At 36.7% G+C, this 144,179-nt stretch overlaps 8 protein-coding genes and 1 pseudogene across 8 annotated transcripts in view; 5 read left to right on the forward strand and 4 right to left on the reverse strand.

The window, feature by feature from the left end:
* Positions 1-492, forward strand: part of LOC131646725 (probable serine/threonine-protein kinase PIX13) — a 1,825-nt pseudogene extending 1,333 nt beyond the window's left edge.
* Positions 493-8,251: 7,759 nt separating this feature from the next.
* LOC131651967 (probable serine/threonine-protein kinase CST) lies at positions 8,252-10,146 on the forward strand. The gene is made up of 5 exons (XM_058921712.1): positions 8,252-8,691; positions 8,788-8,923; positions 9,024-9,166; positions 9,262-9,385; positions 9,491-10,146. The coding sequence occupies exons 1-5, from the start codon at positions 8,359-8,361 to the stop codon at positions 9,859-9,861; spliced, it is 1,107 nt and encodes a 368-aa protein (XP_058777695.1). The 5' UTR covers positions 8,252-8,358; the 3' UTR covers positions 9,862-10,146.
* A 639-nt stretch (positions 10,147-10,785) lies between these two features.
* LOC131651966 (phosphoinositide phosphatase SAC7-like) lies at positions 10,786-22,221 on the reverse strand. Its single transcript, XM_058921711.1, has 21 exons — positions 21,990-22,221; positions 21,512-21,677; positions 21,289-21,372; positions 20,410-20,537; positions 20,229-20,320; positions 19,576-19,633; positions 18,968-19,024; positions 18,839-18,872; positions 18,624-18,704; positions 18,046-18,152; positions 16,597-16,683; positions 16,435-16,512; positions 16,206-16,276; positions 16,005-16,103; positions 15,524-15,623; positions 14,619-14,727; positions 14,409-14,481; positions 14,071-14,164; positions 12,715-12,807; positions 12,111-12,177; positions 10,786-11,305 (listed from the first exon to the last, which is right to left on the reverse strand). Exons 2-21 carry the CDS (start codon positions 21,657-21,659, stop codon positions 11,175-11,177), a joined length of 1,791 nt encoding a protein of 596 aa, XP_058777694.1. The 5' UTR covers positions 21,660-21,677; positions 21,990-22,221; the 3' UTR covers positions 10,786-11,174.
* Positions 22,222-33,879: 11,658 nt separating this feature from the next.
* On the forward strand, positions 33,880-36,222 carry LOC131649921 (uncharacterized). The gene is made up of 3 exons (XM_058919658.1): positions 33,880-34,128; positions 34,390-34,755; positions 34,843-36,222. Exons 1-3 carry the CDS (start codon positions 33,880-33,882, stop codon positions 36,220-36,222), a joined length of 1,995 nt encoding a protein of 664 aa, XP_058775641.1.
* Positions 36,223-37,145: 923 nt separating this feature from the next.
* LOC131649922 (uncharacterized) lies at positions 37,146-40,756 on the forward strand. Its single transcript, XM_058919659.1, has 4 exons — positions 37,146-37,257; positions 37,390-37,532; positions 37,707-39,164; positions 39,851-40,756. The coding sequence occupies exons 1-4, from the start codon at positions 37,146-37,148 to the stop codon at positions 40,754-40,756; spliced, it is 2,619 nt and encodes an 872-aa protein (XP_058775642.1).
* A 14,277-nt stretch (positions 40,757-55,033) lies between these two features.
* Positions 55,034-55,532, reverse strand: LOC131649923 (uncharacterized). The gene is made up of 2 exons (XM_058919660.1): positions 55,091-55,532; positions 55,034-55,044 (listed from the first exon to the last, which is right to left on the reverse strand). Exons 1-2 carry the CDS (start codon positions 55,530-55,532, stop codon positions 55,034-55,036), a joined length of 453 nt encoding a protein of 150 aa, XP_058775643.1.
* Positions 55,533-63,477: 7,945 nt separating this feature from the next.
* On the reverse strand, positions 63,478-64,724 carry LOC131646726 (uncharacterized). The gene is made up of 2 exons (XM_058916695.1): positions 64,106-64,724; positions 63,478-63,934 (listed from the first exon to the last, which is right to left on the reverse strand). Exons 1-2 carry the CDS (start codon positions 64,635-64,637, stop codon positions 63,609-63,611), a joined length of 858 nt encoding a protein of 285 aa, XP_058772678.1. The 5' UTR covers positions 64,638-64,724; the 3' UTR covers positions 63,478-63,608.
* A 15,720-nt stretch (positions 64,725-80,444) lies between these two features.
* LOC131649924 (uncharacterized) lies at positions 80,445-81,110 on the reverse strand. Its single transcript, XM_058919662.1, has 2 exons — positions 80,765-81,110; positions 80,445-80,587 (listed from the first exon to the last, which is right to left on the reverse strand). Exons 1-2 carry the CDS (start codon positions 81,108-81,110, stop codon positions 80,445-80,447), a joined length of 489 nt encoding a protein of 162 aa, XP_058775645.1.
* Positions 81,111-142,675: 61,565 nt separating this feature from the next.
* Positions 142,676-144,179, forward strand: part of LOC131649925 (uncharacterized) — a 4,269-nt gene continuing 2,765 nt past the window's right edge. The window contains exons 1-3 of the mRNA XM_058919663.1: positions 142,676-143,007; positions 143,176-143,765; positions 144,015-144,179. The exon at positions 144,015-144,179 is cut by the window's right edge and continues 110 nt beyond it. Coding sequence (XP_058775646.1) covers positions 142,676-143,007; positions 143,176-143,765; positions 144,015-144,179 — 1,087 coding nt within the window. The remainder of the gene's footprint in view (positions 143,008-143,175; positions 143,766-144,014) is intronic.

Below are 144,179 nucleotides of genomic sequence, written 5' to 3' on the forward strand. Positions count from 1 at the left end.
GTAGCATAATGGATAGTAGGTTAGAGGGCCAATATTCATCAAAGGCGGCATTTGAAACGGCTAAGCTTATTCTTAAATGTCTTGAATCTGACCCTAAGAAACGTCCTTCTATGAATGATGTTTTGGAGAAATTGGAAGGGATAAAATATATTAAGGATAGAAGGAAGATATCCAAGAAGCATTGCACTAAGTCTGAATTAAGAAAAGATAATTTGTCTATTTAAAGATGGAGGGTGAATATTTGATTCAGTGAATAGGTTTTTACGAGTCACTTTGTAATCATTTATAAATTCTTTTATTTTTCTTTGTTTGAGTTTAGTCCCAATGTTTTAAAGTGGGAAAGTGTTATAAGTAATTTTCATTCCTTTGTAAAAAACAAAACGCAATAAATTCATTGTACTTCAAACTTTTCTATCCACGTTCGTTATCAACATGTCATGAGGACCAAATCTTCCAATTCTTCAGTTTTTTCATCGTGGACACAATCCACCTTGATATGTTCTTCAACTTCAGCTTTTATAAAGAGAAGTATGAGATGATTGTTCATTTTTTGTGTTGGTATATGCTAAACTCCTTGGGCGTCAAGTACCAAAACATATGCATATTCAAAAGGTAATATTATCATCATATCACATATGTCTTGGATATCATCATTAAGTTCATATTCAAACTTGTTAGTGATTATTTCGTCCTCGTCATATTCGTAAGCTATCAAATTTACATCAGTATGCATTGTTATTGTTCATACCGTCTTCACCCATCAGTATGCATTATTTCGTCCTCGTCATATTCGTAAGCTATCAAATTGTTAGTGTTATTTTGTTGCATTATATTCCTATCACCTTACTGCTTGATTGTCATATTTATTGGCTTTACGTGCTTAGGAGTGAAAATAGGCTGAGTCGAGTTAGGTTTTGTCAATATTGAATTTAGTCTGTTAAAAATTTCAAAGCTTAAGTCTGGTATGTGACCTATCATAAACTTATTTTTATACCTGAATCTAGCATTTTTGAAGGTTTGACAGGCTTATTAGCATTGAATCCTAAGAGGGATCCTTGCGCTAGATCTCACAAGAGAGATCCTTGACGCACATGGAAACGATCAAAACACTTCATCCACGAGAAGAGATCCTTGTCCCCTTTAGACGTGATCAAAATGATGGATCCTAAAGAGGAATCCTTGTCGCCCCTAGATGCGATCAAGAACTGAATCCCTATATGGAATCTTTATTGTTTAAGAAAAGCAGTAAATATATGCTTTGCCTCGAGAGAGGATGGTGTTAACTAATAGTCTCAAATAAGGGACAACACGATCATACAGAAATGGCTATGTAAAACATAAAACTAACGATGATGGCGATTAACATAAAAGACTTTCAAGGTGTGCCGCAGTCTTAGTGTTTACAAAAAGCCCCTGCAGGGGCAAAGAAATACAACAAAGGCCATTATGGGCCAATAAAACCACAAATAACACAAACCATTAACCGTCCTCCTGAGTTTCCCCCTTTGTGATGTCATCCTCCAGTTGGGAAGCTTCCGATCCACCTCCTTTTAGTGCCACACAACCATCCCGGGCGTCCTTGGATGGAGAAGAACCTTTGAGCTCCAAGGGTGACACCAGCCCATCATCCACAAGATGACCATCACATAAAAATTTAAGGAGGTCAAAGTTGCTCAGGTCCAGCTCTGTATATAAGAAGGAAATTTGATATTTTGCTCGCTCAAAGTAGACACCAGAGATTAACACCAGTTCATCATTGAGATTTGAAACCTCCTCCTCCAATTCCTTTTTGAAACGAAAGGCGTCTTCTAGAGATTTTCTCAAAGATTTATCCTTAGAGGATATCACTATAGCCTTGACCTCCGTAGTCGCCTAACTTCTTATCCCAAGTGTCCTTGTCCTTCTGCAAAGCCTCCGGCAACCTCTGGCTTTCGGTACAACCATCCTCATATATCTTGAGCTTTGCCTTAATCTCTCTTTCGGCCTGGTTTCGCCTCTCCTGCTCGACATCTTCCAACATCAATGCCCTTATGAGAAGGTTATCCTTCATGCCAATAAGTGCGGGAGGCGTCTTAGATTGAAAAGCCTTGTAATAGGAAGGGAACCTCTCAAAAAGGGGAGATGTGAACCTAGACACTAAATAGCAACAAATCCAATGTCACACCACAAAATAGGGGTGGTGGAGCCTCGCTTTAGGAAGGCCTATGAGTGCTCACCTCTACTGCAGCTTGTGAGACGTTACCGTCTCCGGCAGTTTATGAATAACCCTCTCCTGGCTTATGGGCCTTCACATTGGGCGATTCAAGAGATTGTCCCTCCCCTTTCCTCTTACTTCCTTTAGAAACAAAACCACATGGATGACTCTAGGGACTATTAGTCTGCCCAAGAGCGGCTTGGATATTTTCCCACCTGTTTCTTCGTTCCTCTAGAGTAATTGTCGCCATCTGATCTACAAAATAATAAAGGAAGGTCGTGTGCACTATTTGGATATACCCATGAAAGGCTTAGATTAATCAAAACTTACCAAGGTAATCAGCGATCTAGTCATCGCATTTTAGCCACAGATCAATTATTAAGTGTGAATCCATGACCATAAATTTCCCCATGAGGCGAACTATCCTCGCCTCTCTAGGGGTAAGATATTTCTTGTCCTATCCTGCAATCTCCACAGGCTAACCCGTCCAGGATAAGGTAGAGAGGAGGCGACATCATCCCATAGCTCTATGAGAGAGTCCTCTCACCCTCTCACTCAGGCAAATATGTCTTTCCAATTCTTATAGTGGTTGGAGTGAGGCCTAAACGGGCCCTTCCCACTATACTGCCTAAGGACACCCGTCCTCCTATTAAAGGTTCGATAGCATAAAATGAGAAAAATATACCTACAGTAGAAGAAATCTCAAAGACTTCACATATCATCTCAAAGGCCCTAATAAAACTGCAACTATTAGGAAGCAGCTGGGGAGGTGCAATATTGAGGACCTTCGGGACCTCCACAACAAAAGGGGAAAAGGGGAGAAAAATCCACATATCCTTGATAAAGGAGGAGAGAGAAGTAGGAATAAGGGATGAAGGATTACAAGAGACGCACATGATAACCCTCTCTGATGGTGAACAAGCCTCTAGGATAACCATCATCTCATCTTCTGAGGAAGAAATCTCCACTTCTATTTGGAAGGAGAGCATTTGTTCATCATAAATATAGTAAGGCTCAATATCCTCGGCGTCTTTAGGCACGAAGAAAGGGGAATCCATTATATTTTTGTTCTTGGGAAAATAGAAGAACAAAAACAAATCATCATCACAGTCACATTCGTCAAAGGGATGGCTATAATTCTCAAATCCCACTGTTTTATAGCTAACCTAAACCCTATTTCAAACCCTTCCTTATAATTCCTACACAGAATACTACAAAAGAACGGAAAAGAAAAATACATACTTGAGAGGGTTGAAAACGAGGAATCATGAGCTTGTAAGAAAGTTGGGCAGATTGTGGAAGAACTTGCAGAAGTCATGAGAACAAAATAGAGCAAGAAAATACAAGAACAAGCTTTTATAAGGGAGTAAAAACCACAAGGAGCCTTTTAGGCTCCCTATGAATTTCGAAACACTCAGTATGCTTCTAGCGTGTGGCACTAATGTCTAGTGTCTCGAAAGATAGGCCATCACTGCTTACAAAAAAATAGAAGCAAGCATGATCTTCTGAATTATTGATGTTTGAAATCCCCAACTGACATCCTAGTTAATCATGATACATCTCTTAGGTGGTGGTGACTCACCTCTAAATAAGAGGCTTACCCTAATATAAAAAGGACTCGTCTCCCATTCAATAGGTCGCCTTCAGTTGAGAGACTCGTTATAAGCTAAGGGATTAGCCTTTCATTCAAAAGGTTGCCTTCAACAGAGGGACCGCCTCTCCTTCAAAAGGGTCATGCCCCAAAATAAGAGACATGTCACCCATCAAAAGACTTGTCCCAGACCACGGGACAAAATCTAATAGAAGCCTTAAAACACATTGCACGTTTACAAACCCTCGTTCCTGAGGACTGTGTAGTGTTATATTTATGAGAGTCTCAAATAATGGCGGCGTCAGATTCCTTGCCTAGTAAGGCGTCAATTTGGCGCTATCTTTATGGAGTATGTGATCTTGCCTTTAGGACAAATGGCTTGTATAATATTGTTATCTCTCCACTAGTCATATAATAATGACTCATACCACGACTTCTTGAAAAATAGATAGCCAACAGGATTTCCTAAACCTTAGGCACAAAGGTCTCTATAAATATATGATCCTTTAATGGTAGAGGACGGATCTTAACTTAACAACTATAACGCATAATACAGATAGGGATGGCAAGAAGACCCAAATCCGCGGGGCCCACCCGCACCCGAACCCGAGTCAACAGGTGAAAACCCGAGTTGACTGGGTTCGGGTTCGGGTGCCACCCGATATTTTGGGTGCGGGTTTGGGTAGTGTGAAACCCGCACCCGGAACCCGAAATCATACCCGCTTATATATATATATTATATATATTATATATATTAAATATTATATATATATATATATATATATATATATTATATTATATTATATATATAAATATTTTGTGGAAAGTTGTAGAAAAAATGTATTTTATGTATTTTATTGCGGGTTCGAGTTTGGGTGAAAAAACCCGAATCCAACGGTTGTGGGCGTGGGTATTATTTTTCCACTCGAACACCCTTTGGGTTTGGGTTCGGGTTTGGGTGTCGATTTCGGGTGCGTATTTGGGTAGTGCGAAACCCGCACTCGACCCGACCCGTTGCCATCCCTAAATACAGATCCTCTCACCTCACGTGGTTGGCCTGTCTTACCATCGTAAACATCATAAACATCACCAAACAAGGCCTCTCTCCGCCACGGGGAAGCCCTAACCACTATCACACTTGTTTATGGAGTATGTGATCTTGCCTTTAGGACAAATGGCTTGTATAATATTGTTATCTCTCCACTAGTCATATAAGAATGAGTCATACCATGACTTCTTAAAAAATAGATAGCCAACAAGGTTTCCTAAACCTTAGGCACAAAGGCCTCTATAAATAGTTGATCCTTTAAGGGTAGAGGACGGATCTTAACTTAACAACTATAACGCATAATACAGATCCTCTCACCTCACGTGAGTTAGCCTCTCTTACCACCGTAAATATCATAAACATCACCAAACAAGGCCTCTTTCCTCCGCGGGGAAGCCCTAACCACTATCATTTACTAAGGCCTCTGAGTATCTCCTATCCGTGTAGGGATACCACGCACACCTGTATTTTTTGACAAGCACATTTTGTTAGGAGGATAACCTAGAAATGACACATCTAAGAGCATGAGACTCAAACTTATCTTAATTTTGATTATAGACATGGATAAAAGTTATACAACCAAATCCTTAAGATTTGAGACTGTGCAACATAGAAGCAGAAGAAAAAAATGAGATGATAAATTAAATATAACTAACATTACCTATAATACGTGACTACTAGAGATGGAAGGAAAAGTGAAATGAATATGATCAAATGGTTAATCATTTTTAGAAATACTCAAAGGAAAACTAGTTTGGTTATGTTTAGAAAACTGATAAATATCACATTTAAAAGACTCGCAACTTGTTTTGAAAATAGGGATGAATACATACACTTCATTAATGAAAAAGAATGATGACTAAGATGTTTGTGCTAAAGACATATGTCCGAGGAAAAACATGACTCTGATTAAGATTGAAGATACCTTATGGTCAAAGAGGTATTATAATCTTCCATGTTCCTTAGCAAAATCGTCTTCCCCGTTGTATGATGTTGAAAAGTACAATTAGAGTAAAAATATATAATAATTATGATCCTCTGAATGCTTACGATTAGAGATGAGGTTGTTCAATAGACTGGAAACGTGAAACACACATTTCTATTTTAGAGATTGAAGATCAATGTTTCCATAATCATTAACCTGAGTATGAGAATCATCTACAACAATAATATACGAAATGTTGGAAGAAAAAATATTCTTCAAAAAATATTGAGAGACAGATGTCATGTAATGAATGACACCAACATTAAAAGTCTAAGCACTCTTAGAGTCAGTATCAACAATATTAAAAGTTGAAATCACAATAGATCTATTTTTAACCATATTGATTTATCTTTCTAAAAATATCTTCTCAATAGAAGAAGAAGAAGAAGAAAAATTCCACCAAATAGCAGCAAAGAGACACCCAAGCTTCCTTTTTTTTCTTTTTTTAATGGGAAAAATTATTTAGAAATTCGCCAAAATAAATTGTACTTTCGGGATGAACATTACCTCTTAATGAATAGTATTTTTGGGATGACAGTGTTTGAGAATGAACCGTACATGTGGAATGAACAATATCGTTGGAATGAATAGTACGTTTGGAATGAACATTGAACTCATAATGACATAGTTTCTCGATAAACGATGATTTTGAATTTCAAAAGAGGTTGCGATTAAAAGAAAAAAACGCAATAATGTCGGCTAGGGTTTAAGCAAAAGCAAGACCCCAAAAATAGATAGTTCGTAATATCATATAGAAAAAAGTATTTTAATACATTTCGTGATTTACTATATTAGAATAAATTTGTTTAAATAGAGATAAATTTAAACTTTATAGACTTACTTAATGAGTCACCTACTAGTAAAATAAAATAACTATAAATGTTATTTGTTTCGTACTAAAACTAGAATTGGTGTTGGTCGATGATGGAGGACTCTGAATCAGTGGTACTAATCTCTTATGCGGTGGCACAGGGTGAATCTGCAAGATAAGCACTCCAACATCCAAATAAGTTCAGAGTTCAAATTGAGTAAAATAAAAAATGGAGATCAAAAAGTGTATCGTAAATCTCACGTGTGTTTTTATACGTTAGATTATGTTAATTGAACTTATATCTAGTTGGGCTCTTTTTGGACTTCCAAAATTTACAACAAAATACAACAAAAGTTAAAACATAAAAATGAATTTACAACAAAATACAACAAAAATTGAAACATAAAAATGAATTTACAACAAAATACGACAAAAATTGAAACATAAAAATGAATTTACAACAAAATACAATAAATGTTGGTTTGAATTTAAAAACATAAAAATGTATTACATTATATAATTAATTTACATGATTTTTTTAATGGTCCATTATTAATTATTAATTGTTAGTAGAAGTCTAGACCTTCACCTCTTTTTAACTCTTTTAATCCTATCCTTATTCAAAAAAAAAAAAAAAAAAACTCTTTTAATCCTACATAATTCATCTACATTGCCTTGAATCTACTTAATTGTAATAAGACGGATATGGGCATGTCATATATCTCAAGAAAAAATGAAATATCTTGTAATAGGAACAAACTTCCATACATGCGTGACACATTACTTTACTTATATCCAAAAACAATTAGGGTGTGTTTGGATTGGCGGTGGACAGAATTGATTCTGAGAGAATTGAGTTTGATAGAATTGATTTTAATAGAATTGAGTTTAGAAGAATTGATTTATGTTTGGATACAATGATATAGAAGTGATTGTTATCGATTAATGTTATTTGGATAGTTTTAGCAAAATTGATTTTGAATTGTATAATTACCAAAATGGTAATAGATTCTAATACAAATCAAAAAGAAAAGAAGTAATTGATGAAAATTAAAGAGGGTAAAGAAGGAAATTTTAAAAGAGTTGTAATAAATAATATATAATAAATGTAGAATTGATTCTACTAAACCCAAAAGCTAGGAATTGTAGCTTCTAGTAGAATTGCTTTTGGAGGAGGAGAATTGATTTTGGAAAAGTATCCAAACAAGAAAAATAATCAATTTTCAAGTTAAAATGGGCTAGAAGTGCTTTTGGGACTTGTAGAAACCAATCCAAACATACACTTAATTCAACAGTTGAAGTGATTAAAGGTGGTTCGAATCTTTGTCCCAAATAGCCAGAAGCATGCATGTAACTAAAGTCATGAAGTAAGTATTGAAACTTGACTCAGTCCATATGAATGGCGAAACTTCTTCTCATATGTTTTTATATACAAAGGGATGCGCGTGAATGCTACTTATTATAAAACTTCAAATAGATCAATGAGCGCTATAAAATAATAATAATAATAATTATGCTTTTTTATAAAGTAAAAAAAAGCACGTGTGGACAAGAGTGTGGACAAGAGATTGTTTGATGATTGTTGTCATTGTGTTTTGCACTTTGACAAACACGAAACCAACACGGCAAAACCTTAAACATAAATACCAATCAATTTCAAACAACAGATGACACTCACACTTGTTCCCTATGTTCCATTTTTCTCAATCCAACATTGGTTAACACTAACATGGGTGTCTGTTTCGGATCACTCTCTCGCCTACCGCCACCCTCTTCCCTCAACATCCTTCACACTTCAGGAGGTAAAGTTTGGGAGATGGGAAGTAGTGAAAGTGGAAAGCTTCTAGAGATGTCAAACTTGAAGGTGTTTAGCTATGGAGATTTGAAAATTGCAACAAAGAGTTTCAAGTCAGATGCTTTGCTTGGAGAAGGTGGTTTTGGTAAAGTGTATAAAGGTTGGTTAAATGCTGAAACACTTGCTCCTGCTAAAGCTGGTTCTGGAATGATGGTGGCTATCAAGAAATTGAAACCTGATAGTTTGCAAGGTGTTCAAGAATGGCAGGTAATTTTGTTTTCATTGAGGATTCATTGAGGACTCTTTGCTCTATTCAGCTACCTGACTTTGTAGTTTCTTGTGTTTTTTTATATGACAATGCAGACAGAAATCAACTTTTTAGGAAGGATTTCTCATCCCAACTTGGTCAAGCTACTTGGTTATTGTAGGGATGACGATGAATTTCTACTTGTGTATGAGTTTATGCCAAGGGGAAGCTTGGAGAACCATCTATTTAGAAGTATGAACTTTGAGAGAAGTCATGTTTAATAAGCAAATAAATTATTGCCTATGGATTTGAGTTTAAACTCAATTTTGTTTTTGTTTTTGTTTTTGGTTAGGAAATACTAACAGAGAGCCACTTTCTTGGAATACTCGACTCGAAATAGCTATTGATGCAGCTAGAGGTTTGGCTTTCTTGCATTCTTCAGAAAAACAAGTCATATATAGAGATTTTAAGGCTTCTAATATACTTCTTGATGGGGTTAGTTACTTTTGGCTAATTTCTCTCTTTTACTTTTGGTCTCATTATCTTATATATCTTATGTATACTGATAATCAATTATTTGTGATTTACAGAATTACAATGCAAAGATTTCAGATTTTGGGTTGGCTAAATTTGGACCATCAGAGGGAGATACACACGTGAGTACTAGGATCATGGGTACACATGGTTATGCTGCCCCAGAATATATTGCAACAGGTGATTGTATATATATCTACATTTATACTTTACACACTAAATGGATGCTTTTTGAATTGAAGATGGGAAATGGTCTAATATGAATTGTGTGATGTTATTGAACAGGTCATTTGTATGTGAAGAGTGATGTTTATGGATTTGGTGTAGTGCTACTTGAAATGTTGACAGGATTGCAAGCACATGATTCAAAAAGGCCTTCAGAGCAGCAGAATCTGGTTGAATGGATTAAACCTTCTCTAAGAGATAAAAGAAAGTTGATAAGTAGCATATTGGATAGTAGGCTAGAAAGCCAATGTTCACCAAAGGCAGCGTTAGAAACAGCTAAGCTTATTCTTAAATGCCTTGAACATGACCCTAAAAAACGTCCTTCTATGAAAGATGTTTTGGAGACATTGGAAGGCATAAAAGCTATTAAGGATAGAAGGAAGATATCCAAGAATCACGGCACTAAATCTGCAGCTAATAGCTATGTATAATTTACAAAAACTAATTTGTCCATTTAAAATTTGAGGGTGAACATTTGATTCAGTGAATAGGTTTTTTCAGACACTTTCTAGTCATTTATATGTTTTATTTTGTTAGTTGGAGGAGAAATTCTTTTATTTTTCCCTCGCTGTTTACGTTGGTCCCAATTTTTTAAAGTGGGAAAATGTGTTCTCTTGTAAGTATGGTTATTCCTTTGTCAAAACAAAAAGGCTACTTCCTGAAAAACCGATGTACTTTCTTGTGTTGTGTTTGTATGACTCTCTTCCAATAGTTCACGTTTCATACTTCCAAAGGGTAATAATAGGAGTATATTATTAGTATGGTTATTGGGCTTTTAGTAGTGTTTGGGCTTTTATGTTATTATTATTATCCATTAAGAATGTTATATAATGTAGTCTCATGGAGACATTTAGAATCAATCAATGAAATCAAGTTTAATTTTATCTTTTATTTTAAGTCCCTTTTATTGTTCTTCCCCTTTCCTAGTTTAAACCCTAGTTTAGAACCTTGGTAGGAATTGCTTCATATCACGTTCTTTTTCCCTCTTTCATTTTTCAGGCAATTTGCCTAATATCACCGACTTTTCTCTCTTGTTTTTGACTTGTTAAGGGGCCATTTCACATGCATCACTTATAAAGGATGCATGAATGGGATTGAATATTGTTGTTTCACATGGAACTCAGAAACATAGGTACGATTTCTGTCCTAGTTATGACATCAAAATTCATCTGAAAAATTTACCATGAAAGCATAGCAAATTTTCGAAACATACTAACTAGTTACAGCCATGGATTCAATTTCAGAAGCATAGCAAATTTTGTTATTTACAACTAAATTTAAAACAGCGATGTAGAGTGTCATATAAAAATCCACTGGCAACATTGACTAAGGCAAATATTATGTAACAACCTTCGTTTCTAAAATAAATATGTAAAATTATTGCATATGGATTTGCTTATAAGCATACAGTATAATCAGAGGAACCTTAAAATGTTTCCATCTTAAACAGGGTACAGATAAAAAAAAAAAAAAAATCAAATATACATGGAGGGGGGAAACATCAATCAAGCAGCAATCACTTGGGTAGGATGTCATTGGACTATGACATAAATAATTTATGGAAGTTACAATGACTGCAAATTAGTAATAAATAACAAAAATATGATAAGCAGCAAAAGAGGGGCTTAAAGATTGAATTCGTTGTGTGATTTAAATGTAGAACTAAATCCCCTGATGGTGACTCCTATTGCAGAAGCTGATTACTTCACAAAATTCTAATTCCCCAAATTGATTTGTGTAGAAGTTAACGAGGGGGATTGTTCAGGCGGGGTCTGTTGCAGAAAACCCGTCCGTTGGCCCTCACAAAAGCTGCTAAACCAATACTAATGCCGGCCCACATTAGCGAAAAGAAGGCGTGCCTAAAATCATATTGAACTGCAGCAACAATAACCAAATTAACAATTTTCAGGCCATATATTTCACATATGTAATGCATAGTTGATTAACCTATCAATTGTACAGAGTTATTGTTCTAACCTTAGGTTAGCAAATTCACTCATATACAATATTTTTTATACTGTGAGCTTAAATGCTTGCAAAGAGTACGCGCAGAAAATCTCGCAAACTTTTACATCACACACACTTGCTTTAAAAACTAACTATCTCGAAACCTTGGGCATGTTGGCAGCAGTAGGCTACAAGATATCCGACCACTTTAAACCACTTGGGAATAAGTCAGCTGGTAATTAAAACAGGGCAACGGGAATGAAGGGGGGCTTTCCATTCTTGTAAAACTAACTAAACAAGACTAAATTAAATTATCATATTTTAGGTGTCTTGTGTGTCTCAGTTCTCAGCCAGGGGGTTGCCTCTAATATACCTCTCTCCTCTCTCCCCTTATTCTCTATCCCTCTCAGGATCTGTTTGGTTTGAAAAAGCTTTTTCAGTTTAAATAACTATTTGGTTTTGCAGTTTATTTTTTTATTTCAAAAGTATGGATGGGAATCAGTGGAGGCAATTTGTTTTCACTTCTTGTAAAAACAAGTCTAATGTTATTTCCTGAATCTCAAAAGGTCAGACTGGATTTGAAATAATACGCCTTTAAAGTAGTAGGTTGGTTCCTTTTATTTCCTTTTTTTTTATTGAACCAACACCAAGAGACATCCATGCCCGAATGTGTGCAAATATGAGTGACTGATTAATTCTTACTTTAAGCCTTAACTAAATAAAGTAAACTCACCTTGTCTCAATGACATGGTTGCAAACATAAATCCAGTTAAAACCAGAGCGAAAGCCAGAGGAAACGACTGCAAACAAAAACTATATCAATATTCATTTCCATTAAATGCATATGACCTTTGAAGCATTCTAATAATGAACTGCATGTCAACAAAATGCAGAATGCAAAATAAAAATTATATTAGGTCTTCAAACAAAAAGGGGAATGCTGCAATGCATTATCCCGCATTATAGTGACTTCAATATTTCCCTGACTGAATAATCTAGTTGCTCCGGTAAATATTAAAGGCAGTTTTTATTTCTTATTTAACAAAGCATAAACCTCTCAGCTTCATGTGGTAATTCATCTTTGTGGATCATTGCATTCCATCACTTTTCAGTAGGGTTAGGACCAACTCTGTAAACCTCGACACGAAAAACATAGGCAGCGTCCCCGAAAAACAGACTTCAATTCATTCATTTTGTATGCATGTATGCAACTATGAATTTAGACACACGTCATAGAATATAAAATATGTTCATCAATTGTGAGCTTTCTAAGAACAGAACTTAAACACAAAAGTGATGCCACAAACATCAACAAAAATATCCTATATTATACTCACAGCTATAGCTTCAATTCCTCCTTTCTGAGAAGAGGCAGCTGTATCTCGGCCAACGGATACTATATAATGTCCTTGCAGGAGATCAATTGCATCCTTCACATATTAAATGGAAAATATGAACAACACAAACTAATTACATATAAACTAATAAGTTTTTAAAATTAACATATTTATAAAAGGTAATAGATCCAGAGAATCTCAAAAGTAATTTAACTCAAGATCTATTCAGAAATGGTATCTTAAGAAAAAAGAGTAATCAGAATTAAAATATGCACATTAAATTTCAGCATCTTATACAGCATAATTACTATGTAGGGCAGCACAGACTAAAACTTTTAATTGGGATGCAGAAGGTAGAGGTTAAATATACATAGGACAAAACCTAGATGAAGATAATTATTAGATTTAGAGTCTAGCTTAACTAATCCCTACAAAACCAAACCAGTTGGTAAGGTGACGGACGTCACTCTATAATATATAAACTCTTTTCAAGCTCTATCTATAACCAATGTGGGACTTGGGATCTTCCCAATACACCCCCTGATGCTCTTTACACTTGATGCGTGGATATAAACGGTGGGCAGCCCGTGGTCCAATCGATGGGCTCTAGTGTTATCATAGAATTATGGTTGGACCTAACTAAACCTTACAAAACCGGCGTGGTGGACCCATAACCCACAGGTCTCTAGATCGGAACCAGACTCTGGTACCATATTAAATGTGCTTGGATCTCATCCCCATTGCACTTGGTGCGTGGATATAAACGGTGGGCAACCCATGGTCCAATCGATAGGCTCTAGTGTTATCATAGAATTGTGGTTGGACCTCCTTACAAAACCGTCGTGGTGGACCCATAACCCACAGGTCTCTAGATCAGAACCAGACTCTGATACCATGTTAAATGCAAAAGATAGCTCAAAGGGTGAGGTTGCACACTCACACATTTATACATTCAATAACTCGGAAACCTAAGCAATGTGAGACTCCAAACAAACTCCACAACTCAAATACAACTTCAACACCCACCCTTACACCTAGCGTGGACCTGGGTCCAATTACCACATTGCAGTCCTAAACAAGTCTCTGATACCATGTTGAATTTGTGATTATGTGTAAAACATGAGAGAAAAATATCATTGATAATAACTATTGACTTGATACAAAAGACTTAATACTAATCTTTATTTATAGGGATACATGACTCAATTATGATGATAAGAACTAGTATGACCAATGTAGGACTTCAGATTTTCCCAATAATAATAAGTTGAGTTATGACCAACTAGTGGTCTCCTAAGGAATTCTAGACCATAACTAAAGTACCCCCATACATTATGTTAAATAAGTTATACAAACCTGCTTTGTTCCATCACAAAAGTTATTCAAGTAATATCTTTGGAGAGCATTCCAACCATCGTTTACTATCCCTTGAACGGTGCGATGCCCAAATCTGAATCCCACCAAAAAAATCATAATTAATATCATCAAAGCATGCAATAGAGAAAAGCAACGGACTAAAATAGAAAAAATTTACAAAAAATCTATAATTCCCATATTGGAAAACATATACTATCAAAGTAAGCATATGATACAAGAGATGGAACATAGAAAAACCTTTATGGACACATAATTTAACAATCTTCTTAATATGCACGGAATATTAAAAAAAATTGGTAAGACTATCGGAAAAATACCTGACAAAGTCTCCTTTCAGAGCAGGAGTTCCTGAATATTGGATACTTACATCATCCCCATGATTAGCCCACACTGATCAGAGTCAGTCACAAATTGAATCAAAGATTTCAAAAGCAACAAAAACAGTGAAAAGTTGAAAATTACTACATAATACAACACATATATCTACATTTCAAATCACATAGTCCGAAAAGTAATAATACACTTACAGATCTTAAACCTTTCATCAAGATTTGGATGTGAGCTAATGGTTTCTTCAGCCCCAAAGACTCCAAGCCTTCTAAGCTGGTATTCTAACATATTTCGGCCTATCATGCTCTACACATATACTTTAACATCAGTAAGCTGGAAAATAAATTATGCCATAAACAAATAGTGGGACACACAAGTAGGACCGAATCTTAGAAAGGGACTGAGGATGGGCGTGGCCACCCCAAAAAATCCTTCATGATAGGCGTGTTTGTGTGTGTTAGCATTAAAATTATCGGGATAAATTACAGTATAATACCTCTGTATCTAAATATAGGATCCCGTTAACTAAATCACAGGAATTAAGAAAATTGGTAGTAGTATTAAAATTGTTAACAATTGATATTCTTTTTGTAAGTCTAATCCTTCAAGAGAGAGAGATATTATTAATTAAAGTGGAAGGAATTTGAAATTCATCCCTTGAAGTTACAAAATCAGACTTTTGCCACACTGAGCTGACACTTCATCCTTCACTCGAGAGATTTAGTTAATGCTTCCATCAAAATATTTATTGTTGTTACAGAAAAAGATGTAAAACAATTAAGGGTATGTTGGTAAAGAAATAATTAATGCACTTGTAAATTAAAAGGAACCTTATGAAAAGGGACAAGGAAATTTCTCAAGGGGGTCTTATATTTAAATACAGAGGTAGTATAACTCTTTGGCCCACTCCAAAAAACTATCTAAGCTCTGCCATGGCTACGTGAAAATGATTTTGGTGTTTATAGCTGTGGATATGTACTTGTAGACTTACACACATACAGATAAAAACCAAAGAATTAAGTGTTTCCAATAAAGGGACAGATAAATTTTTCCATTAATTCAGGAAGGTACTGAACACTTTCTATAACAGAAACCAACCAACCTGAGTTACATTTGTTCGGTCGAGACAATCAATACAGTTGGTCCTAACAACTCCAAGTTGCTCCTTCATTTTCTCTCCCTTTTCGTTCAACAAAAGATATCTACACTTGCAGAAGCGAATAGCAATTCAGGTCATATATATTTATCTCTTTAAAGAAGAACTTGAGAAAGAATTGAGTGCAAAATTTTATTATCAAACAGGATAATAAGGTGAATGTTTCCAGTAAATATCTTATACTGTTAGACAGTGCATAACATCGTGCAGGAAAATTGTTCAGGATACTATAGCAGATAGGTCCAAATAAAGCAACATAAACAAACATCATGTTAATATAATTTATTAGAACTGGTTAGCATATCAGTAGTTCATAAATAACTCCCTGCTTCGATGAGTCCAAACAATATCAATAAGAATCAAATTACTAATCAATTCTCAAAAAAGTAGGTGTCAAGTAGCTTAACCAATAAAAAAAACTCCATACCCGTTTCTCTCAAGAAAATCTGATATTTGATCATAAAGCAATGATAGACGTTCAAAATGAACGTGTCCACAGACATGATGGAAATCAAAGTGAACATATCTACATAGAATAATCAAAAGCACATGAGTAAACCCCAAAAAAACTGAAGAGTCTATGCATATCAATCTAATCAATCTAAAAGTTAATTGAAGGGACATCTACCTTACATCATCACTAGCCACATGCTGCATTGTACTGCCAAATTTTTCACATAGCCGTCCTTCTCCTCCATGCTGATACATAACAATTCCATGCACATTTTAGGTTGCATGCATTCTTAACAGTTGTCTATGAAATTTACAATGCAATTACACAGACTAGTATCATTTGGTAAAATTGTTAACCAATATACGAGCATTCTCAGCTTGTTACACAATGAAAGCATATTCACCTTGTTAACAAGATCAACAGCCAACACAGCTCCATATTTTTTTCTTAAATCTAATATATGCCTCTCGAGGACTCGTGGCTGCATCTCAAGCAATGAAATGGAAGTGAAATACATATAAAACATGTAAGAACCACGAAATTACTACAATAATCAAACACTTACAGCGTCCTCAAGTTTCAATAGTTCAAACTTCGGTTTATATGTTAAGTCAACAATTTGCTGCCAGAGGAGAGGAATCGAACCACGAATCTGCAAAAGTTCAACCATGATGACTCCTAAGTGATATGAAATGGAAAAAAACACAGTTATCATAATAACATTCTTCCCAAAAAAACAGAATTTGAGCCACAGCCCCCCTTGTTTGGCTTTACTTTTGAACCCATATAAGTTATAATAGCAAGAATAGCCCATTTTCACTCCATGAAAATTCAAGAGTAAGTTTGGCTTCATTCAACTATCACTATTAGTATAGCTACATAAGTTTTCAGCTCAGTATTTTCAAATAAAGATGTCCTAAATCCTAATAGGTACAAAATATTATCAGAGGGTCTATATTTCAAAATTAAAAAAATACCCAAAATAGTTGGAAGGTAATGCTATTTTTGTATTAACCTTAAAGCTACCAACACTACATGTCAGAATACTTTAGCCTAGAAGTTTAAGAGTAGCCTTTTCAGTTCAACATCAATCCATCTAGAAACTGGCAAATCATATTTACAATAAATAAATAAAAACAACTCATGATTGAAAAACTAGAATGAACAAAATATGGTGTGTCGGGGAAAATATATAGATTTTTTACGAATTGCAAAAGATTTAGTGAGGAATTCAGTTTTGGTAATTTTCCTAACTAGAAAGCCAGTATACATTTGACAGTTAATGATGCCAGTATTATGTCAAAATCTAGCAAGGATGGAACAACAGCCATACCAGGTAGAATTTGTGTCAAAGCAAACGTGGAATAGCAGATAAAAGAGATAGGATAGTTTTCAGGAAGTTATATAGTAAGTTACACATAAGAGATTTAGAGAAGGTAGAATCAAAACAATTATTCCCAATTGAAAACTCAAATTACAGAAAAACAGAGTTGAAAAGAAAAACAAATAAAAGAGATATGGAAAGCTGCCCCGCATTATTAAACATGCACTTTATTTCTGGATAGTTTGTTAATAGTAAGATGAAAATGGTAACTAATTTTCACATTACTTCGATACCTAAATACATTACAGAATTGAAATGTTACTGAAGCATCACTTACAAAAAAATTTAACGCCATTAAGTGGATGGTCGAAAAATACCAAATGCAAATTTGGAAAGACAATTAAGAATTTTTAAAATATATATTGGACATAAAAAAACTGAAATCATTTTTCCATCTTCTTAGAAAAAATCAAGTTAGATAGATATCAATTGTTCATTAATTATGCAGTTGCTTTTAGTTATATGTGCCCTAGATAATGTTCATCTTATTTCAAAACAATGACAACTGTTTAGGATGATTAGGACCACTGCTCTGAATTAATTCGACAGAACATTCATATCTTGCATGGCTAGCCCGTCCTTTTATTTCAGTTCTTATAATAAAAGATTTGTGGTTGTAGAAAGTAATACCTGAACAAAAGAAGCAGTATATCCATTGAACTGCATAAGTTGTTCTGTTTCCACAAAATTGGCAACATATCCATCTGGATCAGCTCCTCTTCTCCACATTCGAGTTCCTTTCCAGAAATAAAATTGCATTTGTACTATTAGCCAACCAATCAATAAAAGATTAAAATTGTTTTATTTGGGAAGTCACAAATTACAACTGTATTCTCTCATACAAAAACACTTAAAATTAAAGATTCTAATAATAATTTTAAACCTCCAATATGACAAATTAAAATCCTAACATGCAAACAAGGAACTATACACCTTTTGATATCTTTTTCTTAAAGTTTAACTTAGAAATTAGATCTGCATATGTTCCAAGCAGACAGCTACAAGATATTGTAAAAAAATCTCGCAACCTTCAATGATTACTTTCAATATCACCACCACATTAATTTCATGGCCAACATCATGTTGATTCTTTGAATGGTAAGGAACACATGATATCTATAAGTGCACAGTCAAACTAGAAACAAAAGATTTTTTTGAGTGGACAGAAATAAATATAAGTTCATCCAAAGGCTTTAAAGTTTAAACACCATTTCTTCTTGTGCATCTCCTTGCAATCAAAGTGACGTCAATAATATCTTTTCCAATGGCTGCTTGAAAGTAATGAAAACCTGATAACTTGCTAAGGATAACATTGAAAAATAAATGGAAATGCGTTCACACAACAGCAATACAAATATATGCATCTGTTATTAAAAAAGTCAAAAGATGATGATATAACATTGAGCTGATCAAATAAGGATACTGCCTTGGACTATAGGGAGTAAGTATGGGTCAAGCTGGCAAGCACAGAATCACAAACATATTAGTTAGTACTTTAAAAATGTGCAAGTCATGGAAAAATGAACTGTAAAAAACGCTACAATAAACCTACCTTGTTATCTATGAGCACTTCTAACATATAATTATTCCATAGAAATCGAGGCTCTGCCTGTGATCAAGAAATTGGTAGCATGAGCAGAATAAGAGGGGGGAAACACAAAAACTGCATAAGGAATCAATTAAGAGTGGACATTGATTTCCTAGACATGAGAAGTGTGGCTCAGGAATAGTATCTAGAAGAAACTACGAAATTTTCTCAACCAAGTAATCAACACCTTCTGTGGTATATCAACGTAACGGCAACATTTTATAAATATCACTATAAGAATTTGTTTATGTTATTGCAGTAAGCGGTTAGTAATTTTAGTAACAAAATATGCTGAATCAACATACTATGTTGTGTTAGTTACGATTTAGTCACCTTGAACTTCTAAAGGCTCTTGACTTCCATATATATAAAACTGTAACTGAAAGTTTAAGTGAATCATTTCATCAATTTCACACAACAGAGACTCTTGGATTTCTCTCTTTGGTTTATCACTTACTCTCTCTTTCCTATATGCTTCCCTTTCCTTTCTCTCAATCTAAAATGGTTAAATACAACAAAAAAAAACTTTGTAAACAATGAGGACAGTAGTAAAACAAAAAGGCAATAGATACCTGTCTCCAAAGAGGAAGCAATCTAGACTCATCACCCAGGTCATTCAACCGCTGGGCACTGCAAAACATAACTTATATTCCATTAAGAAAAACAATGAAATGGTAAGGCAACATAAGACATGTTTTATAGGATTTCTTTTATATGTGAGCTATTTTTGCTAGAGGAAACATTTACATAGTTATGGTTTATTTTCCTAATAGAGCATGCATTCAATATTTATTCATGACAAAAACAAAACCTAACTTTTCTAACATATCATTAATGTCATTATTACCACTAAACGAATGCCTTTTAATCAAGATTACAATGACACGCAGCTCCAAAAAAACTCAGATTGCAAAAGTACTTCCATTCCATCAGCTTTTTAAAAAAAAAATATCATTATAGCCATATATTAAAATAAATTTCTGTCTCATATATCAACGGTCTAGAGGTTTGCAACCAATGGCTAAATGTACTTAAAGCATCTCATATTCACCCTTCCCCTGCATGATTGCACCTACCAATCAAACTGAGAGAATGCATGGGTAGTTTCTTCTCATAATATGCATATGTCAATAAGGCAGTGAATTTTAGAATCCAAATAGAAGCATAACATATTCTAGTGATACATAAAAATGAAAGACTGCTAGGAACATCGAAAAAAGTTTACCTCAGAGTTAAATTAGTTTCATATGAGAAGAACAGACCAGAAGTTTTCTCAGCAACATTTAGTAAGCCAAAAAATTCCATCTCCACCTTTTTCTGCCAAATTTGGTACAGCAATTATGAGTTCCAAATTGGAAGTGGTTATGGAATAAAATAGGAAACAAGTGGAGCCTAGGCAAATATACCTGTTCGGCAGGGGTACTTTTAAGTGAATGATCACATGGAAAAACCTTCATGGATGTAATCTTGAAAATTGGATGCCCCAAGTAAGATCCAGCACATTCACGCTCAGTTATGACCATCAAATATGATCCTAAGGGGATGGTAAAATTTAGCTACATCAAAATGATTGCTCAAATTGAACTATGTTTTCAAAATAATGCATTATCTGATGTTTCAAAAGGAAATCAATTATGCAAACAAGATCAACAAAATCATATACGAAAATCACAATTACAAGTAATTAAAAAACAGGGTAATTAGGACAGGCTGCTTAAGTCATTAAGATACAAAGATACTTGAGCTAAAAGGAACTCTATATAAATGTAAAAAGCTTGCATGATCATTAAATCATATGCCGTCTCTTAGAAAAATAAAGAAAAGAAAAGACAATGTCTCATTTTCCTTAGCCTATAGGGCACCAAACATTGTTACTATTCCATTTTTTCGCTTTCAATCATGTGCCAAAATCCAATATCTTCTATCATCGGACAAATATCCCAATTCCCAACTCCAATCACCCTGCCCATCCAACCAAAAAACAATGTTGTTAAATAGCCACTATATCAGTGCTAAAGTAGCGGAATTTGGACAAACCGCCATTGTCCTGCGCTCCGTTATTTAGTACCATATGTTTTCAAATAGCCGCTATAGTACTAATGCATACCATAATTTTAATAATCCGCCATCTACAATTGACAACACTACACACATAGATAAAAATGAACATCAACCTTGCCAATGCACGTTATTTTAAAAACTTAAGAATTCAAAAATACAGTAGTCACTTTATGTAAAATTTCATCAAAGCAAAACAAGGAAATGTGTCTCTTAAGATTGCTCACCAGCCAAAAGCCTCACTATCCCAACAACTCCATAAATCGTAAAAATCTTAGGAACTCGGAGAGTGGAACATTCTGGAACCTCATCTGTCAAAGCAAAACAACACAGGAACGAAATATATAAAAACAAAAACAAAAAAACCAAAACCATAAAGATCAATAAATCCTACGTATATTAATCGTATATTAATCGAAGAAAAACCACGGCACGAAACATTCAACTAACCAATTAGTTTCATCGAGCCATCAACTCGACTAACAGCCAAAGACGAACCAGAAGAGCCATCAGTAGGCTCAATCACAAACTGATCGGTAAATTCCCATAGTCGCATACGCGTGTACAGCTTCTGCACAGAATCTGCTCTCTCCATCATTATTGAATCTCCAACTTACTGCAACAACAACAAAAAATACAAACACTATTCATTCCAATTAACAATTCAAACTACATTCATAATCAATCATCTAACATTCAAATCTCAATCTACCGTTCTAGCTATATACAATTTCACAAATCAACCAAAACAATAACTCTAACTTCAAATCATTCAAATCATTCAAATCATTCAAATCATTCAAATCCAGCTAATTTGATCTAATCGGAATAGAAAAACCAGTTTCCCGCTAAAACAGTTACGTGAAGTTTGTTACAGAAACTTTCTCGCATTGAAGAAAACGAAGAAGAGAATGAGAGAAAGATGTACCTGAATTACAAGATCGAAGAATAGGTAGAAATTTAAGATCCAAATTCGAATTAGTGCGTGAAACGTGAAGTATGGGACTGCAACTACAAGGGAATAATAAAAAAGCTGTAGAAAGATATATTCATTTTTTTTTTTACTTTTTTATGGTAAGGGCGTGTTTGGGTGTTGCGTTGCGTAATAGAGACCAGCGATGAGTAATTAGGACAAAATCTCTTGTTCGAATTCGTGGTGTGCCAAATGCGGCTTTAGTGGAAAGTGATGGACCGGTTCCGCTTAAACGGTGCCGGGGCGAGTGTTTGTTGGTACACGTGGGGGTGGATTAGAGGTCTGTGAGACCGTAGCCTACTACTATGGAGAGCCTTATGACGTGGTCAATAGATGAGCAGCTATGGGATTGTATAATGACCGTTGGATCTAAATACTGAAGTTCAATTGACGGTCACAAATATGGTGGGGGTATTTTAAGTTTGGATGGATTAATCATTTTTAATGGTCAAGTTTAGATAGAATGGTATTTTTTTCATGTTTTAAAATTAGTGTCGTTTTATATTATATTTTTGCAGTAAATTAAAAAATATAATAAAATTATAGTTTTACTAAATTAACACATTATTAACATTTTAAGAATATTGTTTATTAATTAAAGATAAGATTTCATCAGTTTCTTAAAAGTGAATCTTTCAAATGACTCACATCATCACTATTTTTTTTGTAATGGATATGCACTAAAAATTTAAATTAGGTTAATATTATCATCTAATAAAAAATGAGAAAAAGGTTCATACACGGACAGTGTAAAATTATTTTACACTGTCAACCAATCACAACCTCGTATCAGAATAAATTCCACTTTAAATTAAAAATTCTTTTAATGACAAGGCACTTTGCTAGTTTTCTATTGGATGACAGTGTAAAATCATTTTACACTGTCAGTGCATATAAATTAAACTCATAAAAAATTATTAAATTATTGAGTCTAAAAGTAGTGCACTGACAGTGTAAACAAACTTTACACATACATCCAATCAAAATCCTTACACTTGCCATGTCATATTAATTTTTTTAAATTAAAATTGTGTTTTAATTGGATGCATGGTTGTGATTGGTTGACAGTGTAAAAATATTTTACACTGTCAGTGCATATCCCTTTTTCTCTAAATTATTTTTAAATTTTATGTGTGATTTGACGAAATATTTGTTGCGGATTGGTTGTCATACATTAATAGTGCCTATCCCTTTTTCTTTTTCTTTATTTTTTATACAAAATACATTGGGTAGTTTTATCTTGCATGAATAGTGATATAATTGTCTTCATTAACTTCACCTTCATTAAAAATAGGCAAAATATTTTTTTAGTCCCTTATGTTAACCTCGGAGTTCATTTTGATCCCTTAACTTTAGAAAGTGTCATATTGGTCCCTTAACTCTTCAAAAGGTGTCATTTTAGTCCTTTTTGTCACATTAGAGACAGAAAAAATAAAAAAAAGATCGCTAAATCAGTCGCTAATATGATAAAAATGACTCAAATGACACCTTTTGAAGAGTTAAGGGACCAATATGACACTTTTTAAAGTTAAGGGACCAAAATGAACCCCGAGGTTAACATAAGGGGCTAAAAAGGATATTTTGCCCTTAAAAATATTATAGAAACTAACATCTATAGCATATAGTTTTTGTCTTGCATGTATCACATTTCTATCATCGTTACTCTGTTTTTCCTCTTTGTAAGTATTGTCAATATGTTGGAAGCTCATTGTTGATGATGAAAACAGAAAAACAGAAGGAAAGAGCTGAGTCATAATGAGAAGTTTAATTGTTTCATTGTATGAAGAATAGTAAGGGACTGCTATATATGCATACACTTGTTGTTAGAGTTAGTTGAACAAATAAGCATACCTAACTATACAACTAACTATACTAGAAATATTTGGCTATACAAGACAAATACATAACTAATTGTACTACTATAACAAGTTTAAGCTAATACCCTCTACAGATGCTACAAAGTTGGACTTGGTTAAGAAGACAAAGCTAGAAAATGCAGTGGTTTAGTGAATACATCGGCTAGTTGAGCTAGTTGAGGAGTAGTAGAAATAGATAGCAAATGAATGAGTTTTGATGGAAGTTTTTCTCGAATCACATAGCATTCTGGCTCTATGTGTTTGTTCATTTCATGAAAAGTAAGATTGTAAGTCAAGTAAATAGAAGATTTATTGTCTCAAAAACAAAACTTGGATGAGAGAAACTAATTAAGAAATCTTTAAACAGATATTGAAGCCATTGTAACTCACATGTTAAGGATGCCAATGTCAGATACACAACTTCAGTTAAGGATTTTGAAGATGTTTTTTTTTTGGATTTCCAACATAGAAGAGAAGGTCCAAGAATGACACAAAAACCAAGAGTTGACTTTCGTATCATGGCACCTGGCCCAATCTGAATCAACAAAACCATAAAGTTTCAAGGCACTAGAAGCTGAAAAATAGGATTCCTTTAAAGGGTAAAGATTTAAGATACCTTAGAATTCTAGTTGCAGCCTAGTAAATATGGTAAGAGAGGATGGAAAACATATTGGCTTAAATGTTGAACAACATAAGAAATGCCAGACCTTGTGTTTGCCAAGTTGATCAACCTGCCAATCAACCTTCTATAAGAAGAATGATCCTCTAATGGTTGGCCATCTGTGGTAGACAACTTGAGAGTTTGATCAAAAGGTATAAAAGATGGTTTGGCTACAAGAAACTTTGTGTCCTCAAGAAGTTCAAGGGTGTATTTCCTCTTATTCAAAAAACGTATGTATTTGACTTATCAATCTCAAAGCCCAAAAAAAATCTCAGTTGACCAAGATCCTTAATTTTAAACTCCTTATCCAAAATATGTTTGACAAAGTTGATTTTCTGAACTGAGTTCATAGCAAGAACTATATCATCAACATAAACTACCAAAGCAATGAAATTATCCCTGCTTGATTTGATATATAAGGAATGGTATGCCTATGATTGAGAATATACCAAAGAGATCAAAATAGAATAAATCTTATAATACCACTAGGCATGGCAATCGGGTGGGGATGGTTTGACCATTACCACCCTCGTCCCTCTCCAAGACCCAGTCGGAGGTAACAATTTATCCCCCGCGCCCACCCCAACAAGAATTGGGTTGCTCGCCCCGCCCACACCTGCATAATTTTTCAAAAAAAATATTTATTTATTTTCATAGCAATAAAAATCAATAATTAAATTAAATATTTGATCATTTTAAGAATAAAATGTACTTAAAGCATATGATATATGTACAAGATACAATGGATATCTAAATAGAGTTGAAAACCAAGTAAAACTACCCGGCCTAGCAGTTGAATATGCTGCGCGGTTGAGCATAACTCGGAGCACAAAAAGCATTTAATATTAGCTATTGCAGCAAATAAAAAAACGCTTGGGGTTTACATCATTATGAGCTCACACCCGGTTTCATAAACGGGTAGTTATATAAAACATCATAACAAAACAACAAAAGGAATGAAAAGTTCTTTATTGATTATTAACGATAATTGTGCAAAATACAAAATCTTTGGCCTTAAAAGACTGCGACTTAGTCTCCATGGCTTGACCATTCCCAAAATGGGAAGCATCTTTAGAAGAACGTTTAGACTCATTGGCAGTCCGGATAATGCTTTCTTTCTTTCTCCTCAAACTACATCGTTAAAAGGAGAGAAAGATCTTAGGGGCAGAAGTCCCCTAGCCTCCCCTTATATAAAAAGTTTGGGGAAAAGGCACAAGCATATTGTCATACCCCAAAATTTTCCCACCTCATTTCATTCACAATGATTCAAAGCTCAAGAGTTTCATCAAGGCATTCTCCTAAACAAGGATCTCCTAAAACTAGGGTTTGGTACATTCATGAGGAAATTAACAAAATAAAGGTCTCCAATGAGGTTTCCCATGGTTAATTATGTTTCAAGGCACCTCTATGTCAAAAGCCAAAGCCCAATTCCAAAGTTTACTCATTCAATGGCTCAGATGATCCACAGTCAACTGGTTTGACCTAAAAAGGTCAACCATAGTCAAAGCACAGTCAAAACCTCTGACTTTTGGTCAACATCAAGTATGGAAGAACATATTCATCATTTGATCAAAGGTTGATCATGATTCATCAATAGAAACTCAGAAATGAACAAATGCAAAAAGGTTCAAATTAGGGTTTCTTTAGGAGAAAGTCAACTCAACTTTGACTGGCCATAACTTTCACATGGAACATCAGAAATTCCTCACTCAAAGCCTATTTGGAAGGAAATTGGATTCTCTACAACTTTGGCTCTCACAAGCCAATGCCAGAAATGCTTCATTTGGAAGATATAGCATAAAAGATTATAGGTCCTTTTCAAAAGTCAACCGAAGACAGTGTTTTGTCAAAGGACATATCATCAAAATAAAATCTCCAAATGAAAAATATGTCCCAAAGTGGCTTATAGAGGATATCCTGATGTTTACAAAAAGTCCTAGAACTCCTTCATAGCTTAAAAATTGAGGGAGATATGCTTTGTCAAAGTTGGGTAATCTTGGAGGTAAAATGTGAAATAAAAGAGGTTCAAATTGGAATTTTTTGCAAAAGGGCCTATCTTTTATGACTCAATCTTGGTCCACAAGCTATCCAAACCATGTGCCATGAATTATATCATTTTATTAATTTTTATACAATTTTTATTTCATTTAAAAATGATTTAAAGTGATATAATTGAAGGAAAAATAAAAAAAAATCGAATTAAAAGGTTCATATTGGCCAATTCCAATCACATTTATGGCAAATTGGCAGTGTAATTTCGTGGTATATTGATTGGAAAAAGATTGATACAAAATTGGACAAATATAGAAAGATCCCATTCAAATTTTAAATGAAAATTTCTCAAAGTTGCAAGATTGGATTCAAAGGGGTTGTGGACTATTTTGTTAACCTAAATTGTTCCCCTTTAAATATACAACACAAGCCAATGCATTAGGGGTTGGAATTTCTATTCAGAAGCACACGTATAAGAACAAGAAGTTTACCAAGAAACTCAAAATCGGTTTGTGCGAATTGGAAGGTTTCAACAAGATTTAATGCGTGCAAAAGCTTCCTCGAGGCATTCTGAAGGTGACTGGGTACTTGCATAGCATCAACACCCCCAGATTAACCTCCAATTAGCCAAGGTAGGGTGCTCAGAACTTTGAATCGATTAACATGATGTGTGCATCCTCATAATGTTTTGATTGTATATTTTGATTTGTCTTAGTGTTATGAACGTTTCTGGGCGATTCTATTTGAGTTTGTGTGGTTTAAACAAGAATCACCATTAATAGACGAATTAGGGTTCTTGATTTCAAATTGGGGGTTTTCGTTAGAGGTAAAATTAAGATAAATCAAGAACATAATCAGGTTCGCATGATTGAAACGAGGAGAATAGGATATGTGCGAAAAATTTATGTGTGTCTGTGTGCAATTCGCTATTTTCCAGGTGTGTTTGCTACGAAGAGAATCGTAGCAGATTCGTAGCTAATCCTACAGGTTTTTTACAGGTATGTTGGGGACGATGATGAGTTGTCATCTTATGATTCGTTAGTTTGAATTGCGCGCGCGTTTCATTCACTTCTGATTATTGTTTTTTATATATAATACTGGGTGCGTATATATAACGAATGGTTCGTTTGGTTAGATTGGCAAGGGAAAGGTTGAGTGAGCGAAGGGACGAGGGTTCGATCCCTCGCTCCCCTATTATTTTTTGTGACAAAGTTTGTTTAGTGATCCCATGTCATGCCTGCGTTGTTAGTTGTTGTGTACCCTCAAGATCCAGCCATAGGATTTCCATTAACCTCAATCCAGCGCACCCAGATCTAGTCCTTATACCATGAGCCTTCAGGTCTGCCACACCAAATAAAAACCTTAAACTAACTTATTTATTTTAATTAATTTAAATATTTTAGTTAATTCCTTTTAATATTTATTCATATAATAATGAATTATTTTCTTAAATAAATTAATATATAATATGAATATTAAATTTTTAATTTATTGATTCGTTCCGATTAAATCCATTAATCGTGATGGGCAATAATCGATTTTCTTAAATACTTATTTAATTAAAATAAAAAGTTTTATTTGGCTAAAGGATTTCAACCAATTTTATTGGTTGCGATGATTAGCCTATTTTTCCATTGAAACTCATTGTTATATATAATCGAATCAATCGATTACGAGGGATAATGATACAAATTAAATAATAAAATTTCTAAAAAATACTCTCATTTATTATTAGTGATAATTGAATCCATCAATTAAAATTGGTAATAATACACTACTAATCTTTTAACTATGGTGATCAAATCTATTGATCATCGCGGTTAATAGTACATATTAAAACCAGGGTTGTACGCCCAAATCTAAAACATTCAAACACTTCAAATCAAACTACGGATTTTCATCCTTTTCAATCAGGCAACTCAAAATGCCTTTCAAGGCACAATTTCTAAAACTACGATAGGCCATTCAAAAAGCCTTCAAACCATATCAAATCAAATTCTAATTCTAAGGGCGTACAACCCTTTCCCGAACTACGTTGACTCTGATTCTCCCTAAGGAGATACGTAGGCACTTGGCAACAAGGCGAGTCCCCCTCCTCCAAATTCTAATCATGTTCAGATAATTAGCTTTTAACCCTATTTAACTTGTCCGTTACCTTTCTTTATGTTAGCCATAAACCTAACCTTATAGTGCAAACCTTAGGAAAGGGTTGAGGGTGCCTAACACCTTCCCTCGGCCTGAATATAGTATCTTATCCTGAATCTTTGTAATTGTGTAAAGGTTTCCTATTCGCCTTGGCAGAATAGGTGGCGACTCTAAAAGTCTTAATTTTTAGGGCAGGTTGCTACACGTATGTAAAAAGTGAAAACATTAAAAGCCTAAAGTGCACGAAAATCCAGTTTCAAACCGATTTAAGACTCGGATAATACGTGAATAAAAAGTCACAAAAGGCAAAGTTGATCATTACAGAACCAGGAGGTTGAAAAACTATCACAATTGACCAAGGCCTATTTGACTACTAGAAACTCCAATCACATGAAATAACTATTCCAGTCACTAGGGGATATGAACCTGATCTCAATGGTTTGGGACTTATCATAATCACATACGAGTTGTGCTAACACAATGTCAACGGTTTGGGGCTTATTAAAGCCACATCCGAGTTGTGCAAACCCGACCACCACGACTTGGGGCTCATTAAAAATCATATAAACTACTTGTTGTCTTGTTGAAATTGATAAAGAACAGGAACTATCAAGAAATGTAAAGCATAATTTTCCCCGGGTACGTTCCAACTCGGACAAACAAGACTATGTCTTGCGCATCCAAACAGCAAATCTTGTGTTGAAATATTAACAAAGATAACAACTGATCAAATGTATAAGGCGCAAAGCCGGCTTGAATAAATTTAAAGGCAATAAAAATAACGCCAGGCTAGTTCATGATCGGGCACCAAAAGCCCTACAAACTCCGCGCCCAAGGGGCTTGGATACATGCACCTCAGATTATGTTTAAGTCGTGATATAGTACAAAACTAAAATCAAAGCAAGTAGTAAAAGCAAAATGAAAAAAGTACCCTAAACCAGACAAAATCCGTTAGGTAACTTAAAAAAATCCGCTTAAGGTTCATTAGCCTAGAGCTATGGACAAGAGGGCTCATTAGCCGGTTAAAGTTAAAACCACGGACCTTTCATCTGCTCCTGACACATGTAATGGTCATAAATATCCGAGACCTTTATGGCCGTGCATATCTTCTCGTCAACGAGGATCCATACTCGGGGGGCTTGTTCCATACTCGGGAAATTTATGAAGACGCGGCTTATAGCGTGGAATACGTATATAGTCGAGCAATATGCCCTTCCCGACAAACATGTACAGCAGAGAATTGCACATAGTTAGAAGATGGGTACTTAACCGAAATCCGGTTATACATCCCATAAATCTTCGGGCCGAGTAATGTTAACCGACCGGGCATAGTTGTGGAACTCATTATGCAATCGTTACAAGCCAATATGGGTTATTACAAGCATTACAAACCATTAATGAGGCGGTTACAGGTTATTAATGGACGGTTACATGGCCATTAATCACGACTATTCAATATGAGCTAAGCCCTACATTATAAATAGGCCCCAAGATCTCAGAGATAGGATAATCTAGTCCATCCCTAAATAATGACTTACAAAGGGGCTCCCGTAAGAGGGATAAGCCAGACGCCATCTTGGAACGAAGTGCCTATCCAACTGCTTCCAAATCCCCAAAGTCATTCACAAAGCCATCCAGTTCCTAAGCTTCCCTCACCTCTGAGGGCAAGCTCCACTATACTAAGTTTTTACACAAGAACAATTATAATACTTGGCCATTTTCATTTAATTTGTATTTGAGAAAAATGAACAATAATTATAATAAACTCGATATTTTAAGATTAAGTAAGGTTAATGGGTAACAAAGATATAAAAATAAGAATAATAAACTAATGCTAATAGGTGGGTGTGGGGAGGGTACTAAAATCCCCTGCTCCGTAATTAAAAATCGGATTTTCTTTGCACCTGCCCCCACCCCCAATTAAAACGGATTTTTTCGTTAGATTTAAGGGACAATCGGGTCTGATTTTTTTGTCATGCCTAAATACCACAACCTAATTGTCTATTTTAAACCATACAGTTATTTTTGAAGCTTACATACATGAAGGGATTTGGAGACTGAAAGGTCAATACGGAGGTTCATATATACTTCTTCATTCAAATCACCGTGGAGGGAAGCATTGTTAACATCTAAATGTTCCAAATTCCATCCTCTAATTGTAGCAGTAGATAATAACACTCTAACTATAGTAATCTTAGCTACAAGAGAAAATGTATCAAAATGATCAATACCTTCCATTTAAGTGTAACCCTTAGCTACTAGCTTAGCCTTATACTTCTCAATAGAACCATTGACCTTATATTTGATTTTGTAGACCCTTCAACAACCAATCTGAACCTTTCTAGGCGGTAGGTCAACTACAGTCCATGTTTGGTTTGCTGCAGAGCTTGCAATTCAACATGCATAACATGTTTCCACAGTCAAGCTTATTGGCTTATTGAAATATGTTGGGTTCAATATTTGAGGATATGGTGCAGAAAAAATGTTTATAGGCATCTACTGTAGTAAGCTTACGTTAAATACTCATAATGACGAAGAGGGCATATGTTGGAACAAAATTGGTCAGTACTACATCCTTAAGATTTTGATGATAACAAGAACAATTGGGTATACTAGTTTATGTTCAAGTGTGCAGGACATGTGCGGGACCATATACTAAAACTTATGATACAAGTTAAATTCTGACACTAAATTTGAACATTTAAAGAAAAGCTTGAAGATCCTGAATCTTAAGAATCAGAACTTGAGCATCAGACTCTGAAGGAGGTCAACTTTTGAAGACTATGACTTTGAAGTAGGTCAACTTCTGAAGACTCATACTTTGAAGACCAGACTTTGAAGAAGGTCAGCCTCTAAAGATCCAGACTTTGAAGATTCAGGCTTTAAAGCTAGTCAAATGCAAGGATCAAAAAGGCTCTGAAAGGTCACTATCAAACTCCTAGGTCATTTTGTCTTCTTATGTTCAGGTGTAGAACCAATAAAAAATTTGCATGAATAGTGTAATACAGTGGGAGAACTGACTTTTATTTTCGCAAGCAAAATGTTATGGTGAGCAAGAGTCACCATCGACTTTTATTTTATCCAAGTAGGAAAGGTATAAAAGAACAGGAAAGACTTTCTTTGAAAAGAGATTGAGTTCGGGGGGTAGGTTATGAAAAGGGAAGGTGTAAGCACCCTTTTCATCTGTAGTTATCTACGGGCTCTTAGTTGCTTAGCTCACTTGTTTGTTTGAAATGTTGAAAAGGTGTCGTGTGTGTTTAGAAAAACAATTTGATTTTGAGAATGTCTAAAAAGACAACGTTAGACAACGGGGTGTGAAAAGCCTTTGATTTGAATTGTTGTGAGCAAGCACTTAAGAGTTCCTACCCTAAGTTCGTAAGGTCTTTCTGATTAGTCACAGTTTTGCTATAATTCATCAGTCATCTCGGTTAATTTTTGTGATGTTTGGTTACTAAATTAAGCCAATTGCAATAAAAATGTCATTGTTTTATAATTGTTTGGCCAATTGGTTTGATTCCGAGACTACTGATCTTTGTGGGAAGATTTTGTGTGTTTTTGCAGGTAAAATGGCGAAGAAGTGAGTCGAGCATTATTCAGACGCAACTCCGGACATGTGTGAAAGTTAAAGAAAAAGACATTCTGCCCAAACGCATGTCCAAACGCGTCTCCAAGCCTCCAGGAAGCCAGAAAACCATGCTGCTGCCCATACGCGTCCCCAAACGCGTCCCACTCCAGAAGGGAGCAAAAAACATGAAAGTCCTGCTCACATGTGTCCCTGGACGCGTTTCTGCTTCCCACACGCGTGCCCAAACGCGTCCTTAAAGGCCAAAAATGCAATCTCTGGCCACATGCGTCCCTGGACGCGTTCCAACTGAAGAAAAAGCAAAGAAAAAGTCCCCTCTGGCCACACGCGTCCCTGGACGCGTCTCCCTGCTCCACACGCGTTTCCACACGCGTTTCTGCGTGATACCTTGGGCTTTAGTTGCAAAAAAGCCCAGAAAGAGAAATATAAAAAGAAGAAAACGCGTTTGGGAGAGGATTCGACGAATTTTTCAGAAAAAAATAGAGTTTAGAAGACTGGAGAACTCAGGATTGGCGGAAGTTTCATGATTGAAGACTACGACACGTCCAAAGATTGATTCATCCAAAGATTGCTGTAATGAACACTGTTTTTATTTTAGTTTTATTTTCTGTTATGAGTAGCTAAACCCCCATTGCTAGGGGGGTGACTCTGATTTCAATTGTGATGAACATGTTGAATTGATGCAACAATAATATTAGTTTCTATTCAGTTGATTTGTTCTTTGTCTGATCGTAATGCTTTTCCCGTCAGAAAAACGGATTTTGATTTTGATAAGTGATTTTAACTGGACAGTAATTCGCTTGTTGACATGATTTAGAACATATGATAACTCATATCTCCTAGGACTAGGGATATCTTATTATGACCGGAATTCTTGTTATTTGAATACTTGATCTTACCGTAATTACCTATGGACATAGTAATTAGGTAGAGATGTCAAGAAAATCTTATTACTAAGGACTTAGAATGAGATACTCTAGAGAACCGGTAATTAACTGATGAACCTATGTTGTTGTATTAAGAAGATAAGTTTGTTACAAGAGAAATCATTCACCGAACCCCTAGCAATATGCTCATATCTGATAATTTGTGATTTATTCTTACCGTTTGTTTTAATATAATTTTAGTCATTATTATACAACATCAAACCAAATCCACAAGTTCTTTTGTTTGATTGAATCATTATAGAACTTATATTGCCACAGCAATCCTTGAGATCGATACTTGGATATTTTCCACTTTATGAACTACATCGGTAGAAAGTAGTACACTTGCTAATTTCCGATCAAGTTTTTGTCGCCGTTGACGGGGATTGCCAAAATATAAGTTAAATAATAATTCAATTGAATTTTTGTTGCTCTGCAACTAAAATTATATTTTGTTTTTCTATTTGCTCATCACTAATAAATGTCTAATCTTTTTATGCGAGGTAAGGCCTCAGCAGAATTTCTTTTTGACGCAGAGTCAGAACGATCGTTGCAAGCTAGACTTCGGAAAGCGAAACGAGAAAGACTGGAAGCTATAAAAGAGAATCAGACACCTTCGGAATCTGATAGAGACGAGACTTTTTCTATTCATTAAGAGCATTCGGATTCGGAAGCTGAAACAATGGCAGCTCCCGTAGAAAGTCTGTTAGGTGATTATGGTGGAGCAAATGCACCAACCAGCCGGATGACGATTGTGAATCAACCGTTCGATGTTGCTCACTTTCAGTTGCACCCAGCAACGATACAACAACTTGAAAAGAAACCTTTCTCTGGAAGAATCAATGAAGATGCAAACAAACACTTGCAGAGGTTTCTTACTATGACAACGTCGTTGAAAATAGAGGGGCATTCTGAAGAGGCGGAGAAATTGGTAATGTTTTTGTTCACTTTGTCAGATGATGCTGAAGAGTGGTTTTACTCTTTGCCTGCTGGAAGTATCACAACTTGGCAACAAATGGAGACAACGTTTCTGAATGAGTATTTTCCTGCTTCTGTGTATATCCGCAAGAGATACGACATAGTTAATTTTAAACAGAAGGAAGGAGAATCACTTGGAGATGCATATAAAAGGTTCAAGCGGTTGTTAGTTGCATGTCCGACTCATAACATGGATGTAACCGAACAAATGCAGAACTTTGTGAATGGTCTGAAGTTGAAAACTAAGCAACTAATTAACACAGCTGCCGGTGGTTCAACAAATTTTAAAACAGCCACGGAGATAAAGAAGATCATAGATGCTATTGCAGCAAACGAACATTTAGAGTTGTATGACCGCAGTGTTAATCAACCGGAGGGGTTAGTTGATTTGAAGCTGTCAAATCAAGTTGTGAAAATGGAAGATCAGATTCCAGCTGAAGTTGAGCACAGATTGAAACAAATGGCACTTGAAAAGCAAACTGTTGCACAGGTTCAACCAGCTCAGCCGATTCAAACGGTAAATTGTGAAATATGTGGAGGACCTCACTTTGCCATGCATTGTGTGGTAACAGCACAACAGGTTGAGGAAATTAATTTTTTGAAGCAGAACAATCCCTACTCCAACACTTATAATCCAGGATGGAAAAATCATCTGAATTTTTCCTAGAAAGATCAACAAGGAAATGTTCCTAAACAAGTGCCTACTCCATATCAAGGTTTACAACAACAACAACAATATCGACCACCACCACAACAACCATATCAGCAACCATATCAACAACCTCAGCAACAATTTCAGCAACAAGGACAAAGAAAAGCAGATTGGGAGATTGCCATTGAAAAAATGGCCGCTCAAAGCTCTCAATTCCAAGAAGAAACAAGGAGTAATTTTCGGAACACAGGTGCATCGATTAAGAATCTTGAAATTCAGATGAGTCAAATAGCACAACAACTAGCAAGTCCTCAACAACCTGGACCTCTACCTAGTGCAACAATTCCAAATCCCAAAGATCACAATAATGTGAGTGCCATAATCACTAGAAGTGGTAAAGCAAAAGAAGCTGTGAAGGAAAGTGCCGAAGGAGAAGAGCTATTATTGGAAGTTGATCTAGAAATAAAGGAAAATGAGGTAGAAGCTGAAGATTTGGTTGTGTCGGAACCTGTGACGAAAGAGAAGGAGGTTGAGCCAAAACCCACCATTAAACTTCCTTTCTCTACAAGAAATAAGAAGAAGGGGCAGCATGAGAAAAATTTTGAAAAATTCTTGGAGATGTTCAAAAAGCTCGAGTTAAACATTCCATTCCTGGAGGCATTGGAGCAAATGACTACATATGCCAAATTCATGAAGGACATCATCTCAAAGAAAAGAACCATCGATCGTGACCCTATTATTCTAACTGAAACGTGTAGTGCTATTTTGCAGGGTATGAAGATCCCGGTGAAAAAGAAGGACCGAGGTTCCGTGACTATCCCTTGCACAATTGGGGATCGGTCCTTCAAGAAAGCTCTTATTGATTTAGGAGCAAGTGTGAGTCTTATGCCGCTGTCTATTTACAAAAGGCTAGGAATTGGTAAAGTGCAAGATACAAGGATGACACTCCAATTTTCCGATCACTCAGTAAAGAGACCATACGGGATAGTAGAAGATGCGCTTGTAAAGATTGATAAGTTTGTGTTCCCGGTGGATTTTGTCATCTTAGAGATGCCGGAGGATGAAGAGATTCCGATAATTTTGGGAAGACCATTCTTAGAGACGGGAAGATGTTTGATAGATATAGAAGAAGGCACAATGACTCTGAAGGTATATGATGAGGAGTTAAAAATTGATGTTCGCAACACCATGAAGTATAAGGATGATGTTACAACCAGTCAACATATTGAGGTAATTGATCAAATTGTTACTGATGCACATGCTTTGAATTCACAACAATTACCTTTAGAGAGGGTGTTGAGTCTATCAATTTTTGATGAAACGGAAGTGGTTGACGAAAAAGAGATGGAAGTAATAGCAATGATGGGAGCGATACCAACTTTGAAAGGCTCTTGAGAAAACCGATGGGAGGATCTAAGGCAACCTTTAATGGAGGAGAAGAAAGATGAACCAAAAAAGGGGGCTGAATTGAAACAACTTCTGGAAAACCTCAAATATGTCTTCCTAGACACTGAAAGTAAATGCCCGACTATAATAAGTTCCCACCTTGAAGTTCTCCAAGAAAACAAGCTTGTCGAAGTTCTGAAGAAACATAAAAGTGCCATGGGATGGTCGATTGAAGATTTGAAAGGAATTAGTCCTACGGTTTGCATGCACAAAATTCTCATGGAAGATGATCAAAAACCGGTAGTCCAACCTCAAAGGCGGCTAAATCCTGCGATGAAAGAAGTGGTCAGAAAAGAAGTTGTGAAACTATTAGATGCGGGGATGATTTATCCTATATCTGATAGTGCTTGGGTGAGCCCGGTTCATGTGGTACCAAAAAAAAGGAGGAACTACAGTGATAAAAAAATGAAAAAAATGAATTAATCCCTACAAGGACGGTCACTGGATGGAGAGTCTGTATAGATTATAGAAGGTTGAATCTGGCTACAAGGAAGGATCACTTCCCGTTACCTTTCATTGATCACATGCTGGAAAGGTTGGCAGGTCACGACTATTATTGTTTCCTCGATGGCTATTCGGGGTATAATCAGATAGCAGTGGCACCAGAAGATCAAGAGAAAACAGCATTTACGTGCCCGTTTGGTGTCTTTGCTTACAGAAGGATGCCATTCGGGTTATGTAATGCCCCCGCTACTTTTCAAAGATGCATGCAAGCCATCTTTGATGATATGCTTGAAAAGCACATGGAGGTGTTTATGGACGACTTCTCAGTTTTTGGTAAGTCTTTTGATAATTGTTTAACTAACCTTGCTCATGTGTTAGAAAGATGCCAACAGACAAATTTAATCCTCAACTGGGAGAAGTGTCACTTTATGGTGCGAGAAGGTATAGTGTTGGGTCACAAAATTTCCCACAGAGGAATAGAAGTTGACCAAGCAAAGATCGAGGTAATAGCAAAGTTACCCCCGCCAATGAATGAAAAAGGTATTCGAAGTTTCTTAGGGCATGCGGGGTTCTACCGCAGGTTCATAAGAGATTTCTCTAAGATTGTCAAACCCTTAACTACTCTTTTGGTTAAGGATAAAGTTTTTACTTTTGATGATGAGTTTGTTGTAGCATTCGAAACAATAAAGAAAAAATTAGTGTCAGCACCAATTGTTGTGGCCCCGGATTGGTCTCTACCTTTTGAGATCATGTGTGATGCTAGTGATATTGCAGTAGGGGCAGTCCTAGGACAACGTAGAGACAAATTGCTACATGTTATTTACTATGCTAGTCATGCTTTGAACCCTGCACAGATGAACTACGCAACAACTGAAAAGGAGTTGCTAGCGATTGTCTTTGCCTTTGATAAATTCAGGAAATATCTGTTGGGTTCTAGAGTCATTGTTTACACTGACCATGCTGCTTTGAAATATCTTTTTGCTAAACAGGACTCTAAGCCAAGACTGTTGAGATGGATTTTACTCCTTCAGGAATTTGATGTGGAAATTCGTGACAAGAAAGGGTGTGAAAACACTGTGGCGGATCACCTTTCTCGGATGTCACCCATTGAGGAGACCGAAGATAAACGACCAATAAAGGATGAATTCGCAGATGAACACATCCTCGCTGTTATTGGTGTACCTTGGTTTGCCGATTATGCTAACTATCTGGTAGGTGGGGTAATCCCAGATGATTTTGATTTTAACCGCAGGAAAAAGTTTTTGCATGATTGCAGGTTTTACTTAAGGGATGACCCCTTCTTGTACAAGAAAGGAATAGATGGGCTGATTAGAAGATGTGTTCCAGAGGAGGAACAAAGAGACGTACTCAAAGCATGCAATGACTCGGAGTATGGGGGGCATTTTAGTGGGGATAAAACTGCTGCAAAAGTCCTACAATCTGGTTTATATTGGCCTACCCTATTCAAGGATGCTCATCATGTCGTCCGAGAATGTGATAGATGTCAAAGAACAGGTAACATCTCCAAGAGAAATCAAATGCCTCAGAATGCGATGCTGGAGGTAGAGTTGTTTGATCTGTGGGGAATTGACTTTATGGGCCCTTTTCCACCATCTTATGGAAAAAATTACATCCTTGTGGCAGTAGACTATGTATCAAAATGGGTAGAAGTTGTAGCATTACCCACCAAAGATGCTAAAGTTGTGGTGAACTTCCTTAAGCATAACATTTTTTCTAGGTTTGGGGTACCCCGAGCACTAATTAGTGATGAAGGTTCTCACTTCTTAAATAAACTGATGGAAAACTTGTTGAGGAAGTATAATGTTAAACACAAGGTTGCTACCCCGTATCATCCTCAAACAAGTGGGCAAGTCGAAGTCTCTAACAGACAAATAAAACAAATCCTTGAAAAGACTGTTAGTGCTTCTCGAAAAGACTGGTCCATGAAGTTAGATGATGCGCTATGGGCTTACAGAACAGCGTACAAGACGCCAATAGGTATGTCTCCTTATCAACTGGTTTATGGTAAATCCTGTCACTTACCGCTCGAACTCGAGCACAAAGCTTTTTGGGCCACCAAGTTCTTAAATTGCGAATTGTTAAAAGCTGGTGAATCTCGAATTCTTCAACTCCAGGAGTTGGAAGAGTTTAGGAATCACGCTTATGAGAATGCCAAGATTTATAAAGAACAAACCAAGAAATGGCATGATCAAAAGATTCAGAAAAAAGAGTCTTGGGAAGAACAACTGGTGTTACTCTTTAATTCCAGGTTAAAGCTATCTCCTGGAAAGTTAAAATCACGATGGTCAGGACCATTCTTGGTTCACAAAGTGTTTCCCCATGGAGCGGTGGAACTGAAAAATCAAACTAACGGAGATACATTTAAGGTGAATGGACAGAGATTAAAACCGTACTATCAGGGACAAGGGAGTGGTCTAATTGACAATGTTCGTCTCACAGGGTAAGATGAACGACCGTCGAGCCAGACGACGTTAAACGAAGCGCTTCTTGGGAGGCAACCCAAGGGAAGTATTTTTATTACGTAACTTCAAATTTTATTCTTTACTATTTATGTGTTATGTTCTTGTCGTTTTTTTTGGTGTGTTTCGATTCTTGTAAGTCAGGGAAAATAAGAGCACAAAATATGTTTAACATGCACTCTCGTATGCATACTACTCAAGTTGCAAAGTTCCTGCCCAGACGCGTCCAGAAACACGCACCTGACTCCAAAAGTCCACATTTTTGCCCACACGCGTACTGAGACGCGTCCCAACGACCACAAACTCACACTGCTGCCCAAACGCGTGTGGGGACGTGTGCCAAGGCAGAAATTAAGGTCAGCTGCTCAAACGCGTCCACAGACACGTCCCTTCGTCCACACGCGTCTGCAGACGCGTCCACCTTCTCCAAACGCGTTCCAAAACGCGTCTCCAACGGTAAGAATTCTTCACACGCGTTTCCAGACGCGTTTTCAGGTTTGACAAAATTATAAATACCCCCCCTTCATATTTCCAAACGCGTCTCATCCTGCCTCTGTCTGTATTTTGGTTCTCTTACCTCTCCAAACGCGTTTCCCCCCTTTTGAGTGTATTTTTCACTTTCTTTGCAAGTTTTGTGTGTTGCTTGTGTGCAGATCTTAGTTTCACTACCTATCTCCCACTCTCATCTTATGGCTAAGCGACCCAACAAGGGCAAGGAGGTCATGCCATCTACCTCCTCATTTGAATTTGACAAGGAAAGGTTCTCATCTTCTGCTCATGAACAAAGGTATGAGAGTTTGGCTGAGCGGAATTTTATCGCTGAAAGAAAATTTGATTTGAAGAAAGGAGAGTATTCTGATATTATGGCCACCATCAACAAATACAAGCTAAAGCATGTCAACAGCATCATTCAACCTGTTTTTGCAGAGTTGGTAAAGGAGTTTTATGCTAATGCGTACAAGGTCTCTCCTGAGGAACCTCAATTCACTAGTTTTGTTAGAGGGAAGCAAGTTCCTTTCGGGTGGAAATCTATTGACAAAGTGCTGAAACTCAAATTCAAAGATCCCGTCTGCAAATATGCTGAAAACAAAAGGGCGATGCGTAGGAGTTGGCCATATGATGAAATGTTAAATACATTGCCAATTCAAGGACAGGGATGGTATGGTTTTGTTCCCAGTAATGACCCAGAGAATGTTCCCAAGAAAATTTTCTCTCGTTGTTTAGCACCTGTCCCTAAGGCGTGGGTTTCCTTCTATCACCATAACTTTGACACCAACATTAGTGGCTCAGAGTTAACTACAGGGAGAGCTTTAGCCGTCTACTACATGCTGAACAACGAACCAGTGAATCTGGGGAGGATTATTGCAGACGACATGGAAGCTATTGCTCAATCTAAGACAAAGAAAGCATTGGGCCACGCTTCTGTGATTCTACAGTTATGTTTGAAGGCAGGTGTTGACGTTTCTATAGGTGGAATTCAGGTGATGCCTTCTAAAGCGATTGATACCACATGGATCGCTCAGATGACAATGATTGCCAATGAGGAAATCAACCGATAGGGAACCCGAAGCCAACCTGAAGATCTTGGCCAAGAGGACCACCCCATGCCTGATACATCTTCTGGAGTGACCCCCACATTCCGTCATCACACATTTGTGGATGAGGATTCATATGCTCATCGGGTAGAGATGCGCCAATTCTGTTTCATGCAGGATATGTGCGCTACATTTAATATGTCTGGGAAGTATCTCACCCACGAGACTGATAAATGGGCTGCTGCACAGCGTTACCGAAACCGTGCAGTTGCGGATCCTCCGGCTCCTTTTTATGGTCGTTATCAGATACCCGGTTTTTCACATGATATGCAGATAGGCACACCCATAGCTCCTCAAGCAGCTCCTCGACCTCCACCATCAACTGATCCCATGGACCACTTCCATCCTACTGTTGACGACATGGAGATACTTCGTCAAGCAGATATCGATAGCATTCACCAGGACCTTGGCCTTGCTGATTAGTAGTTGTTTGGGTTTTATTCTGGTTATTTATATTATTTTTTTGCTGTTGTATTTGTGTGTGCGTTTTCTTCTGTTTTGTTGTCTTTGTTTCGTTCTGTGTAAGTTTTATCTGAATTAATGAAAACAAGTTTGTCTTTTATTTTCTGAAATATCCGTGGTATGTATTGATAAAAATGGCAACAACTGGTTGACTGGACACACCTTAATTTTTTTAAAAAAAACAAAAATACTAATCCACACGTGTACTTCCAATCTTTGATAACTTTTGTTGTTTTGTTGTGGTAGATTACACGCTGTGGAAAAAAGCTGCAAACTCACCATGTCTGATTGAGACATCGCATCTAGCTAAATGCAGTGTAGACGTCGCTCATCTCTACCTGACCTGTGAGAATCAAAAAAAGCCAAACACCATATATCTTTTGAGGGATGTCTGGTATGCTACTTTATCCAGAACTTGCACTTATTCTTCGTGATTCACACTAGACTTGACATACACACTGAGGCAATTTTTTTCTTCTTTCTTTCCCATCCCCGTTTCTCATCTATCCTACCGTGTTCAGAGTAATGTGGGTCGTTCTTGAATCTGTGTTTCATTCTAAGTTTGGGCCGCGTTTGGAATATCAATCTTTAAGTTTGGGGTACTGCGCACAAACAAGTGAGTACAAGAAAAATATTTTTACACCAAAAAAAAAAGGAAGAAAAGAGGAACACTCACTAAAGGAAATACTCGGCGATTTCAAAAAAAATGAAGATATAAAATAAAACTCCAAGATAAAAGGAGGAGTTAGAGCTGACCGGTAAGAAATCTGGTTGTACCTCGGTTCTGTTTGAAAAAGAATATAGAATGTTATGTGAGAAGATATACAGTGAAAGATCGGGTAACACTTACTCTGAACCCGGAAACCTCTAACCTTCACTTTTCTTATCCCACCTTAACCATAGCCCCGTTACAACCCTGAAGACCTCAAAAAGTGTGTGTGTGTCAGTGTAGCAAAATATGGTGAGAACATTTTCAAGCTTATGGTATAATGTGCATGTCTAGATTGTTGAGCGATCAACCATTTTCAACCAATCGAGAGATGTTGTGAGAGTGTGTTATGAGATAGCGACTGATGCATTGCGTTTATGTGAAACTGTGGTGAACAGTTGGATATGGTGAAAATGCATAGCTAACACTCCAGCAGGTAACTATCATGGTAGAGCACAAGAGGAGGAAAGTATGAGGTGAATGTGTGATTCTTTTGAACAAGTTGCTTGAGGACAAGCAACGAGCTAAGTTTGGGGTTGTGATCAGTCACAGTTTTGCTATAATTCATCAGTCATCTCGGTTAATTTTTGTGATGTTTGGTTACTAAATTAAGCCAGTTGCAATAAAAATGTCATTGTTTTATAATTGTCTGGCCAATTGGTTTAATTCCGAGACTACTGATCTTTGTGGGAAGATTTTGTGTGTTTTTGCAGGTAAAATGGCGAAGAAGTGAATCGAGCATTGTTCAGACGCAACTCCGGACATGTGTGAAAGTTAAGGAAAAAGACATTCTGCCCAAACGCATGTCCAAACGCGTCTCCAAGCCTCCAGGAAGCCAGAAAACCATGCTGCTGCCCATACGCGTCCCCAAACGCGTCCCACTCCAGAAGGGAGCAAAAAAATGAAAGTCCTGCTCACATGCGTCCCTGGACGCGTTTCTGCTTCCCACACGCGTGCCCAAACGCGTTCTTAAAGGCCAAAAATGCAATCTCTGGCCACATGCGTCCCTGGACGCGTTCCAACTGAAGAAAAAGCAAAGAAAAAGTCCCCTCTGGCCACACGCGTCCCTGGACGCGTCTCCCTGCTCAACACGCGTTTCCACACGCGTTTATGCGTGATACCTTGGGCTTTAGTTGCCAAAAAAGCCCAGAAAGGGAAATATGAAAAGAAGAAAATGCGTTTGGGAGAGGGTTCGACGAATTTTGCAGAAAAAAATAGAGTTTAGAAGACTGGAGAACTCAGGATTTGCGGAAGTTTCATGATTGAAGACTACGACACGTCCAAAGATTGATTCATCCAAAGATTGCTGTAATGAACACTGTTTTTATTTTAGTTTTATTTTCTGTTATGAGTAGCTAAACCCCCCATTGCTAGGGGGGTGACTCTGATTTCAATTGTGATGAACATGTTGAATTGATGCAACAATAATATTAGTTTCTATTCAGTTGATTTGTTCTTTGTCTGATCGTAATGCTTTTCCCGTCAGAAAAATGGATTTTGATTTTGATAAGTGATTTTAACTGGACAGTAATTCGCTTGTTGACATGATTTAGAACATATGATAACTCATATCTCCTAGGACTAGGGATATCTTATTATGACCGGAATTCTTGTTATTTGAATACTTGATCTTACCGTAATTACCTATGGACATAGTAATTAGGTAGAGATGTCAAGAAAATTTTATTACTAAGGACTTAGAATGAGATACTCTAGAGAACCGGTAATTAACTGATGAACCTATGTTGTTGTATTAAGAAGATAAGTTTGTTACAAGAGAAATCATTCACCGACCCCCTAGCAATCTGCTCATATCTGATAATTTGTGATTTATTCTTACCGTTTATTTTAATATAATTTTAGTCATTATTATACAACATCAAACCAAATCCCTAGGTTCTTTTGTTTGATTGAATCATTATAGAACTTATATTGCCACAAAAATCCTTGAGATCGATACTTGGATATTTTCCACTTTATGAACTACATCGGTAGAAAGTAGTACACTTGCTAATTTCCGATCACTTTCCTATTCTCAAGACTTTCCTTGAGTGATAGTACTATCCATACCATATGAGGGCAGGTAGTCCTATACATTAGATATACGGGTCGTCGAAGGGTCATCAAATCGTCATAGGGGCTATCCATACCATAAAGAGGGTAGGAAGTCCTATGAGATATGAATAGTCATAAAGGCAACCAGTAGAGATACCTTAGCAATCCGAAGGGACTATCATCATTTATCGAAGGTAACTCGAGGGACGAGATCATTTCATTGTAGGCAACTCGAATGGACTATGATCTTTATTCCGAAGGGTCAATGATGATTTTGAAATGTAGGCAGCATGTGCTAAGGTATCCCTACACTTCGAGGGACATGGCTATTATTTTCCGAAAGGCAACCAAGAGGGGAAACCCTAAAGGTGAGTGTGTGCAGCAATCACGTGTGTTGTGTTCAGATATTTATTTATCTTGAATTAAAGTTAGCTAGCGATTGATTTTATATTGTCATACAATCCTATTAACCATACATCTAAACAGGTATATTGCAGTTTATATAGTGCGGAAAATAAAATGCGGAAAATAAATCTACGCTATTACAAAAAAAAACCTTTGCAACCTAGACATCGATTTCTAGAATTGAACTAAAACATAAATTAAATAATCAAATAAAAAGGCGGAAGTTAAACAACCATGCGACATTCATAGAGTTTTGAGACGAGAAGAGAATTCGGGAGAAATTAGGTTTAAGTGAAAAAAGCTTGATTTAAAGAAATTAAGGTAGAACCTAAATTAATCTAATTATAAAACTAATCCTAATCATTTAATTAAATTAATTATGTACAAAATCAAAATTAAGATTAATTAACCTAATATCTAAATTAAACCCTAAAATTAAAAGTTAATCCTAATTTTATTTAATTAAGGAATATCAAGAAGTTAATTAAGTAAAATCCTAAAACTAATTATTTTTAATTGAATGATTAAAAGTATTTAAATAATTAAAACATAATTCATTGAATGGAATGGGAATCCTAATTATGCTAAATTAAAATTAAATGAAAAAGTTAATTAATCAAAACCTAAGTCTAAATGATGGGTTAATTTATTAATAAAAAAACATAGAGAAAAAAAGGAATTAAAAAAAGAATTGAAAACCATAAAAATAACAAAGGGGAGAACATTGGGATCCTGTGCTGCAGGTTCCTGAAGCTTCACGGTGGAACCTCATATTCTGGGCCCTCAGATATGGATCCATGTGCATCTCACGGTCAGTTCATGGTGGTGTGTCATGGTCGCGCGCGAAGCTGGTTGCATCAGATCTAGCAGTAGGTTAATTCAAACAAAATGGTAAAAATGATCTAAGATACTAGGGTCGAACCCCTGCTCCCTGGGTTTAGAGTCCCTTCGCTTTGCCAACAGCACCATCATTGCTCACTGTTATTGGGTTAATCAACAACAAATAAATATTTAAATAACAGTTAAATGGAAAAATTCAAAATAAGTCAAAGTGGGACCCTTGCTTTTCTGCGTAACCAATCAGAGGAAGAGAGAGAGGTTGGACTTGTTTGACCAGCCAATCACACGGTGAGAGGAAGAGAAGAGACTTTGACCAGCCATCTGCATGCGTACGCGTGTGACGAGATAAGACAAGGAGACTGTTCATCGCCTCCTTTCTTTTTCCTGCGGAATTTGTCGCGGGTTTTCCTTCCGATTTACCTGCGATTTTTACTAGCTATTTCATAACCAACCTGCAATCATGGAACACGCACAAAGACAATCTAAACATGAATAAGTGGCACCCAGATCACCTAAATACAACCCCCTGAATCCAAATCAAGCATTGGTTTTGGCTAAAACATCCTATACGATGAGATTCGAAGGAAAAAGTGTTGGAGCCCTAACAATGGTAATTCTTGATTCATGGCTTGAAGCTCTCATATTGTACGTTAAACCTGCTCTAAACAACTCCAATAACACATTAGCACAGGTGTTTATCATTAAAACAAAGCACATATGAAAAAAATCGAAAACCATATATGTATGAATGTGAAGATCATGAAGCATGCGTTTTTGGTTGTTTTGATCTTATCTCATGACAAATACCTACTCTTTGTTACCTTAGAAGGAGAATGGAACGACTCCTTTAGATTGATATGGGCTGCACTGGGAAAAACGAAAAATCTTACTTTTCTTGAAAAGTTTGGAGTTTGAATAGGGTTATGAGGCAAGAGATTTTCGTCCCTGAGCAAGGCTGATTACTTGTGAATATATAGGATATCAAATTAGGGTTGAAAGAATGGAAGAAAATCATGCCTTGAATGAAAGAAATATTTGATTTGATTCTTATATAAAATCTTTCTTTTTTTGGATTGACTTCTATTTTGTGCAATTTTCACGATTTATTTGGATGAACCTGGACTTAATTTAATCAATGAGTTTTTTTCCATGATTTTATTTGAATTTATTTGGATTTTATTTGATTTAATAATGAATTTATATGAATAAATCCAAAAATAAAATAAAATAAAATCATAAAATATAATCCAAATAGTCTTTGGGCTTATTTTGACCTTAAAATCACGTGGATAATCCATAATCCATGGCCCATTACTTAAAACTTTGAATTTGATCATTTAGGTTTTCACACTTTTCTTGAAAATTGACCAACTTATACCAAGCATATCTCCCTCATTTTTAATCATATGAAGGTGTTCTTATACTTTTTAGAAAGCTCAAAGAGTCCTCTAAAAGATCCTTTTGGTTTCACCTTCATTGAGTTTACCGTGTTCATTTACCATCCTTTGAGAAAAAGTGTCTTTTTTTGGCTTTCAAAAGGACCTATAATGTATTAGCTTGTATCATTCAACTGGTGCATTTGTTGACTTTGGACCCAACACCAAAGTTGTAGAGAGTCAAATTTCCTTGAGAATAGGCTTTGGTTGGGGAATTTTTGATAAAGTATGAGAGAGATATGATCAGTCAAAGTTGGATTGACTTTCTCCTATAAACCCTAATTTAATAACTTGGACTTTTGTTGATTTTTGAGCTTTCCTTGATGAATCATGAACAACCCTTGATCAATGATGAATATGACTTCAAGATATTGATGTTGACCAAAAATCAGGAGTTTTGACCGTAATTTGACCATAGTTGACTTTTGACCTAGCATAATCGACTGTTGACCCTTTGAACCATTGATTGAGCAATCTTGTGAATCAAAGCTTGAAAATTAATATGGGGATTCTTTGAAGCATATAGGAAGCCATGAAGTCCACCTGAGGTGTCAAAAATCTCTTTTCCCTGAGAAGAAACAAAACCCTAGTTGGGGATCTTTCGCTTAGGAGAAGGATGAGCATGCCCAATTCTTGTGCAGTCTTGTGCATTAGAAAGTCATGTAAGTCAAAATATGATGGGAAAATTTTGGGGTATGACCAATAGTGAGGATGGCATGGATAATTCCTTTTGAAGCTAAGGAATTTCAAATGACTTTTATCAGGCATTAACCATTTGAAGCAAAATTACAATGTCTCTGATCAAAGCTTCTCCAGGACTCACATGTGCAAGAATTCTTCTCCAACGACTCTTTTATATATAAGGAGCTGAAAACTTGAAGAACTATAATGAAGTATTGACAAACAAATAGTTATTACTTAGTCAAATAAAAAGTATAAGTTTATCTTAGAATTTCTTAACACTTATATATTCTAGAATTTCTTAAGTCTTAAGAGTCTTTTGTGTTGTACTCTTTTTGCACCTCAGATTGTATATCAAGTGTAACTCTTAAATAATTTCTCATCTCTAAGTTAGATTGTAAGAAGTCTCTTGATTGTGTGCTTGAGCATCTGAAGTTTCTTGCTTATGTGCTTGAGCATGTGAAGTCGCTTGCTTGTATGCTTAAGCATTAGAAGTCTCTTATTTATGTGTTTGAGTATTGGAAGTCTCTTGCTTGTATGCTTGAGTATTTGTAATCAATTATGATTAGGGTTAATAGTTATTTTGCCCCCTGCCATATAGGCGAGTTTTGAAAAATCTCCCTGTAAAAAAAAAGATTATGTCCCTAACATTGCAAGATTCCTCTATTTTGACCCCTGTTGAAATCCAGTCCCCAGAATCTATTACGTGACATTTTTTATTTGTTTTTTTATTTGACGTGGAAATCTCAGTTAGCTAGAATCTATTACGTGGTATTTTTTATTTGTTTTTTATTTTTTAATATGATGTGGAAATCTTAGTTAGTTTTTTTTATTTTTTATTTTCTTAAATCCACGTGGCAGACTTATTGTTATTTTACTGTTGAAATAAATGTTAAAAGCCGAAAATTTAAAAACTTCAACGATGGGACTCGAATCCTATATATTAATAAATAAAAAATTCCACGTAATAGGTTCTGGTGACTGGAATTCAACAGGGGTCAAAATATGGGAATGTTGAAATGTTAGGGACGAAATTTAAATTTTATTTTTACAGGGGGATTTTTCAAAACTCGTCTATATGGCAGGGGAAAATATCTATTAACCCTTATGATTATAGTGTAATCCCTTAGAAGTGCAAGGGGACTGGGATATATTGTCGTGTCTCTCTTTCCTTGACTTTGTAATTCTAAATTTATCTTATCCGCTAAAAACAATCATATATGTATTAGATTTTAGACCTTGTGTTTAGATCTGATAAAACACTTTCATCAAAGAAATAAAAAATTAACACAATTCGACCCTCCCTTTTGTGTTTTTCTCACCTTCAACATAAAATATGTGTCCTCAACCACACAATAAAATACACTGAATTACAACGGTAAAAATGAGAATCCATAACATAAAAAAAATTATGAGTTTCAATAGAAAAAGAATAAGAATGCAAAAGTTGTTACAATACAAATCAATAGAAAGCTATAAATATTACAAACATAAAATACTAAGTTATTCTTAACCTAATTATAATAAAATGGTCAATTGACATATTATCTAACAAAAACACTTCATGTAATAACATAATCACAAAAAAAAAAAATTAAGTCACTCAAGATAGGTAACATTATGATTAGTTGAGAGGTTTATCTTCTCTTAATATATTGGGAATTAATCTCACACTAAGTATCGCACATAAAAGAATCCCTTACAGTTCAACTAGGTCAAAGGAAAGACTAACTTCTAAATTCATCCATTAAACATATGGTAATAACCTGCAAAATCCATAAAATTTCTAATATAAATCACAAACTTAAATTTTTCCACTAAAAAACATTATCAATCTTGAAAGAGTCGACATAGAATTCCTCTAAAGCTGACAATTGTTGGATCTGTTTTGGTGATTTGAATGATATAATAGATAACAATAAGAAGCAAGGGGGATGAATAAGACTCAATCTCAGTTACAGTGTGGAAGAAGTGCATTTGAAGAATGTGGTTTGAACGATTTGGGTTTTGAAGGCTACCCTTTCACGTAGTCTAATGGGAGAGAAGCTGATTAAAATATTCAATGTAGGTTGGATAGGGCGCTGGCTACCCAATCTTTCATTGAGAAATTCACAACTTTGAAATTTTTCCATTTACCTAGATTTGGTTCAGACCACGTAACGTTGGGAATTGATTTAGATGTATTTAAAGATAGTAATGATGAGAGGCAGAAGTATCTGTTCAGATTTGAAGAGGTTTGGGCCAAAGATGACAGGTGTGAGGATTTAGTTAAACATTGCTGGAACAACGCAAGCCTTGAAGGGATGCAGAAGTTCAGATCAATTCAAGAGTTGGGGGGAATTTTTAAAGAGTATGGGTCTGGGGCTGTTAAGAAAGAGCTGGGGAGGATAGAAGAAAAACTGAAGGATAAAGTAAGCTGGTATTTTGGAGAGGAGATTATCAGATCATATAGAGCCCTTGAAAGACAAAGGGATGCCCTACAAAAAACTGAAGAATTAATTTGGTGGCAAAGAAGTCGTGATGTTTGGCTCAAGGAGGGAGATAAAAATAATAAGTTCTTCCATGGGAAAGCTTCTCAATGAAAGAAAGTTAATAGAATCCAAAATTTAAAAGATAAAGGTGGTAATTGATGGGCAGGAAGAAAGCGTTGTGAAGAGCTGCTGAACAATTATTTTGCTAGAATTTTTGCAACCTCTAATCCGATTTATATTGAGGCCACTTGTGAAGTTGTTATGGACAAGCTTTATGAGGAGCATCAAAATATTTGTGAGAACAGGTACAGTGAGGAGGAAGTGGAGATTTCTCTTCATCAAATGCACCCTTTTAAAGCCCCAGGCCCAGACGGTCTACCAATTATCTTCTATCAAAAATATTGTCATGTGGTTGGGAAGGATGTGAAAAAGATGGTGCTGGGAATTCTCAATGATGGTTAAGACCCTACTGAAATCAACAACACTTTTATAGCCCTAATTCCAAAGACGAAAAACCCCACTACCCCCAAAGAGTATAGACCCATCAGCCTTTGCAGTGTGATTATGAAGTTATATACAAAAACCATTGCGACCAGGCTGAAGTTGTTCCTCCCGGAGATTATCAATGAAGAACAAAGTGCATTCGTGCAAGGAAGGTTGATTACGAATAATGCACTCATTTCTCTAGAGTGTTTTCATTGGATGAAAAAAAGAAAAAAAGGGAAGAAGGGTGCGATGACCTTGAAGCTTGACATGTCCAAAGCGTACGATAGGGTCGAATGGGATTTTGTTATTGAAGTCCTTAAGACTATGGGATTTCCGAATTCTATGGTCCAAGTGATCTCTAGATGCATCAAATCAGACACTTACAAGGTTTTGTTGAATGGAAAACTAAGTAATGTGATCTCCCCATGAAGGGGAATCCGTCAAGGGGACCCCCTTTCTCCTTACTTGTTTGTTTTATGTGCAGATGTTCTATCAGGAATGCTAAGGAAGGAGGCAAGCTCGAGAAGCATCCATGGAATTAGAGTGGCGCGGAGTGCTCCAGCAATCACGCATCTTCTATTTACTGATGATAGTTTACTTTTCACCAGAGCCGTAGTTCCAGAAGTTGATTGTGTGATGGAGGTTTTAAGAAGATACCAGATTTCATCGGGGCAGGTGGTTAATTTAGATAAGTCTGAAGCTTCGTTTAGTCAAAATATAGTTGAAAGTGAGAAAGATTTAATCTGTAACAGGATGGGTGTAAAGACAGTTTAAGCTCATACTAAGTATCTAGGATTACCTGCTTTGTTTGGGAGATAAAAAAAGTTATATTTTCTCAAGTGATTGATAAGGTGTGGAAAAAGGTTAAGGGATGGAAGGAAAAAGTGCTCTCTAGGGCGGGGAAGGAGGTGTTAATCAAATATGTGGCTCAAGCGATACCAACGTATGTTATGGGATGTTTTAAACTTCCTGAAGCCTGCTATAAAGAGATTGAGTCGCTCATGGCTAGATTTTGGTGGGGTTCCTCCAAAGAAGAGAAGAAGATCCATTGGGTAAGTTGGTCCAAGTTGTCAAAAGCAACAAATTTGGGAGGTTTAGGTTTTTGGGCTATTAGTGACTTTAATACGAGTTTGCTTGGGAAGCACTATTGAAGGCTCATGATTGACAGTTCTTCCCTTCTTGAACGAGTGTTTAAAATTCGTTACTACCCTAGAACCTCGATCAGTGAAGCCACATTGGGATTTAATCTCATCTATGCCTCGAGGAGTATTCTTGGAGCCAAAGATGTGGTGGAGTTAGGGAGCAGATGGAGAATAGGAAATGGTATAAAAGTAGATATCTTAAAGGATTAGTGGCTGCCGGCTGAAACTGGTTTCAAGATGTTAGGACCAGTAAGAGGCATCGAACCTGGAACCACTGTCAGAGAGTTAATCGATGATGACCTTCGCTGTTAGAAGCGAGACTTCATATCTAACTGCTTTACTCCAGCGATTTGTTCTCAAATTTGCATCATACCTCTCTCTTGGAATAACATGGAAGACTCTCTCATCTGGAATTATGAGAAGGATGGAAATTTCTCTGTGCGATTTACGTACCACCTTCTACGGAAAAAGAGAGAGGCTAGCATTTCGGGACCTTCTAGTCACTCTCAGGGGAGAATTTGGAAGAGAATCTGAAAAGCTCCTGTCCATACCAGGATTCGGAACTTTCTTTGGCGGCCGGTTAATAATGTTCTTCCCACGCGTGAAAATTTGGTTAAAAAAGGTGTTAAGACTACTCCAGAGTGCCCTATTTGTCATGAGAGAGATGAAACCGTTGATCATCTCTTCTTCCATTGTGTTCTTAGCAAACAGGTTTGGTTCTTATCTCCCTCGGGCCTAAGAATTGATGCCATTTCAAGTGTGGATTGGTGGCTGGAAAAAAATTTGGTTGATGGTGATCCTTTCGGTTCTCAATTATTCTGTGTGACTTTGTGGAAAATCTGGAACCATAGGAAAATGGTTGTTTTAATAATTGCTGGTTTCTTCCCCAAGTAATTGCAGAAGAAGCTAATGCCTGGCTGTTCGAGTTCAACAAATTAAAACCCTTTTTGAGCTCTACTCAACGGTAACAGACTCTGATGAATGAGGGTGATGATAGTAAAAGTCTGGTTAGAATTTTTGTGGATGCTGGAGTTTTTTTATGATGGCACCACTGCTATGGGGTATGTCATGAAAAGCTATGAGAAAGGGATCTTCTACTCTGCAACTAAAAGACTAGTGATGGAGGCAGACCCCACTGTGGCAGAAGCGTATGCAGTCAGATGGGCGCTTAGCATAGCAAAGGATCTCAAGCTCTGAAATATGTTAATTCTCTCGGATGCCCTTAATGTAGTTGATAGTTTAAATCTAATTTCTGTTAATGTTGTGCTAGAACCTTTTGTTGTGGACTGTTTGGATTTGTTGAAACAGTTTTCTGTTGCTACTGTAGAAGAAGATATATATATATATATATATATATATATATATATATATATATATATATATATATATATATATATATAGAACAAATTTTGGTTCTACATCTTTGAAATAGTTTGGTTCTACATAATTTTAATAAGAACATCTGTGCTCCCTAATCAATTATTTGTGTTACAAAAAATCTGAAGCAATTAATAGTGAGTCTCTCATAAGTAGAAGGCTGCATTGAGGGAAGCTTATAAGAAAAAGATACTCTGAATATATCAAAATGCTTCTAAAGAGAGATTTACAAGAATAAGAAGTTTTGAAGAAGATCATGTTCTGATAGTCTATGCAACAAGATCTCCAAGATCAAGAAAGTGAGGCTGTCAATCGCTCAGATTTTGACTGTGATTTCACAGAAGCAGAAGTTCTAATAATACTCTACTATGAAAACGCTTCTTGCACCAAACGCTGATGTAATACTCTGATATATGATATTCTGATGTCTCAAGTTCTGATACTGTGTTCCGTTACAAGCTATTAAATTCAAGATTCTCCAGCAACAACTGAAACTTTATTATTACGGACAGAATCAGTATTTTTGGAAAGAACTTAAAGCGCATTCCATCATCCTTCCAAAATAAGAAAACATGTCTCAACGGATCAAAAAGTTTCACTTTATATAAAGAAGACATCTTTGAAGAAATGTATAGTGAATTCCCTCGTGCAAAAATTCAAAAGCTCCCAAAATCTTGTTTATTCTATAGTCTCTTAATTTTTATATTGTGTTATAATTTTGTGTAAACATCACAGTTGTGATATAGCTTCTTAGAAGCAAATTGTAAACACACTTAGATTTTGTTTTGAATTTGTGTTCCTTGAGAAACCGGGTTGTGGTTGATCTCAAGAAGACTTTGATGGTTGTCATTGTGAAAGTTGTTGTAATCAAGTTTTGATTAGTGGATTAAGACCTCAAAAGAGAGAGACAAAATTACCTTGGCGGGTGGACTGGAGTAGTTTAAGTTCAAACGAACCAGAATAACAAAACGCGTCTTTTAATTTTTATTTAATTAAAAACCCAATCCAACCCCCTTTATTGCATTTTTCGAACCTTCATATATATATATATATATATATGATATATATATATATATATATATATATATATATATATATATATATATATATATATATAGAGAGAGAGAGAGAGAGAGAGAGAGAGAGAGAGAGAGAGAGAGAGAGAGAGAGAGAGAGAGAGAGAGAGAGAGAGAGAGAGAGAGAGAGAGAGAGAGAGAGAGGGGAGGGGGGGGGAGAATTCTAACAAACTTTCTGGCTCAAAACAAAAAATGGTTACAAATTAGTTTCTCATTACAGGCTGAAACTTAAAGTTCAGTATTTATAACAGTTTGATACACAAAGACCGACTTGAACTTGAATCAACCTAGGAGATCGTTTGGCAAAATTGTGTTGCTAAAAATATTTTTATTCTCCTAGAATCAAATTATTAATAGAATTCCTACTTAGTAAGACCCCTAATCAATTCCAACCATATTAGAATTACTCGTTAATGGTTGATCAAATTTGATAGATTCACCCTCTGGTTATTTTGATAAATGGTTAATTAATTGTGTCGCTAAAGATATGATCAAATTTGATAGATTCACACCCTCTAATCCAAATTTGATATGTTCAATAACAATTTTTTTAGCGACACTATTTGGAGTCTGGGAAAAAAATTTACACCCTGTTTTTATTAATTTTACACACTGTTTCTACTAATTTTGCCATTGATTTTGTCCAAAAAATTTACACCCTGTTTTTACTAATTTTGTCTAAAAATATTAATTTTTCCCTTGGTGTTGTCTAAAAATCGACTATTAGGTGAAAAATATACAATGAAAGAAGGGGTTGAGTCCGAACGCGTGCCCGGGCTGACTGAGCTGAAAATCAGCTCATGACTATCGTTTTTTTTTTGATAAGCAAATTGGATTATAATAACAAGCACTAGGGGTGCTTAACCCAAACAAGGTTACAATAAAGAAAAGGAAACAAGGGGGGCATCAAACCCAAAACCGGATGCAACCGGAAAATCCAATCACACCCAAACCATTCCTACAAAAACGGTCTCAGATTGACACACCAATCCGGCTAAAGAATTGTGTCATTCACCTTAAAAAAAATCATGAACCATTCCCAAGAAAAGAATTTAATAAAACCCAATCCATCGAACTTAGACAAAACCAACCCATTAAAAATCACCTCATTCCTACATTTCCATATAGTCCAACAAAAAATTAATCCAAAGAACCAACCCACATCTAAATTAAAATGCGACTTACAATAGTCATCCAAGCCAAAAAGCCGCTCCAAAATTGTTCCGGACGGAATGATTTCATCCAAGTGGAGCCAAAGAAACAACTTATGCCACCAATCTTTAGCAATGTCGCAATGAAGAAAAAGATGATCTAAATCCTCTTGAGTCCAACCGCACAAAGAACACATCAACATACTAGGATCTAAAAGAATTCCACGTTTAGCTAATTCAACTTTCGAAGCTAGTCTATTCCAAATCAATCTCCAACCAAAAATATGAATGTGACTAGGCACCTTTGACTTCCATAAACGAGAAAAAGCTAAGCTAACCGAATTGTTCAACGGAGGTGTCAAAGAGTCAAAAGACAAAATGGAATCATAAGCATTACTCACCGTGAAACCGGAATTATTACGCCACCAAACAAAAGAATCCTCATTCATCTTACAAGGTTGAGTCCGTGGGGACGTTTTACCATAGCCATGTAAATTTCGTTCAATTCCGACAACTTTCTTTTTTGACGCTCATTTTGATTTGTACCGATTTCGTTTCCGATACACTTGTTCATGCATGGTTTGACTTGTATAGATTGTAAGCTTATTAATAGTGTACTAATGTGCTTTACTTTGTTTGATACATGTTCAATGGCTTCAGATAAAGATGCTCCACCTGCAAACTCACAAGAAAACTCACAAGAAAGAGATGCTCCGGATACAAATGCTCCACCTGATACTGAAGCAAAAGAAGTTGCACGAGGCATCACGATTATGAAGGGAATCATACGACATAGAGACCAAGGATTAGTATACCCTTTGGAATGGAATTCTGAAAACCAACCAATTGGTCCTAATTCTGCAAAGTTGACAAGTTACATTGGTACACTTGTTCGTATGCATATTCCAATCTCCGTAGCTAAATGGAATATGAAGAGTGACGACTTGGATAATAAAAAAAAGGCGATTTGGGAAGAGCTTCAGGTATATACCATATATGGTTGTTGTTATTATATTGACGATAAATTGTTTACATTACTTATACTAACACACTATGCGTATGTTTTTTTGCAGAGGACCTTTGACATACCAGATGAGCGTAGAAAGTACATACTTAGTTTGGCCGGAAAAAGATATAGAGGGTGGAAAGCTTTTTTGACAAATAACTATCTTAAGGATAAAGATGGAAACTTTCTTGAAGAGGCGCCGGGAAGACCACTAAAGTATAAGATCTTCATTGATGAAGAAGATTGGGTTAAGTTTGTAAATCAAAGAGATGAAGCTTTTCGGAAAAGGAGTGTCACAAATAGCGCGAGAGCGTCAAAACCCGCATATCCATACAAAAAAGGGCGTATGGGATATGCACGCTTGGAGGATAAAATTGTAAGTAAATAGAAATGCGTTTTAATTAATTGTCTAAATGTGTTTTATTTGACGATTTTGCGATTTGTGTCAATGCATAGTTGGAGGAGTCTAAAAGTGAGGAAACCTCACTTCCTGTACATGTGTTGTGGAGGGAAGCTCGGGTGGGCAAGAATCAAGCCGTCGATCCCGAAGTTCAGAGAGTGTATACTGAATGTGTAAGTATAATACTGTGTCTTTATTTAAATCAAATGTTTTTTAATATATAAATGATTTTTTATCTCCACTAATAATTATTGAAATATAAATGAATTACAGGAGACCTTGTCGCAATCGGTGTCCACCGGTGAGGATCATGATGATAGGAGCGTACTTAGTAGAGCCCTACATGCTCCTGAGTATCCCGGTCGGGTGAGGGGTAAGGGTCATGGTGTGACTCCAACCTCTTATTACAAGAATCCTAGGAGAAGAAATCCTTCAAATGAAGAAGTGTTGCAAAAGTTGGCGGAATTGCAAGCACAAGTCTCTGCATTGCAAAGAGATAAAGATTTGTATATGAGAGAAAAGTGCAATACTGCATCGGTGAGAGAAACTAGTGATAAAGCTAGTTTCAACGGTCAAAGAAAATTTCCCGAGGTATTTCTTACAAATTGTTCTATTTCCTTACAAATTGTTCTATTTTGTTAACGATAATGACTTTATATTTACTATTGGTTTAGGGCATTTCTTCTTGCCAACTATTCTTATCGGCACCGTGTTATCGCCTAGTTGGCAAGGGAAAAGTGCACAACACTGTGGGAGATTTACTTCACCATAGACCGCTCCCGGATGGACACCTGAAAGTATCGGTGGATGTTGTAGTAGATCATGATGCGATGCTACCGGTACCTGACTTGGTCTCAGAGACGACATTGCTGCGAGATGCAATAGGATCATTTGTTGCATGGCCCTCGGAGCTCATTGTCATTAGTGATGAGGTATATTGAAAACGATTAAGAAATCATTTAGTTTTCGAATGTCAATTCTAAACCGTTTATTAACTATTTTTTACATTTTAATTTTAGATTGCTCCTATAAAACCCGCAAATAAGGGTAAAGGGATTTTACAGGAGGAGGAGTCTGTTGCATCACTAAAAGAGGTACATTTAAAGTGTTAATAATTAATCTGAATCTAAATCTGCATGATTTTATATTTTACCTAACTTATATGATTTTTAGGCATCCGCTCGGGAGTCACAACAAGTGACGCAGCAAGTTCGTACCGTACCACCCACTGGTCCTCCGAAGCCAGCGGGAAAAAAAGGCGGTGCTTTTGTGCCTCGGTACCGGTCGACGCTCGCAACAATGGTTGATATGTCCGATTTGAAGGACGGTGCTTTACGTGAAATCGTTATGGATGAGAGTGTCTTCGGTATTGAATTCAAGTCACTTATTACACTTGATGACTTGGAGGAGATTTTTAAGCATGATCAATTAGGCGTCAATAACATGCACTCATACATGCGGTAATATTCCCTCATCCGATATATTATTTAATTAGTCCCACAATATAATTTATTTACACATTTCAATGAAAATAATCTAATGTTTATTATGTTTTTATTTAAGGTTGTTGTATGACAGAGTGTTGCGCGGGACTCCGTTGTCTAACAGATTCCGTTTCGTGTCTTCCGCCCACTGCAGCGGAATGGCAATTGCTTCGGAACGGGAATCAGTTAGACAGCGATTAGTCGATAGATTCATGTCCACCGGCAACACAGAATGTCTGCATCTTTGGGCGTATAATACCCGACCAGTAGGGTTAGTTTCTCATTCTTTGTTCATCTAATCTCTGTTTCTTTTGTGTATAGCAAAATTTTCATATAACCTATTGTTTTTATTTATAGAGCACACTGGTTGCTGCTTGCTATCAACCCTATAAGGGAAGTCGTGTATTATCTGAATTCGGTAAACGGTGAATGGACCAATTATCAGGCCATGAAGGACATCGTTGATTTGTAAGTGGGATCGTTCTAAATATATATTCGTGTATATTTATATATATATTTACTTATTTGTGGGATTGATCTAAACATATGCTTTTATATATTTGTTAATTAGATCAATACAAGTGTTCCGAAGTCAACGGGACGCACAGGTATCCCGAACTAAATCTAGCAACATTACTTGTATCCAAGTGCAGGTACATTATTTTTCACAATGTTGCTTATAATATATTTATGCTACTTGATAAAACAATGCACAACTATAGAATCTTATTTGTTTTTCTATGTAGTGTCCGCAACAGCGAAACAGTTACGATTGCGGATACTTTGTATTGAGGTATATAAAAGAAATCCTTCAGGCAAATCAATTAGAGATTCCGCTCACGGTATGAATTTATAACTTAAGATAATTTCATATAACTTATTACATTTAACTAAATGTATCATTCATATTTTTTTTTGTTTTGTAGTACCTTGACGAATTCCGTGCCGCTACATACCCGAAACTTAAGTTGGAAGAAATAAAAGAGGATTTGAGTCATTTTTATATTAAGCACTTTTTCATGTAGGATTTGTGTCGATTTACTTACAATTTTATATAACATTATTGATGTTGTAATATATGATGTATATATATAATTTTGGATATTATTTTGGTATATATATTGTCTTACTGATGGCTGAAATAATATCGTCGAAAATAAATTACAGGTCGAAAATAAATTACAGGTCGAAAATATTACAGGTCGACTGGGAGGATTAAATTACAGGCTGCACATTAAAAAACCTCACAAACCTACTAAAGCGCTTCTTAGTAAAAGCGCTGCCAAAGATTAATAAAAAAGAATTAAAAAAAAAAAACGCAACATACGAAAGCGCTTCTGTAAAAGCGCTCTTATAGGGTGGGCTTTAAGAGCGCTTTTTCCTAAAAAAGCGCTCTTAAAGGCCACCCTATAAGAGCGCTTTTCCAAAAGCGCTTTCGTATGTTGCTTTTTTTTTTTTTTTAACTCTCACAGGGGGGGCTATAAGAGCGCTTTTCTGGAAAAAGCGCTCTTAAAGGGGGGCCTACGAGAGCGCTTTTTCCAGGAAAACGCTCTTATAGGGGGACCTACGAGAGCGCTTTTTCCAGAAAAGCGCTCTTATAGGGGGGGCCTACCAGAGCGCTTTTAGAAGCGCTTTTGTAGGCTACGCCAGCGCAGCCTTTAACAGCGCTTTTAAGCGCTCTTAAAGCCCAAAAAAAGCGCTCTTGTAGGGCTTCCTTGTTGTAGTGGGAGCAAGAAGAATCACCAAATCAAAAAATTGAGTCGCGGCTACCCCGTTTTCCATATCACAATTGAAATTAAACGACCAATTCCAAGTTTCTCCATTCCAACTACCCATATCGGCCACCTTTACGTGCGGATTATCCGTCATAGTAACTAAATCCGGAAAAAGAGTTCCAAGCGGTATTGTACCGAACCAAGTGTCAAACCAAAATTCCAAAAAAGAGCCCTTTCCAAGTTTGAAGGAAATGGACGCTTTAAACCAATTTGATGAAGGATCCAAGTCCACACATCCAACCGCACAAAGGTCCTTCCACCAAATTGATACTTTGTCACGCACCCGGAAAGAGGGCTCCTTTAACATTGCTCTTCTAATATCTCCGTACCTACAAAAAAGAACTTTAGTCCATAAAGAGGTCTCCGCATTCAAAATGCGCCATTTCCATTTACTAAGAAGCGCGCAATTGAATTTTCCACAATGCTTCACACCAAGCCCTCCTTGTTTTTTTGGAAGACAAACGGTATCCCAACTAATCCAATTTATCCTCTTCTTGTCTTCGTCACCACCACTACAACGCGCAAGGCTTTTAAAAGCGCTTTTTTTGGCCTTTAACAGCGCTTTAAAGCGCTGCCAAAGCCAGCGCTGGCATAGGCTACGAAAGCGCTTTTAAAAGCGCTCTGGTAGGCCCCCCTATAAGAGCGCTTTTCTGGAAAAAGCGCTCTTGTAGGCCCCCCTTTAAGAGCGCTTTTCAAGAAAAAGCGCTCTGGTAGGCACCCCTATAAGAGCGCTTTTTTCAAAAGCGCTTTCGTATGTTGCGTTTTTTTTTTTTATGCTTTTTATTATTTCTAAACCTGCACTTTTGGCAGCAATATTTTAGAACCTGTAATTTACTATTTTTTGGCAGTATTTTTTCATGAACCTATAATTTATCATTTCAAATCGATATATACCATTATAATCGATATCGATTATATACAAAAAAGTATTATATTATATACCATTAATGTAAATCAAAATACATATATACATATTTATAAACCAAAACAACTAAACCAATTCACATATTTCTAAACCAAAACAACTAAATGGGAAACAACTTCCGAGTTCTTATGCAACCAATGTACGCTTCCTGTATTATCTGGAGCTATGTTGTATTGATGCTTTAGTGGAGAACCAGTAGTCACCTGAGCTATGTTGTATTGTGTCACAGAATATGAATCAAATAACTGTACCCCGAACGATCCTGCCACAGAAGACTTAGCTTCGGGGTACATTACTTGATTCTTATTCTGTGGAACATAATCGGCAGGGGCACATTGTGTTCTATCCTTTACCAGTCCATCCACTGTTTGAAGCTCAACCTACAATAGAAAAACGTGATTATTTACACAACATTCACATTCTCAATATTTTCTCTATCAACCAAAAATTTCCTCATCTCCGAACAAAAGACAAAATAGTTAATAAAAATAGTGCTATACCAGAACAGAAACCAATTTATAAGAAATCAATTAACAACCACATGCACATAAAAATAGTTTTTGATAAAAGAACAAGTCAATTGAGCCAACAACCAAAAACCCTAAAAAAAATCAGCCGTAGAGCCGTAGAGCCAACAACCAAAAACCCTAAAAAAAATTCTGTTCATCATCTTCGAAAAACCTCTCCAGAAACTGTAAATACATTGTTCATATTCATCCAACAACAATCACAATACACAGCCGCAAACACTAACCAAAACCCTAATTGTTCATCTTTCTCATACACGCAAACCATTCATCAGAAACAAAACCATTCACAAATCATCATCAAACATAACCAGACAAACATTCATCAAACCCAAACATTTGTTCATCACTTTCCTAATCAAACAAACCCTTCAGAAATTTGAGAGAGGAAGAGAGAATAAGAAATAAACTCAGAAAGGTCTCACCCGGTTTTGGTTTGTAGATTCAGAATCGAAACCGAACTCAGCAACAACACGAACCTCAACTCACCATAAACTCGTGTGTTTTGGATCTGAAAGGAAGAAGAACGGCGGAGGTTGCTCGTGGTGGCTGGCGACGGAGGGACGAACGGTGGTGGCTGGCGACGGAGGGACGAACGGTGGTGGCTGTGGCTGGCGACGACGAAGGGTTTTTCGGTTGCAGAGAAAGTGAGAAACAGTAATAAAAAGAAAACGAAAGAGAGAAAGTGAGAAAGTGAAAGCGTGTTTTTGTTTTTAACTTTTACTAATAAAGGCTACTAAAGCGCTTCTGAAAAGCGCTCTCATAGCCTGGTCTATACCAGCGCTTTTTAGCAAAAAGCGCTCTCATTAAACCCCCCTATAGCAGCACTTTGAAAAGCGCTCTCATACCCCCCCCCCCCTTACCAAAGCGCTTTTCAAAAGCGCTCTCATACCCCCCCTTACCAAAGCGCTTTTCAAAAGCGCTCTCATACACCCCCCTACCACAGCGCTTTTCAGAAGCGCTCTCATACCCCCCCCCCCCCCTTTAAGAGCGCTTTTTTAGCGTGTTTTTTTATTTTGTTTTTAGTGCAACCTATAAGAGCGCTTTTTACTAGAAGCGCTTTAGTAGGGGTGCTGTTAAAGATTAAATTTGGCGTAGTGCACCCCAAAGAAAAGAACGTTGGATCGCAATGATCTCATTAATAATGGACTTCGGTGCCTTATAGAAAGAAAACAAGAAAATAGGAATGCTCGATAAGATGGAGTTTAAGAGAACAACCCTCCCACCAATTGAGAGTTGTTTATTATGCCAATTCCCGATTCTCCTACGAATTCTTGAAACAAGCGGTCTCCACATGTCACATCTTCTAGGATTAAAACCTACCGAAATGCCGAGAAACACAAAGGCCGACGAACCAATCACACAATTTAGAAAAGATGCTCCAGCTTGAACAAATTCCGGAAGGAGATTGACACCAAAAAGCCTACTCTTATTCGTATTATTTTGTTTAATACACTTGTTATTGTAGCATTAGAAACTTCCTGCCTCTTTCCCCTGTTCTCACCTACATATATAGGATATTTTAAGAAGTAAATATATTTTTAATAGCGGGATAAGGAGAAAGAATAGGAAAAGTAATTTCACTATATTTTTTTCCAAGACGACCAGAGCTTATCACAAGAATATTTTTTTTGTGGGGCGATAGCTTTGAAAAGACAAATTACCTATATTTTTTTTTAATCTCGAGCGAAAGACGAGCAAAGGGGGAGAGAGCTCTAATATATTTTTATTTTTGGGTATATTTGGAGTTGTTTACAATAATGATTGAGGATTTTATGTCTTTATCTAAATGTCATCGCGAGAACGGAGTGTTCATATTCTTACTTCTTCATTTATCATAATCTCTATTGATGGTTAGATTACGCCTTAAATTTCTCCATTCTATATCATAATTTTGTTTGTAAAACATTGAATCCAATTATTTTTTAAGATTGTTTTTACAGTTATAAGAAATGCTAGCACTTAGATATTTATAACTTACAGTTATTTAATTTAGTTCAAATTCTACCTGCCCATATGAACAATAAATCTGATCCCCTATAGAGAATGAATCTATTACCGCATTTAAACCTCATCATCAATTGCCCTAAACCTGCGCACCCCATGCATGCAACTGTGTCCAATACATCATCTTCATAGGCAAACCGCAAACATAGATCACATGATATATTTTCTTGTTTTAAAATCAAGAAAATTAATACTAATTTACAGTATTGCTCCACTAGAAATAAATATATAATAATAGGTTATTATTGCATAGATGTTCAACTTCCATTACATAGATTCAAAATCCAGAAAGCACAACAATCAAAAGCAACAAACCAAAACTACAAACAAAGTGCATAGTATGTATGATGAAATTATTGAAATATAAAACCAAAAAAGTTAAACAATCTTTGCACCATCACTCAATTCTCTCCGATTTCTTCCTCATCATCAGATGAAGGTAATTTGTTCAAATCAAAACCTTTGTTTCTTCCCTCCTCATTTTGTTCATCATCCACTGCAGGTGGTGCCGGTTCATTTCTCCTATTCCTACTCTCTGATGGGGCTGAGGACCCCGGTGGTGGTTCAAGTGCTGCTTCAGATGAGGCTGGTTGGTTCCTCCTTTTTCTAGCACTGTCGCCGCCAGCAGAAGACCCTTCCTCCGCTCCAAGGGATTGGTTTAGATCCATCACAAGTCCTCTTACAACATGTTGTACTTCTTCATCATCGACCTGATTACCACCATCACCTAAAAACAATTAACCACAAAAGAAAAAACACATTCATATAATGTTCTATTAATCCGACAATAATATTAAAACACCACATGACATTATAATAATCTTAAACATACTTTCAAATAAATATTTATTATAAAACTATAGTTAGGTTTTAGTCATATATATGTGTATATATATACCCTCAGCCGCAGCCGCAGGCACTTGTGGTGATTCAAAAGTAGGTGGCGGAAAAAAACCACGGTGTCGGCGTTCGGGATGTTTTCTCATATGTCCAAACGCTGCCTTCCATGTCGCAAACTGTCTATTGCATTCTGGACAAGTAGGAGTTCCTCGAGGAGGGTCTTTCACTTGATTACTTTTTCTTTTCTTCGAACCCGAACCCTTAGTTCTACCACCAACAGCACCACCACTCCTCATCACAGGCACATTTGCTCCGTCCGCAGTAACAGCGATCGCCACAGGCCTAGAAGCACTACCATCTTGGGCTCCACCGTCTTTGTTACCACCATCACCTCCTTCATTTCCATCATCACCCGCAGTTAAGTCAGCCCAAACTTCTTCCGCTGTTTTCATGATAACATTTTCAGAAGAACCCTCAGGGATAGGGTTTGTTTCAGTGGGGGTGTTATCATGTTCAGAGGGAGGGTGTGGAGGGGAAACCGGGGGAGAGTTGTTTGGGGTAGAAGTTGCTGTGTTCTTGGAAGAATCCATTCTGATAATGATGATGAAGTGATGATGATGATAATAATAGAGAGGAATGAAAAACAAAGATATGGAGAAATGAGTGAGAATAGTGATAGTGTGAGTATTTATGGTGACGAAAAATGGAGGATCATGAAAACGTTACAAAAGAAATCATAAAATGCAACCATTTGCGAAACGATGCTTACATGCAAGATTTGATTTTGGTCGTGTCTTTTGGGGGGAAAGGTGGCCATATTCCATGTATACACCATTAATATTAGGGAAATTTGTAAGAAAATAATTAAATCATTACTACTTTACGTTTTTAAATTGGGATATTAAATTTTTCATTTGACTGTACAATAAATTAATTAATTTTTAATTTATGATTTTTCTTTATTTAAAAGTTGTTGACTATATTATGTATCTACAAAATATTATATTTTTACTGAGCATCTATCAAAATCTAGTTTTTTTTAAAGGGCAATCTAGCTTATACAAATAATACATGTTCCATTTTCTCAATAATACTAATAAGCAATCTAGCATATACCATGACTATCTTGAGAAGTATTAAGTTCCTTACCTGGGATTGATTTTAAGCCAAGTTTAAGAGGTCTATGAATTATATGAATCATACGTGAGACTAGTTGAATATGAATCCGACTTTATGCTTTATGCTTTAATTTGATAGTGTTTAATTCTTTTAAGTGTATTTATTTTGTTTGATCTTTGATTTGTTTTTTCTTTTGTGTTAAGGGTTGAATATCCTTTGTATTCTTTTTAATGCATTTTGTTTATAAAAAAAATAAAAAGTATTATACAAATAAATAAATAGAAAAAAAAATTTGACAAAAAATAAATAGAGATTAAAAAATAGATAAATCTAAGACGAGTCTTCAAAATTAGTTTAAAGGTGAATTTTTATATTTTCACTTTATAATAAAAAAAAGAGAGAATATATAAAATATTTTATTGAAATTTATTTAAAACATAAAATTACTTTTAGACCAATCTTTATTAATAGATTGCATTTTTTTTAATAGCAAAGAATATCAAATTATATAAAGTATGATTTACAACCAAGAGCATTAACTATGCACAAGAGAAAATATCTGACTAAACAAATGCTAAGAAAAGAGAAAAGATAAAATCGACCACACTAAAACCAATCGTTAGTTGGTTTAGTGGTGATTGACGCTGAACTTGATAGGGAGAACCACAGTTCGATCCCCCGCCACTGCGATCGGGAGGGGGCTGGAACTACTTGATGCCAGAACTGACCCCCGAACCGGACTAAACCGGTGGTGATAAACAAAAGGTAAATGTGACCACTTGAAAACACAAAGAAGGACAATTGGCCACACAACACACTCCTAAAAGTGGAGGTACTAGAGTAGGTCTCGCTCTCAATCAAGCAAATAAAATCCAGGACTCAGAGTAAGAGCATGAACTCATTTGTTATTTTAAGCAAATATTTGATGTTTAGATGGATAGTTTCAAGAAATTCAAAGATTAGTATTACTTAGTAGTTCCTCAAAATTATGTTTCTCATAGGAGCTTGTGTGGTTTTTCAAAGGGTTCTCATTATTTCCTCCTACTTAAAAATCATCAAGATGTGTGGATAAATTCCCCAAGTATTGGACTTATAATAACTTTTTTTAGACTCCAAAAAAAAATATGTTTATAACTCAGACGATGTGTCCCTGGAAAAAGAAAAATTAAAGACATAGTTCATTGCTTTTTGGAAGGGCCTTTCTTTGTGGACAGGGTTTGAGCCTTCCGATGTGTCAACATCTTAGTAAAGGAGACGATAGTTGAGATACGATTATTGGTGGAAGCAGTTATGTCTTTCAATGTCATATGTAATCCAATTTAATCATTGTTTTTCTTTTGTTTCTTAGATAATATAGATATCATTAATGAGCCAATCAAGCTGCTCATAGGCCTTGGTAAGGTCACTCATCCATCTCGTACTTCAAACCAGTTTTTGGATACAAGTGGACTAACTTAGAAAGAAGTTAGAGAAGAGGACACTGCATAAAACCTTGAGCAACTCGAAAATCAACTCATGGAACATGTGAAAAATGGGACATCTATTCAAATCCAACAATCTTTTGAGGCACAAAGTAAGAAGGCTCATGATCGTTCGGGTAATCATGCTACAAATTGTTCGAAGATACTGCGTGATGATTCTTTAAGGTTTACGAAAAACAAGAGGTCAGTTCAAGGTGGACAAGATCCAAAGAAGTTCACCACAACGATGATGAAAGTCAAATGTTTGGTCGTATGTGGAATGCAAAGTACACTACCTACTTAATCATATCCTAGTCCCACCTTAATAATGCTCATTGTTTTGCTAAAGAAGTGCATGACATATTTATATTATGGGATTATACTTATTTTGCACGTGTTAGTACTATGGTTTTAGGATTGACAACAATTTTGCTAAAACATACTTTATGACAGATGTTGAGCAAGATGTCATAACATATTGACCAAGCTGATACAGCTGAATGTGAATGTTGGATTAAAGACAGATGTTGTGATATGTTGAATCAGAACATCAGTACAAGTTGTTTTAAATCTTGACATATTTGATTTGATTTTGTGATATTTCTTTTAGATATATCTCAATAATTTGTGCAGGTCAAGAGGATTTAATCTGGAACAAGTGATCTAATCTCCAGTTGTACATAAGTTTCTAAAATTGGATATTAAGACAAGTTAGGAAACTTAATGTTATGTTCAAAGATTTAAGGAGATTCTCTGCAGAATTGGTGCAACTCTTAGCTTGCGGATCAAGTAATATTTGGGTGAAGATTTCGAAGCCCATGGACTACTAAGTAGTATTTAAATAGGGGATCTAGACCTAATGTAACCAAGTCTTTCACAATTGTAAAATTAGGGGATGGTTAGAAGTCTTAGGTTTTGAGAGTCTCTTGTGTTTTAAGTCACCCATGTATCTTTTGATACCATATGGTAGACTGATTGTTACTTGACAGTTTGTCAAGTTGTTGTTCTCACTCTTGAAGCTTGTAAGTATAGAGTTAAGTATTATTCTTGGTTGAAGTTTTTAAGTAAGATTAAGTATTGTATTGTATTGGAAGTGTAATGTTCTATTTTGGTTACTAGTGCTGAAGCGGTAAAGCGGAAAGCAAAAAGTAATAGGTATATTTATTACCGAGTGATATAGGTTATATCGTATCGTAGTCCATATAGATTGGCAGAGAAAAACTGCCATTCAACTATCTCACGTTCTAAGTTTCATGATTGGGCGCGGAAAGTAAATTGCGAGAAAAGTAAATAAAAGCAATTAAACAATCTATTGTAGCATAAGAGAATTCATTCAGGAACCGTATTTCTACTCAACCCGTCGAATACTTAAATCTGAAGATCTATCGCTCAACACTCACAATACGCATCAAAATCACCAGGCATCATTCGAAACGCCATATCAGTGTCCATTTCTGAAACACCGACGAAAGCTCAACCATACTATTCACATCAGCGATTTCCCAACCGACACAAACAACACAGAGGCATTAAACTCAATACCCATTACGATTATTTGCCCTAAATCCATATCTGAAATCTAGAAACTAATAGTTATCATTCCTAATAAAGATCTATGATTTCTATTTCTACAACAACACAAATCCAGAGCATTTAAGAAAAAAGATCAAGAGCAACAACAACGATGATTTGTAAAGCAAATATATAAACGATTCCAAGATCAACAAATATACATACAAGAGAGGAAAAATATACATACAAACCCCACCATTGGAATGAGTCACAGGGAAGAAGAAGAACAAATGGAAACTTCTCGTGTTGTCGGCATAATCGAAGACCACCCACGTTCAATCGACATGATGAATCACCCAATAGTGTTACTTGAACCTCTAAACTACAAAGAATGGATCAGAGCTCAACTTTGTCAAAGAAGAGATGATAAAACCCTAAAATAACAAAGCTGACCTATTTATACAAAAGCAGAATTTCACAAAGCGCGCTAAGCGCCCTACAGCGTGCGACGCGCGCTCTCACTTAATGTACCAAACCGATCTAGAGCGTGCGATGCGCCCTCTCTTCTGCCAGAATTTATTCTTTTGCTCCCAGGCCGCGCGACGCACCCACCTGAACGCTACACCAGAACTTTATTCTTTTATTTCAGAACTTGCATTCACAGCCGTGTCTTTGACACTTTATTCCTCAAGGCTCTAAATACGCAAAAACAACTACAAAAAGATACAAAAACTATCAAACGGTATAAAAGTATACGAAATTACAACTATTTACAAAGTAAACGAATTACACAAAAACGGGGAATTATTCAAACGATATTAACAAAAAGTATCGATAAGTGCCACTATTTACAAACACAAAATAACTACATTTTGGCACTTATCAAACCCTCCTCAACTTGAATTTGTTTGTCCTCAAACAAGGCCAAACACCCAAAGAATCAAGCATCAACAAAGTTTGGAAAACGAAACAATTGTACGGTTCAAACAAAAAACGTACGAACAAAGTAAATACTTACCACATTCCTACAACAAAAACATGAAAACAAAACGAATCCTAAGTACAAAAATCATACTAAACATTATAAACCAAACAAGCTCAATCACGAATTACGCCTAGCAAAAACTCATCGGTAGATGAAAAACACCGAAAGGTGAGGACTTTGACACACACCCAACAATCTTGCAAACAAAAGGCAAAATTATGCGTTCATCCAAAAATAATATTAAAAATGCAACACCACGAATCACAAGGGCTTTCAAGGTTGTAATGTGGTTTGGTTAATGATCAAGGGATAAGTCCTAAAGCTAATCGAAACAAAAACTTGCCTAAACCTAAGGGAGTAATTACTTCCACAAAGTTTCAAACAATACAATTCCAATACAACTTTATTCTTCATCACAAGTTGTCAAACCATGACATACTACTTATTAGCACAATTATTACATACTGTTTTTGTTTTTGTTTTTCAAAACTTTTTCTCTTTTTTCTTTCTTTTTCTTTTCCTTATTTTTAACACATTTTTTTCTTCTTTTTCTTTCCACAACCTCATACCAATCACAACATAAGTAGATAAACATCCTCTCCCCAAATTGAATACAACCATCATCATGATATGAATACTCCCTACTTTCTAAGGCAAGGTAAAAATTCACACTATAAATCATAGTGGAGGGTTCAAGAAAACAAAGAATCAACATCCATACATAATTGAAAACCAAACGCTCATAGACAAGCATTAAGCAAAATTAATATGGATGTTGAGAAAAAGGCTCTAAGGAGGTTACTAATGCTCACACACTCACAGGGTGAATTGATATTTGGCTATGGTAGTTGTGCTCAAAATTAAACAAGTGCCTTAATCACTTTCGTGCATTCACAAAATCAATCCAAACGAAAGATTAAACATAATAATATCCAGTTAAAATAAGAAATGTCGGTCTCTCGCATATATACACAATGGGAAGCCACCTCACATTTATGGTAAAAAGGGAAAACTAATTGTGATTCAAGTCATGAGCAAGTTATGCAAAAAGAATGAGTAATATGAAATTTATACAAACGAAAAGTCTCCTAAACATGTTATGCTACAGAAAGCGATAAACGAGTACCTTGCTACGTAAAAATTTGAACAATCATTACCGCACAACCGACATGTTGAATCAATCAAAATTGAAGAATTACCAAATGCGACTCCAGGTAATCAGGCCAAAATTTGAGTCTAAACAACAACAAAAGAATTAAAATTATAACTATAAAATACAATACTCTAAACCCTTGGTGTAAGTGGGAAAAAGGCGAGTCGAGTGAACCATTAAAAAGAGTTCACTGGCCAAAAGCTACAGGGCACGCAACACGCGGCCAAGCGCGCGAAGCGCGCTACACCAGAAAAACAAAACCAGTCTAAAAAACCAGAATTTCCAGTGCAACCTCCACTTAACACTTAAACTACTCATTTACAGAAAATTAAACAGAAAAACATACAACCGTTGGGGTGCCTCCCAACAAGCGCTCGTTTTACGTCTTTAGCTCGACACCTTTATTGTGCACCGTAGTAGCTTCTTCTACGATACGGCAACGCTCTCGCCTCAATGCAACTTAAAGAAAATATCCTAACCACACACTTGAACAAACGTTATGAAACAATACAATTTACAACAAAACTTAAACAACACAAACGTACACATACTCAAACAATAAGAAAAACACAATTTACAACGGAATGGTGAAATTGACTAAACAAGTTGAAAAGTGAAGATATGTAATTTAAGAGCTAATCCGAGTTCAACTAGTTTAGTTAGCTCACCAAAAAAATTGAAGTATAATTATAAACAAATATACAAGTATGAGTCTATGCACAAAATATACGATATACACATAATTACGAAACTTAAAATGCGAAACCATTGCAATACGATTAATCTCAAAACCAATCCCCGGCAACGGCGCCATTTTGCTGAAATGGTAAAGTGGCAAGCAAAAAGTAATAGGTATATTTATTACCATGTGATATAGGTTATATGGTATCGTAGTCCACACAGATTAGTAGAAAAAAACTGTCGTTCAACTATCTCACGTTCTAAGTTTTATGATTGGGTGCGGAAAGTAAATTGCGGGAAAAGTAAATAAAAGCAATTAAACAATCTCTTGTAGATTAAGAGAATTCATTCTTGAATCGTATTTCTACTCAACCTGTCGAATACTTAAATCTGAAGATCTATCGCTCAACACTCACAATACGCATCAAAATCACCATGCATCATTCGAAACGCCTCATCCGTGTCCATTTCTGAAACACCGATGAAAGCTCAACAATACTATTCACATCAGCGATCTATGATTCCTAATAGTTATCATTCCTAATCAATATCTATGATTTCTATTTCTACAACAATACAAATCCAGAGCATTTAAGCAAAAAGATCAAGAACAACAACAATGATGATTTGTAAAGCAAATATATAAACGATCCTAAGATCAATAAATATACATACAAGAGAGGAAAAATATACATACAAACCCCACCATTGGAATGGGTCACAGGGAAGAAGAAGAACAAATGGAAACTTCTCGTGTTGTCCGCACAATCAGAGACCACCCGCGTTCAATCGACATGATGAACCACCCAATAGTGTTGCTTGAACCTCTAAACTACAAAGAATGTATCAGAGCTAAAATTTGTCAAAGAAGAGATGATAAAACCCTAAAATAACTAAGCTGACGTATTTATACAAAAACAAAATTTAGCAGAGCGCGCTAAGAACCCTACAGCGTGCGACGCGCGCTCTCACTTAATGTACGAAACCGACCTAGAGCGTGCGATGCGCCCTAAGTCCGTGCGACGCGCCCTCTCTTCTGCCAGAATTTATTCTTTTGCTCCCAGGCCGCGCGACGCGCCCACCTGTGCGTGTAGCGCGCTACACCAGAACTTTATTCTTTTATTTCAAAACTTGCGTTCGCAGTCACAGCCGTGTCATTGACACTTTATTCCTCAAGGCTCAGAATACGTAGAAACACCTACAAAAAGATACAAAAACTATCAAACGGTATAAAAGTATACGAAATTGCAACTATTTACAAAGTAAACGAATTACACAAAAACGGGGAATTATTCAAACGGTATTAACAAATAGTATCGATAAGTGCCACTATTTACAAACACAAAATAACTATATTTTGGCACTTATCAACTAGTCAATGGGATTGTGATTAGTTTTATCATTGGGATTGTGACTTGTTTTGAAACATTAATTGGGATTGAGACTGTTTTATTACTGCGGTGATTGGTTGTAGGAAGTGAGAGGGGGCACTACGCCAAATGTTACATTTAGCAGCGCAGCTACGACAGCGCTTTTGAGAGAAAGCGCTGCTATAGCTTTCACTAAAGACAACAATATAAAACAAGGGGAATAAAGCGCTGGTATATGGGGGACCTACGAAAGCGCTTTTAAAAAGCGCTGGTAAATGGGGGACCTACGAAAGCGCTTTTAAAAAGCGCTGGTATAGGCTGGTCTACAAAAGCGCTTTATAGAAGCGCTGGTATAGGGTAGTCTACGAAAGCGCTTTCAAAAGCGCTGCTATAGGGATATCCTACGAAAGCGCTTTTCTCTTAAAAAGCGCTGGTATAAGGGGTGTTACTAAAGCGCTTTTCAAAAGCGCTGTCGTAGCTATTATAAAATTAAATTAATTAAACTAATGAACAGGATAACACGTTTTGCCCCAAATTTCTCAGTCTCTCTTCTTCTCCTCGCGTACGACCTGAAGCCCTAACCACCCTCATCACTGTTTCCGACCGTTCCCCTCTGTCACTCCGCCACGACATTCATCTTCAATCGCAGCTCTCCGACCGTCCCTCCCCCTCTGGTTCGCCGTCTCAGTCGCTGGTTCCCCGTTCTCAGCAGCTGGTTCGCCGTCCCTCCGCCTCTGCTGTGTCGACATTTTTATCTCCATTTTTGTTCAAATCAGGTTTGACAAATTTCTTGATTGCAAATATTTTGTCATTGGATTTGGAAGCATACTTTTCAATTGTGAATCTGAATGAATTTGGTATTACATGAATGCTTTGAATCAATGAATTGGTGTAGGTTTTGTTGAAAAATTAAGTCACATTTTCTTTTGGATTTCTTCTACCTGGTGTTGTTTATGGCTTATAGAGCTACTGTCCTTACTAGAGTTAATTGGCTTATATAGCTACTGTCCTTACTAGGGTCTATGGCATATGTTTTGATACATTATTTTGATACATTGTTTTGATACATTGTTTTGATACATTGTTTTGATACATTATTTTGATACATTGTTTTGCTCTGTTTGAAGACAAAAGAGGTTTAGTCACAACAACTTACAAATTATTATAGGTTTTTGAGTGAAGATAATTTGAGTGATTGTAGGTTATGTTGTGTGTAAATACAACACGACACCGACAAATTAGTGAAGATATTTTGAGTGCTATCTTATTGATTATTAAGATTTAATAGTATCCTTTGAAATTAACGATAGAATAACATTCTTATTTAGATTTTTCCAACTAACATGTATATAAATATTGTTCACATCTTTTCATTGTTAATGAGAAATATTCAATATTCAAGTAAAAAGAAATTAATATCATTGATGTTAGAAGTGACTCTTAAACATAACTTAGGCACTATTTAGAGAAATAGTTTAATTAAGTACTATATTACATTAGTGCATATCATATAAGTGCCTATCTATAAGCTATTTCTATAACAAAAGATAAAGATAAAGCATCTAGCCAAAACATATTTGAGCATTTCGGTTTTGTAAATTCGGGTGTTTGTAGTTACTAGCTAATTCATAATTGATTTCATAATTGAGAATATATTCTATATTCATATTTTGCTTTCACTTTAAACTATAAAATTATAATTTTGTTTTCATTTTATTTACCATTTTAAAATAATTGTACATGAATCAAGTTTATTGAACAAATAGTTGAATATGCTACAGTTTGCATATTCAATTTAGTGTTTATTGTTTATAGTTTATTGTTTATGGTTCTATTTAATATCAATTTAGTGTCTCTCAACCAATTTTTTGGTTTGTGGACTTATATTACCTTGAAATAAGGTAATGTCTTCTTTAAGAAATCGGGTATTCTGATTAGGTATTCTATTATGATGATAGCTATTTATTATCTTGACAGAATTCCTTAGTACCTGATAGAGAAACCAAGACATGGATAAGACATGGATGAGATCAAACCGATTGTCGAAAGAGTACGAGAAAGGGGTATGGGAATTCGTTGAGTTTGCGGTTGCGCACTCCGAAGACCCGCTTCGAATGCCGTGTCCTTGCTTGGGTTGCTGTTATGGGGATAAGGTTGACGGGAAAAAGTTGGGATCCCATTTACTACGGTTTGGAATTGATAGAAGTTATACATGTTGGACAATGCATGGTGAGAAAAGTAACGGGAATGCTGGGTCGAGTTGTAATAGGAAGTATGCTTCAAACGACGATTGCACAGACACATACGATTGCGATCGAGTCGAAGAGATTGCAGAAGCGCTTGAAGAAGATCTTGCGGATTGTCCCAAAATGTTTGAGAGGTTGGTAAGCGATGCAGAGAAACCGTTGTATGATGGTTGTTCAAAATTCACAAGATTGTCTGCGGTGTTAAAGTTGTACAACTTAAAGGCGGACAATGGATGGTCGGATAAAAGTTTCACAGAGTTATTAGCCCTTATGAAAGATATGCTACCAGAGGATAATGTTCTTCCCAATCGAACGTATGAAGCCAAAAAGATGTTGTCCTCTATTGGCATGAGCTATGATAAGATACATGCATGTCCAAACGATTGCGTTTTGTTTCGAAACGAGTATGCAGCGTTGAATGAGTGTCCCAAATGTGGTGCCCCTCGATATAAGAAAAAGTTGTCTCCTGCTAAAGTCTTATGGTATTTTCCTATAATTCCGAGATTTAGACGCATGTATCGTAGTGAGACCGATTCAAGACACTTGACTTGGCATGCAGATGAAAGAATTATTGATGGAAAGTTGCGACATCCGGCAGACTCACCACAATGGATGAAAGTTGATACTGAATATCCTGAATTTGGCAATTGCTTCGGAACCGGAATCAGTTAGACAACACTTAGTCGATAGATTCATGTCCACCGGCAACACAGAAAGTCTGCATCTTTGGGCGTATAATACCCGACCAGTAGGGTTAGTTTCTCATTCTTTGTTCATCTAATCTCTGTTTCTTTTGTGTATAGCAAAATTTTCATATAACCTATTGTTTTTATTTATAGAGCACACTGGTTGCTGCTTGCTATCAACCCTATAAGGGAAGTCGTGTATTATCTGAATTCGGTAAACGGTGAATGGACCAATTATCAGGCCATGAAGGACATCGTTGATTTGTAAGTGGGATCGTTCTAAATATATATTCGTGTATATTTATATATATATTTACTTATTTGTGGGATTGATCTAAACATATGCTTTTATATATTTGTTAATTAGATCAATACAAGTGTTCCGAAGTCAACGGGACGCACAGGTATCCCGAACTAAATCTAGCAACATTACTTGGATCCAAGTGCAGGTACATTATTTTTCACAATGTTGCTTATAATATATTTATGCTACTTGATAAAACAATGCACAACTATAGAATCTTATTTGTTTTTCTATGTAGTGTCCGCAACAGCGAAACAGTTACGATTGCGGATACTTTGTATTGAGGTATATAAAAGAAATCCTTCAGGCAAATCAATTAGAGATTCCGCTCACGGTATGAATTTATAACTTAAGATAATTTCATATAACTTATTACATTTAACTAAATGTATCATTCATATTTTTTTTTTGTAGTACCTTGACGAATTCCGTGCCGCTACATACCCGAAACTTAAGTTGGAAGAAATAAAAGAGGATTTGAGTCATTTTTACATTAAGCACTTTTTCATGTAGGATTTGTGTCGATTTACTTACAATTTTATATAACATTATTGATGTTGTAATATATGATGTATATATATAATTTTGGATATTATTTTGGTATATATATTGTCTTACTGATGGCTGAAATAATATCGTCGAAAATAAATTACAGGTCGAAAATATTACAGGTCGACTGGGAGGATTAAATTACAGGCTGCACATTAAAAAACCTCACAAACCTACTAAAGCGCTTCTAAGTAAAAGCGCTGCCAAAGATTAATAAAAAAGAATAAAAAAAAAAAAACGCAACATACGAAAGCGCTTCTGTAAAAGCGCTCTTATAGGGTGGGCTTTAAGAGCGCTTTTTCCTAAAAAAGCGCTCTTAAAGGCCACCCTATAAGAGCGCTTTTCCAAAAGCGCTTTCGTATGTTGCTTTTTTTTTTTAACTCTCACAGGGGGGCTATAAGAGCGCTTTTCTGGAAAAAGCGCTCTTAAAGGGGGGCCTACGAGAGCGCTTTTTCCAGGAAAACGCTCTTATAGGGGGACCTACGAGAGCGCTTTTTCCAGAAAAGCGCTCTTATAGGGGGGGCCTACCAGAGCGCTTTTAAGCGCTCTAAAAGACCAAAATAAGCGCTCTTGTAGGGCTTCCTTGTTGTAGTGGGGATCTCATATCTAGAGGGTTCTAGGTAGAAGTTACACTAGGTAGTATTAGGCAAAAAGTTGTAAGATGGGACTGTTTATGCTTTGAATTAATGTTATCACAGTGAATTTACCTAAAAATACAAACGAATTATTTGAGATAATGGGTAATAGCTTGCTGCAAAATTATATAGCAGAAGATGGTATTCAAGATATAAATATTGAGATGTATATGGAGATGGATATGAAAAAAAAAAGAGATTTTCTTCCTGGTTTGGTAGCCCCCATAGTAGGTGAAGTTGTACCGAACTGGGTTAACAATTGACTGTGTGATTTACCACTCTGCAATTTATTTTTGCATATTTTACAGTCTGATTTGGTTTATTCTATTTTGTTCTATCTGTCAATAGATGTTGTAACATCTACCTTGATATCATGTTCTGATGTTTGGACATCAGCCGTCTCATCTGTATTATAAGTGGCAGAATATGCACATGGGTTCAAACCCAGTCATCAACACATTTATTATTTTCAAAACTAGTGTACCTTATCTCTCGGTTTATCTAGAAAACTGAGTGGTAAGATTATATCTTTTTTTAAAACGACTACGTGTTGACACATAATATTAAAATAAAAATAAAATTCCCTAGATATCTAGATAAAAATCAAATTCTTTGAAGATTTAGATTTTAATCAAATTATTGAATCTTGGGGAAGATCAAATGTTGGTGCAAGATTATTCTCTACGGATCTTGCATGCATTTGTTTCTGATGGAAAAAAAAAGGTAAGATAATTAAAATCAATATTTAAATATATAATTTTTTGTTTCAAATAAATATTTAAGAAATCAAACCTTTAAACCCAAATAATTTTCTACTCTTGTAATCCATCATAGGGAACTTTTTCAAGCGTTTTTAGGTTTCAAGTGCTTCACATTTCATTTAGGTTAGAAATGTTAATATTCAACATGCTTTTATAATTGATGTCTCTTATGTTTCACGCGGATCATTAATGGCGGAGTCTTGAACATTGATAATCATTAAATGGACGATAAATATTTGTTTAAGGCCACTGAAAATCCTATAAAAAAGCTTAACATATCCCTCGGTTCAAATTAAAAATTGAGGTGAATAAGCTTCTTTTTTTTTATTACATTGTTTACATAATACATTAAAATATATTGCTTACAACAAATTTTTGGTGAATTCTAAATTTTATTGCATACCCTTATGTTGCATATTAAAAAAACACTCCATAACTTATTCAACTTCGAATAACTTATCTGTTCCCACCATGAGAATTTTTATTTTCTGCACTTGTAATCCATCCCAGAGATCTGTTTCCAAAAGTTCTTAGCGTTTCTAGATCAAAAAAATTCATGGCAAGTCCATCCAAAATGATTTTTTGTAGTAGCAACTCATGAAATGGACAGTGCTAAATATTTCCTCTATTTAGGGTGATTACATATAAGTTAGTATTAGGGTAAAATCTATTTAACGGGAATATTTATAATAAAAATATGATATTATACCTCTATGTTTTATTAGAAAACCGAGGTAAATTATCTTATTATTTTATCTATCACCTCGGTTATGAAGAAAACTGAGATGATTAATTCTTTTTTTCTTTGAAATTACATTGTTTACACGTAATATTAGAATAAATTATTTACAACAAATCTTCGCTGATATTTATCTTCTGATAAGTTAAGCTCCCTTCTCTGTTTAATTTTTCAAAGGTCCAGCTCCCTTCTTTGTTTAACTTTTTAAAAGTTAAGCTCCATTCTTTGAAACAAGAATAATTTTCTATACTTGCAATCTATCAAATGAGCAAAAAGACAACAACAACATCAACACCATTGTGTGAAATAGATTGCAAGGTCAGAAAAAATGTTTTGCTCTAGATAGAAGAACATTGAAGATTTTTTGTGTCTTGCAAGTCATCCCAAAGAATGATGCATGCGAGTTTTATGCGGCTTCATATAAGTAATGATTAGGATAGAATCTGTTTAACGAGTGTTTTTATAGTAAAATATGCTTATTTTATCACTCGGTTATATCAAAAACCAAGGGATATGTTGTTTTTATTTAAAAATAAATAAAATATGGCGCGCCTTGTCATTATACATCAATTTTTCTTTGGCCGAGGTGAAAGCTTCATCATGAAATGTATTATTTATAGTAGTGGAAACTTGGAGTCCAATAATCACAAAGCTTCGGAGGAGATGATCTAGGTGGCAAAGTCACCGGTTTCCCTTGGGTGGTAGGATATATAACCTAACTAAATGTTGTGTTGAGTAATATTCCTATTTTTTTCTTTTTTTTACAGAGCGTCAAAAGTGGTCATAAACAAAATCATAACTATCAAAATAATGTTGACAGAGACACATTCGTTATGGTGTGGTATGTTATCATTCAGATATGGTGATTTGAACTATAATGTTTTTTATCCTTCTACTATTATTAAATCCAAGAAGGATTCGATATGGTGGAGGGATCTCTATTTTTTGTCTGATTTAAATTGGATTTCAAGTTATATTAATTATAATTTAGGTAATAGTAATTTGTTCGAGTTTTAGAATTTCAAGTGGCTAGGATTCAACCCTATTCGCACTCAATTTTCGGCTGGCTTTGCTACTGTTTTGAATCCTAAAAGCACAATTGTTGTTTGGCATGATAGGAGTTGGTTGATGTTGATTTACCGGAGGAAACGTCATCTCAATTTGGGGTGTTGTTCGAAATTCTTAGACTGATAAAATCCACTACACAGGTTGAGGATGTCTTTGTTTGGTGGAAAGGAGGGAAAAAATTCGGTCAATAATAGTTACGGGGCCTTGGCAGGATTGTTTTCTTTTGGCCGAGTGTTGGAGGAGGCTAGTTTGAGAGAGCTGGACAAGGTTTGAAAGACTAAGATCCCTAGTAAAGTTCAAGTATTTTGTTGGAAACTCATTCTCAAGAGGTTGTTAACAAGGAGTCAATTAGCTAAATGTTGAGTCACTGAAGGGAGACTCAACTTACTTCCCCCTTTTGCTTTTATGAAGAAGAAGTAAAATAACATTAGTTTGTTAGTTGCTTGGTGATTAAATAGGTTTGAAGTTCGTTTTGTGCTTGGATTGGGGTTTCAGAAGTGGTGAATGCAAGAAACATTATTACCCATCTCTCTGAATTTTTCTGTAGGATCGATTCCAAGTTTGCAGCAAAATTATGTTATTTTTTTCTGGGTTGTGTTTTGTTGGTTTTTGTAGGAACTCAATATTATTTGGATACAATTTGTATAGATTTTGAAATAGTTGGAAGAATTAAAAGAATATCTGAGTGGTTCCAATTTTTTTTTCAAGAGTTCCATAGATTATACTTAAAAGGAGTGAGAATTGTATCCGAAAAATTGTATAGTTTGTATGGAGTCTACATAGGGGTTGTTTGCTTTATTGTTGTTTTTCGTGCTGCGTCTGATTTTCTCGGTTGTATTTAGGTTGAATACCCCTTGTAATCCTTTAAATACATTTTACTTATAAAAATATTCATTATAAATAAAATCTACAGAAATGTAGTTTGTTGAGAATCACAATTAGGGTTTACAAAAATTGATTGTTGTATGGTTTGATAAGATCGAGAAGTTGTCATAGAAAAAATTGAAGTCATTTTCAACTTTTTTTATGTGTTTATATATTATTTTGCCATAAAAAAAGTCATAGTACTCAAATTCAAAACCCATAATGCAACAAAAAAATATAAGAAATTGAACTAGCAACATATTGGTCACATTACATCATCTTCTTCGCTAGGAGGCAATTGATTCAAGTCAAATCCTAAATCTTTGCGTTCATGTACCTTTTCTTCAGCAGACTCGAGTGCAACATTAGAAGTCCCTTCTATCTCCATTGGTTGATCGTCATCATTAACTAGTAACAAAAGAAAAACATTCAAATTACTAAGATGATATTTTTAATTACTATATTATTAAGATCAATTCTTCTTTGTTTAAATATTCATATCACTAGTTGCATAATTCAATATTAGTATTTTCAACTAAATAATAATTTTTAAAAAAATGTTAAAAAATTAGGTTATAGTTTTACCCTTATTGAGATCAAATTGACGTAGGTTGGTTGTTGTCCGAGAATAGCTGGAACCAAGTGCTGAAGAAGAACCAATAGAAGTACAATTAGGGTTTTCTTGCATGTGACCAATAGTAGTCTCCCACGTAGGAAACTCTTTTTTACATTTAGGACAAATTGGATTTTCAGAAGGACTCTCTTTCTCTTCATTATTCTTTCTCTTTTTCAAAGCCTGACCTTCACTCACTCTATCTTTATTCTCATCCACCCTCCAATCTTCACGGCCGCCGCGAGCGGTATCCTTATCACCCTCGCTGAACCCCACCAAGACTTCAAGAGCGATTTTTAGGCTGTTTTCTTCTTCCATTGAACTCTTAGAATTGGAAGTTGAGTCCTTTGAAGGGCTAGGGTTAGGGTTAGGGTTCTGCATCTTGAAAATGATAATGGAAGATTGAGTTTGTGTTGTGTGTGTGTTTTAGTTTAAGAGAGTGTTTGGTCTATTTATGATTTTTCAAATGATACGATAATGAATGAAATGTGATTTTGTTGTTTTAGGTAAAAAAAATTGGCGGGATCAATATGTATTTTAGTAAAGTTTTAAAAAATATATATATTATTTTAATGGGATATCTTTGTAAAGTTAAAATGGAATACAATGTATATGTTAATCATTAGATTTGTTAGGACAAATAATAAATACTGTGAAATTTATTACCAACTGGATAAAGATTTTGTACGTATTCGATGAATAAATATTCCTAAAATCTTATAAATCAAATTCAATTAATTATTTTTATTATTTTCAATTATTTGAGATGGATTGTTCATGATACGTTTGTTGTATTCACTACCATTTAAGGTAGATATGTGTCAAATTTGCAAAGGTTTGAATTTATTAAGAAGTTGCCAAATTCATATTTAAGCTAAAATGTTTTACAAAAAAATTAGGTATCATTGGTTAGAGGTGATGTGGTTTACATCGATATTAAAATATAAATTTATTTGATTCAAAGATAAAATTATATTGACTTTGACTCCATGTATATTAATACTAGTTATTTAAAAAAATCAATTTGTACCGAAAAAAATAATCCAAACCAATTTAATAAAATATATTTTACATTAATTTACTATCTAAATTACTATTGTAATTTTTTTTTTAAGCAAGTTGTATTAAAAAGAATCAAAGTTTTTTTTTTTTTTTAAGCAAGTTGTATCTAAATTACTATTGTAATTTTATTATTAGTAATCTAATCATAAAGACGCATTGGTTTGTTGAAAAATAATAACTTGCATTATATAAATTTTATATTACATGATAAAATTTATTAGTTATTATAAAACATACAAATTATAAATAAATAAATAATTTTAAACTAATAAATCTTTTTAATAAAGCTTTGAAAAAAAAGTATAAAGTTGTTAGCGTCAGAGATAAATATTACAGCAAGAGATTGAACTTTAGGCCGTCAATTTACACGCATTTAACTCAACTAACACATAATAGTTGAGATACCTCACACACTGTTATACCCCAAAATTTGCCCGCATCTTTTTTCAAGAAAACTCCAATCTGGAAATTAAGAGTCTCATATAATCATGGGTTTTTATTTCAACAAATATCCTGACATATGAAATACTTAGTTTTTAGAATTTTTCTTATACAGTAATTTGGCTTGCAGTTGAATTTATTCTTACGCAAACGCCAAATACTGTTTATTACTTCACACATGCTATTTATTTATTTACAGATAAATAGTACTGACACAATTGGTACAGAGTTAAATCTTTTTGCAGGCGCAGAATCAGGAAACTCAGACTGTACTGTCAGTTGACAGCCAAACTGCTGGCAGTACAATTCTCAGTGTTTTGTACCATCAATCAAATCAATCTTTTACAATTCAAAATTCCAAGATTTTTGTTCTAGAAGTCTTCTGAATATCACGCGATTAGCAGAGACTCAACACTGCACAAAAATCAGGTACGCTTAACTGTCTCCTACACAAACAGTCTCTAACTAGGGTTTTCTTGTTTTTACAGGAGAAACAAGCTTTTGAGACCTCAAATGGATTTCATGCACATCCATATATCTCAAAGTACCATCATACAAATTTTCAAACTTCAATTCACTCAGACGCACCGTCAGCAGCTCAAACAGTCAACAGACGACCCGTTTGACCAAAAAAGTCAACAGACAGTCAAAAATGAAATTTTTTGTCAAAGTCCATATTTTGTCAAAGGATTCATCATTTGATCATTGGATGATCATAATTCATCAAGGAAAGATCAAAAATCAACAAAACCCTGAGATTCAAAATTAGGGTTTTTGCCTGAAAAGTCAACTCAACTTTGACTGGTCATAACTCTCTCATCCTTCATCCAAAAAATTCAAACCAAAGCTCATTTTGAAGGAAATTCAATTATATTTCAAATGCAATTGATCCCATGGTCATTGCATTCACCATTTGAAAAATATGACCAAAGACATTACAGGTCATTTTCAAATTCAACAAAAAGACACTTTTTTCAAAAGGACACACAAGGAGCATCAAAAATCATTTTGACATGAGACCAAAGGCATTGGTTAGAGGACTCTTTGAGGTTTCCAAAAAGTGCAAGATCTCCTTCATATGACAAAAATTGAGGGATTTACACCTTGTTGAAGTTGGCTAAATTTTGGGAAAATGCATGAAATCAACATTGCTCAAAAATGTATTTTTTCCAAATGGGGCCAAGTTTTCATGGTTCAAACATCATTTCCACAATATTATGGGCCTCCCACGACCAAGACCAAGCCCATAACATTTTTCTCCATTTTTTGATTTAATTTTATCATTTAAGATTAAATTAAAAAAAGGAAAAAAAGGAAGGATAAAGCATAGCTTATTTTCTAAGCTAAAGCCTCCACATGTGACTTAATTATGCAGCAAGGAAAGCCTAAGGCAAGAGGTGTGGAGATCAAGCAATGGTGGCTTAAATTTTAAGCTTGAAAAGTCAAGATTCCAACAAAGACAATTAAGGCTTCTTAGCTTAGTTTTTAAGCACTCCATGGCTTATAAATAGGCTAGCATACTCCAACAATCAAGGAGAACGAAAAATAGCAAGAGAGCATGGCATAGAAACATCATAATTCTCACAAAAATCTCCAAACTATGTAATTTTCATTTTCATATTTCCAATCAATATCAATACAAAACAATCATTCAAATCATCCTTTGAGGTCATATAGAGTAAGATTGATGCACTAAACAAGTCCCATGATGCTTTAAACACGTGTATCATAATCTTCATGCTCATAACTTCATAACTTTCGTTTTCCAAATTTTCACGTGAAACAACTTAATCTAATCTTTGATTTAAGTTCCTGACATCATTTAGAGTAGATTCAATGTAGATCATGCAAGGTTTCACGCCTCTAACACAATCCACCATTATTGGGTGTCCAAACTTGAAAAGCTTCGAGTTGCCTCTTCTAAACACTTTTAGCAAAAACTAATGCCACTAATGAACTCAGAGGGTCTTAATTAGGCTATCTGGGTTGTTTGCATCCATTTATTTTCGTGTTTATGCAGGTTTAAAGAAGGAGGAAATCGGACATCAAAACCGTTGCCAAAAACCTTAAAAAACCGTTGCCATAGCTGTGAAGAAGATGATGAACAGTGACCAAGACTTATTGACCTCCACGCGTGCGTCCCTGGTTGGCTGGTCAATCTTCAGCGCTCTCTCCCTTGTTTCTATTCGTCCACGCATGCATGGTGGGACCAGTCAGACTTATTAAAAGTCTTTGTGCTCCCACGTGACTGATCAATGCAAGTACACCATGTTCTCTTCAATTTAAACCATTGGATCATGATCTCAGCTCATCCAACGCACCTGACACGCCAGTCCATACCATGGACTCTCCAATCAACCACATCTGATTAGTATCCTTTTATTTTCTATTTTATTTTAATTTTCTTTGCAAAATTAATTAAAAATAGTTTTAAAAATCCAAAAAATACACAAAAAATATTTTTAGACTTCTAAAATAATATATTATTTTCTGAAATAAAAATATTTTATTTTTCTTCAAAATTTCAATATTTTGCATAATTAATTAGTATATATTTATATATTTGCTTTTTAATTATTCTAACCAATCAAAAAATCATTAAAAAAATTGTTCTTTATATAAAATATTGTTTATATATTATAAACTAATTTTGTACATATTTTGAATAATTTTCTCTTTGAGTTTTAATTATTTGTATAATTATTTGTATAATTATGTATTAATTAGCTTAATCAATTTCAAATCAATTTCAAAAATTCCAAAAAAATTAGTTTTGTTTTAAAATTAATTGACAAATATTTTGTACATATTTTAAACTTAATTTCTAGGTTTAAATATATTTTCATCTTTTTTTTTCTTCATTTTAATTTAATTAATCATGCATTAATTATAATTAAAATCAATCATAAAAAATCCAAAAATATGCCTTTTATTTTTCCTGCAATTTAAAATTCCTAGATAAATGTATAGGATGTCAAATTCATGTAAATAGGCTAGTTTACATTTCCTGCACAATCGATGTAATAGCGTAGATTTACTTTCCGCACTTTACATTTCCGCATTTTAATTTCCAGCAAATATAAACTGCGTGTATGTCAAAGATAAAATTGAACCGTTAGATCACTAACTCCAAAAGATAAAATATCTGAATTCAAACACAAATCACACTTGCACCTTTTAAGGTAATCCCTTCTCATTCTTTTCAAAATCAAAGTCAAAATTCTACTGTTTCGAGTACAAAATCGAACCTTTTGTTTGTATCCGGTGAAAGGATAGATTTTTAAAGGAAATAAGGATAAAGACCTTACAACTCAGGGTAGACCTCCTAGTTTGCTTGCTCAAATCAAAACAAACAAAATTCTCATACACTGTTGTTTTTCAAAACAAAACTTTCCAAAAAGACAATACTTTGTATACATCCAAACACGGATCATTACAAAGTTAACGTTCTTTTCAAAACATCTTTCGAAAGATAAACAAACATTTTTGTATACATCCGCACAAGGATCATTACAAATTCAGTTTACAAAGGTATTTGAAACCACATATGAGCGTTCTAAAGCAATTGAAAAGTAATCGAAAAACAAGTGAGCTAAGCAAACTTAAGAGCCCATGGATAACCATGGATACAAAGGGTGCTAACACCTTCCCTTTGTATAACCTACCCCCTTACCCAGAATTTCTTAAAGGTCTTTTTTCTGTTTCTTTTATAAACCTTTCCTTAATTGGATAAAATAAAAGGTCGGTGGCGACTCTGTGAATTTTCAAAAAAAATGCGAAAGCATAAGCGATAAAAAAGAGTCAGTTCACGTATCTCTCACGCTCAGAGGTATGGCCCGAAAAAAAAGGAGGTCCACAGAACTGGCGACTCTGCTGGGGAATATTTTTCAAAAACAAAATGTTTTCAAAAGGGGTTACCTTAAGAGAATAGATTACTTCGATGTTTTCAATTGTTTGACTTGATTGCTCTATTTTTCAAAGGTTTGTTTGGGTATTTTGCTTGTGTGAAAGATTCTAACCCGAATCTCGAGTTACCTTAAGTATATGACAATAGACCAAGGAAACTGTACGGCATGTACCGATACGGTTGATCTGGTAGTCATCGTTAGTGCGATACTTTGGTTTATACTGATGTCCCTTGAAAACGATCAAGGAGTATATTAGGCTTCCGAAATGTCATTAAACACTAATTTGTCTTAGAACCTTTTTAGTTGAACTTGACTTATGGCCTATTAAGTGGCTAGCTTTGAAATTGATCGAAGTTAGTTATCCTCGAGGAATATTTTGATCGGCCGTTCGAACGCCGTATTGAGATGTTACCTCCAAGGATCATAGAACCCGAATACTATTCTAGGACAGGTTTTAACCAACTCAACTTCAGTGGGGAGGGTATCACCTATCAGCTCCATGCAAGCCTTTAAACCTAAGGCTATTGTTTGATTTGTTTTTGTGTGCCACATGTTTGCATCATAAGCATATCATTTTCTCACAAAACACTTCAAGGATCAAAGAGTTTACCTTTGTTTTTGCAGGTAATGGCTCCCGCCACTCGAGATTACATCCGAATCAACATCTCAACGGTACCATCTGAACTAAAAGCCTTAGTGTCAGAATTCCCCAGGAATGTTCAATTCACCGAAAGGCATGGTCACCTACTCCATTTGGTTACCTCAAAATTTGAAGAAGACATGATACGGGTCCTGTTCCAGTTCTTTGACCCTGAACATCATTGCTTTACCTTTCCTGATTACCAGTTGGTACCCACTTTGGAAGAATTCTCTGAACTAATGGGATTGCCTGTTCAAAATCAATTACCTTTCACTGGTTTAGAAAGGATTCCAAAACCTGAAGTCATTGCTGCTGCTTTACATTTGCGAAAATCAGAAATCGAGTCCAATTGGGAAACAAAGAGTGGAGTTAAGGGTTTGCTTGCCAAGTTCTTATTGGAAAAAGCTCGACTACTGCTAGAAAACAAAAGTTATCCAGCTTTTGAGGAAGTTATGGCACTTTTGATCTATGGGTTGGTTTTATTCCCTAATCCCGACCAGTTCATAAGTGTACACATCATCAACCTTTTCCTAATCCGTAACCCGGTACCAACATTGCTGGGAGACATTCTACATTCTCTACACACTCGTACCATGAAGAAACGAGGAACTCTCATGTGCTGTATACCGCTACTGGCTAGGTGGTTTACATTTCATCTTCCCCGATCAGTGTTGAGAAATGAACAAAGAATGCAATGGTCTCGCAGGATTATGTCTTTGTCTCATTCAGATATCCGGTGGAACAACTTCTTTCAAAGAGACATTACTATCATTGATCATTGTGGAGAGTACCCTAATGTTCCACTCCTTGGCATCAAAGGAGGCATCACTTACAATCCCTCTTTAGCTCTACGCCAATTCGGATATGCAAGGAGCAACGGTCCTCATGACATGATTATCCGTGGCATTGTGTTTGATTATGAGAATGATTCTCATAGACACCGACGAAGGTTCATACGGGCATGGGACAGTGTCTATAGAATAGAAAGCAAAACTTTGGGGCAATGGAATTCTATCCCTATGGAACCTTACCTCAGATGGGTCCGCACTCATGCTCAGAAACTCATTATGCCATATCCCGCTATTCTACCAGTGACTATTGAACCAGAGGTCGAAGGATATGAACCTCAAGTTATTCTACACCCGGATATGCCAACTGACCTAGAAGAGTTGCAAAAATCTTGGGTTCAACTCAAAGAGGAAAGAGACACCTTCAAAGCACACTGTCATGACTATGAGAGAAGGATATTGGAGCTCACCGGACAGCTTCAAGAAGAACAGCAGATCAACACATTCCTGGGGGCAAAGAGAAAGCGTCCAAGGGAGACCTGAAGGATCATTTATTTTATTTTTGTCTTGTAAGCCCAAATGAGGCAAAGAAAAAAAGAATAAATTGATTAACTAACGTTTGTTTCTTCTTTAACAAATCTAAACTCTAAGATCCTTGAAACATTGCACGCACATTTCATTTCATGCATTGCATACATTGCATTCATATACATTGCATATACATTTCATTCATATACATTGCATCCAGTCATACACATTGCGTAACAGGTTCTCATGACGGATTTCTCATCTCCTCGCTGTTTATTTCAGTCAGAAGAGATGGAATCTGAGACAAGCATCAAGAATCTCGAAGAACAGAATGCCCAAGTTCAAGTGGCAATTCTGGAACTGGCAAAGGGGCAGCAAGAACTGAAAGCCCTGATAATCAAGAAGAAAAAGAAGCCCAAAGGATCTGTAGGCGTGAGTCACCTGAAAAGGAAGATCAAAATCCCAGTCAAAAAGTTCAAAAAGCCACCGATCCCTGAAACAGTCGGTGATGGTGAACAAGAAGACAATCAAAGCAACCAGGGTTCTGCTAAACCCTCTCTCTCTTCAAATGAAGAAGATGATCATTCTGGGGACGAACCGGATGATGACAAATACCAAAAGCTGGAAGACCGTATGAAAGCTATGGAGATACAAAAAGTACCTGGCTTAGATTTCAATGATCTGGGGCTCATCTCGGATGTTGTTATCTGTCATACCCCAAAATTTGCCCATACAGTTTTCCTTATCCTAATACAAATCAGTACATAAAGCTCCTAGACACATTCTTCTACACAAAGGCTCTAAAACTAGGATCTTGATTTCTTCAGAGAAAAAAATCAAGTCCTGACAACCCAAGTGGACCTTATAACCTCTCATATAATTCAAAGAACCTCTATGCCAAATTTCAAGCACTGATCCAAAGGATAGCTCAGTCAATGGGCCCATACTTCTTCGATCCAAACATGATTTTAATCTTATTAGAAGACTCATGGCCCAATCCCATGCCATTTTATTATTTATTTTATTTATCTTGATTTTTAATTCACTTTAAAATTCAATTTAATTAATTAAATAATAGAAAATCAAAGATTTGATTTTTAGGTCTATTATGTGATGAGAATATCAGGATAATTAAATCAGATTTTTGTGATTAAAAATATTGGGAAGAGAATATTGAAATTGGACAAAAAATTAGAAATATTGGAGGCATATTTCAATCAATTCTTCACAATTTGCAAATCAAGATTCAAGTAGATTCTCTCCATATTTGTTTACCCTAATTCATGTAACTATAAGTATGCAGCTTGGACAACGCATTAGGGGTTTTTTTTTTTCAGAGGCACAAGGATTGCAGGCCAGAAGATACGTACCGAACCCAAACAAATTCAAGAAAAGCTTAAAATCAGTCTGAGAATTTGAGGGAGATTCAAGGACTTCTGAAGATCGAAACAGGTTCCTGGAGTGTTGGTGATTATCTCCCAATCGAAATCGAAGTCCAATACCCTTGGAAGAAGCATCCACGAATTCACGGTTTGCTCTTGCATCTTTCAACTTTCGATTTTAATGTTTGTGCATCATAAACGAATTTCAATTATATATGTGTGTTTAGATTAATGTTTGGATGCTTCCTGTATAGTTTGATTTTGTTTTCGACATAAATTAGAGGAATCACCATTATTAGGGTTCATAGTTATCAAAAGAGGGATTTTTGTGTAGAGACAATTATCGGCCAAATTAATGGGCTCATTGAATTCGTGATGTTTCGTATACTCGATCTGGGTTGTTGCTTTGTGCTTGTGGGTGTTAATTTGCAGGATTGGGAGAACGAGACCTATGGCTATGGCAGAAAACCGTGGCTAAAAGTCTGGTTTTTTGACAAAACAAAGGTTGAAGATGAACAGTAATTGGCGCTGTGTCTTTAAAATTTATTAGCGTCACTTTTTCTGTTATATTGATCACGCTCCAATCTAGTATCAACGAGCAACAATTGGCTCAGTGGTGCAGGCGCGTCCAAGTTGCGCGTGATGTCGCGGGTTCGATCCCCGTCCAAAACATATTTTTTCTAATGAATTAACCACACAGATCCCATGTATGCCAGCAACGACAGCCTACCATACACCCTCGGTCTATAGCCATCAGATCATCTTAGCCCCAAATCCAACACACCTGATCCTGCAGGTGCACCATAGGCCATCATAGAGGCGCCACACCCAATCCTGAGCTAAGTTTCCTCTTTCTATTTATTTAATAACTAGTTTGTATATATATTATTTATTTATTTAATAAGTTGTCTTTTAAATATTCTTTAAAACAAAACTTCCTTTGAATTTTATTTTTTCCTTTTCACAAAAATATTAAAAAAATAAAAATATTTATTAATTTAATTATTAAATAATTTTTATTTGATTAAATGTTTAAATTAATTTAAATATCTTTATTAAATGATAAAAAATACATTAGAGTTAGGTAATTTAATCGCAATTCGATTTTTACCGATTTAATTGATGGGGTTGAAAACCAACATTTAATTTATTTTGATTCTATTAACCATGGCTAACTTGTGCCCTAATCAGGGTTTGCCACGATCATTCCCTACGCTGAAATCTTTCCTTTGTGCATTTTTCAGGGTTTGCTTTTCGAAATTCTCCGACTACGCGCTATACCAATCAAAAAGCTAAGTTTCAATCTTTATTTTATTTATTTAAATATTATTTTAATTTTAATTCATGCTTTATAGATTAAATTAGGATTTATTCTTAAATGCCAATGAATTATCCATACACTCACTTCCTATTATCTTCTTGCTAATTCCCAGATGTTCAGAGTCAATGCTTCAGGCAACCCCCGACCATAAACCTTCATCAATCGAAGCTAAGTGTCTTTACCCTTTTCTTGTATTTTTACTTTTATTGATTAGGGTTAGCTTCGTTCGCTTCCGAACCGATAATGCACTCACCCTATTTTTGTTTTATGTTTTTGCCACTTTTTCAGGGTTTGTCAATTGCCAAAGCTACGAGTATCGGTAACCCTAAACCTTATCCTCAATTATTACTTGTGTTAAACCTTCTGCTTTTAATTATATCCACTGGTTTCATTGTCCCCTCCCCCATATTACTGTTGTTATTGCCTTATATTATCTGCGTGGTTAGTAAAATAGGGAGTGACAACCATTAAATTGAATTAGCCTCACTAATTTACAAGATAATATAATTGAATATAATCACGTGATTGGTGCACACACGCACGCTTTTGGGTAACCCTCTCTGTTGCCTTGTTGCCTGTTGCCTGCCTTGTTGCCTTGTGTTTTTTTGCAGAATAAGCCAAGTCCCTCGAATACGAGGATACCTCAGCCATGTTGCCTCGATAAAAAGGTCACGACCCTAAATGATGCTGCCTTCGATACACAAATGACCTCGACCCTCGAAAGTTGCCTACGGAAAAAGGCTGAGGTATCTTCTGGTTGCCTAACAAAAATGGCTTATTCTGATTCTTGCCTTAGACTACCTGCCCTTCTATGGCATGGGACAGTCTCATGGCAAAGGATGCTTCGACGACCCTTCAACCTCCAAACGAAAGGCTTCCTGCTCTCTTATGGCAAGGATAGACCCTTTCATTCTGAAAGGCTAAAAAGAGACCTATCATCTGAGTTTAAGGTAATTGCCCCTAATTGCCTTGCAATGCTCATCTTTAATATTCTTTCTCACAATTCTTCGAAAACTGGCTACGCTCATTTACGAGCTAAAGTCCACTTTTTTCTTTCATCTACCTTTTTTAAAAAAACAAACGAGCAAGCAAAGCAATTAAGAGCCCATGGAAAACCATGGATGCAAAGGGTGCCTTACACCTTCCCTTTGCATAAATTACCCCCGAACTTAGATTTCTTTAAAAAGGTTTTTTTCTGTTTCTTTTTGCCTTTCCGAATTTGTTTGGATAAAATAAAAGTCGGTGGCGACTCTTGCTTACCGCGACATTTCGATCGATAAGAAGTCAGTTCACCGTATTACAGAACTGGCGACTCTGCTGGGGAAAAATTTCGATAAAAGAGGGGTTACCTTAAAAGTTTAGGAATCACTTAAATGTTTTCTATTGTTTGCTTTGTTTGCTTTACTTTTGCAGGGCTGTTTTGGGTATTCTGCTGTGTGAAAGATCCTAACCCGGATCTGAGTACCTTAGGTAAATGGCATGAGATCAATGAGACTGCACAGCGTATACTGATGTGGTTGATCTGATGGCCATCGTTAGTGTGACACATTGGTTTGTCCTGGTGTTCCTTGGGATCCGACCTGAGGAAATGCTTGGCTGTCGCGTGGTGTCATTAAGCACTAATTCGCCCTTAGAACCTTAGTCGAACTTGACTTTGGCCTTTTAGAAAGTAGCGAGATGGCTGGCTTTGGTTCCGACTGAAGTTGGTTGATACTCGAAGCTACACTCATATGGACTGGACTTTCAGGACCTTTTCGGTTGGCGATTCGATTGCCGAACTGAGATAAGCGCCTTCGAGAAAGGTCAATGATATGAGCTCCCTAGAACCCGATCTTTATACAGGACAGGTTTGAACCAACTAAACTTCAGGGGGAGGGTACATACCTCTGGACCACGTGCAAGCCTAACCATAAGGCAAAATTGTGTGAATTGTGTGACTTGCGTGACTTGTTGGTGTTTGCTGCTAACCTTCGCTTCCTTACAGGTTTTGTTAAAAGGACTTGTTTGTCCTTACTACCCCACACTATGCCTAATGAACTGCATTTGCATAACATCATGACATCATGACATCATAAGCATAACATGATTTAACTAACCTTTTCAAGGATCTTAGGAATTTAGGGCGCACAATTTCAGGTGCTCTTATCAAGGACTGAATTCCTATCTAGGGGCAAGAGGATTTATTTTCCTCTGGCCACGTGCCTTCCAATTCAGAGACTCGATACCTATCAAGGGGCAAGAGGATTTATTTTCCTCTAGCCATGTACCTTCAAATTCAGAAGTATCCCGAATTAGAGGCGATGACCCACTCGATATGGTGAGCTTGATTCTCAAAGAAGGACGTCCAAAGACGAAAGCCAGAATTCTCTAGACATAGCTGTGTTCGATTCAATGTCTAAACGTTGCAAACTAAATTTCCTATAGATCCTCGAAAGCATTGCATTTACATTCATAACATCGCATAACAGGTTTCTTACAATAGGTCTCTCATCCTTCCTCGCTGTTTATTTCAGCATCATGAATCTCGAACAATCAGTTAAGGATCTCCAAGCTCAAAACACAGAGTTCCAAGCCTTGATTCTGAATCTGTCCAAGGGGCAAGATGAGCTGAAATCCCTTCTGACTAAGAAGGAAAAGAAGACCAAGAAACCTAAAGGTGTTCTCAATATGGGAAGAAAGTTCAAAGGCCCTCTCAAAAAGGTTGAAGAAGCTGAAGCTCCCAAAGAGGGTAAGAAGACTCGAGGGAAAAAGCTTAGACCAATCTTGCAACTCAGGGATGCTGAAACCTCTGAAGACAGTGATGAGGATGAGCAAGATGATGATGCTAGTATCAAAACCGATGCAAAAAGTAACCACGATTCTGCCGAACTCTCTGAAGAAGAAGAGGACTATTACCCTGAGGGCGAACATCCCGATGACAAATACAAGATGTTAGAAGAGCGTCTGAGAAGCGTGGAAATTCAGAAGGTACCTGGGCTGGATTTTGAAGAGCTTGGACTCGTTCCTGGGGTCGTTATTCCTCCAAAATTCAAAACTCCCGCCTTTGCTAAGTATGATGGAGTCTCCTGTCCTAAACTACACTTGAGGTCTTATGTAAGGAAGATACAACCTCATACTGCTGATAAGAAGCTCTGGATCCACTTTTTCCAAGAGAGCTTATCTGGAACTCAACTCGAATGGTACTATCAACTGGAAAGTACCAACATCCATACTTGGGAAGATTTAGTTGTTGCTTTCTATAAGCAATACCAATATAATTCCGATCTCGCACCAACTCGCATGCAACTACAAAGCATGTCTATGGGCTCTAATGAAAGTTTCAAGGAGTATGCTCAGAAATGGAGAGATCTAGCTGGAAGAGTCAAACCCTCTCTAGCTGACAGAGAATTGGTCGATATGTTCATGAGTACACTGACTGGTCCTTTTTATAGCCATTTGTTGGGAAGTTCATCATCTGGATTCACTGAACTCATACTAATTGGGGAACGTGTAGAGAGTGGCATTCGAAGTGGTAAGATTCAAGTGGCTACATCCTCAAGTACTACAAAGAAGCATTTCAATGGGAGGTCAGATTCCAATGTTGTGTATGGGCAGAAAAGGATAAACCACGATCAATCTATTGGGGCAGTTCTGAGCTCCACACCGGCGCCTCAACAAGGTCGTCAAGACAAACAAGTTACACCCAGACGTCAATTCACAAAGATCAACACGTCGCTAGCTCAAGCTTTACAACATCTGCTAAAGGCAAATTTGATCACCCTGAGGGATCCTCCTAAGAATCCTAACACCTCCGCTCCTAGTTATAAGCCCAATGCGAGGTGTGCATATCATTCTAATAGTCCTGGACATGACACAGAGAATTGTTGGCCGTTGAAGAACAAGATCCAAGATATGATCGACGCTGGTGAAATTGAGTTCGACCATCCTGCAACTCCTAATGTGATCACTGCTCCCATGCCTAATCGCAACAAGATTGCTAATACTATGGATGGCTAGAAGGATGAACTTTTTAGATCATTAGACTTACTTTTGTTTGCAATTTCTATTCTGTTTGTTTAAACATTCGACTTATGATAGACATTATCTGTTTTAATAATTATCATCAGTGCATTGCATATGTTTGTCTTGAATACATTATTTCGTTATCATTCATTTCAAATCACGTATTTACTTTGCATATGTTTTGTGTTTATTCAACTCCTGCTAAGCTGTAAGCCTTTTGAGGGAGGATGACGAAAACGATACCGCGACCTCATACAGTATGCTTTTGAACGGACTATGTTGACGATGTACAGGCATTATTTCAATTCCTAAACAGTGGAGATATAAGGATGATAATCCCTCGTTTACCCTTTTGAGCCTAAGTTGTAGGAGTTTTCTTTCTTGAGTAATTCAAAACCTTTGATCATAACCTGGGGCAGGGTAGTTCTCAGTTAATTTGGCTGTGCATTCTATTTTAAGAGAACCATTCAGTACACCTTTCAACAAAGGTTTTAATCACAAACGTTCAACCGCACGCATCAAAGAAGTGTTGGAAATGTCAATCAAAAGACAATGACGGTTCATCAATCAAACAAGGCAGTCATTATCTTTCAAAAAGGAAAAAACGAAAAACATATATACAAAGAAAAGCCTGCTAAGTCAAAAATAAAAAAAGATGACTTAGGCAAAAATCAAGGCGTCCCGCTGACTGTAAGCTCACAATAGACAGTTCAGGCAAAAGTTAGGGATATCAAAAAGATGAAAAAAGAGAAGTCAATAAATTCTTGAACAACACAAAGTTGTGACTACCAAAAGGAAGAAATGACTGCCATATCAGAAGTTCTCATTACTTGCGAACCATCAACATTATCAAAGGAGCAAATCCATAGATCTCTTGGAACCTGAATGCATAAGTTGAATTAACTGAGCTTAGGATCGAAGAACATCACGAAGAGGGGTGGGTACAAATAAACTTTGAGCCTTTATCCTTTGTTTCTTAAACCGTGAACCAAGCCATGTTACAACCTTTGAAAGTCCTAATTGAAACATGGTTAGTTCGAAAGCATACTGTTACCAAAAAGGTATCCTGACTCCTTAAGGTTTACCATAAATGCCAAGTTGATGTCACGTTTTTACAAACGGCATGTTGTTATAAATATCATGTTCTTACAAATGTCATGTTTTTACATCTCCTGCTTTAATGTTTTTCAAAAACTCAAGACAGACATATGCATTGCATCTCATGAATTCATTATTAAACATGTTCTGCTACATAATTTCAAATGTTAGCATCAGAAAGAACTTGCACAGGGTACAACTAATGACTGGAAGTTATCCCGACAGACAAGATTACTCCGAGAATCTCTCAAGGGGGTCAAAAAACAGTCAGGGGCATGATTACTAGGGGCACATCTCCCATAGTACGCATCTCATAAAGTCCTCGCGAGGCGAATCTTTCCAAAAGTTCCTACTAACTGGGGCAAATCTATGCAAGTCCAGTTCAACATCTTGATCAATACTCAGTGGCATGTCCTGAATCGAGTAGTAAGTTACTGTGATACTGGGGCAACTTTCAAGACACCCACATCTCCCCACAGAGCCAGGTTCATAAGATCATATCCCCACAAAGTAATCATTAAGAAGATGTCTTCAAAAGTTCTCGTCCCGACACAGATATGGATCCCCAACAGAGTTTACATCTTCAACACTGTCGTTTCTCCAACACTTTGCTCTTCGCCAATATGGTTTATTAATGTCTTTATTCCCAATCAGGGTACATCAAGTTACTGATCATCCCCAAGCAAGAATCATAAATCCCCAGCTGTACTTCTTCAAGACAAAATCAAACGACAAAATCACAATGATACAGAGATTTATTTTCTCAAGATACTCCAAATAGCATAAATCACTTTCATACATCACGTGTCATAGTAAATTCATACATAACATACATACGCCTCATTGCCTATGCATAACACTTTCATACATCACGTGTCATAGTAAATTCATACATAACATACATACGCCTCATTGCCTATGCATAACACTTTCATTCATAAACATTAGAATACATGCATCACAACATTGCATAAAACTAATGTTCCTTTTTCAGCCTACTTCTACAATCAAATAAACATTGTCTTCTAGATATAGTCCAGAGATAATCAAATCAAAGATTTAATTCTGACGCTCATTCAAGATGGAGATTTAATTCTGATACTTAATTTTGGATGCCTTCCAAAGATAGCTCAGAGATAATCAACACATATATCTAAATTCTGATACTTAGTTCCGGATATTCTCCAGAGATAGTTCAGAAATGATCGAGACGAAGATTTAATTTTGACACTTAATTTTGGATATCCTCCAAAGATAGTTCAGAGATAATCAAGACAGAGATTTGATTTTGACACTTAATTTTGGATATCCTCCAAAGATAGTTCAGAGATAATCAAGACAGAGATTTAATTTTGACACTTAATTTTGGATATCCTCCAAAGATAGTTCAGAGATAATCGAGACGAAGATTTAATTTTGACACTTAATTTTGGGTATCCTCCAAAGATAGTTCAGAGATAATCAAGATAGAGATTTGATTATGACAATTATTTCGAAGATAGTTCAGAAATAATCAAGACGACGATTTAGTTCTGATACTTAGTTTCGAGCATCCTCCATGAATATTTCAAAGGATTTAGATCTAATTCAGTCACTACGAACAGTGCTGACACGATCAATCTCCAATAAACTTCCTCTCAAGGCTTGGATGGCATCTTTAGGCCCATCTCCGACAAAAGTCCCTACTTCAGCTAGGGCAAATTTCTTGGTATTCTAGTGTTCAATCATCTTCCACCTTCAGATACCGACTGGCACACAAACCACTCTACATCTTCAGGTTTAAGACAATTGAACAGGGGCAGCTGTCATACCCCAAAATTTGCCCATACAGTTTTCCTTATCCTAATACAAATCAGTACATAAAGCTCCTAGACACATTCTTCTACACAAAGGCTCTAAAACTAGGATCTTGATTTCTTCAGAGAAAAAAATCAAGTCCTGACAACCCAAGTGGACCTTATAACCTCTCATATAATTCAAAGAACCTCTATGCCAAATTTCAAGCACTGATCCAAAGGATAGCTCAGTCAATGGGCCCATACTTCTTCGATCCAAACATGATTTTAATCTTATTAGAAGACTCATGGCCCAATCCCATGCCATTTTATTATTTATTTTATTTATCTTGATTTTTAATTCACTTTAAAATTCAATTTAATTAATTAAATAATAGAAAATCAAAGATTTGATTTTTAGGTCTATTATGTGATGAGAATATCAGGATAATTAAATCAGATTTTTGTGATTAAAAATATTGGGAAGAGAATATTGAAATTGGACAAAAAATTAGAAATATTGGAGGCATATTTCAATCAATTCTTCACAATTTGCAAATCAAGATTCAAGTAGATTCTCTCCATATTTGTTTACCCTAATTCATGTAACTATAAGTATGCAGCTTGGACAACGCATTAGGGGTTTTTTTTTTTCAGAGGCACAAGGATTGCAGGCCAGAAGATACGTACCGAACCCAAACAAATTCAAGAAAAGCTTAAAATCAGTCTGAGAATTTGAGGGAGATTCAAGGACTTCTGAAGATCGAAACAGGTTCCTGGAGTGTTGGTGATTATCTCCCAATCGAAATCGAAGTCCAATACCCTTGGAAGAAGCATCCACGAATTCACGGTTTGCTCTTGCATCTTTCAACTTTCGATTTTAATGTTTGTGCATCATAAACGAATTTCAATTATATATGTGTGTTTAGATTAATGTTTGGATGCTTCCTGTATAGTTTGATTTTGTTTTCGACATAAATTAGAGGAATCACCATTATTAGGGTTCATAGTTATCAAAAGAGGGATTTTTGTGTAGAGACAATTATCGGCCAAATTAATGGGCTCATTGAATTCGTGATGTTTCGTATACTCGATCTGGGTTGTTGCTTTGTGCTTGTGGGTGTTAATTTGCAGGATTGGGAGAACGAGACCTATGGCTATGGCAGAAAACCGTGGCTAAAAGTCTGGTTTTTTGACAAAACAAAGGTTGAAGATGAACAGTAATTGGCGCTGTGTCTTTAAAATTTATTAGCGTCACTTTTTCTGTTATATTGATCACGCTCCAATCTAGTATCAACGAGCAACAATTGGCTCAGTGGTGCAGGCGCGTCCAAGTTGCGCGTGATGTCGCGGGTTCGATCCCCGTCCAAAACATATTTTTTCTAATGAATTAACCACACAGATCCCATGTATGCCAGCAACGACAGCCTACCATACACCCTCGGTCTATAGCCATCAGATCATCTTAGCCCCAAATCCAACGCACCTGATCCTGCAGGTGCACCATAGGCCATCATAGAGGCGCCACACCCAATCCTGAGCTAAGTTTCCTCTTTCTATTTATTTAATAACTAGTTTGTATATATATTATTTATTTATTTAATAAGTTGTCTTTTAAATATTCTTTAAAACAAAACTTCCTTTGAATTTTATTTTTTCCTTTTCACAAAAATATTAAAAAAATAAAAATATTTATTAATTTAATTATTAAATAATTTTTATTTGATTAAATGTTTAAATTAATTTAAATATCTTTATTAAATGATAAAAAATACATTAGAGTTAGGTAATTTAATCGCAATTCGATTTTTACCGATTTAATTGATGGGGTTGAAAACCAACATTTAATTTATTTTGATTCTATTAACCATGGCTAACTTGTGCCCTAATCAGGGTTTGCCACGATCATTCCCTACACTGAAATCTTTCCTTTGTGCATTTTTCAGGGTTTGCTTTTCGAAATTCTCCGACTACGCGCTATACCAATCAAAAAGCTAAGTTTCAATCTTTATTTTATTTATTTAAATATTATTTTACTTTTAATTCATGCTTTATAGATTAAATTAGGATTTATTCTTAAATGCCAATGAATTATCCATACACTCACTTCCTATTATCTTCTTGCTAATTCCCAGATGTTCAGAGTCAATGCTTCAGGCAACCCCCGACCATAAACCTTCATCAATCAAAGCTAAGTGTCTTTACCCTTTTCTTGTATTTTTACTTTTATTGATTAGGGTTAGCTTCGTTCGCTTCCGAACCGATAATGCACTCACCCTATTTTTGCTTTATGTTTTTGCCACTTTTTCAGGGTTTGTCAATTGCCAAAGCTACGAGTATCGGTAACCCTAAACCTTATCCTCAATTATTACTTGTGTTAAACCTTCTTCTTTTAATTATATCCACTGGTTTCATTGTCCCCTCCCCCATATTACTGTTGTTATTGCCTTATATTATCTGCGTGGTTAGTAAAATAGGGAGTGACAACCATTAAATTGAATTAGCCTCACTAATTTACAAGATAATATAATTGAATATAATCACGTGATTGGTGCACACACGCACGCTTTTGGGTAACCCTCTCTGTTGCCTTGTTGCCTGTTGCCTGCCTTGTTGCCTTGTGTTTTTTTGCAGAATAAGCCAAGTCCCTCGAATACGAGGATACCTCAGCCATGTTGCCTCGATAAAAAGGTCACGACCCTAAATGATGCTGCCTTCGATACACAAATGACCTCGACCCTCGGAAGTTGCCTACGGAAAAAGGCTGAGGTATCTTCTGGTTGCCTAACAAAAATGGCTTATTCTGATTCTTGCCTTAGACTACCTGCCCTTCTATGGCATGGGACAGTCTCATGGCAAAGGATGCTTCGACGACCCTTCAACCTCCAAACGAAAGGCTTCCTGCTCTCTTATGGCAAGGATAGACCCTTTCATTCTGAAAGGCTAAAAAGAGACCTATCATCTGAGTTTAAGGTAATTGCCCCTAATTGCCTTGCAATGCTCATCTTTAATATTCTTTCTCACAATTCTTCGAAAACTGGCTACGCTCATTTACGAGCTAAAGTCCACTTTTTTCTTTCATCTACCTTTTTTAAAAAAACAAACGAGCAAGCAAAGCAATTAAGAGCCCATGGAAAACCATGGATGCAAAGGGTGCCTTACACCTTCCCTTTGCATAAATTACCCCCGAACTTAGATTTCTTTAAAAAGGTTTTTTTCTGTTTCTTTTTGCCTTTCCGAATTTGTTTGGATAAAATAAAAGTCGGTGGCGACTCTTGCTTACCGCGACATTTCGATCGATAAGAAGTCAGTTCACCGTATTACATTATCCCTCCAAAATTCAAAGTTCCTGTCTTTGCAAAATATGATGGAGTTTCCTGCCCGAAACTACATCTGAGATCCTATGTGAGGAAGATACAACCTCATACAACAGATAACAAATTGTGGATTCACTTCTTCCAAGAAAGTCTGTCGGGTACACAACTCGAATGGTACTACCAGCTGGAAAATACCAAGGTTCATACTTGGGAAGAATTAGCTGCTGCTTTTTACAAACAGTACCAATATAATGCTGATCTTGCGCCAACCCGTACTCAGCTAAGGGGCATGTCTATGGGACCAAAAGAAAGTTTCAAAGGATATGCACAAAAGTGGAGAGATATGGCTGGAAGGGTTCAACCACCCTTATCTGATCGCGAACTAGTCGACATGTTCATGGGCACTTTAACTGGCCCTTTCTATAGCCATTTGCTGGGAAGCTCATCATCAGGTTTCACTGACCTGATACTGACCGGAGAACGTGTCGAAAGTGGCATTCAAAATGGAAAAATTCAAATAGGTTCCTCCTCTGGTACTACAAAAAGGCCCATCAGCGGGAGAAATGAGGTCAATGCAACACAAATTCAGAAAAGTCGCAAAAGTGAGCAGCATCAATCTGTAGGGGCAGTTCTGATCTCCACATCTGCACCTCAAAAAGATCAACAGCTAAAATATACGCATCGACCAGATGCACCAAGAAGAAATTTCACCAGAATCAACATGCCAATCTCTCAGGCATTGCAGCACTTGCTAAAAGCAGATCTGATCACATTAAAAGGTCCTCCAAAGAATGTCAACACTTCCTCTCCGAATTATCACCCTGATGCGACATGTGCCTATCACTCAAACTGTCCAGGACATGACGCAGATCACTGCTGGGCCTTGAAAAATAAAATACAAGATATGATAGATGCTGGGGAAATTGAGTTCGATCCTCCAGAAACTTCAAATGTCATCACCGCACCTATGCCAAAGCATGACAAAACTGTTAACGCTATCCTGGACACTGTTTACATCTATGATGTGAACGAATTATCAACTCCACTCGGCGAAGTCAAAGGAAAGCTAATCCAAGCTGGTTACTTTCCAGGGTGTGACCCCGATTGCTTTTACTGCTCCTGCCTGCCCAATGGTTGTGAAAATCTAAGAATGGGAATTCAAAAATGGATGGATCGCCGTATCATTATGTTTGAGAGGCTCCCTTCTATGGACGTGCTGTGCGAAGTCTTTGCAAACAGGATGAGAATAGAGGATGCCTCAGTGATCTCCAGCTTACCATTCAAAATCTCTGCCAAGGCTCCATTCAAAATTTCTGCTACACTCAAAGTGGCATCAGTAGTCATTGCTAGTCCAACTCCATTTCCATACTCCTCAGACAAAGCTGTCCCATGGGGATACGACACTAATGTTTACGTTCATGGAGTTAAGCAGGGTACCTCGACTGAAGAGGCCGCAAAGTTAACTACTCCAACTGTGGGTAATATTGTGGGTACCAGCAAGATCACGAGAAGTGGAAGAATCTTTTCACCAGAAATTTCTCCAAATGTTGCTGCTGGTCCAGTCCGAGTCCCAGTTCCTAATCAAGATAACAGCGCTCGAGGCAAAGAGCCACAAGTTGAACAAGTTCAAACCCCGGTGGAGATCACTGCTGAGGATCCATCAAAGCAAGAAATGGAGGAAATATTGAAAATCATCTGCAAGAGTGATTACAATATTGTTGAGCAACTGGGGCACACCGCTTCAAAAATCTCAATGCTATCCCTGCTAAAATATTCAGAAGCCCATGCCAAAGCTCTGATGAAGTTCCTTAAAGCTGCGCATGTGCCTCAAGAGATCTCAGTCGACCAATTCGAGAATTGTGTTGCCAATCTAACCATGAGCAATGGTCTCGGTTTCTCTGATGTGGATCTGACCCCTGCTGGAAAAAATCACAACAAAGCCCTACATATCTCCATTGAATGTAATGGCATCACTCTATCTCATGTGCTAGTAGATAACGGTTCTTCTTTGAACGTGTTACCGAAAACAGTACTAGAAAAGCTTGACTTCGAAGGAATTGTGTTACAACCAAGTGATGTTGTGGTAAGAGCCTTTGACGGGTCAACAAGAACGGTATACGGAAAAGTGAATCTCCCAATCAGAATGGGTTCTCAAATCTTCGATTCTATCTTTTACGTAATAGAAATTCACCCAGCCTACTCCTGTTTACTTGGACGTCCTTGGATACATGGGGCAAACGCTGTAACTTCTACCCTGCATCAGAAGTTAAAATATCCAGTAAAAGGAAAGATTGTCACAGTCTATGGCGAAGAGGAATATGTGGTTAGTCACCTAAGCAATTCCAAATATGTTGAGTTGGAAGACGAATTCATCGAAACTCCATACCAATCTTTTGAGGTGGTCTCTCCAGATGTCTCTACCACCAAGCATATTCCTACTACTCCAACTACAACTATGGCTTCTCTCAAAGATGCCAAAGCCATGATTGAACAGGGTGATTGCACAGTATGGGGACAACTTCCCGATATACCCTACAAGTCTGACAAGCTAGGCCTGAGCTATGATAGTGAAGATCAAAAGAATGATCAAGGTCCTCGTTCTGGAGGATTAATGTCACACTTCGTCAGCCAAGAAGTAAACGCTATTGAAGATGAAGGAGTGTTCTTGAACCATATCATTCAGCCATATCCAGATGAGATTCCACCCATTTCCATGGGAATGTGGGATGCTGTGGGAGAACCAAATGGCGGGTATAATTATCAGTATACCACACCTCAGAATTCTTATATTGCTATGGAAGACATTACCCCGACTGGATGGGGTGATCAAATTGGAAATGACGAAAGTTTCACAAGTCCCGTCACTGAGCAATATCAAAATCCACCCAAAGAAGTATGGGACACGCTAGGAGAACCCAGCGGCAAATATGACTATATGGTGAAATACTCCGCTCCTCCGAGCTCATAAATTGCTATGGAGGACATTGTCCCAACTGGATGGGATGAACAGTACGATGACAATTTCGCTCTTGAAAAAGCCAGGGAAATACCAAATAACGAGGGTTGCTTTCTGTCAGCATACTCTCCTCATCAGGATGCACAAGTCTCTATTCAAAACATCATCCCGACTGCATGGGACGGCCTTATCGAGCATCTCGCTCAGCCAACAGAGATATCTCAGCCTGGGCTCTCGTATCCAGCAGAGTATATCCCTTATCCCGAAGGATCACCGGCTCATTTTCCCACTAATGAAATCAATGCTGTGGAAGATGAAGAAGACAACTGCAACTGGAACAGCTGGATACTCCCTGCTCACAACAGTGGATTGAACAACTGGAAAGCTGAGGATGTGATCTCCTTTGACTAGGAGTAAATGCCATTTCCTGTTCTCTTTGTGTATATTGTGCAAAGATAAAAATGGTTCCTGAACAATCGAACCATGAGCTTGAAAGCCGTGTGCCTTAGCACACTGGTCCTTCTATAAGGGCTTATCATATCATGATCATGTGCATTCAATAAAATCATGGGACGCTTGCATATTTAAATTTTGTGATCCTTTTTCTTTCTTTCTTCGCTTTCAAATAGCTATGTTTTTTCTTCACACACACTCACATAACTAACATGCAGATTCACATACACTCTGGATCCAGTCAACAACGATTCTGCTATTGCCCGTCATGACTTTGAAAGTCCGATCTACCAAACTGAGGACGAAAGTGAGGAAGATTGTGAAGTGCCAAGAGAACTTGCAAGGCTGCTAGAACAAGAAGACAAGGCCATACAGCCTCACGAGGAGCCAATTGAGGTCATCAACTTGGGCAGCAACGAAGAAAAGAAAGAAGTCAAAATAGGGGCTGATTTAGAACACAGTATCAAGCAAAGACTGATTCAAATGCTGCGAGACTACGTCGAGATATTCGCCTGGTCCTATGAAGATATGCTAGGCCTTGACACGGACATTGTAGTTCATCGCCTACCAATCAAAGAAGGTAGCACTCCAGTCAAACAGAAACTACGAAGGAGCAGGCCTGATATGTCAAAAAAGATCAAAGACGAGGTTGAAAAACAGTTCAATGCCGGATTCCTAAAAGTTGTAAGTTATCCTCCTTGGATAGCTAACATCGTGCCTGTACCTAAAAAAGACGGGAAAGTCAGAATGTGCGTGGACTACAGAGATCTGAACCGGGCAAGCCCCAAAGATGATTTCCCTTTACCACATATCGATGTACTGGTTGACAATACCGCACAATGCAAGGTATTCTCCTTTATGGACGGATTCTCAGGGTACAATCAAATCAAGATGGCACCCGAAGACATGGAAAAAACAACCTTCACAACACCCTAGGGAACCTTTTGTTACAAAGTAATGCCCTTTGGTCTGAAAAACGCAGGAGCAACCTATCAACGTGCAATGGTAGCGCTATTTCATGATATGATTCATCAAGAAATAGAGGTGTATGTCGATGACATGATTGCAAAATCCAACACCGAGGAAGAACATCTGGGTCATTTACACAAGTTGTTTGACAGACTCAAGAAATACAAGTTGCGACTGAACCCAAACAAGTGTACCTTTGGAGTAAGATCCGGCAAACTCTTAGGTTTCATTGTCAGCAGCAAAGGTATTGAGGTTGATCCCGCCAAGGTTAAAGCCATTCAAGAAATGCCTATACCTCGTACCGAGAAACAAGTCAGAGGATTCTTGGGACGTCTAAATTACATCGCCCGATTTATTGCCCACATGACTACTACTTGTGTGCCGATCTTCAAACTGTTGAAGAAAGATCAAGTGGAAAGGTGGAATGACAAATGCCAGTTAGCCTTTGACAAAATCAAAGAATATCTCCAAAAACCTCCAATCTTGTTGCCACCTGTGGAAGGCAGACCTCTGATAATGTACCTAACTGTGTTAGAAGACTCAATGGGGTGTGTACTAGGACAACATGACGAATCCGGCCGAAAGGAGCACGCAATCTACTATCTTAGCAAAAAGTTTGCCGATTGTGAAACAAGATACTCACTACTCGAAAAAACTTGTTGTGCCTTAGCTTGGACGGCTCGCCGACTAAGACAGTACATGCTAAATCACACCACTTTCCTAATCTCCAAGATGGATCCCATCAAATACGTGTTCGAAAAACCTGCTCTCTCTGGAAGAATAGCGAGATGGCAAATGATCTTAACAGAATATGACATTCAATACACTTCACAAAAAGCAATCAAAGGAAGTGTGGTAGCTGATCATCTGGCTCATCAAGCAGTAGGTGATTATCAAGCATTGAACTTTGACTTCCCAGACGAAGACATTATGCTAGTCAATGACTACAAACAACCAGGACCAGAAGAAGGACCCAAGCCAGGATCCCGGTGGACTATGGTTTTTGACGGAGCTTCTAATGCACTTGGCAATGGCATCGGAGCTGTGATCATTTCCCCCGCAGGAGGTTATACACCATTCACTGCCAGATTATGCTTCAATTGCACTAACAATATAGCCGAATACGAAGCATGTATTCTGGGTCTTAAAGCTGCAATCGATCTAAGAATCAAATTCCTGGAAGTCTACGGAGACTCGGCCTTGGTAATCTACCAAGTCAAAGGGGAATGGGACACGAAGCACCCAAATCTAATTCCTTACAAAGAATATGTGCTGAGTTTGATTCCTTACTTCGAAGAAATCACTTTCGAACACATCCCACGTGAGGAAAATCAACTAGCTGATGCTTTAGCTACCATGTCATCCATGTTCAAAGTCAGGTGGGACAACGAGGCGCCTATGATCACCATTTATAGGCAAGATGAACCATCCTATTGCAATGAGATCAATACCGAGGGAACAAAAGAAAAACCATGGTTCCATGAAGTAAAAAGATATCTCGAAGCTCAGGAGTACCCTGAAGGGGCATCCATTAACGACAGAAAGTTTCTAAGGAGATTTGCTGTCAAATTCTTTCTAAGCAATGGAACCCTATACAAACGCAACCATGACTCGACTTTACTTCGCTGTGTAAACAAGGAGGAAGCAGAACAGATCATGGAAGAAATACACAATGGTGCCTTCGGTACTTATTCCAGTGGACATACAATGGCTAAAAAGATCCTGAGAGCAGGTTATTACTGGTCTACCATGGAAACAGACTGCCATCATCACTCCCGAACATGTCACAACTCACAAATGCCAGATATACGCTGACAAAGTACATGTACCTCCAGTTCCATTAAGCGTCCTGACGGCTCCTTGGCCTTTTGCAATGTGGGGTATTGATATGATTGGAGAAATCAAACCTACTGCCTCCAACGGACATCGCTTTATCCTGGTCGCTATTGACTACTTCACAAAGTGGGTAGAAGCAGCTTCATTTGCTTCTGTTACCAAGAATGTGGTGGCCCGGTTCATCAAATACAATCTCATTTGTCGGTACGGCATCCCTGAACGGATTATCACGGACAATGGCACAAATCTAAACAACAGAATGATTACTGAACTTTGCACACAGTTCTAGATCAAACATCATAATTCTTCTCCATATCGACCAAAGATGAACGGCGCGGTGGAAGCTGCCAACAAGAACATCAAGAAAATCATACAAAAAATGACAGTAACCTACAAAGACTGGCATGAGATGTTACCTTTTGCTCTTCATGGTTATCGCACATCTGCGCGTACTTCAACAGGGGCAACTCCATTCTCCTTAGTCTATGGTATGGAGGCAGTTCTTCCAATTGAAATTCAGATTCCTTCCCTAAGGATTATGAAAGAAGCCAATCTAGACGAAGACGATTGGATTCAAACACGGTTGGACCAGATAAACTTGATTGATGAGAAAAGGCTCGCAGCTATTTGTCATGGTCAGCTATACCAAAAGCGTATGATCAAAGCCTTCAACAAAAAAGTCAAAAGTCAAGCATACCAAACTGGTGGCTTGGTTGTCAAACGCATCATCTTACCACAAGGTGATCCCAGAGGCAAATGGACTCCCACCTACGAGGGACCATTCATAATCAAGAAAATATTCTCCGGCGGAGCCATGTTGCTTACCACCATGGATGGTGAGGATTTCCCACACCCTGTGAATGCTGACATAGTCAAAAAATACTTCGCTTAAAAAGAAAAAAAACAGCTCGCTAAGTTGAAAACCTGAAAGGGCAACTTAGGCAAAAAATGAGCGTCTCGGTGGATTGAAAACCCGAAAGGGCGGTCCAGGCAAAAATTAGAGACAAAACAAATACTATCCCGGTAGGCTGAAAACCTGAAAGGGCAGCCTAGGCAAAAGTTAGGGAATGAAGCATACAACTATGTACCGTTCAACTACCTACTCACCATCAAGATTCAACACCTCAAAGACACCGATCAGTCCAATCACTTTCTTCCAACAAGTGAGGGATGAGATGCTCGAAGATAGATTGGCAATAGCAGAATTGAAACTTGACTGGATCATTTTCACATAGCTATTTATCTTCATAAATATTTTCCAAAGCTTTCTGACAATTTCCTACTTCTAGGATTGTTGTCTCCCTGTGCGAATCAGCCTATCATGGCTCTTTTTCAAAAAAATCAATGCAGCTTAGGCTCAAAATCACTATTTTCACTTTTTCTGTTTTGAATACGTAAACGTCCCAATGATAATTTTGAATGAACATGTGCATCTGAATATGATTGATGTTTACCAGGAAAAACAGGAATAGCATTCAGGAAATGTCCCAATTATCTGGACATCATCCCATCAGAAGAAAATCCCCAAGAGAAACATTTCTCAGCAAATTCCTCAAAAAGATTTTCTCTTCAAAAGAAGTCTTATCCCCCAGCAGGGTTGTTCCAGATTGCTATCTTCAGAAGGTGTGATCCCCGCACCCGGACTTGGTCAGATAGTGCATCGGAGGATTATGCATCTTCCTCATTCCCATTTGAAAGGGCATCAGAACTTCCAGCTACCTTTCATTCCCAAGTGATAGTCAAAGATCCTTCAACAGAGTACCATGGTTCTCAAAGAATTTCCCCAGCCGAGGGTACTCAAAAGATCATCAATCACAATATAGTCATATCCAGATGACTGGCGGAAATTTATTTTCCCAAATAGAAGCTTGACATCATATTCATACATCACACATTCATATTCACATTCATACATTCATACATTCATAAATTCATACATCATACATCATACATCATACATCATGCATCATGCGCATATTCATACACAACATCACATGCATATTTCTCCGAGAATATCTCACATTTACATACATCATAAACATTGCATATCACTAACTTGATTTTTCAGGTAGACGGATATCTTCAACAAAGATGTTCTCAATCACATGCAGTGTTCACCTGAATTCCATGAACGGTTCTCTCAGATATAATCAAGCCAAAGATTCATTCTGATCACTTATCAACTCAAAAACAGACATCACAGATCTAAGTCGATACCTCAGACGGTTCCAGAACGATCTAACATTACAGATCTAAAGTCGATACCTCAGACGGTTCCAGAACGATCTAACATTGCAGGTCTAAAGTTGATACCTCAGACGGTTCCAGAACGATCTAGCATCACAGATCTAAGTTGATACCTCAGACGGTTCCAGAACGATCTAACATTTCAGATCTAAAGTTGATACCTCAGATGGTTCCAGAACGATCTAACATTGCAGATCTAAAGTTGATACCTCAGACGGTTCCAGAACGATCTAACATTGCAGATCTAAAGTTGATACCTTAGACGGTTCCAGAACGATCTAACATCGCAGATCTAAAGTTGATACCTCAGACGGTTCCAGAACGATCTAACATTGCAGATCTAAAGTCGATACCTCAGACGGTTCAAGAACGATCTAACATCAAAGATCTAAAGCTGATACCTCAGACGGTTCCACAATGATCAAAATCTAAAGCGGAAAAACTTTGGACAAGTTCCGTAGCAATCATCCTCCTAGACTTAAAGCGGTAACCTTGGACGGTTCGAAACAGTCAACACAAAGACTTTCAAATCCTTCATCAAGATATAATCAATGGATTCATTCTGATGAACAAACCCTCAACACATTTTCCAGGTGGCATCTGAAAGCCCATCTCAGGTAATGTTTCAATCTGCCAACAACATTTCGCAAACGACATTCAAATGCAACTTCCAACATCTCTTATGATCAAGGTAAGTGCAAATTTTCAGGGCATCTAAATATTCAATCATCTTCTACCTTCAGATTTCAGACAATCTCTTCAGGTTTAAGAAGATTGAATAGGGGCAACTGTTATACCCCAAAATTTGCCCGCATCTTTTTTCAAGAAAACTCCAATCTGGAAATTAAGAGTCTCATATAATCATGGGTTTTTATTTCAACAAATATACTGACATATGAAATACTTAGTTTTTAGAATTTTTCTAATACAGTAATTTGGCTTGCAGTTGAATTTATTCTTACGCAAACGCCAAATACTGTTTATTACCTCACACATGCTATTTATTTATTTACAGATAAATAGTACTGACACAATTGGTACAGAGTTAAATCTTTTTGCAGGCGCAGAATCAGGAAACTCAGACTGTACTGTCAGTTGACAGCCAAACTGCTGGCAGTACAATTCTCAGTGTTTTGTACCATCAATCAAATCAATCTTTTACAATTCAAAATTCCAAGATTTTTGTTCTAGAAGTCTTCTGAATATCACGCGATTAGCAGAGACTCAACACTGCACAAAAATCAGGTACGCTTAACTGTCTCCTACACAAACAGTCTCTGACTAGGGTTTTCTTGTTTTTACAGGAGAAACAAGCTTTTGAGACCTCAAATGGATTTCATGCACATCCATATATCTCAAAGTACCATCATACAAATTTTCAAACTTCAATTCACTCAGACGCACCGTCAGCAGCTCAAACAGTCAACAGACGACCCGTTTGACCAAAAAAGTCAACAGACAGTCAAAAATGAAATTTTTTGTCAAAGTCCATATTTTGTCAAAGGATTCATCATTTGATCATTGGATGATCATAATTCATCAAGGAAAGATCAAAAATCAACAAAACCCTGAGATTCAAAATTAGGGTTTTTGCCTGAAAAGTCAACTCAACTTTGACTGGTCATAACTCTCTCATCCTTCATCCAAAAAATTCAAACCAAAGCTCATTTTGAAGGAAATTCAATTATCTTTCAAATGCAATTGATCCCATGGTCATTGCATTCACCATTTGAAAAATATGACCAAAAACATTACAGGTCATTTTCAAATTCAACAAAAAGACACTTTTTTCAAAAGGACACACAAGGAGCATCAAAAATCATTTTGACATGAGACCAAAGGCATTGGTTAGAGGACTCTTTGAGGTTTCCAAAAAGTGCAAGATCTCCTTCACATGACAAAAATTGAGGGATTTACACCTTGTTGAAGTTGGCTAAATTTTGGGAAAATGCATGAAATCAACATTGCTCAAAAATGTATTTTTTCCAAATGGGGCCAAGTTTTCATGGTTCAAACATCATTTCCACAATATTATGGGCCTCCCACGACCAAGACCAAGCCCATAACATTTTTCTCAATTTTTTGATTTAATTTTATCATTTAAGATTAAATTAAAAAAGGAAAAAAAAGGAAGGATAAAGCATAGCTTATTTTCTAAGCTAAAGCCTCCACATGTGACTTAATTATGCAGCAAGGAAAGCCTAAGGCAAGAGGTGTGGAGATCAAGCAATGGTGGCTTAAATTTTAAGCTTGAAAAGTCAAGATTCCAACAAAGACAATTAAGGCTTCTTAGCTTAGTTTTTAAGCACTCTGTCATACCCCAAAATTTGCCCATACATTTTCTCCTATACAAATCTAAATCAATACATAAAGCTCCAAAACACACTCTCATATACAAGGCTCTAAAACTATGGTTTGGTTCATTCAAAGGAAATTCAGTGAATCAACGGCTCCAAGGCATCTCATATGGCTCAATATATCTCACACTATTTCTATGACAAGTATCAAAGCTCAATTCAGAGGAATGGTTACTCAATTGTTCAGAAAGTCAACAGTCGACTATCTTGACCTAAAAGTCAACTGCTGTCAAAGTAAAGTCAAAACTCCTGATTTTTTGTCAAGATCCTCATTTTGAAGTATCATTCACCATTTGATCAAGAATTGATCATGGTTCATCAAGGAAAGATCAGAAATCAACAAAAGGGCGAATCGGCTCAAATTTGAAAAATACACAAGTGTCAATTCAAAGAATTTAGAGATTATTCACTAATGGACCCATGATCTTAAAAAAGACCATTAAATCGATTCATTTATTTTTAACCCTTATTTATATTTATTTTGATTTTTATTCAATTCAAAAATCAAGTAAGATAAATAAAATACAAAGGAAATGGATTAATGGACATGATTTTGGGCTTAATCAAATTAAGGCCCAAAGAATAATCCTTGAGGTCCATGTGCTAAGCCCCATTTATTTTATGATTTTATTTATTTTTGAATGGAAACTAAATAAAATAAAATCATAGATTAAATAAGAAAAGGGGGATTACATGATCATGCTGAAAGGGCTGTAAACGTGAAAAAGCATGGAGGTCCAATTGGAAAGATTTGATATGGATTCCAAATCAAATATCAATCTCTTGATTTATAGAGATTTGGAAAATTCTGTTAAAACCTAATTGAAGGCATATATATACAAGGACCGAAACAGAAACAGAAGGGGGATTTGGCCGCAAGAGAACTCTGTAAAAAACTCATAAAAACCGTGACATCCAAGTGAAGCATCAGTCGAAGTTTGAAGCGATTCAAAGGCTTTTGAAGGATCAACCGTGTTGTTGGAGTCTTGTTGATCGTATCCCAATCAGAATCAAAGCTTGCCGCACCCTGGATCGAAGCCTATTAACTCACGGTTTAGCCAATTTTCTTTAAATTCGATTATCATCATATAAGCATTATAAATATCAATTGATTGCATATTATGGTTTGTATCAATGTTTAGAACATGTCTGGATAGTTGGATTTGAGTTTTAACGTAGGTGTCATCGTGTGCCATGGCTAGGGTTTTGGTTTCTTGAAATTGGGAACCATGGATACAGGCCAAATTAACCCAAATTGATTGCATTTTCCTGTTCAGGGGCTCGATTAGGGTCGATCTGGGTTATCGTTTTGTGTTTGTTGATGAGTATTTGCAGGTTTCTGAATTGATTAGCTATAGCCACGCACATGAACCATTGCCTAAAGGTTATATGTTTCTGGAAAAAGCATCGAGGAAGATGATGGGGATGGCGCGCAGGTTCTGGTTTTAAAATTTCAACTATTCGCGTTTCATATATATGACTGCATGTTTGTTATGTTAACAGCAAGTTGAAAGTGGCGTAGTGGCAAGTGGAGTCACGTTAACATCATGGAGGGCAAGGGCATGGGATCGATCCACACCCCTTGCAACTATTTTTTTTCTATTTTTCTTTAAGAGCTTCCACTTGCAGATCAAGCGCGCACGCTCCCATGCAGGTCCATGGTACATCCCCACTCCAAACCTCATGATCATCTGCCAGCGTGATCCAACGAATGCCAAGATGCAAGTACACCATAGACCATCACGGACGTGCCACACCAGATTATTAAGCTAAGTCTCCTTTTCTTTTTTATTCTTTTTTTTTGTTTTATTTTCTTTTCTCTTTTTTTATTTATTATTATATAACTTCTTTATTTATACATTATTAGTTGTTAAAATCTTTTAGAAAATATGTTCTTTTTAATTTTCTATCCTTTTTAATAAAACATAATCAAATTATTGTTAAATGGTTTTTTAGTTAAATTAATCTACTTATATTGTTTGTTTAATTAATCGTAAATTTTTTATTAACTAATTAAAATATATTTAAAAGTCGCGCATTTAATCGAAATTTATTCTTTTTTTATCGATTTAATTAATTGGGTTGAAAAACCAATAATTAATTAAATCGATTATTTATTCTATTAATCATGATTAACTTGTGCCCTAATCAGGGTTTACGAAGATCGTGCCTACACTGAAAAATACTCTCTTTGTTGTGCAGTATTCAGGCTCTCTTTGTTGTGCAGTATTCAGGGTTAGCAACAGAGTTTCTTCCGACTACGCGCCACGTCAAAAGAACGAAGCTAAGTTCTAAACCCTTCTTTTATTATTATTGTTATTTATTTCATGTAATTAGGGTTTAGTTTCCTCGTCAATAGAACTCCTCCTACACTTATATTTTTACAATTCTCTAATGATCAGGTTCAATACTACTTGAGGCTCGAGGCGAACCTTTACCCATCAACCTTCCAATCAAAGCTAAGTATTTAATTTATTTTATTTTAAAAGCCTATTTGGTTTCCTTTTGATTTTAGGGTTTGCCCTTATATTTCTGAACTGCCTATACACTCACGCCTTGATGTTTCTTCTTTCAGTTCTTAATGGTCAGAGTCAATGCTTCAGGCAAACCTTTGCCCACCAACCCTGTCAGGGCAAATGCCAAGCTGAGTACTCTTCATTCATTTACTTTTAATTTCTTTATTCTTTTGTCTTTTATGGTTAATATAGTTCGCCTTCGAACCGATAATGCACTCACTCTCACTCTCTGTTTTCTGTCTCTTCTTTTTCCTTTCCAGGGTTTGTCAAATGCCAAAGCTACGTCGTTGGTAACCCTAAACCCTATTTTATTTTATGGCTTTTATTATTACTTGTGCCAAACCCTGTTGGGGATCCGCTGGTTTCACTTTCCCCTCCCCTTTATTGCTTTATATACTGCGTGGTTAGTAATTTAGGGAGTGCAAATTTAAACTGGATTAGAGTCACTAATTACAAGGTAAATAACTGAATTGAACCACATGATTGATGCACACACGCACTCTTTTGGGGTAACCTCTCTGTTGCCTTGTTGCCTGTTGCCTTGTTGCCTGTTGCCTTGTTGGCTTGTATTTTGTGCAGAATAGCCAGTCCCTCGAATACGAGGATACCTCAGCCATGTTGCCTCGATTAAAGGTCATGGTCCCTAATGATGCTGCCTTCGATACACTAACATGACCTCGACCCTCGGAAGTTGCCTACGGAAAAGGCTGAGGTATCTTCTGGTTGCCTACGAAAGGCTATTCTGATCTTTCCCCTTAGACTACCTGCCTCTCTATGGCATGGGTCAGTCTTTGAGCGAATGATAATTCGATGACCCTTCTACCTCCAAACGAAAGGCTTCCTGCCCTCTTATGGCAAGGACTGACCCTTTCATTCTGAAAGGCTAAAAAGAGACCTATCATCTGAGTTTAAGGTAATTGCCCCTAATTGCCTTGCCATACTCTATTTTCTATATTCTTTCTCAAAATTCTTCAAAAATCTGGCTACGCTCATTTTACGAGCTAAAGTCCATTTTTTCCTCTTTCATCTACATTTTCTGAAAACGAGCAAGCAAAGCAATTAAGAGCCCATGGAAAACCATGGATGTAAAGGGTGCCTTACACCTTCCCTTTGCATAAATTACCCCCCGAACTTAGATTTCTTTAAAAGGTTTTTTTCTGTTTCTTTTAGCCTTTCTGAATTTGTTTGGATAAAATAAAAGTCGGTGGCGACTCTTGCTCAACCGCACATTTCGATCGATAAAAAGTCAGTTCACCGTATTACAGAACTGGCGACTCTGCTGGGGATAAATTTCGATAAAAGAGGGGTTATCTTAAAAGTTTAGGAATCACTTAAATATTTTCTATTGTTTGCTTTGTTTGCTTTACTTTTGCAGGGCTGTTTTGGGTATTCTGCTGTGTGAAAGATCCTAACCCGGATCTGAGTACCTTAGGTAAATGGCATGAGATCAATGAGACTGCACAGCGTATACTGATGTGGTTGATCTGATGGCCGTCGTTAGTGTGACACATTGGTTTGTCCTGGTGTTCCTTGGGATCCGACCTGAGGAAATGCTTGGCTGCCGCGTGGTGTCATTAAGCACTAATTCGCCCTTAGAACCTTAGTCGAACTTGACTTTGGCCTTTTAGAAAGTAGCGAGATGGCTGGCTTTGGTTTCGACTGAAGTTGGCTGATACTCGAAGCTACACTCATATGGACTGGACTTTCAGGACCTTTTCGGTTGGCGATTCGATTGCCGAACTGAGATAAGCGCCTTCGAGAAAGGTCAATGATATGAGCTCCCTAGAACCCTATCTTTATATAGGACAGGTTTGAACCAACTAAACTTCAGGGAGAGGGTACGCACCTCTGGACTACATGCAAGCCTAACCTTAAGCCAAAATCTTGTGACTTGTGTGACTTATGTGACTTGTGCGACTTGCTTGTGTTTGCTACTAACCTTCGTTTCCTCGCAGGTTTTGTTGAAAGGACTTGTTTGTCCTTACTATCTCACACTATGACTAATGAACTGCATTTGCATAACATCATGACATCATAAGCATAACATGATCAACTAACCCTTTCAAGGATCTTAGGAATTTAGGGCGCACAATTTCAGGTGCTCTTATCAAGGACTGAATTCCTATCTAGGGGCAAGAGGATTTATTTTCCTCTGGCCACGTGCCTTCCAATTCAGAGACTCGATACCTATCAAGGGGCAAGAGGATTTATTTTCCTCTAGCCATGTACCTTCAAATTCAGAAGTATCCCGAATCAGAGGCGATGACCCACTCGATATGGTGAGCTTGATTCTCAAAGAAGGACGTCCAAAGACGAAAGCCAGAATTCTTTAGACATAGTTGTGTTTGATTCAATGTCTAAACGTTGCAAACTAAATTTCCTATAGATCCTCGAAAGCATTGCATTTACATTCATAACATCGCATAACAGGTTTCTTACAATAGGTCTCTCATCCTTCCTCGCTGTTTATTTCAGCATCATGAATCTCGAACAATCAGTTAAGGATCTCCAAACTCAAAACACTGAGTTCCAAGCCTTGATTCTGAATTTGTCCAAGGGGCAAGATGAGCTGAAATCCCTTCTGACTAAGAAGGAAAAGAAGACCAAGAAACCTAAAGGTGTTCTCAATCTGGGAAGAAGGTTCAAAGGCCCTCTCAAAAAGGTTGAAGAAGCTGAAGCTCCCAAAGAGGGTAAGAAGACTCGAGTGAAAAAGCTTAGACCAATCTTGCAACTCAGGGATGCTGAAACCTCTGAAGACAGTGATGAGGATGAGCAAGATGATGATGCTAGTATCAAAACCGATGCAAAAAGTAACCACGATTCTGCCGAACTCTCTGAAGAAGAAGAGGACTATTACCATGAGGGCGAACATCCCGATGACAAATACAAGATGTTAGAAGAGCGTCTGAGAAGTGTGGAAATTCAGAAAGTACCTGGGTTGGATTTTGAAGAGCTTGGACTTGTGCCTGGGGTCGTTATTCCTCCAAAATTCAAAACTCCCGCCTTTGCTAAGTATGATGGAGTCTATTGTCCTAAACTACACTTGAGGTCTTATGTAAGGAAGATTCAGCCTCACACTGCTGATAAGAGGCTCTGGATCCATTTCTTTCAGGAAAGCTTATCTGGAACTCAACTCGAATGGTACTATCAACTGGAAAGTACCAACATCCATACCTGGGAAGATTTAGTTGTTGCCTTCTATAAGCAATACCAATATAATTCCGATCTCGCACCAACTCGCATGCAACTACAAAGCATGTCTATGGGACCTAAAGAAAGTTTCAAAGAGTACGCACAAAAGTGGAGAGATCTAGCTGGAAGAGTCCGGCCTTCTTTGAATGATAGAGAGTTGGTGGACATGTTCATGGGCACGCTAACTGGGCCGTTCTATAGTCACTTACTGGGTAGCTCCTCGTCTGGCTTTACTGACCTCATACTGACTGGGGAACGTGTCGAGAGTGGCATTCGAAGTGGTAAGATTCAAGTGGCTACATCCTCAAGTACTACAAAGAAGCATTTCAATGGGAGGTCAGATTCCAATGCTGTGTATGGGCAGAAAAGGATAAACCATGATCAACATATTGGGGCGGTTCTGAGCTCCATACCGGCGCCTCAACAAGGTCATCAAGACAAACAAGTTACACCCAGACGTCAATTCACAAAGATCAACACGTCGCTAGCTCAAGCTTTACAACATCTGCTAAAGGCAAACTTGATCACCCTGAGGGATCCTCCTAAGAATCCTAACACCTCTGCTCCTAGTTATAAGCCCAACGCAAGGTGCGCATACCATTCTAACAGTCCTGGACATGACACGGAGAATTGTTGGCCGTTGAAGAATAAGATCCAAGATATGATCGATGCTGGTGAAATTGAGTTTGACCCTCCTGCAACTCCTAATGTGATCACTGCTCCCATGCCTAATCACAACAAGATTGCTAATACTATGGATGGCTAGAAGGATGAACTTTTTAGATCATTAGATTTACTTTCATTTGCAATTTCTATTATGTTTGTTTAAACATTCGACTTATGATAGACATTATCTGTTTTAATAATTATCATCAATGCATTGCATATGTTTGTCTTGAATACATTATTTCGTTATCACTTATTTTAAATTTCGTATTTACTTCGCATATGTTTTATGTCTATTTAACTCCTGCTAAGCTGTAAGCCTTTTGAGGGAGGATGACGAAAATGATACCGCAACCTCATACAGTATGCTTTTGAGCAGACTATGCTGACGATGTACAGGCATTGTTTCAATTCCTAAACAGTGGAGATATAAGGATGTTAATCCCTCGTCAACCCCTTTGAGCCTAAGAAGTAGAAGTTCTTTCTTGTACTAATTAAAACCCTTGATCATAACCTGGGGCAGGGTAGTTCTCAGTTAATTTGGTTGGGCATTCTATTTTAAGAGAATCATTCAGTACACCTTTCAACAAAGGTTTCAATCACAAGCGTTCATCCGCACACATACAAGAAGTGTTGGAGATGTCAATCAAAAGCCAATAATGGCTCATCAATCATTAAGCAAGGCAGTCAATATCTTTCAAAAATGAATGAATGGAGAAACATATATACAAAGAAAAGCCTGCTAAGTCAAAAATCAAAAAGAAGACTTAGGCAAAAATCAAGGCATCCCGCTGACTGTAAACTCAAAATAGACAGTTCAGGCAAAAGTTAGGGATATAAAAAAAAAATAAAAAAATAAATAATAATAAAAAAATAAAAGAAAGGTTTGTCAATAAATTCCTGAAAAGCACAAAGTTGTAACTACCAAAAGGAAGAAGTGACTGCCATCTCAAAAGTTCTCTGTGCTGGTGAACTATCATCATTATCAAAGACGCAAATCCAAAAGTCTCTTGGAACCTGAATGCATAAGTTGAATTAACTGAGCTTAGGACTGAAGAACATCACGAAGAAGGGGATGGGTATAAATAAATTTTGAGCTTTTATCCTTTGTTTCTTAAACCGTGAACCAAGCCACGTTACAACCCTTGAAAGTCCTAATTGAAGCATGGTTAGTTCGAAAGCATACTGTCACTAAAAAGGTATCCTGACTCCTTAAGGTTTACTACAAATGCTAGGTTGATATCCTGTTTTTTACAAACATCATGTTTTTATAAATATCAGTGATTTTACATCCCCAGTTTTAATGTATTTCAAAAACTCAAGACAGACATATGCATTGCATCTCATGAATGTATTATTAAACATATTCTGCTACATAATTTCAAATGTTAGCAACAGAAAGAATTTGCACAGGGTATGACTAATGACTCAAAGTTATCCCGACCAACAAAGATTACTCCAAGAAGCAATGTCTCCTACGTACACAAGGGGCATGACACGTTTTGCCCAATCAATCTGGGGCAATCAAGTCAAGATTCCAAGAATCTCTCAAATGCCAGACAATCAAAGGCATACATCCCAAGAGGGTTTCAAACTATTCCCCGATCAATCTGGGGCAATCAAGTCAAGATTCCGAGAATCTCTCAAGGATGCCAAAACAATCAGGGGCATGCATCCAAGTAGATCTGAAGCAACTTCCCAATCAACATGGGGCATTGTCTTGGGCCTATGGTTACTAGGGGCATGACGCCCATAGTGCACATCTCATAAAGTCCTTCCAAGGCAAATCTTTCCCAAAGTCCCTACTAGTAGGGGCAAATCTATGCAAATCCAGCTTGACATCTTGATCAATACTCAGTGGTGTGTCCTAATCAATATAAATCCAGGAATGGTAGTTACTATAATACTGGGGGCAATGTTCAGGGCATTCATGCCTTCCTGACTTTACAAGATCATATCCCCACAGAGCGATCCTCAAGAAGATATCTTCAAATGCTCTCGTCCCAACAAAGACATAGCTCCTCAACAGAGTTCACATCTTCAACACTACCGGTTCTCCAACAAATATTCCTCAATGCAAAAAACATCAGCCTAACGCACGGCATTCCAGACATCTACGGATGCAATTTGGATTAGTCTAACGCACGACTCATCCATCAACCTGACGCACGGTTTTCCAAACATCTACGGATGCAATTTGGATTAGTCTAACGCACGACTCATCCATCAGCCTAACGCACGGCATTCTAGACATCTACGGATGCAATTTGGATTAGTCTAACGCACGACTCATCCATCAACCTGACGCACGGTTTTCCAGACATCTGAGGATGCAATTGAGAATATTCTAACGCACGATTTATTCTTCGACCTAACGCACGGTTTTCCAGACATCTGAGGATGCAATTGAGAATAGTCTAACGCACGATTTATTCTTCGACGTAACGCACGGTTTTCCAGACATCTGAGGATGCAATTGAGAATAGTCTAACGCACGATTTATTCTTCGACCTAACGCACGGTTTTCCAGACATCTGAGGATGCAAGCTAGACCCAGTCTAACGTATGACTCAACCTAAGTCTAAGGCTCAGAAACAGTCTAACGTACGACACATTCTGACTCTCAAGTATATCAAGTCGGATGGCATCTTCAAGCCCATCTCCATCATACATCTTCTCGAAACACCTGGATGGCATCTTCAAGCCCATCTCCGACAAAAGTCCCTACTTCAGCTAGGGCAAATTTCTTGGTATTCTAGTGTTCAATCATCTTCCACCTTCAGATACTGACTGGCATACAAACCACTCAACATCTTCAGGTTTAAGATAATTGAACAGGGGCAGCTTTCATACCCCAAAATTTGCCCATACATTTTCTCCTATACAAATCTAAATCAATACATAAAGCTCCAAAACACACTCTCATATACAAGGCTCTAAAACTATGGTTTGGTTCATTCAAAGGAAATTCAGTGAATCAACGGCTCCAAGGCATCTCATATGGCTCAATATATCTCACACTATTTCTATGACAAGTATCAAAGCTCAATTCAGAGGAATGGTTACTCAATTGTTCAGAAAGTCAACAGTCGACTATCTTGACCTAAAAGTCAACTGCTGTCAAAGTAAAGTCAAAACTCCTGATTTTTTGTCAAGATCCTCATTTTGAAGTATCATTCACCATTTGATCAAGAATTGATCATGGTTCATCAAGGAAAGATCAGAAATCAACAAAAGGGCGAATCGGCTCAAATTTGAAAAATACACAAGTGTCAATTCAAAGAATTTAGAGATTATTCACTAATGGACCCATGATCTTAAAAAAGACCATTAAATCGATTCATTTATTTTTAACCCTTATTTATATTTATTTTGATTTTTATTCAATTCAAAAATCAAGTAAGATAAATAAAATACAAAGGAAATGGATTAATGGACATGATTTTGGGCTTAATCAAATTAAGGCCCAAAGAATAATCCTTGAGGTCCATGTGCTAAGCCCCATTTATTTTATGATTTTATTTATTTTTGAATGGAAACTAAATAAAATAAAATCATAGATTAAATAAGAAAAGGGGGATTACATGATCATGCTGAAAGGGCTGTAAACGTGAAAAAGCATGGAGGTCCAATTGGAAAGATTTGATATGGATTCCAAATCAAATATCAATCTCTTGATTTATAGAGATTTGGAAAATTCTGTTAAAACCTAATTGAAGGCATATATATACAAGGACCGAAACAGAAACAGAAGGGGGATTTGGCCGCAAGAGAACTCTGTAAAAAACTCATAAAAACCGTGACATCCAAGTGAAGCATCAGTCGAAGTTTGAAGCGATTCAAAGGCTTTTGAAGGATCAAACGTGTTGTTGGAGTCTTGTTGATCGTATCCCAATCAGAATCAAAGCTTGCCGCACCCTGGATCGAAGCCTATTAACTCACGGTTTAGCCAATTTTCTTTAAATTCGATTATCATCATATAAGCATTATAAATATCAATTGATTGCATATTATGGTTTGTATCAATGTTTAGAACATGTCTGGATAGTTGGATTTGAGTTTTAACGCAGGTGTCATCGTGTGCCATGGCTAGGGTTTCGGTTTCTTGAAATTGGGAACCATGGATACAGGCCAAATTAACCCAAATTGATTGCATTTTCCTGTTCAGGGGCTCGATTAGGGTCGATCTGGGTTATCGTTTTATGTTTGTTGATGAGTATTTGCAGGTTTCTGAATTGATTAGCTACAGCCACGCACATGAACCGTTGCCTAAAGGTTATATGTTTCTGGAAAAAGCATCGAGGAAGATGATGGGGATGGCGCGCAGGTTCTGGTTTTAAAATTTCAACTATTCGCGTTTCATATATATGACTGCATGTTTGTTATGTTAACAGCAAGTTGAAAGTGGCGTAGTGGCAAGCGGAGTCACGTTAACATCATGGAGGGCAAGGGCGTGGGATCGATCCACACCCCTTGCAACTATTTTTTTCTATTTTTCTTTAAGAGCTTCCACTTGCAGATCAAGCGCGCACGCTCCCATGCAGGTCCATGGTACATCCCCACTCCAAACCTCATGATCATCTGCCAGCGTGATCCAACGAATGCCAAGATGCAAGTACACCATAGACCATCACGGACGTGCCACACCAGATTATTAAGCTAAGTCTCCTTTTCTTTTTTATTCTTTTTTTTTTGTTTTATTTTCTTTTCTCTTTTTTTATTTATTATTATATAACTTCTTTATTTATACATTATTAGTTGTTAAAATCTTTTAGAAAATATGTTCTTTTTAATTTTCTATCCTTTTTAATAAAACATAATCAAATTATTGTTAAATGGTTTTTTAGTTAAATTAATCTACTTATATTGTTTGTTTAATTAATCGTAAATTTTTTATTAACTAATTAAAATATATTTAAAAGTCGCGCATTTAATCGAAATTTATTCTTTTTTTATCGATTTAATTAATTGGGTTGAAAAACCAATAATTAATTAAATCAATTATTTATTCTATTAATCATGATTAACTTGTGCCCTAATCAGGGTTTACGAAGATCGTGCCTACACTGAAAAATACTCTCTTTGTTGTGCAGTATTCAGGCTCTCTTTGTTGTGCAGTATTCAGGGTTAGCAACAGAGTTTCTTCCGACTACGCGTCACGTCAAAAGAACGAAGCTAAGTTCTAAACCCTTCTTTTATTATTATTGTTATTTATTTCATGTAATTAGGGTTTAGTTTCCTCGTCAATAGAACTCCTCCTACACTTATATTTTTACAATTCTCTAATGATCAGGTTCAATACTACTTGAGGCTCGAGGCGAACCTTTACCCATCAACCTTCCAATCAAAGCTAAGTATTTAATTTATTTTATTTTAAAAGCCTATTTGGTTTCCTTTTGATTTTAGGGTTTGCCCTTATATTTCTGAACTGCCTATACACTCACGCCTTGATGTTTCTTCTTTCAGTTCTTAATGGTCAGAGTCAATGCTTCAGGCAAACCTTTGCCCACCAACCCTGTCAGGGCAAATGCCAAGCTGAGTACTCTTCATTCATTTACTTTTAATTTCTTTATTCTTTTGTCTTTTATGGTTAATATAGTTCGCCTTCGAACCGATAATGCACTCACTCTCACTCTCTGTTTTCTGTCTCTTCTTTTTCCTTTCCAGGGTTTGTCAAATGCCAAAGCTACGTCGTTGGTAACCCTAAACCCTATTTTATTTTATGGCTTTTATTATTACTTGTGCCAAACCCTGTTGGGGATCCGCTGGTTTCACTTTCCCCTCCCCTTTATTGCTTTATATACTGCGTGGTTAGTAATTTAGGGAGTGCAAATTTAAACTGGATTAGAGTCACTAATTACAAGGTAAATAACTGAATTGAACCACATGATTGATGCACACACGCACTCTTTTGGGGTAACCTCTCTGTTGCCTTGTTGCCTGTTGCCTTGTTGCCTGTTGCCTTGTTGGCTTGTATTTTGTGCAGAATAGCCAGTCCCTCGAATACGAGGATACCTCAGCCATGTTGCCTCGATTAAAGGTCATGGTCCCTAATGATGCTGCCTTCGATACACTAACATGACCTCGACCCTCGGAAGTTGCCTACGGAAAAGGATGAGGTATCTTCTGGTTGCCTACGAAAGGCTATTCTGATCTTTCCCCTTAGACTACCTGCCTCTCTATGGTATGGGTCAGTCTTTGAGCGAATGATAATTCGATGACCCTTCTACCTCCAAACGAAAGGCTTCCTGCCCTCTTATGGCAAGGACTGACCCTTTCATTCTGAAAGGCTAAAAAGAGACCTATCATCTGAGTTTAAGGTAATTGCCCCTAATTGCCTTGCCATACTCTATTTTCTATATTCTTTCTCAAAATTCTTCAAAAAACTGGCTACGCTCATTTTACGAGCTAAAGTCCATTTTTTCCTCTTTCATCTACATTTTCTGAAAACGAGCAAGCAAAGCAATTAAGAGCCCATGGAAAACCATGGATGCAAAGGGTGCCTTACACCTTCCCTTTGCATAAATTACCCCCCGAACTTAGATTTCTTTAAAAGGTTTTTTTCTGTTTCTTTTAGCCTTTCTGAATTTGTTTGGATAAAATAAAAGTCGGTGGCGACTCTTGCTCAACCGCACATTTCGATCGATAAAAAGTCAGTTCACCGTATTACACACTCCATGGCTTATAAATAGGCTAGCATACTCCAACAATCAAGGAGAACGAAAAATAGCAAGAGAGCATGGCATAGAAACATCATAATTCTCACAAAAATCTCCAAACTATGTAATTTTCATTTTCATATTTCCAATCAATATCAATACAAAACAATCATTCAAATCATCCTTTGAGGTCATATAGAGTAAGATTGATGCACTAAACAAGTCCCATGATGCTTTAAACACGTGTATCATAATCTTCATGCTCATAACTTCATAACTTTCGTTTTCCAAATTTTCACGTGAAACAACTTAATCTAATCTTTGATTTAAGTTCCTGACATCATTTAGAGTAGATTCAATGTAGATCATGCAAGGTTTCACGCCTCTAACACAATCCACCATTATTGGGTGTCTAAACTTGAAAAGCTTCGAGTTGCCTCTTCCAAACACTTTTAGCAAAAACTAATGCCACTAATGAACTCAGAGGGTCTTAATTAGGCTATCTGGGTTGTTTGCATCCATTTATTTTCGTGTTTATGCAGGTTTAAAGAAGGAGGAAATCGGACATCAAAACCGTTGCCAAAAACCTTAAAAAACCGTTGCCATAGCTGTGAAGAAGATGATGAACAGTGACCAAGACTTATTGACCTCCACGCGTGCGTCCCTGGTTGGCTGGTCAATCTTCAGCGCTCTCTCCCTTGTTTCTATTCGTCCACGCATGCATGGTGGGACCAGTCAGACTTATTAAAAGTCTTTGTGCTCCCACGTGACTGATCAATGCAAGTACACCATGTTCTCTTCAATTTAAACCATTGGATCATGATCTCAGCTCATCCAACGCACCTGACACGCCAGTCCATACCATGGACTCTCCAATCAACCACATCTGATTAGTATCCTTTTATTTTCTATTTTATTTTAATTTTCTTTGCAAAATTAATTAAAAATAGTTTTAAAAATCCAAAAAATACACAAAAAATATTTTTAGACTTCTAAAATAATATATTATTTTCTGAAATAAAAATATTTTATTTTTCTTCAAAATTTCAATATTTTGCATAATTAATTAGTATATATTTATATATTTGCTTTTTAATTATTCTAACCAATCAAAAAATCATAAAAAAAATTGTTCTTTATATAAAATATTGTTTATATATTATAAACTAATTTTGTACATATTTTGAATAATTTTCTCTTTGAGTTTTAATTATTTGTATAATTATGTATTAATTAGCTTAATCAATTTCAAATCAATTTCAAAAATTCCAAAAAAATTAGTTTTGTTTTAAAATTAATTGACAAATATTTTGTACATATTTTAAACTTAATTTCTAGGTTTAAATATATTTTCATCTTTTTTTTCTTCATTTTAATTTAATTAATCATGCATTAATTATAATTAAAATCAATCATAAAAAATCCAAAAATATGCCTTTTATTTTTCCTGCAATTTAAAATTCCTAGATAAATGTATAGGATGTCAAATTCATGTAAATAGGCTAGTTTACATTTCCTGCACAATCAATGTAATAGCGTAGATTTACTTTCCGCACTTTACATTTCCGCATTTTAATTTCCAGCAAATATAAACTGCGTGTATGTCAAAGATAAAATTGAACCGTTAGATCACTAACTCCAAAAGATAAAATATCTGAATTCAAACACAAATCACACTTGCACCTTTTAAGGTAATCCCTTCTCATTCTTTTCAAAATCAAAGTCAAAATTCTACTGTTTCGAGTACAAAATCGAACCTTTTGTTTGTATCCGGTGAAAGGATAGATTTTTAAAGGAAATAAGGATAAAGACCTTACAACTCAGGGTAGACCTCCTAGTTTGCTTGCTCAAATCAAAACAAACAAAATTCTCATACACTGTTGTTTTTCAAAACAAAACTTTCCAAAAAGACAATACTTTGTATACATCCAAACACGGATCATTACAAAGTTAACGTTCTTTTCAAAACATCTTTCGAAAGATAAACAAACATTTTTGTATACATCCGCACAAGGATCATTACAAATTTAGTTTACAAAGGTATTTGAAACCACATATGAGCGTTCTAAAGCAATTGAAAAGTAATCGAAAAACAAGTGAGCTAAGCAAACTTAAGAGCCCATGGATAACCATGGATACAAAGGGTGCTAACACCTTCCCTTTGTATAACCTACCCCCTTACCCAGAATTTCTTAAAGGTCTTTTTTCTGTTTCTTTTATAAACCTTTCCTTAATTGGATAAAATAAAAGGTCGGTGGCGACTCTGTGAATTTTCAAAAAAAATGCGAAAGCATAAGCGATAAAAAAGAGTCAGTTCACGTATCTCTCACGCTCAGAGGTATGGCCCGAAAAAAAAAAGGAGGTCCACACACACCTATTAAATTTAAACTAATAATTTATATTAAAAAAATAAAAACTAATTAATAATGATAAATAATATAATATATCATAATAATATAAAAAATAAAAATGGAAGTATTAAGTTATATGTAGTTTAATTTGGTTTTAAAAATCCTATTTAAACTGTTTTTATAAAACCATATCTAATTTGCGGTTTTAATATGTTACTATTGTTTATAAAATCCTATTTAAACTGTTTTTATAAAACCATTCAATAATTACCATGTCTTTTTACAAGATGCCGGTTAAAGTGGTAAAGGAATTTACAAAGATACAAAGTAATTTCCTTTGGGGGGGTGTGGAGGAGAAAAGAAACATTCATTGGGTTAGTTGGAAAGTGGTGACTTTACCTTACTTGAAAGGGGATTTTCGACTTCAATTTAGCTCTCCTTAATAAGTGGAGATGGAGGATTGTTAGAGGGGAGGATTCTTTATGGATGGATGTTTTAAAGGCCCGCTATGGAGATCTTTGTTTGCAAGTCACTTGCGGTGGAAATGATACTAGTTCGTCTACATCCTCTTTTTGGTGGCGCGATATTCAAAAGGTTAGTCTTTCTTCCTTTTCTTCAAAGGATCCAATTGTTTCTAATTGTCATTTTAGAGTCGGAAATGGTTTCAACACACCTTTTTGGGAAGTAAGATGGTTACAAGATCTTATCTTGAAGAAAAACTTTATGGATCTTTATTTGTTATCGTCTTTGAAAAAAGTCTCGGTGGCGGCTATGGGAGGTTGGTGTCAAGGTGTTTGGAGTTGGAGTAATTTAGGGATTTCGGAGACCGAGATGAACGCGGCAAATTTACTACCTTCTTTCACGGCATTAAGGACTTTTTTAGAAGCTTTTGGTGACTTGAACGGAGAAAAGGACACCGTGGAATGGAAGTCGGATTTGGACAAAGGTTATTCGGTAGCTTCTTGTTACGCTTCGTATGCTTTGTCGCGTATTCCTTATGGTCCTTTAAATAGGCATGATGAAGCTTTGGAATGGATTTGGAAAATGGCGGTTCCTTTTAAGATAAAAGCTTTCGGGTGGAGACTTCTTGTGAATAGATTGCCAACAAAAGATCTGTTATTGAGAAGAGGTATTTCCTTATCTTCTTCTTCTTCCTCTCAAATTGTATTTATTGTTAATCGCATACGGAAGATAGGGACCATATGTTTTTTAGGTGTAAAGTGATTAACTTAGTTTGGAAACAAATTGCTTTGTGGGTGGATTTTTCGGATTTTCCGGGAAGGATTGAGGACTCGTGTATCTCGTCTTTTATGGAATGGTACACTTGGAGCCGTGTAAAAAGAATTAAAGATGGCAAATTGGGGGTGTTATGGTTAGCCACTTCTTGGATCATTTGGTTGACTAGGAATGGTTTTTGCTTTAGGAATGAGGTTTGGAACATAAACAACATTGTTTGGAACATTAAGATTTTGGTTTGGAGGTGGTCCTTTTTTGGCGATATTGCCCACCCAAATATTAGATTTTACGATTTTATTAAAGACCCTTTGTTTTTTATGTCGTAAATTTTATTTGGTTTGTAATATTGTTTTGTCGGTTTTGAACCGTTATTGTGTATCAAGGTTGGAGAACCCTTAATTCTCCCTTTTAATGAATTTCTTGCTTACACTAAAAAAAAATCAATTTGATTTGAGTTTGAATACTCATATCATTATTGTCAAACTACAAAGACTAATGGGATTATAAGCAATGGGATAGTTCTGATTTTCAAAGTGAGCATAAATTCAGTCAATACTTTTTACAATTTTAAAAAAAGTTGAATTAAAAACTAATTTTAGTTTTAATGAATTATTTAATAGATTAGATTTCAACGAACCTTGTGGAACTTTTTAGTGAATTTTTAGCATGAAAAAGTCTCTCATCAAAGCATGATTTTTTTAGAGATTCTTATTTTTTATTATTATATTTTTACTACTCCCTCATATCCCTTTTTCTCATTGTTGGAGTGAAAGTCACTTTAATATTTGTACTTTCAAAATCCATAATATGTAAGTTATAGTATCTACAAAGATTGGATTAACTTCCTACAAAGTTAAGGTGGGCATATTCATTATTATGCATGAGAGAAACATAATTATAATAGGGTGTGCAAAGCGTGATTGATTGTGTTCCGTAGTTGAATTAGAAATAGAGTGAAGATCGGTGATAATGACAGTTCTAAGCTTCACGTGTGGAGGATAGGGGATAACCTACAAGGTTAGTATGTGAGTTAGAAGAACAAATTGAAATTAAATATTTGAACTGGTGCACTTTCTATATATATTGAAGAGAAAATAACAATATGCAATGTGATTTGTTAGGGGTAAAGCGCAAAGAGTTGTTGGATGTATCAAGAGTTTTAATGTTCCGCACTCATTTGTAGGGTAGCTCTCGTGTGTTGAGAAGGTTCTAGAAATATTGCAGCTTCTTTAGAGTGATCGGTCAGGGATCAAAATGGTTGGCTTGGAACAGTTGTTCCTCAAACCCTTATTTCTACGTAGCAAGGAAAGGGTTTATCGTATCAACCTCGGTTGTGGGTCATTCTTTCATCTATCCTGGAAGAGCATAAGTGTTTCATTTTTTGGGAAATTCGCACCTTTAATGCCACATACTTCAGACGTCTTTTCGGAGGCTTCCTCATTTCATCCTTGGAAACTGTAACACTTGAGTGTTGCGTGTGAATGATTTGAGGCGTTGATAAGATTTATTTTCCTTTGTATGCTTGCATAGTAGCATACGATTCTTGAAAAGTCGGCTTTGCATTTATCGGAGTTATCTTTCTTAGTTTATTGTTGTCTAATTTCTTTTGAAATTCTACTTTTTAATGTTTAGAAAAAGTAGTATACATCATTAGTCAAAAATCATAGAAGAATGCTCAATCTTCAAGGTTTGACTTTGCTCTTTTTTCAACTGTTTATGTCTTTTCTAGAGAGGCTATTCTTGATGGAGCCTTTCTTGATGTTGATCCATCTTCAGATTGGAGTGTCTTGAGCCCTCGTAAAAATGACAAAATATGTAGCGAGTATGATTATTGTGCCATTTTTTTATGAATGCCTCTTCTCGATCCTGAATCTTCGACTGTCTTTCAACGCTTTTAATATGGAAGTTATTAAGCATATGATAGTGGTTTTATTGCAACTTCATCTTGTGAGTTGAGCGTATGTGAAAGTCTTCAAGTATTGGTGTGAATACTTGAATAGGAAGCCTTCTCTGACCCTTTTCTTTCATCTCTTCAAAGTTCATTATGACCCTGTGACCTGTACCCGGGGTAGAGGCTTATGGGAGAAAGAAAGATTATTTTTGGTAAATCTTGAAAGCTTTGGCTTCTTCGTCTTTAATTCACTTACTCACAACATATTTATTTAGTAATGATTGCATGCATATTCAATGAAAGACGAGGTAGCGCTCCAGCTTTTAAAGCGGGGAGTATGTCCATGAAGAGCTGTAGTAGACCATTCCACTACTTCAGAGCTCTCTAGGGTATTGTTGCTTCAAATTCTTTTCAAAGACCGATGCATGCTTTGGGTCCTCTGACACTTACGTCGTTGATGGGGCGGGCCCACACTTCTCTAGGGAACATTGGATTCCTCCTTCAGAGGAGGACTGCTAATACTTAGCCAATCTTCCCGGATGTTCCCTAGAGGAAGAACTAACGATTCTGGCGCGGTATACTCGGCACGCCTCTGCTGTTTTAGCCCTTAGTGGAACCGGTCGCTAGGAAGCTCTTTGGTACGTACGTGCTAGAGATACATGTAGCTTACACTTTTTTACTGGAATATGTGATGCTTTAAGACCCCCTTAATGTCCCTAGTTCTCTTACCTACCAGGTGTCTCTTTTGATGAGGGGTGTAGCAAGGACGAATAATTCTCTAGCTTTTATTCTGATACTTTGACATCTACCCAAGCGTCTCTTCTGGAAGCTCAAAGAGAATTAGAAAACCTACGCCTCAAGAATTCTTCTTTGGCTCAACATTTAATGATTATAAAATCGCCAGCCTTGTGGTAGTTTTGCAGTCTTTTGAAAATGTCTTGCAACTAGTGGAGCACTTTCACCATCTGATGCATCCGCAAGTGCACGAAAATATCGAAGTAATTTAAAAGATTGTCGAACCCATAAAGACCAATGTCAACCTAGTGTAATCTATTGTCTCTATGTAAATCTAAGGCTAATGAAGGATTGATTAAGGGGAAACTAAGACTAAAACTGAAATAAAACAAATATTTAGTTAAATATAGAAAAAGAGAGACAGGAATGTGTATTCCGCGTACGTCAGAGACTCTGTAACTCATTGGCTTATAAAAATTTCAAAAACATATTTAGTAGAAAATATTAGCTTAAAGACTAAACCTCACACTCTCGTGGTTTTGAATAAAGTCACGCTCCTTAACCGTAGGATTTTGCTCTCGCTCGCCCACTTAACTTTAGGAACGCGTTTTGAAAACTAAACAAGTTCTAATTAATCCTAAAGCTCTCTCGCTGTGTTTAGGATTAATGTCTAGTTTTTACTATCTGGTTTGACCCCCACGCTCTCGCAGTGCCTGTTCGAACCTTAATAGATTTCTCACTCTCGTGAAGAAATCGTGGTAAGTAACCTCTCACTCTCGTGACAAGGTTATTTAAATTAAACTTAGGAACAAAAGCCAAAACAAAATTTAATAATAATAATTTAAGCCAACATAATAATTATTGACTTCCGTCAGAGACGACGGTCCTCACATACCGGACTCTAAACTATTTAGCTAGACATGGAATTAAACTTAAACAAACTAAACATGGTAATTGCAATTAAAGACAGCATGCTAATTAAATTAAACAAATGAAACAATAGAAATAACAAATGCGAAAAAGAGAAACATGTAATAGTAGAAATAAACGAAATTGGAATTAACTTCTGAAATAAACTTCGCGTACATTAGCAGGAACTGAATGCATATTATACTAGCATACTTGAAAATCAGATACAAAATTGAAATGAAAGAAAACAGTACCTAAAACTAATGGTGTGGTAGTTCCTCAATGTGAGAAGCTACCACTTTTACAAATGATAATTTATGCCTAAAACATAACTAAGAACAGAATTTTGGCTTCAAAACGGTAAATTGGTGGAACGAAGGGGCGAGAGACTCTCAGTTGTCAACTGCTTCCTTTATATCTCTTTGTTGTAACTTTTGTCACGAGAATTAAAGAGGCGTGGCTCGTGGAGAGAAATTAGGAGAGACTTGGTTGATTTGAGAAAATATAGGTGGACTGGGTTCGTTTGTTGCAGACGTGGAGAAAGTGGAGGAATTATAAAGCCACTGAAATAATAATGTGCCGAGGGTCACAGAATTGTGTAACGAGGGTCACACTACTGTGGCGACCGGCACAGGTTCCTGTGGCGACCGGCACAGGTTCCTGTGGCGACCGACATAGTAGTCTGTGTTGGAAATTTATTTTCTTTTCTGCAAAATCCAATTCTGTCTCACTTTTGCGCCAGTTTCTATTCTTTTTCTCATGCAGGCCTAGTGGAATGGAAATACCCGAAATATAATAGAAATACTGGCATAATATAACATAATTAAATAAAAACGGTACTAAAATGCACGAGAGTTAAGTCGAATAAATGATATAATTTTGCGTTATAGAATGTGAACGACGCGTTGATAAATCAATATTTTAGAGTGAATTTGTAAGCAAATAATGAAGCTTTACGTCTAGAAAAATAATTACATAAAACATGTGATTTTATTAACAATCAGAACCGTCTTTGCGGACTTACAAGGCGGACTATTACACCAGACTTCAAATTTGTCACGACTAACTCATGATTAAATAGGGTTTCATAGAATGTTTATAATAGTTAAATTGTGGTTAAATAGGATCTCTATGTGTTTTATCATAGTTAAACTACAACTAATCTACACAAGACCTCTAAAAAACTTGAAACGCCTATGTAAACAACCAATCACAAGTTTTTATTAATTAAAAAACAAAAATAATTTTTTCTCTCTCCTATTCTATCACACCATCTCATAAATTCATTAAAAAAAATTAAATTTTAAATAAATTTAAAATTGTATATCTTTTTATTAGATGTTTTTAAGAATATAAATTTAGGTAAGTTTATTTTCATCTAAGTATTTTTCTTTTAGTTGTTCAAAATGGCATAAAAATTGTGTATATGCCATATGGCATAATGGTCAAATGACACGTCTTGATCTATATGATAACTAATTATATTACTATAAAAAATGTATACAAGATTTTGTATACTAAAATTAGATAAATCTAAATATACTAAAATTAGATAAAATTATATACTAAGATTTGTGTTATGAGATGAAATCTAATCTTCATTACTTTGATAAAGCTGGTACAAATGATATATATATATATATATATATACAGCATGAGTAGTAGGATAGCTATGATGGTAACTCCATACAATACCATAACTACTTAAAACTAACAGATAACTAACTATACTACATATACAAAACAGTTAGTTATCTCCTTCTATTTTATCATGGTGCAATATCCCCCCACAAGTTGGAGGATAGATATTGATCATCCCCAACTTGGATAGCAAAGTATGAAAAGGAAGAGGTAGCAACATTTTGGTGAAGAAATCGGCCAGCTGATCTTTGGATGAAACCGGTAAGAGTTTGAACACGTGAGCAAGGAGTTTTTCGTGAACAATATGGCAATCGATTTCCAAATGTTTGGTACGTTTGTGAAACACCGGATTGGCAGCACTGTGAATGGCAGTTAAGTTGTCACAGTATAGAACCGGAGGCTTGAGTGAAGAGACATGGAGATCACGAAGAAGGTATATTAACCATTGTATTTCACATGTGGCAGCTGCTAGGGCATGATACTCAGCTTCATATGATGAACGAGAAACGGTGAGTTGCTTCTTCGTGCGCCATGAAACAAGTGACTTGCCAATGAAGAAGCATTGGCCTGAAATAGAACGTCTTGTATCTGCACAGCCAGCCCAATCTGCATCTGAAAAGCCAATCAACTGAGTGGAAGATTGTCGAGGAAAGAATAAACCACGAGCAGGACAACCTTTGAGATAACGAATGACGCGTGTAGCTGCTTTGTGATGAGTGACTGTGGGAGTGGAAAGGTATTGACTCAGTTTTTGAGTAATGAATGTAATGTCGGGTCGCGTGGCTGAAAGATATAAGAGGCGACCAACCAGACGTCTATATTGGAAATATCATGATAAGATGAAGCATTATCATGATGAAGCTTGATAGCTGGATCAGCAGGTGTGGATACAGGTTTGGAACCAAGATATCCAGTATCTGAAATGAGATCTAAGCAATACTTGCGTTGACAAACTGTGATACCCTTAGATGAATGCGCTACCTCTAGGACAAGAAAGTACTTAAGTTGGCCAAGATTTTTGATTTGAAATGAGTGGTGCAAGATGGATTTGATGTGATTAATCTCAGATAATGAATTGCCAGCAACGATGATGTCATCAACATACACCAAGAGAAGTGTGAATGAATGATTGTCTTGTTTAGTAAACAAGGAGTGGTCAGAATTGGCTTGTTTGTAATGCTGAGCAAGAAGTGTAGTAGTGAGCTTCTCGTGCCATTTGCGACTGGCTTGTTTGAGTCCATAAAGAGACTTAACAAGTTTGCACACTTGATTGGGTTTTCTTGGTGTGACACCAGGTGGAAGAGACATATGTACATCCTCTTGCAATTCCCCATGTAAGAACGCGTTGTTGACATCCAATTGGTGAATGATCCAGTTGTGCATAGATGCAAGAGCAATCACCATTCGCACTGTGGTCATTTTTGCAACAGGGGAGTAAGTGTCAAAGTAATCGAGGCCTTCAATCTGGTTAAAGCCTTTTGCAACTAAACGCGCTTTAAACCTTTCAACTGAGCCATCTGCGTGAAATTTAACTTTGTAGACCCATTTGCACCCGATTGGTTTGATGTTAGGAGGTGCATCAACAAGTTGCCACGTACCTGTTCTTTCAAGAGCTGACAGTTCAGCTTGCATAGCTTGATTCCAACATTCAAACTTGCTGGCTTCAGCATAGGTCCTTGGCTCATGGAGGGTATTAATGGACATGACAAAATGATGAAAGGAAGGAGATAAAGAAGAATAAGAGAAATAGTTAGAAATAGGATATGAGGTACCTGATGATGGTTGATGGACCTGATTAGTGAATGAATTGCACAAGTAATCTTTGAGGTAGGTGGGAGTTTGTTTAGTTCTGGCTGGAAGTTGGTTTGTAGGAGTAGAAATGTTGGGGGCATCAGGCTCAGGATGTTGTTTTGGTGGTGCAGGTGCAGGGACATGTATGGTGGGGTCATGAGGTTTAGGGTAAGATGAAGAATGGACTATAGGAAGTGGTGGTGGTGTGTTAGTAATGGGTAGCTCAGTGGTAGGTGGAATAGAAGGTGAAGGAACATGGCTTGGAGAATCAGACTTGGATGTGAGTTTAAGGTTAGGATTATGATAAACTTGCCATGTAGATGTAGGTGTGGACTTTTGAATTGTGTAAGGTAAAATAGTTTCATGAAATGTCACATGTCTAGAAATGAAGATTTCATTGGAATGTAAATCAAGGAGGACACTACCTTTAAAACCTGCCTTGTAACCCAAGAAAGCAGCCTTTCTAGCTCTAGGATCAAGTTTGGATCGATGATTTTGGAGGGTGGAAGCATAGACAAGGCAGCCAAACACCTTGAAATCCTAAATATCAGGTAGTTGGTCAAATAGAATGTGGTAAGGTGATTTTTGGTGGAGTAATGGTGAAGGTATTCGATTCATTAGGAAAATAGCATGTTGGAGAGCATAGGACCAAAAATGCTTTGGCAACTTAGATTGATAAAGTAAAGCTCTACCTATGTTAAGTATATGCTGGTGTTTTCGTTCTACACGGCCATTTTGTTGAGGTGTCTCAACACAAGACCTATGATGCTGAATGCCCTTAGAGTTAAAAAACCGTGGCATGATGAACTCTGGTCCATTATCAAACCTGACAGTTTTAGGGGTAATATGATGTTGAGTTTCAATCATGGTGATGAATTCTTTGACACAAGTAGCAACATCAGCTTTGGTTTTAAGACAAATAATCCAAGTGAATCTGCTATGGTCATCTAAAATGGTGAGAAAGAATATATGACCATGAACAGATTGGATGGACATAGGTCCCCAAATATCAAAATGCAATAGTTCAAATTTGGATGAAGCATGAGAAGTGCTAACAGAAAAAGGTAATTTCTTTTGCTTGGCAAAATGACAAATATCACAAATGTGAGTTTTATTATGAGAAATTGTTGGATACAACTGTGTCATCTTGTACAACCTATCATTAGACAAATGTCCTAGTCTAAAATGCCAAAGTGAAGTAGAAGGAATGGTAACATCACAAGAAGGAGCTGCTAAATGATTGGCAGAATTCTGTAGGGAAGATAATTGGTTGGTTTGGTGGTTGGCAGCTTGAGGTACTTGCAGTTGATATAATCCATTCACTGAATCAACCAAACCAATCATCTGAAATGTTTTCATATCCTGTATTTGACAAGAAGAGGCATTAAAGATAAGTTGACACTTTAAAGACTGACACAATTTGGAAGCTGAGATAAGATTTAGTTGAAATTCAGGAGAGTATAGGACATTTGTAATATATAACTGAGGTGAAAATTCAACATTGCCAGCATAATTGACTAACACATAATTGCCATTAGGTAAATGTACCTTAAGAGGTTTAATGCGATAGAAAGAAGTGAAATAAGAGATAGATGAACAAATTTGATCATTTGCTCCAGAATCAAGAAGCCAAACAATTTTATTATGACTTACAGAACAAGTAATGATACTAGGGGTACCTGACTGGTGAGTCTCATCTGATGAAAGATCAGCATGAGTGGAAATGGAAGTGTGAACTTGGTTTGAGCTTGAGCCAGTTTCAGGACCTGCTGAAGGAATCAAGTTAGCTTGTTGGAGTAAAGTCATGAGCTGATCATACCTCTCTTGAGTAAGACCAGATGTGGTTTCTTGTTGAATGTTCTCAAAATTATTGGATTGAGACTCAATGTTGTTGCTGGAAGAATGAGGTTTGTTGATATTTGGATGTCCATGCTTCTGGTAGTAAAATTCAATGGTGTGACCATACTTGTGGCAATGTGTACAATATCTGGAGTTACCTCTACCATTGTTAGAACCTCTACCACGGCCAAAGGGTCGCTTTGAATCAGAAGCATTAGCAAGAATGGAATCATCCATGACAGGTGTAGAGCTGCAATTACTCTCTTCTTGTGCCACTAAGGAATAGACTTTATTGATGGAAGGTAAACATTCCATAAGCAGAACCTGAGTCTTGACGACAGAAAACTGATCATTCAATCCAGTAAGGAACTGAATAACTTGATCTTCAAGAATGTATTGTCTTGCAGAGCGCATAGCATCACATCGACATGGATGGTGGCAAGTGCATGAAGGTATGGGACGATAAGCATTGATTTCATCCCAAAGAGCCTTCATCTCGATGAAATATGCAAGCACAGTTTTAGAACCTTGTTTCATGTTATTCAACTGAAAGCGCAAATAAGCGATACGAACACGATCGATCTTGGAGAATCTTTCTTTAAGATCAGTCCACACATCAATGGAATTTTCATGAAACATAATAGTTTGAGCAATAGAATCAGAAACAGCATTGATTAACCAAGAATGTACCAGATGATTACAGCGTTCCCATGCTGCACGATTCAGATCATCATATTCTGGAATCTCCATGGATCCATCAATGATGGCAAGCTTGTTCTTTGCGCCAAGTGCTCAACGCATTGCCCGACTCCAAATTGCGTAATTGTTGCCATCGAGTTTGGATGCAATTGTAACAGAATTGGGACCATCGCTTGGATGAACATGGAGAGGAGAATCGGTTTGTATCGGAGGAGGAGCTTTAGGTGGCATGGCGAACAAGAATCAACGGAAGGTGGTGCAACGGATCGAAGAATAGCAGAGTTTCAAAGTGAAACTGGTGGTGAAATCATATAGCTTCAAAATCACGCAACACAGAAAAGGTTGCCAAAGGAAAAACAAAGCGAGCAAAGAAAATCAACGATGAAAGAAACCAAGAAACTTGAGGAAGAAAGAAAAAAAATCGCTCAAGATGCTTGCAAAGAAGGTGAATGAAGATCAGAGAATTTCTCTCCAAGAGAGAGCTCTTGATACCATGTTATGAGATGAAATCTAATCTTCATTACTTTGATAAAGCTGGTACAAATGATATATATATATATATATATATATATATATATATATATATATATATATATATATATATATATATATATATATATATATATCATGAGTAGTAGGATAGCTATGATGGTAACTCCATACAATACCATAACTACTTAAAACTAACAGATAACTAACTATATTACATATACAAAACAGTTAGTTATCTCCTTCTATTTTATGATGGTGCAATAATTTGTATACGACCGAATATACTAAAATGACAAAGTTGTCATAGTTTAATAATATGGCTATGTAAATTGAAATGTGTGGAAAGATTGAATATTCAAAATTTATTAAGGATTTGGAAATCTATAATTTTGTAACGAAAGGATTTACAAAAATACGATATATTCGTGATATATTCGTATATGATGATGTCATACTAAATTGATTATTTATGATAAAAACTCAACTCACATTTGAACAAAATTAAATATTAAATTAGCATACGCTTTGGGAAGTCAATTCTATAGTTGATAAACTTGTTAGAGACGTGAAACTTATTAAACAATAGATTTCAAATCTTTGAAGAGACTCCTGATTATATCATGGTTCTTCTTCAAAAAATTCTGCTACGAGCTCTTTTGATAGAGTTGTTGCTTTTTAATTTTTTTTGTTTTTGAACTTAGGTCCTTCTTCTTATAAAAAAAAAATTAAATATGTTGAAACTGCTGTTTTTAGCACTTCAGTTGGCGTAACCGGTTACGCCTGTTACCGTAACCGGTTACGAACCCGTAAAACAGATTTACTGTAGATGTTGCGTTTGCGTAACCGGTTACGCTGTTTGCCGTAACCGGTTACACTGAAGCTCAACTGTTTTTCTGTTTGTTTTAGGGTGCTTTAAATCATTCCAATCTTTTTGTAACTTGTACTATATAAGGAGCTCACTACTCCTATGTTGTGGTTAATGCCAATTCACTATCTCACCCTCAATTACTCTCTCTCTCTATTATTTTCTATTCATTCTTCAATCTTCATCTTCTTCAATTGATCATTTTCCCCATTAAAGAAACCTTAATTTGATTTGTATGTTCCAACATTTGGCATCAAGAGCTCTGGTTCTGATCCGATTCCGCTGCAACAATGAGTACCAATGATCGAATCCCATCCAATTTACCGATTCTTGATTCGAAGAATTACGACAAGTGGTCTAAGCAAATGAAGGTCTTGTTTGGATATCAAGAAGTTCTCGATATCGTCAACAATGGAGTCACACCTCTTGGGGCTGAACCTACAGCTGCACATCAAGCCACTTTCAGGGAAGAGAAGAAGAAAGATTACAAAGCTCTCTTCTTGATACACTCTTGCGTCGATGGTGATAACTTCGAAAAGGTCACATGGCTCTACTTGATGAGGGTATAGTGCGTGAGGTTGTGCCACCCTATACGCCGCAGCAAAATGGTATTGCCGAGAGGAAAAATCGTTCAATTATGAACATGGTTCGAAGCATGTTAAGCGGTAAAAGTCTACCGAAGGAACTATGGGGAGAAGCGGTCTCTACAGCCACATACTTATTGAATCGTTGTCCTACAAAGAAGCTTGAAAAGCTTACACCGGAAGAGGCTTGGTGTGGATTCAAACCGAATCTAAGTCATTTGCGTGTATTCGGTTTGGTGGCTTATAAACATGTGCCGGGACAATTGAGAAAGAAGTTGGACGATAAAGGAGAAGAGATGATATTCGTTGGATATCACTCTACAGGCGGTTACAAACTGTTCGATGCGAGAAATCGGAAGATTCAAATTAGTCGAGATGTTATTTTTGAAGAAAATAACAGCAGCAGTCTCAGCGTAACCGGTTACGGCCAGCCAGTACAAACTGGCGTAACCGGTTACGGACAGGAAAAACAGAGTCAGAATTCTGCAGGGAACAGCGTAACCGGTTACGGCCAGGCAGTACATACAGGCGTAACCGGTTACGAGCAGAACAGAGTCCCAACTGCTGTATTTTTTGATGATCCAGTCAGTCCCGAAACAGTTCCGCAGCCTCCGAATGATGTTCAAACTGAAGGACACCGTAGAAGATCAACAAGGCAAAGAGTGTTGCCTTCTAGACTCCAAGAATGTGAGAGATTCCAAGATAACGAAGTTAATAATGAAGGTGATTTCGTTCATTTTGCGCTTATGGCCGAATCCGAACCGGTGAATACGGAGGAGGCTCTAAGGGATCCAAAATGGATTTGTGCAATGAAAGAGGAGCTGGAATCAATCGAGAAAAACGGTACTTGGGAGTTAGTTGATCTACCTCATGGTAAGAAGCCAATTGGTGTCCGTTGGGTCTTTAAAGTGAAAGCAAATCCGAAGGGCGAGATAATCAAGTATAAGGCTCGATTAGTAGCGAAAGGGTTTTTGCAACGTGAAGGAATAGACTTTGAGGAGGTGTTTGCTCCTGTGGCTAGGCTTGAGACCATCCGATTGGTTGTTGGTATTGCAAACAACAACAATTGGAGCGTTTATCAAATGGACGTCAAATCTGCGTTTTTGAACGGTCCACTTGATGAGGAAGTTTATGTTGGACAGCCCCCTGGTTTTGAAGTAAAGAATCAAGAGATGAGATACTACAAGTTGCATAAAGCCTTGTATGGTTTGAAACAAGCTCCAAGAGCTTGGAACAAACGCATAGATGGCTTCCTTGTTGACATTGACTTCAAGCGGTGTGTGTCCGAACATGGTGTATATGTGAGATCAAATGCTAAGGATGGTGTGATAATTCTTTGCTTATATGTGGACGATCTCTTGATTACCGGCAGCTGTGAGGAGAGTATTTCAAGGTTCAAGAAGGAACTCATGAGCGAGTTTGAGATGACGGACCTTGGAATCATGAAATACTTCCTTGGCATAGAGTTCCAAAGGTCAAAAACGGGACTGCTCATGCACCAAAGGAGGTATGCACTTGAGATCTTGAAGAGGTGTGAAATGGAACATTGCAATGTTGCCATTACACCATGTGAAGCAAGGCTACAGCTGTCCAAAAGTGAGGATGAGCAAGATGTTGATCCAACTCAATATCGAAGATTGATTGGATCATTGCGGTATTTGTGCAATACGCGACCGGACTTGGCATTTAGTGTCGGTATTGCGAGTAGATTCATGGAGAGACCAAAGGTATCTCATATGGCAGCTGTCAAGAGGATCCTTAGATATATTAAAGGGACTCTTGGTTGTGGAATTCTTTTTCCGGCATCGGATACGAGCCGAAAGTGTGATTTACTTGGTTTCACCGATTCCAATTGGTGTGGTGATAAGGATGATAGAAAGTCAACAGCTGGATACATCTTTATGCTAGGTAGAACTCCAATCTCTTGGTGTTCGAAAAAGGAACCGGTGGTAGCACTCTCATCTTGTGAGGCCGAGTATATTGCGGCATCGTTGTGTGCTTGCCAAGCCATGTGGCTTATGAATCTATTGAAGGAGCTTAATAGTAGTGAGGGTGAGACTATTACTCTCCTTGTCGACAATGTCTCCGCGATCAACCTTGCGAAGAATCCAATTGCACATGGAAGAAGCAAGCACATAGAGATGCGGTTTCATTACTTGAGGGAGTTAGTGAGCGATGGAAAGTTACGATTGGGGTATTGTCGAAGCGAAGATCAAGTAGCTGACTTATTGACCAAGGGTGTGACCAATGAGGTGTTCAAGAGGCTGAGAAGGAAGCTGAGCATGGTGGACTTGGACCAACTGAAGTGAGGTGGTGTGTTGAAACTGCTGTTTTTAGCACTTCAGTTGGCGTAACCGGTTACGCCTGTTACCGTAACCGGTTACGAACCCGTAAAACAGATTTACTGTAGATGTTGCGTTTGCGTAACCGGTTACGCTGTTTGCCGTAACCGGTTACACTGAAGCTCAACTGTTTTTCTGTTTGTTTTAGGGTGCTTTAAATCATTCCAATCTTTTTGTAACTTGTACTATATAAGGAGCTCACTACTCCTATGTTGTGGTTAATGCCAATTCACTATCTCACCCTCAATTACTCTCTCTCTATTATTTTCTATTCATTCTTCAATCTTCATCTTCTTCAATTGATCATTTTCCCCATTAAAGAAACCTTAATTTGATTTGTATGTTCCAACATTTGGCATCAAGAGCTCTGGTTCTGATCCGATTCCGCTGCAACAATGAGTACCAATGATCGAATCCCATCCAATTTACCGATTCTTGATTCGAAGAATTACGACAAGTGGTCTAAGCAAATGAAGGTCTTGTTTGGATATCAAGAAGTTCTCGATATCGTCAACAATGGAGTCACACCTCTTGGGGCTGAACCTACAGCTGCACATCAAGCCACTTTCAGGGAAGAGAAGAAGAAAGATTACAAAGCTCTCTTCTTGATACACTCTTGCGTCGATGGTGATAACTTCGAAAAGGTCGGTGATTGCGAGTCCGCGAGGCAAGCTTGGTTAATTCTTGAGAAAGCATATGCTGGGGCTGCGAAGGCGAAGGTTGTGAGGTTACAAACTCACAAGAGGCAATTCGAGTTAACGCAAATGGAAGAGAAGGAAACGATCAACGATTATGTGACGCGCATTACGCGCTTAGTGAATCAAATCAAGTCGTGTGGGGAAACGATCTTAGAGCAGAATGTTGTGTCAAAAATCTTACGTTCGTTGACGTCAAGATTCGACAACATTGTGGTTGCTATTGAAGAGTCCAAGGACCTTACGTCGCTGAGCAAGGATGAGCTTCAAAGTTCCCTAGAAGCACATGAACAAAGAATGGACGAGAGAGGAAGCGATAAAGCAAAGGCGGAATTAGCTTTGCAAGCTCGTTTCAATGAAAGGAGTAAAGGTTCGAAAGGGAAATGGCCTTCGAAAGGGAAGCAAGGCGATGGTGAACCTAAACATTCGAAGGGACAAAAGGGTGAGAGCAGCAGCTCAAACGGTTATGGTGATCGAAGCAACGCGAGAGGTGGAAAACCAAGAGACATGAGCAAGGTACAATGCTGGAAATGCAGGAAACTTGGGCATTTTCAAGCAAAGTGTGGTGCTAAACAGCTTGAAACTAAAGGGGATGAAGCCAAGGTTGCTAGGCAAGAGGTGGATGATGAAGCCACACTCTTAATGATGATTACCGATGAGTGCGAAGGCATGACAGAGGTGCTGGACAGCAGCTGCAAGTCACGGGACAGCAGCTGCAGCAGTGCAGAAAAAGCGACAGTTTTGAGTTCGGAACAAAATGTGATGATTTCGGTTCGTGATGGAACTCAAGGCAAAGAGGAGTGGTACTTAGACTCCGGATGTTCAACGCATATGACTGGAAGAAGAGATTGGTTTGTGCAAATCAATCAAGTGGCGAAAAACAAAGTGAAGTTTGCGGACGATTCCACTCTCATGGCCGAAGGTGTCGGTGATGTGTTGATCGAGAAAAAGGATGGTGGACATTCTATGATCAAGGATGTGCTATATATTCCAGGTATTAAGTGTAATCTTTTGAGTATTGGTCAATTGCTCGAAAAAGGTTACAATATACGGTTGGAAGATAAGATCTTGCGAGTTGTTGATGCTAGTGGAGTGTTGATCCTAAAGGCTCCCATGGCTACCAATAGGACTTTCAAAGTGGAGCTGAAAGTGTTGGAGCATAGGTGCTTAGCTACAGCTGCAAGTAGAGAGGAGTGGTTATGGC

Source organism: Vicia villosa, linkage group LG2 (assembly GCF_029867415.1).
Source record: "Vicia villosa cultivar HV-30 ecotype Madison, WI linkage group LG2, Vvil1.0, whole genome shotgun sequence".
Lineage (NCBI taxonomy): Eukaryota > Viridiplantae > Streptophyta > Magnoliopsida > Fabales > Fabaceae > Vicia > Vicia villosa.

What these genes read in the sequence shown, in the direction of transcription:
- LOC131651967 (XM_058921712.1), top strand. Translation starts at nt 8,359, where the DNA reads ATGGGTGTCTGTTTCGGATCACTCTCTCGCCTACCGCCACCCTCTTCC. An exon ending in GGAGAACCATCTATTTAGAA is followed by an intron (nt 8,924 to 9,023) that starts GTATGAACTTTG and finishes GTTTTTGGTTAG; the next exon opens with GAAATACTAACAGAGAGCCA. An exon ending in CTAATATACTTCTTGATGGG is followed by an intron (nt 9,167 to 9,261) that starts GTTAGTTACTTT and finishes TGTGATTTACAG; the next exon opens with AATTACAATGCAAAGATTTC.
- LOC131651966 (XM_058921711.1), bottom strand. Translation starts at nt 21,659, where the DNA reads ATGATGGAGAGAGCAGATTCTGTGCAGAAGCTGTACACGCGTATGCGA. An exon ending in ATACTGCTTCTTTTGTTCAG is followed by an intron (nt 16,684 to 18,045) that starts GTATTACTTTCT and finishes GAACTTTTGCAG; the next exon opens with ATTCGTGGTTCGATTCCTCT. An exon ending in GAGGAATTGAAGCTATAGCT is followed by an intron (nt 12,178 to 12,714) that starts GTGAGTATAATA and finishes TTTTGTTTGCAG; the next exon opens with TCGTTTCCTCTGGCTTTCGC.
- LOC131649921 (XM_058919658.1), top strand. Translation starts at nt 33,880, where the DNA reads ATGGCAGCTCCCGTAGAAAGTCTGTTAGGTGATTATGGTGGAGCAAAT. An exon ending in CTGAAGAGGCGGAGAAATTG is followed by an intron (nt 34,129 to 34,389) that starts GTAATGTTTTTG and finishes GAACAAATGCAG; the next exon opens with AACTTTGTGAATGGTCTGAA. An exon ending in GTGTGGTAACAGCACAACAG is followed by an intron (nt 34,756 to 34,842) that starts GTTGAGGAAATT and finishes AATTTTTCCTAG; the next exon opens with AAAGATCAACAAGGAAATGT.
- LOC131649922 (XM_058919659.1), top strand. Translation starts at nt 37,146, where the DNA reads ATGGTGCGAGAAGGTATAGTGTTGGGTCACAAAATTTCCCACAGAGGA. An exon ending in CCCGCCAATGAATGAAAAAG is followed by an intron (nt 37,258 to 37,389) that starts GTATTCGAAGTT and finishes AGTTTGTTGTAG; the next exon opens with CATTCGAAACAATAAAGAAA. An exon ending in GTAGAGACAAATTGCTACAT is followed by an intron (nt 37,533 to 37,706) that starts GTTATTTACTAT and finishes TTTGCTAAACAG; the next exon opens with GACTCTAAGCCAAGACTGTT.
- LOC131649923 (XM_058919660.1), bottom strand. Translation starts at nt 55,532, where the DNA reads ATGAATGAGGATTCTTTTGTTTGGTGGCGTAATAATTCCGGTTTCACG.
- LOC131646726 (XM_058916695.1), bottom strand. Translation starts at nt 64,637, where the DNA reads ATGGATTCTTCCAAGAACACAGCAACTTCTACCCCAAACAACTCTCCC. An exon ending in GCCTGCGGCTGCGGCTGAGG is followed by an intron (nt 63,935 to 64,105) that starts GTATATATATAC and finishes AATTGTTTTTAG; the next exon opens with GTGATGGTGGTAATCAGGTC.
- LOC131649924 (XM_058919662.1), bottom strand. Translation starts at nt 81,110, where the DNA reads ATGGAAGAAGAAAACAGCCTAAAAATCGCTCTTGAAGTCTTGGTGGGG. An exon ending in TCAATTTGATCTCAATAAGG is followed by an intron (nt 80,588 to 80,764) that starts GTAAAACTATAA and finishes TTTTGTTACTAG; the next exon opens with TTAATGATGACGATCAACCA.